Genomic DNA, 125,771 nt, shown 5'->3' on the forward strand with positions numbered 1-125,771 from the left:
CAATACGCAATATCACCGCAAGCAAATATCGACACGCTCACCTAAACTTTTGCTATTACTGTATTTTCTTCTGCGATGTCAACTGTATCCATGTTCGGGTTATGCAGCAAAGTTATAAAACGTTTACGTACGCAATTAACGATTTCCAGAAGCATCGCAGCATGTTCTGCTTTTGAAGCTCGGCCAGGAAGTCATAAAGCAACAGAAGAAGAGTTCTGATGGGGTTTGCTCCCCGGGAGGTTCCTCCATACTGTACGTGGCAGTCGGCCAGCTACTGTCCGTCGGAGCGGGTTCGTTGGGGTTAGTGAGCTGACACACTGACCTCTATCTGTACTTACTAAACAACCCAGGCAGTCTCGGAGGAAGAAAGGGGGGGGGGGGGGGGGGTTGTTTTACCAGTCCGGTAAAATCATGGGACAGAGATTATGGAGGAGCTAATGAGGAGCTGTGGATGCTGGGAAAAGATAGTGCTCTGTGGTTTTCCTGATGCCTGCTGGTCCAGCACAACACCGCCTCTGTTTACATGTTCACTAAGATCCCTCTCAGAGGATAATGCTGGCTTTTTATTTGTTTACTCGTGCACCAGCGGTCCTAAAATCTGTTTTCAGGATTGAAGTTATAATTTTAATGGAATGCGTTGACATTTTGAGAGTTCATTTGCTTTATTTTGTGCCACGGGTATGTGCGTATCTACACGCTGTTATGAAGCTGGAGCCAACACGCGATGAGTTCAGCTCAGCATGGAGACTTGAAGTAGAGGGGAAAACAGCTTTCCTGGCCCTCTCCAAAGCACATTGTTACAGCTTGTTTGTTTAATTTGTATACTGACACAAATGTAGAGACATCCAAGCTGTTCTTGTACAGGAAGCCACTTGTTGATATGATTTCTTAACCAGGCCCAGTGACTTTCAGCCGTCTTGTCACTGTGAGGTTTCCAGGAAACTATTTGGGTCTTTCCCCTCTCTTTTGTCATTTCCCAACTTTTAGCCTTGTTCAATATTGAAAAAAGATCTCATCCACACAGCAACCTGAGCCGTCATGACTTATTGCTTCGACATTAAATTGAGGGAGCAACTCTGTAGAGAAGTTACGTCTATTTCCCAGGAAGGTTAAATAAAAAATTATCATTTCCCTGTGTCTTTGAGCATTTGCTGTCCTGGATCCTAGATCCTCTCTCTGTTACCTTCTTTGGTCATCTCCTTTCGGGATACTCCTGTTTTCAACTAGCTGTTGTTGGTTTTCATTTCTTACGTTTCTTTCTGAACGTGCGGCCATAAACGTTTTCATCTTTTTTAGAAATAGCTTCTCTGAGCTCAATGCCATCCTTAAAGCATGAGGTATTCGTGTGTAAGTCTGCGCCATAAAAGGTTTGTTTCGGTGTGATTCATGTATATCCAACTCCCTTCTTCTCCTCCCACTCAGTTTACAGAATGAAAACTAACGGGACGGTATGTTTCTATTAGCGTTCCTCTGTGCTTTAAGCGGTGCCAATGTGTCTTTCGCCTGAATAACAGAGTGAAACCGCGTGTGTGTGTGTGTGTGCCAAAACAGGGAGACAACCGAGAGCAATGACTGCTCGAGTTCTGACCTTTTTCTTTCTGGTCATGAAACCGCGAGTGGACAGTTTATTTCTGCGGGGCGGAATGTCAGACTCTTGAGTCGTTGCCAGTCCTGCTTTTAAAAGGCCGCTAACACAGAGCGACAGAGGCTAAAAGCAGAGAATCAACATCAGCCTGGCATATGGATCACATCGGTACATTAAGCAAACGACAAACACCCGCAGCACCCATCTCCACGAGAGATGTCCTCCTCTGGGTTTTAGTCCGCAGCGTGACCCGGGAAGGAGATGAAACGATAGCGTGGGCCGATCCTCTTGTTTTCACAACATGCCAGACGGCAATGGCAAAGGAAAAAAAAAAAAAAAAAGGAGTTGGAAGGGTGCAAAGGCCAGCAACGTTTTGGATTTGATGTCCTGGTTCTTCAGTTCACACAGCGTGTGTGAGAAGAGAAGCTCATGTTAATGCCAGAGGAATCAGTTTTCCTTGCATCTCCATGTGACCGTCTTTGCTTTGGTATCCGGTCCTCGACCAGATTGGAGAAAATGTAGATTTTACAGAAGAGAAGAGAAAGATTTGTCGGCCCGGAAGACTTCAATGCTGTGATTGATTATGCGTGTGTGAATATCTTTTTTGCCCAGTGGCACCGTTTGTTCAAGAGGTCAGCGTGAGCCCGCGGAGAGTCATGAGGGTTGGAAAACAGATTGAAATTTGGGACGGTCTGTGAGGAATAAATCTCAGGGAATACTTAAATTACTCTTACATTGTGGATTTGTCCAGCTGTGTCAGGAGTAGTGCTTGAGTAAGTCTGTTAAAAGCAGTGTATATATAAGCAATCATCAAATATTTTGCCATCAATATTCCCCAAATACCCAGAAACAATCCACAGATTCTCAGGAGACCACAATCTGCCGGTGGGAGCCTCATTAGGAAGTACTTTTGATGAAATGAAACGACTCTGCTGCTCTGAAGGCTCCCTAAATGGATCCCGTACACCCCCGGACTCCACTTTGAGAATCGCTGGACTGTACGATCCTGTGCGCACAGAGCGGTGGAGGACTTCCTCACCGTGGTGTGAGCGGTGGTGCATGGCAGGAATGTAAAAACCAGATGACCTCAAATGGAAACTCCAGGGCTGTTGGAGGCAGGCAAGCCATCTCGCTTGCTCTAATAAACACTCAGACTCAATTCTGCAGTCCGGCCCTCTCTTTTTATTCTCCTCTCCGGCTCAGTTAGCCTCCCAACCTGGCTCAGCATCGCCTCCACCACGCCCCAAACGTTGGACCGCTGCCTGGTTTGGCTGAGATGGATGCACGCTTCGGGTCCAGCCCCGTCTTTAGCCAAGGAGAACAGCGGCGTCATCCTCTGCTCCCAAACTTATAATTTTCTTTGGTTAATGACACAGAGGCAGAGATGGGCTAAATATATCTGGGCTTGTCGACGGGGAGCAGCCAAGAAAGAGGGGGGCTCCAAGTATGCTGCCTTTTCACCCAGACGGAGATGATGGTAGGGGGTGGAGAGAAACGGGAGGCCTGTGGTTTTCTGCTGCCGAGGCCTGCTCCTAAAAACAAGCAGGAAAGAGAGAGAAGAGGCAGAAAAAAAGGAAGGGGGGGGGGGGGGGGGTTGGCTCTTATTGCAGCGGAGCTCAGACGTGACGCTCTGATTGCTCCCAGCGGTTGTGGTTGTACAGACGAGAGAAGGATGGGGGGGGGGGGGGGGGGGGTACAGTGCAAGAGAAGCAGGGTTAGCTCTTTGCCAGATGTCGTCATTGGCCTCATGGTATATATATATATATATATATATATATATATATATATATATATATATATATATACATATATACACACACACATCAGTGGACAGATCTATCTGCTCAAGAGAAACTACAGCTGCTGCTTCACTGTGACCCTCGGAAAACGGCAGGATGTGGCGGAGCGCTGCTGTCTGTCTCCGTGTCCAATGTTTTGGGCTGAATGTGTGAGAACGCGCTGTGAAAAGATATCTCACCTTCAACTGAAACAGATTTGTTGGTTCTTCGTGCTCCGGTGCTGCTTCAGCCCGGAAGGAAAACAAAACTCCATCTGCAGTGCATATGTTTTTGTGAAGCTCGCTGGTTTGGTTTCCAAATTCAGAATTCAGTTCTACTGACTAGTTGTAAAAAAATCCGACATGTATCAAATGATCTCGAAGGCACCAATGTAAGAGATTTAAGTCACACGCTCTGAAAAAAAATTGCCTGTGAAAACCAATTACAAACCTATGATGAGCGTAAATGTTTTCTCTTTGCTGGAACAGAAGCACCTCGTTGGTTCTCATGGCAACTGTTAGCATGGAGGTGATGGGTGACAGGGTTCAAGACGGGTGTCAAAGTGAAGCTTGACAATTTGCTACAATTGAGTTATTATAAAAGACCACTTAACCCCCGTAAAAAGCATATTTGTCACTTACCTCGTGGTTATTCATGCAGAGTTGTTGTTATTGACTGTAGCTTGTTACGTATATATTACAGAAATGCAAAGGTGTGTTGTGTTTCAGAAAGACATGTTTTATTTTTTTTGTCTTTACCTCCATCAGCATTGAGCTGGTGGCAGATAATCTTAAAAAACAAAACAAACACATACATAAAAACCAAACCATCAATAGTTGCAACAGTGATCAAATACGGGTGGAAAAAATAGAGCCTGTGGACAAAACTGTAAAACATGTACACGCAGCTTTGTTTGGATGTGCCCTGAACAGAGAACGCTCTGGGGGAGACACTCCCTGCTAATGAGGTTAAAGTGGAGCACCATCACTCCACTTACTGTGCAGGGAAGCATAATGGGCGTGTTTACTTCGCCTCTGTATCAATACCACTTGCTGCCGTTTCTCTTGCTCAAGTCTCTCGACTATAAAACGCTGCTGCGCTTTATGAAACCGGGTCAAAGGCTCATATGCGACAGTTCCTCCCCCAACATACACATTCCCCCCCCCCCCCCCCCCCCCCCCCACACACCACACACACACACACTCGCACACAAATACTAAGTCTAATATAGCAAGTAATAATTCATCAACATCCCACGTGATCGACACGCATGGGGGCCAAATGTGTGTAACTGTCATTTGGCCTTCAGTCTTCAGCCTTCAGAGCGCGCTGATGATGCAATGAATGGAAGCTAATTAGAGTGTATCTGTGAGGAAATATGTGCATGTGTCCGTGCTCGCTCTCTTCACCATCTGCTCTCTCTGACGTCCTCGTCCCGCTCTCTGCCCTCATTTTTTCATTCTCTCCGGTGTTCACTTTCAAACATCTGTTACCCCCCCCATATCCCGTGTTCCCTTGTGGCAGATGTTGCATGATGGACACATGAGGTTTTTGTGTTATAGATCACATAACGAGTGTTTTATTGTTGTCTTCTGGATGGATTTGCAGTTTGCTTTAGTCAACGTATATATCTAGTGGTCATGTCTACATCACAGCTGATTATTTTCAATATCTATATATATTTGAAACGGAACAATTAAACGACAGAAAATGGTTTAGTACTATACTTCTGCCATTCTCTCTTTTATATTGCTGTAACCTGAATATGTTTGTTTTCTGGGCTGTTTGAAGATTCAGCTTGGACTCAAACCATTCTTTAAAAAAAACAACCAACAGGCCAAATTAACATTGTTAAATTGTTTTTTTGTTTTTTTAAAAACAAGTAAAGAAATGTAAAGCAAGTCCTCACATTTTAAGAAGTTGAAGTTTGTCATATCTGTTTAATAAATTACATTAACCATCTATTTATCTACTTGAACCATTTAGATTAGTCGACCGACAGAAAAGGAATCAGCAGCAACAACTTTGATTATCTTTTCATCATTCGCCAGAAATGATATATTTGTGTTCTACACAATAATCTGTGCTATATATTTGGATGAGTGAGTGAATGAAGAGTAATTATTGTTTCCAACTTTGTGTGTCCACGCCGACAGGACTCGCATGGCGTCATGGCATCAACAAGCACATGTAAAGAATGCATGCGTAATGCTTCTTGAGGAGGAGCACACGGGCAGTTGGCCTGCTTGAACCGCTTTAATCCTGCGGGCTGCAGGAGTAAACTGTGCATTGTTGTTGTTGTTGTGTACATCCTGGTCAGACAGGGAGGGAGGGAGGCGTGGACCACCCAGCTCCCATCAGCTGTGGGTTGATGGGACATCTGACCCTCGCACATTTCGTCTCAGAGTCCACCTGCTCTCGTCTCTGGACTTCCAGAGACTGTTTCCACCTCAAAGCCCACAGCAGGTGTGACCTCTATGACCCCCCCTCCCCCAACTCAGACCTTATTAATTAGTAGTTGACCCAAGGGCACAGATAACTGCTCATATGTTGACTCACCGTGCACAGCGCACACACATCCCTCTGCCAACCACTGCAGCAAAGCTAAGTGTGGTTGTCTGTGGCTGCATGTTGAGTCCCCACCCTTTGTGTGTCCCACTGGGCTTCTTCTCACCCATCTGCTGTTAGACTCTGTGTTGTAGCTGCCCTCTAGTGGCTGCTACTGTTAGCGCAGCCAAATAAACCAATATATTCTTTTGGCACTGAGTTTTCCTGGAGATTAACTTTTAAAATGAACCTGCTAACAACAGCCGTGTCCCTTTCCCCCATAGAATCCAGATTACTGGTCTAGACGGTGGGATGGACTCCATCACTGTAAATCAGCTGGTTAATATCAAAAGGCCTTGTCAGTGTTCTTAGGCTTTTCCTTCTTTGATCAGATATTTTCAGATTTAAAAGTTATACTGTATTTATTTTGACAAAGCACTTTTTTCAAAAACCCAAATGATACCCAGCCCCGCTTGGAACCTCAAGGGCTTGTCCAAAACTATCAAGTACACGAGAGAGAAAGAGAAAAACAAAAAAAAGCTTTTTGGAGAAAGGGTGACAAGATAAACCTAATTTTTCACTCACATCATGTTCATCATCTCAGATTTATCTTGTAAAACCATCGCTGTCCATCATGCATATTTTTGGGGTTCTTTTTGTGCGTGTCATTTATAGCAACAGTGCGACGACACAATTCAGACAATTCAACCCACGACAGCTCCCACGCCACATGTTGAGTCCGCAGTGTGTCAGTGCCTCGCTTCTCTCACCAGCAGGGGACAGGATTCACACTCTGAGCTGAGGAGGCTTCTTCTCTTCACTCATCTTTTAAAAGATTCCGATTCTGGTACAAATGGAGTCCGTCATCTCTTTCCTGGCGCTGTCGTGTTCGTTTTGGGGAGGGGGGGGGGGAGTTTCATTGTGAGCATCAACCGCAGCCATGTCCTTCACTGACTCTCTCCGTGGCTTTTCTGATTTGCTGCAGCCTGTGTTTAGAGAAAACACCCCCATCAGCCTGGGTTTGTTTGTGACACACCAACCAAAGGATCCCTCAGCCGTTTTCTCCTCCTTCCTGTGTACTTCCCCTCATGCCTCAGTTGAGTCCTCCTCCTCACACCTCTGTTCTAAAACGTGTCTGCGAAACTTTGTTTAGTCTTGCAAAGGAGAGTGTGACTCTCATGGCCCGTGGTCGTGGTATGAGATTAAAACATATCACCGAACTAATCTGTCCGTTACACCGACAGCCAGGCTCCATAAATACCTCCCTCCTCTCTCCCTCCTTCCTCAGCCCTCTGACTTTTCCACGGGTGTGATTGTTATCAGAGAGCAGAGTCAGGAAATCAAAGGCCGGCGCGTGGCGCTGATCTCCGAGGTGCGGCAGTCCGTTGCCTCCACGCGCCGGCCTTTTGATTTCCTGACTTCCAAGAGCTTCGAGCTGCCAGGTTATGATAGAGAACAAATAACCAACATGAAGTGTGCCTCGCCTGCAGGCTGCAGTGTGTGCGTGTGTGTGTGTGTGTGTGTGTGTGTGTGTGTGTGTGTGTGTGTGTGTGTGCGTGTGTGTGTGTGTGTGTCGCCTGAGCTTTCCGACAGATAAGGGAGCTGTGCTGCACAAGCAGCTGATGGATGTGCTGCTCGGGCATGCGTCAGCCCAACAGTACACGGGGTGGGAGACTGGTGCTATTGTCACAACTCTTCATGTGTGACTGTGGTTTTCCTCCATGTAAACTATAACTCCTGCAACGCCTTTTTGTTCATTTCTCTTTTGTCAAGCCCCCCCCCTCCTCATTTTGTAAATGCCTCCATGGTTTATGGCAACGAGGAGGAGAAAGAGAACGCGAGCTGACCAGAAAGAGACCTTTTGTTTCCAAATTAGACACTGCTGCCTCCCTCCTTGCCAAAACTAACTGTTATTGTGACAAATGTGATGTGAAATCCCCACTCAGCGCCTGTGTATTTTCAGATATTAAACTCTTGTCTGGGCTTTGGACTGGAGATACTCTGGTGATCCAACTGCTGCTGTATGGCAGCCGGATGCGCTTTAATCTCACGTCTCTCCCTCCTGGATGAGAATCGGACCTCCTTCCGTGTTCCAGTCTCTCCGCTGGGCGGTGCATCGAAGAGTAACCCACCCACAGCCACAGCCCTCTGACTTTATGAGGAACCCTAATTACATAGTCTGGTATATTTATACTCGCCTGTGACTCAGTAGGACACATGTGTTGTCTGTGTGTGTTTGTGTGTGTATTAGTGAAAGTATATTTCAACCAGGGATGAAGTGGAGTGTCGTTTTAGCAAAATTGTGTGTGCGCTCATTTAAGAACCGATCCTTCAAAGTGACACTTTGTAACTTTTTATATGAGCACACTGTTGCTCACAAACGAAAAAGAGGAATTCAGAAGCATTGAAATGAAACTTTGCTCATGCAGTTCAATACACCATAGGTGGCCTGTTATGGCCAGTCGTTTTGAATGGCTATAGTATTAGCTGATGTTTCAATGGTTCATCGTTTTAAACCACTTTAATGTGTTTTAATATCATTAGGGTTGTTTGGAGTTGGTCTTGGATGGAAAGTCTGTGTTGGAAACCGGAGGGCATTGAGTTTTAAAGACATGGGCGTTTACCAGGCAAGGAGGTCTCTAATGAAATACACTACGGGTTGCATTATGGGAAGTGTAGGATCCAGGGTTTTTGAGCTTGACCGATACTGACATACACACATAATTTTATTTTCCGACATGGTTGGCCAACATGTTGTCTAAAGTAGTTATTTGAAAGCTCTGCGGATTTTTCTTTTTTATATATTGCAATACGACAGTGTTGAAGTTGCACATTGGCAAAAGAAATGTCATCTTCTGTATTTTCATTATGAATTATATATAATATGTATTTAATGTTTCCTGTAACTGCATATGCACCATTGGCAGAGCACAAAACACTTATTTACAGAAGCTACTCAATAAGTTCCGTTTTCCATGATGTGTATATAAAAAGGAAATAAAGCAAGAGAGCGGTTTAAAAACAATGCGACACGTGGAATTAAATCCTAAAATCATCGGATAAGCGATTACACTTTACATAACAGGGACAATATTTGCATCGAGATGCCATTTGAGCCTCCAGATTACGTTTCTTTGTATTTATCGTCTCATCAATCTTGACAGACTATTCAGGCCTGCAGTGTGTGTTTGCAGTATATCCAGAGGGTACGGTCTCTGTAACGACGACGGCCCTCTCCAGTCGAGTTCGTACTTGTCCCGCCGTGCAGCAGGTGAAACCTGTCTAACCTCGTTGGTTACGGATGTGCGGTGTGTGAACAGCGTCGGAGGAGAAAGTCAGTCGTCTGAAACAACATGGTCACCTGTCTGCCGCTCTCTCACAGATCCTGGACACCTGGCTGTTTGGTGAGAACTCTGCCGGGTGGGCGAGGTCACCTTTCTGAAGTGGGTGATTTAGTGGTGTGGTGTTCAGGTGTCACTGTGCTGTGTGGGTGCATCCTGCGAGAGAGAGAGAGAGAGAGAGAGAGAGAGAGAGAGAGAGAGAGAGAGAGAGAGAGAGAGTGTGTGTGTGTGTGTGTGTGAGAGTTTGATAAAAAGGTCATGTTGACATCCAGTAGCAGCCGTTTTATTTTGAAAGCGCTCCTTACTCTCCTCCTTTTTTTTTTCCATTTTCTCCTCTGATTATCATTTTTCCTTCTCTATTTTCCCCTCTTATGCCAAAAAAAAAAGGAAAAAGAGTGAGACAGTCAACACAGCAGCAGGGCAAATGTTTTCTTTTCTCTTTGTACTGGAAATTGGCCTCTTTCTGTGTTTCTTTTTTTTCTTCTTTCTTTGGGCGGAGGGGAGGCGGCAGAGGCAGGGTTGGCTTTTGTGGAGTTTAGCGCCTGGATCACAGCTTTGTCACTTGTGTTTGTGTCGCTCACACACACACACACACACACACACACACACACAAAGCACACGTGCAGCCCTAAAGCTTCGTCTACAACAATCCAGTGGATTTAGCCGGCGGGAGATCTCTCCATCTGGACCCCCTTCGCCTCCAACGTCTGGCCTCAGCGGTGTCCAGTGTTCTTGGATTAAACTGCAGACTTCCAGTGTACTGTACTTTACAGCTGTTGGTTTGCTGATGACTGTCGGACCGGCTCGTGTGGAATGAAGGAGTGATTGTTTGGATACAGATTGAATCACAAAAACAAGGAAGAAAGAGAAAGAGAAAAAACTGAGTGAGGGATGGAATAGCTGATGCTCGCTGAGATAAAGACAGTTTTGGTTTAAGATGACAGTTGGATGAAGGGATTTGTTTGGTACAAGAGCAAGAGGGAAGAAAAGAGAGAGAGAGCGCGTGGGGGGGGGGGGGGGGGGGCAGGGAGAGGGAGGAGAGACAGAGGATCCAGCCCTCTGGGACAGCAGTGTATGTTTTGGGGGTGGCTTTGTATGCAGAACATCACCGGACACCAACGAGAGGGACGCTGTCAGTTGTTCTCCGTGTGTGTCTGTAGTGAAACCAGACCGACCTCTGATGCCTGCGCCACACGCACTCCTCCATCTGCTGCCCAGGAGCCTCAACCCCTCTGAGAGTGTTTGATTGTGTGTGAGAGATTTGGAGAGCCGGTTCCCAGCAGTCAGGAGGCTGCGATGTTGAACTATTGGGATTTAAACTTTCTGACAGCGATGGAGTGGAGCCAGGGGACGGGGAGTTAAGACTCTTGATTGACTGGAGAGTCCCAGAGGAGGATTCCATTTAGCTCCACTAAAAACCACCCACATTTTCCGTACTTCCGCGCCTGGACTTAGTCCACGAGCTTGCGTGGTGTGTGTGTGTGTGAGCAGCCCATGTGGGCGTTGAGGGATGCAGATCTGAGGAAGCTCCACACCCCAATGCCCACTGCGATGCTGCCGTGCCCTTCGCAGGCCGGGTCTGACTGGAGCTTCCAGAACCCGGTGGGGGTTGACTGCAGCTCCCCTGAGCCTCGCTGCATCTGGCTGGCGGTGCTCCGCAGTGCCACGGGTTCAGTTCCACCGCCCACGCCGCCCATCATGTCCATTGGGCACAGCCAGAGCTCTCACCATCCCAGGGTAAGGAACGGGTCTTCCTCTAGTGGCCGGACATGGAGTCATCGATTTGAAGCATCAGTTTGTTTCTGCGCTTTAAATGATGGATGGATTCATTCATATTGATTTCAAATCCAATGTTTTAGTTGGAGGCTATACAAATAATCATATATGGATGTTTTTTTTATGCATTGCCAGAGCAGGTTATTTTTTGGATTCATTATATTGTTTTGCTTTAAAAAAAAAAAAACATCAGAAAATAAGGATAACATTTGACACCTTTTAATTATTTATTTTTACGAGTTTTTTAAAGCTTCAAATTCTCACATTGGAGAAGCTGTTGGATGATTATTCTAGTTAAAAATGTATCGATTAAGTGTCCGTCAATCAGCTAATTGATTAAAAGGTCTAACCGTCATAACTGCGACGACAATGTAAGATTAGTAAGTGTTACACACCATAAGATTATCATTTCAATCGGTTGTCTGCTGCCCGTGGTGATAAAATGACGCTTTGTGATATCTACAGAAAAGTCTCCAGAAACCGCTTTATGGGATGTTGTCAGTCATGTAAACAGAGTACCTGTGTCACCGTTCCCCTTGTTTGAAGTCTGTTCACCACTGAGCTGTTGACAGATTCTTGAACCTTTCAGTGTGCTGGCAGTTGCGTTGCCTTCGGGCTGTTTTTTGTTTGGCCCTCACTGCGTCTTCGGCTTTCCGAGGAAACAATGTGGCGACACTTTGTGCTGATGGATTGAGATGCACAGTTAGATTATTAATGTATGTAGTTTCAGGATATCGTTCCATTCAAACATTCCCATCAACAGTTACTCACTTGTTTATTCTGTCTGTAGTGGGAATATGTGACAGTATTATTATTTGGCTTTTGGCAGGTTGTGTTGTGATGGGATTGAATGGTAATCAATAGTGTAATGATAATTACAAGGCAAGCAGCTACCAGTACAAACATAATTATATATTAATATACATATATATTACATATATGTATGTAATTTATTTATTATATACAATTATTAAATTATTCATAATGTAATGTATTTTTCGACCATTTCCTTATGTAGCTTTCTAACACACTTGCTATGTACTATGGATTATGCATTGAAGATATGCATTACCCTAAAATGTGGTTAAACCTCTTTCAGCCACTGCAAATATGGATACAATTAAACTGAGGCTGGTTAAGCCTCCTCCACTTAACGATCTGTGCGCCACTTCTTTCTAGTTTTTCCACAGCCGACGTGTGATTTAGTCCCTGCGATTCTGTTCGTTTGGCATATCGACCCTCTCTCGTCCCTTGGAGGGGTTTCTAATTAGCGGCTAAAGACAGATGAAGTGGGGGCTGTGCTAAGTGCCACTTTTTGCGAGGGCTTGTGGAAGCACGTCCCCCACCCCCAACAATGCCCGAAGAATTTAGGGCATCTCATCCCCACATGATCTCATTTAAGTGTGGGCATTTATGTGGAACATTGCCTCCTCTTTTTAACCATTTCCCCTGGTTGTTACCCCCCCACCCCCCCACCCCCGATGACACAGTGCCACGATCAGGAATGTGAGTGTGAGGGGAGGAGAGGCTGTATTAACACAGCTGGGACAAACACACAATGTACACAGTTTTGTTTAAAGAGAGAGAGAAGTGCTCACATCATGCAGTTTCCTTACATGTCAGATCATAAGGCTGCGATTTTTTGTTTGTTGTAACTTCCTTGGTGGTCACGGGGTCGACTTTTGTCTTTGTGCCATGAGCAGTTTTTTTTTTCAGGCTTGCATTTATTTACCTACAGCGTCCCTCAGTAGAGGGGGAATCAAATTGGTACGAATAATATAGAAACACTTCCATGAAAGAAAATCCTCTGACCTTAAAATGCATACGAATCCTAATCGAATAAGCTTTTTTTTTTTGGAGGCTTTCAGACAATAGAGCAGGAAGGATGAAAAGTAAAGTCCTCACGCACTAACCAACGTGTCTCCGATCACTGAGCTACCAAGTCGTCCCGTAAAAGTTATTCTGAAACGGATGCTTCTCCAAAACTACCATAACGCATTAGCAATATAGCAGTGAGCCACGTGTCACCGAGACAAAAGAAAAGTACAATATGTTTTGCCCTTCAAGTAGAACACCCTGTTTAACCGCTAATGTACCGTCACCTGTTGGCCTCGTTGAACCGGCAATGGGGTTGAACTGGTTTTTGAGCACACATACTTTAGTCATATTGCCACGGAAGTGCACGCACACACACACACACACACACACACACACACACGCAACCTTATGGAAATAACTGAGCGATGTGGAACATTTTAATTTGTTTTGCATGTCTTTATTTTGAATACTTTGGTTTGGCACAGCGGGATATTCATAAACTCATCGAGCATCTCCTCCACAAGACATAGGATGCGTATAGACCTGCAGAGGTGGTGCAGCGCGCCCTCCTATGTGGCCGGTAAGTTCATGGATCATCGTCAGCATCCCTCTGCTGTTCCCTCTTGGCAGCCCGGCTCAGGGGTCGTGGGTGCAGACAGCTACAGCTATCAGGATTAAAGGCTCGTCAGCATTTGCAACGTCCGTAAAGCTCCACTTTTCAAACAGGTTGCAGCTCTCAGCTGTTTAAAAGGGCATTATTGTTCTGGACTGCTGGGGTTTTAGCAGGAGCCCGGCTCCCCGATGGCCGCTGCATTCCGGCGTACTGCTTTGGAGTGAGTGGATGGAGTGAGGAGTGTGTGTTTGTGTGTGTGTGTGTGTGTGTGTGTGTGTGTGTGTGTGTGTGTGCTAACACGTATGTTGTTACTGATGATTAGTACTGCAGCATGACAATACCATCATGTCCTAGAAAAGCCTCTTACCTACAGAAAATCAGTTTTTACTGGTTTTTCTGAAAGATTCTAATCCACAGTTTATTTGTATTTTTTTATGTATTTTTTTCTAAATTTTTTATGTTTTTACAAAACCTGAACTCTAGATTTTGGCACAAGGTCTTATAGATTTACACGTCTAACTAAACAGACGTGTTATAATACTATCAGCAGGACATCCACTGCTCTCCACTTAGATTGTGTCTTTTCAGTCATGCAGCTCAATCATCTGTCATCTGCTCGCTAATTGAAATTAGGAGGGGATATAACCACAGGGAAGAGCTGTGTGTGTGTGTGTGTGTGCGTGTGCGTGTGTGTGCGTGTGCGTGTGCGTGTGTGTGTGTTCACCACTTCACCCACTAAACACACACACTCAAAGCAGGAGCCGTAGTGTGGTTACAAACTGCTTTGCATATTCAAATCCGATAGTTTCTCAGGGCGGCTTTTTGTGTGTGTGTGACATCATTCAGGTGGTAATGGGATCCCCTCGTGGCTGTGTTTTATCTAAGGAGCATTCAGAGTTTATTTGGGTATTGTAATTAGCTTCAAGAGGCGAGGACGTGTCAGACGTAAAGAGTGAAAAAAGGATACATTTCTGTAGGAGAGGAGGAAATACCAAATGGCAATAACAAGAGCGAGGTTTCCCTTTTCTGAGCCCTGAGCCTGCATATGAAGTCAAGTTTAGACTTAAAAACCACAGAACATTTTTTTTTTCCAAGTGCCTTGTTGGTTAAACTGAGTGTCTGGAGAGTCCCGAGCACGTCAGCAAGTTTGGGCTCTTTTTGTGTGTGTTACTTTTGGGGGAAACCGGTAGAAGACAAACTGGTCGTGTCAAGGTGACGGATACGAGAGAGGACTTTTTCTGTCTTCAGGGGAAAACAGGGGGGACTGAAGACTCGGCAGATTAGCCGAGTGGAGACGCACGTCCCACACAGTCCGGAGCAGACCACTGGGAAACTGTGCTGCCTCGGAGACCCAGTCAGACCCTGTGTGTTTTGGGTAATCACAGGGTTTGGTATTCCCAGCGCCGGGAGGGGCCATGCGGTTGAAACCGGCGTGCTGGAGCCTGTCTCTCGCTGGGGCCCGATACTCCTCCTCTTCGTCCTCTTCATCCTTCTCCTCTCATTCACTCTCTCTGTGCTCCCTCCCCTCCTGTGCCGGTTACAGTGTGTGCTTCGACTTGTCAAAGCCAAACCGCTCCCTCAGAGGAATTCTCTTCCTTCTTTTCAACCTCTTGCTCTTTCATTTCCTCTTTTCTCCTCTTTGTCTTTCCTTTGTCTTTATCATTTTTATTCGACACCCCAAACATTCCTCCTTCCTCAAGCACTTCTTTATGCTGTTTTCATGCCACATAAAAGGCCTCGATTCTCGCCTCTCTGAGAAAATAGCAGGGGTTCCTTTCCATTGTTTAGACTGCAAGACTATAGCTCAGGCTTTGTGTGTCAAAAGTATTTATGTATCTGTAAAATAGATACTATATATATACCTCAGAGTATGCTTTGGAAAATTGTGTATTTGTACATGTGGAAGAGGACACGTTTATCCAACATATATCTGCAAACTTAAAACATATCAAAAATAAATTATTTTTGTTCTCGTCAGCACACGAAAGCATGTGAGGAGGTGGAAGGGAGGCGAGGTGAGTGGAAGAACATAGAAGGAAGGATAAAGATGCGTGAACGAGTGGAAGTGCCTTCCATGATGGAGATTGTAAGAACTGTGAGCGATTTTATTTATAGGAGCATCTGGCGATCCCGCCCCGCAACACGACCAAACTTCCTGCCTCTCGACCGCCACTTCCTGTTGTTGTGTGGCCACATTACAGGCGTGTGTGTGTGTGTGTGTGGGGGGGGGGGGGGGGCTCATTTTGTGGGAGGGTTGCTGCTTATAGTCGAGACACGTTCACCTCTGGCCCGTTAACATTAAAACCCACAAACACACACATTCACACACTTTAAACAGAATTTCAAGAAATACAAAAAGGTTTAGGAGTTTTGGTGTTTGGGGTCAGCTGACTTTTTAATTGATAGAATGAGTCAAAAGCTTTTTGGTAGAGGCATAAATCAGACAAAGTTCTTTTAAGGTCACAATCACACCTATCTTGTGCAACTAATTTGCTTTATTTAATTGTAGCCCTCCAGCGTTCTGTTTGACTTTACGGCTGAATAATGTTGGCAAGAAAAACATGCACACCAAGCCGCACCTGGAGCGTCCTAAAACGTAGCTGTCTCTCCGTGTCATCGTGGACGGAGGCTGTTATGTAGCTTGTACAAATTCAGATCTATCTTCTCTATGCCGGCATCCTTTGTCCGTGTTCATTAGTCATATTCTTTATCATTGTAGTGTTTCTAGGATGGGCGAATTCCAGGATGACTCATATTAAACCCAATTTTTTTTTGCATTAATTAGCTAATTAATAAGACGTCAGAAAATAGTGAAACATGTCTTTCCCTGAGGCTAAATAGTCTTATCTAGATAGCTTGTTTTGTTCAACCAGCAATGTAAAACTCAAAGATATTCAGTTTGCAATAATAGAACACTATTTGAATAAATACTAAATATATATTTGAGAAGCTTAGAAGTAGTACATTTGGGGCATTTTTGTGTAAAACATAACTTGAACAATGAATGGATTATCAAAGTAGTGTATGCAGAAGCGTTAGTACGGTGCAGTGATTGATTTGTTTATTGTTGGGCCGACACCTAGATAATTATACTGTTGAACTGTCTCCTGCATTTTACATCTGCTCCTTTAAGTCAGAGAGACTGAAGAAAAGTTTGACAGTGAACATGCAGCCCGAGATAACTAAACCACAGACGACTTGACCTCCTCCTCCTGTTTGGTCAGGTGATTGTGTTTGATTGACAGGTGTGGGCCGTCGGGGCAGCAGGGGAGTGATAGTTCTCACGTGTGTCTGTGAGCTGAGCGAGCTGGGCTTATTTACTCAGCTCCAGGAATGAGATATTTAGAGAGCGGAGTTCAGATTCTCTGTCAGATGTCAAAACTGGGCTTGCCTCCTTGGTCCTGTCTAGATGTAGCCCTCCTCGATGGTTGAAATGTGCTTATGGACTATATTGTTCTGAGACTGACCTGGTTTCATTCAGGACTCCATGAGGAAGCCGCTAATGTAATACCCGGCAGTCAAGGGGTGATGTCACCAGTTTGTCCGTCTGAAGTCGCCTTGTGCATCTTCGGGGAACCATAGTGTGTTGCATCTGGAAAACTGCATTATTTCTCCAGGGTTGGTACCAATTAAGGGAAAATACTATAGATCAGGATTTAAATGAAAAAATGATGATCATTCAGTTCTGCATCGTTTATATTTAAGGACACCCATGTGCATCTACATTTTCTGCATCTGTAAATGTGATTATCTCAGATTTCTATACCATAAATGTCATTGGAAACACACATCTACCTGAAATATCTGTAAATAGCAATGCTGTATATTTATTTATTTGCTCTCCATATTTTCTGGATGTGTTGCCCATAGCACTCTCCTATTTACCTTATTTTATAACAAAAGACGTCGCTGGTTGAAGAACCCATTTTACAACATATCAAAAGCATATAGAAACTGTCCTGAAGCTCTCTCTCTCTCTGTCTGTGTCCACAGGGTAAGGGGCGGAGGGATGGTCTCTCATCAGCCGGTGACAACCCTCGGCCGCCGATGGCGACCCGGCCGGGAAGGGAGGGGGTCGGCGTGGAATGGAAGGGTCCCCGGACGCTGGTCCTCCATAAGAACTCCTTGGGTTTTGGTTTCACGCTACGCCACTTCATCGTTTACCCTCCAGAGTCGGCTCTGCACACCAACCAGAAGGTGAGACCGACAGGCCCTTGAGAGATTTGAGTTTCGAGATGTTGAATTATGTTAAATATAAACAGCCTTAAGGACGGACCTCGTGTTTTTCTTCCTTTTTATTTAGTGTCAAGTGTCGTGAAGTTCTTTTTTGAACTTCCATGTTTATTTTTACAGCACACATGGTCTCCATTTCAACCTAGATGGCATTTAAAAGGCTTTTCAAAAGCTTTACGTTTAACTTGCTGAACCCAGGACAGAGCCAATTTGAGCTTGGAGATAAAGCCAATCATACTGGAGTCGGGGGTCAGGGAGTTTGAGCTGATCAAAATGAACTCATTGACAAAAGGAGAAAGCCAGCAGATTGGAGACAACATACTGAGCAAACCAATCATGTTGAAGGGTATTAAAGGAGGTGCAAATCAGATTTGGAGACTAACTAAACATTGGTGAAAACAACACAATTTCACATTTTTACCACCTCCATACCCAAAACAGACGGACTGGAAAGTCTTCATTGTTTTTCAGTATCACATCACAGGCCGTAGTTGTTTTTAGTCTCTGGTGGATTCAGGATTGTTCTGGTGTTTTGGAACCGTCCTCTGTGTGAGTGAGCGGTTACTTAGCTCTTTGAGGTGTGGGGGGCAAACGGCTCCAGATGTGAAATTGAGGGACATGGAGGCTGGGGTGGGGTGAGCCAGCTGAAACAAGGCCTCTATTATTATTCTACCACCCCACCATCCAGCAGCTGCAGATAGGGACACAGATTGAATGAGGTCTGTTGTCTTAGCCTGGTACCACTCTCTGGCAGTCAGGCCGTACCAGGCCGGCCCCGGACAATAAGCCCACTGCTGGCCTTTGGCCTCGGTTCTGTCCTCGTCTCCTCTGCCTCGAGGGTCACATGGCGTTTTGGGACAATCAAACTCACAGAGCCGCCCGTTCTAATCTAAAGAGCCGTCATGGAAGTCTCCCAAATTACCCTTATAGTGACCAATTAGAGGCCCACCGGGTGCATGACCCAATTGGGCATTTATTTCATGTTGTCTGTAGATCCGGAACGTCTTCAAAAGTCTTCAATTGTATTATCTAGACAAAAGATCCATCTACTGTGTGGTCCAAGCTCAATTCATCTCTGTCTTTCAAAATAGCTTGAAGACCTTCTTCTTCTGGCATAAGCCTCCCCTCTAACGTGTTCTAATAATTCAAAAATAAATAAATCACAATAATCAATGCACCTTGCATGTTGCATGAACCTGTAACCTTGTGCAGCTACCTTTGACTACTGAACTGGGAATTCATAGGTCGAGAGAAGGTGCTTGCACATGTATTTGAATAACGCAATCTAACTGCACAATGCATCTGCAAAGCAACATCAGCCCAGATAATTAACTATATAATAGATAGTAGATAGGAGATCATTTTGGGTGGGTGTAATGTTAGGAAGGGTAGTTTTACAAATAGTCCCTTCCAGCTGCTTCAGACTATACTGGTCTGCACCCGTAGGTACAGTATTTGACCCAGATGCCCAGACTCTTGTGCCCATCTCTCACCGTCTCCTACTCTGTCCCGGATGTGTTCAGACTGGGGCTGCTCAGTTGTCGAGTGTCCCCAAGCTCGGAGCTCCATTCTGGGATCGGCAGCTCTTCTTTCTCTGCCTCTAAACCCCCCACCATTGTCTGCAGAGCCAGGAATGAGCCCACTCAGCGCAGCATAAAGCCAGGCAGCAGTCAGCCCACCGTGCCCCTAAACCCAAACTGTCCACTCAGCTTAGTGTGTGTGTGTGTGTGTGTGTGTGTGTGTGTGTGGACATGATCGGACAAACTGCAGCCGTCCAATCTCATCAAATCACCAGCTCTGTGTGTTTATGAGACATGACGTCACGAGTACCTGCAGACGGTCCAACCTGAAAGTCATTCTCTGTGTCCCAGCTGCACTTCCACATTAAAAGCTCATACAAGCAAACAGTTCTGTGTCGGGATGTTTGGCCCGAGATGCTGAGGAAGTCACCGGCGTTTGAGGAAGCTGGTTAACCCTAATTATTGATCAACTTTCTTTTTCAAATTATTATTATGAAAGAGATTGATCAGGGGAAGTTAAGACTGTAAACGGTGTTGAGTTCAGTTCAGTGTTAAAGGATGGAGCATGAGCTCTCCTATGCCCGACAGTAAAATGTAAACCCTGAATCCACATGTGTTAATATTCCTTCCTGTGAAAGCAGCCTAATGCCTAAATGTGAAATGCTAAACAACATGTTCTCCAACTAAATGAGAGTGAAGCGCAAACTCATTATTGATCTCATACATTCATCTATCTCAATCTTTCATGACTCTTCTGTCATTAGTGGCAGCCACATTACGTTGTTAGCTAAAGTTAAGCTTTTTCTCTGAGACATTAACATGGTTCAGTTTAGTCTGTGACATTGATTTACCTTGTTATGTTTTGAGAATCTCTTCAATGTGTTTTAACATATCTGTAAAGCACGTGGATCTACATTGGTTGTTTTTCTATGGGCTCTGTGGATGACGTTGACTTGAATATGAGCAGTAATTCTGTCTGTTTCTGTTCTTTGCAGGATGAGGAGAATGGTAACGGAAAGGGTGAGTGTTTCTTTTTCACTTTCTCATCAGACAACCAATACAAATATTGTACGGTGGGATAACGATGATGTAATGAACTGGGATCTCCTGCATTCCCTCCCGTCTCTTCTGCTTTGCAGCCTAGTTGCGCCCCCTACAGGACGCTATGCAACACTGCATCTAAATTACCAGTAGTCAAGTCCAACTGCATTTAGATAATGATATAAGAACAATAATAGGCAAAGACTGTCATGTATTCATATATAATTCATGGCCGGGAAGATCACAAACACAATGAATCAAAAGTCTCTCATCTTTGTATACCAGGAGCAACCTAAAACTTTATTTCTTTAAAGTTTAAATTAATTTGCCCTCTTCTTTCTTTTTTTTTTTTTTTTACGATTCAGCAGGCACAATATCTGATCTTTTCACTTCTCGTTCTTTGTCCTTTGTCATGCAGGGTATCAGAAAGGCCGATTGGAGCCAATGGACACCATATTTGTGAAGAGCGTGAGGGAAAAAGGGCCGGCCCATCAGGCGGGCTTGTGCACAGGTAAAGGGACCATATGGTGCAGGAGCATGAACATCCTGATTTGCATTGTAAATCTGTCGGGGAGAGCTCGGTCACATGATGCTGCAGACATGAACAGATTCAGAGAAGAAAGGTATAGGCAAGAACAAAAACAGACCTTTTGTTATTAGCAATAGATTATATAGAGAATTATTTTTCCCTGACCAGAGACAAGTTGTTTCTTAACATCATTGGGTAATAATTGTTATAATAAGAAGATTTAGAAGTAGAAGGATGATAATAATAATAATCATAATAACGTTATTTTTATAGCACTAAAAACCTCAAAAAGCAGCACCAATGAAAACTGTAAATAAAAGATAACATATGAGGTAAACAGAGACAACTAAACACACCATCGAACAGAGATACGATTAAGATCAAATTCAAACCTTTACAGACAGGTGGGGAACAGTGGAGTAAAGGAAACACAGGAAAAACAAGCGAATCCAAACTCCTGAACGGCAGCGCACATAAGAGACTGTTTATTGAAGTGTGTTTTTAGAGGAAAAATTGATTTTAATTTCTTTGCCTGAGTATTTCAGGTTGCATTCTGGCTCATCAAGAGAGCTAAAGGTTCAACAATATAGCCCGGGGCTAAGCCTTTCTGTGCTTTAAAAATAATCAGTAAAGTCTTTAAATCAGTGCTAAGACTGGGGTAATATGGCCTCTACGTTTAGGACCAGTTAAAATTCCAGCTGCAGCATTTTGAACAAGCTGGAGACAAGAGATGAATTTTGACTGAGGCCGGTATAGAGCGAGTTGCAATAGTCTAGACTAGAGGAGTCAAAAGCATTGGATTACCCGACATCATCATGAGTTTTTAAAAAAAGGACTTTTGATACATTTCTGAGTGGAAGGAAACTGCTCAACTATATTTACCTGCGCCTTGAAAGTCGGGTAAATGCAAAAAGGTTTCCGGCTCATGACGTGAGACCAGATGATAAGTCCACTATATTATCTAAAGATTTCTTTCAGTTAATTAACTTTGTGGCATCCGACGTTTACAGTTTACCGATAATACGGAGACCGGTATGACAACTCAAATGTTCAAGTTCATTTGAATGTGACAGCGATTGAAGTCTGATTGAAGTGTTCCTGTTGTGTATTGCTGCTTCAGCACGACAGCAGTCCCCTCCCAGCGGCTCAGACAGAGCAGACCAGTAGACCAGTGTGGACGCTCCAACACAAGCTGTCACATCCAGAAAGTCACATGCCAGCATGAACACATGCAATAATGTCTGAGCACTTTGAATGTGTTTTCGGCCTCGACGAAGTCTCCACGAATGCATTCGAACCGTGAACACAACGTCTTTTTCTGGATCCTTAGTTCACAAAAGCCTCACTTTTTTTTATTCTAATGATGAATGATGACATAATAAGAATAATGATGAGAGAAATGTACGTTTTCATTTTTTTTTAAATCGTCTTTTCAGACCAAACATGAATGATCGTTGTTCGTCTTGGTGCGAAAGATTTGAAAGTGAAAAATCGTCAAAGATTGTCTCTGGTGTGAACAGGCCTTTAGGCTGAGACACTTTGACTTCATTTTTTGTTGAAACCAGACACACCTTGGCCTTTGGACCGTAAATTATAAAAGGATTTTGTAGTCATTTTGTGTCTCTGTTGCCTGGAGATCTGCACCTGCTTGAGAGGTCAACGGTCAACATACTTGTTATTCTTGTCTGTATAACCTGTAAAATATGCTGGATATGAGGTGATAATTGTCTGTGCCTTGCAGGGGATCGCCTGGTGAAAGTGAACGGAGAGAGTGTTCTGGGAAAGACGTACTCGCAGGTGATAGCCCTCATTCAGAACAGGTAAGACCTCCTCCTGCCTGTCAGCACTTCGAGCCTTTGGTGTGTTGATTTAGCCAACCCATCTGTTTACTTTTTCACGGCGAGCTTACCGTCGACAAGACACACACGTTGTCGATAGTATTCGTTTGCTCTGCCTTTTCAACAAAAAAAAAGAGTAGCCTGAAGCAGAGTACTCGACTCACTCACGATGCTCTAAGTGGTCTCAAAGACAGATGCTGTGGCTCTCCAGAGGGGAATGGGAGAGGCTTGAAAAAGTGACACTGGACTCTAGAAGGTGTTATCTGCTGAACCTATTTAAGCCAGGTGACCTTTTCTATTAAAATGCTTGGGTTAGATTATGACATGTTATTATCAGTTATTTAATTTCCTCCATCAGTTGCTGACCTTCTTTTAGACCCCAACATCCACAGGGAGGTTAGAGGTCAGCTGCAGCACAGTCGGCCGGTGTTAGGAATGTGCGAACCAACTTTCGCTCTCCTGATATGAGATAAAAGCATCAGCTAAATGACATGTAATGTAATGTAATGTAATACCTCTACTCAGACTATCTGCTCATACCGACTCCCAATCTGATACCAGTGCTCGTCTGTTTACCTCACAGCATGGAGGTCATTGAGAACGTTGTTGTGGAAGGTGACACGAGGCCAGGGGATTGCTATAGTGCGAAATGTAAATCACAGCAGGATAACACTAAACGTTATAATGATGTCGGCGATGCAAGTGCATTCGATGTGGATCGTTTGCGTCTGGCCGATACCCGATCCACTTAATGAAGACAATGACGCCTGATGCAGCGTCTGCGGATCGATTCTGTGAGTCCCCAGCTGGTCTCCACTTCGGGCTGTTGATGTTTTAGTTTAGTTTGTGTAAATTAGTCAGGGGATTCATATTTAAAGAAAGAAGTATATATTTCTGTGTCTCCCACTTTGTATCAAGCACCAGGTCAGGATATTGGATGTAAGCCTGTTCTTCACCTCCATGTCCTATTTGTCTTCCTGTCCTCCCCTCTTCCTCCTCCTCCTCCTCCTCCTCCCATGGACGTGTCTTACAGTGAAAGTGTGTTGGAGCTCTCCATTATGCCAAAGGATGAAGACGTGCTTCAGTTGGTAAGTGTGAGTATGGGATTTTTCACGCACCTTCTCTACTAACCCACACGTTTCATGCATTGCACACTTACATACAAGGCTTGACAAGCAAGCAAAATTGTTTGTTAGCTTTTGGATGATGTTAGGACACTGCAGGACATCGTGTTTGCAGAGTTTAACCTGGATTGTCAAAGAATGTGCCGATGTTGTTGTATATGGCTGCAGAGCTCTGTGTTGAGATTGCGTCACAGATTCATTCAAAGCCGCTGGTATCCCGACTGTCAGAGCTCAGATTAAAAAAGAAATTGTGAAAAGCAGCTCCGTGCTCGTTCACACACCCATGTACTGTACGGCACATTTTTGTCGCTCCACAGGTCGCTCACATGATCAGACATGCATCAACCCTCGCCCCTCCCATTAACCCGGAGCAACATGTCAACACACAAAACCAGATATCAACAGATTTAAGCGATCCGTCCACCACATTAAGCCCAAAGAGGCCAACACTTGGTTCTCCGTTTACGTATAACTCCCATATCTCGACATTATAAACCCACTCCTCTGTCCTTACACTCCTCCCCTCGCTGCTTCGCCTGTATCTGCTGCATTCCTAGCATGACATCAGCAGTGCTGCGCCTCCTTCCACACTCCCACAGGGTGGAGTAAGGCAGAGCGTGAGAGGGTGGAGAGAGGGAGTTTGGAACGATCCGACAGAGGAGAAAATGGATTTCAAATTTTAATAAAAACGCCACGACAAAAAAGTCATAGAGAACCAGGAAAAAGATTGAACGTGTCTGAGAGAAGAACAGCAGGAGTGTTTGAGGTAATCGGTCTTCTATCTCGTTCCTCCTCCTCTGGGACTGTTTGTGGTGACTACAAGCTTAACACGCAACCTGAGGACAGATTCTGGATTCTGTTGACTGGTGAAGGTATTCATTAAAAACGTGCCCGTTTGATTTAGTTTGACTTAATCGTGAGGGTGGAAAAGGGATTGTAGCGAGTATGTTTTTGTCCCTCTGGTGTTATGAAGTTGTAAATTATGCTTTGAATGCAACACTGTGGCTAATTGATAAAGTAGTCAGTTGATTATGCACTTGTTATTTGCAATGGGCAGTCCTAAAGTGCCACACAGTGGACACATGCTGTATCTATCCTGTATACATGACATTGTTGGGGACATCTGCTGCTGGCTGCTGTTCCAGTGAGTGTTGTGACTTTTGGTCAAGGCAGTTCATGCAGTCTGCGATGGAGCATGTGTTTGTGTTCAGAGCAGAGGCCCTCGGGAGAAACTGTGACAAAGGGGTTGAGGTGAGAGGTCGTTCCACTCGGAGGCTTGTCGTGTAACGTAGTGGCATGAGGTTGTCTTAGAGTGTTATGGTTTTGGTCAGTGTTGTTGTCGAACTTGTAAGCGAGAGCAAATTATGTAAAGTCATCACTGTCACACACACACACACACTCACCTTTCCTTCATTCAGTCTCGTCTTATCTCACTTCTCCATCTTCCTTCCCTCTCCCAGGCATACTCCCAGGATGCCTACCTGACAGGCAACGAACCCTACACAGGGGGAGCCGAGTACCTCCCACCACCGCCTCCCCTCTGTTACCCACACACCAAGGCTACGACCCCTGCTGGAGCCCCGGCATCTAGCTCCATGGGCCAGAACCAGCTGGATAACTGGAGTCGCTGGCCAGGCTCTTCCAGCCCCTCTTCACCCCTGGACAACCGCTCCGCTGTGGGCAGCCCCGCCAGCTGGCAGGAAGGACGGGCAGGAGAGCCGGGCGGTGTGGGTCATAGCAGCCCGGCCCACCGCACAGAGGAGATCCAGTACGGTATGACCAGCCAGCAACCTCAGGGCCAGACCAGGGGGCGCTCCTTCTCTTCCTCTTCCTCATCAGGAGGACCTTTATCCAGCCCTCTGCAAGTCCACTACTCGAACCACCACACTGCCAACTCCTCTCAGGCTCAGCCACGCAAGTCCAACTCAGCCTGGACAAGTCCCCCCCTGCCCCAGCTCAGCCATGGTCGCACTGAGCGCTGCCAGCAGGCCCTCACCGACTGGTACTACAACCAGGTACCTGAGCGCCCAGGACGCAGCATGCAGACCCGCCACCGCAGCTACTCTCAGGACCGGCTCAGTGATTCAAGGAGGCAGCAGCAGCGGTCGGGTGGGTGGCCGCACAGCGCCTCCCAGGACACTCTGATGTTACTACAGCAGTCAGGACCGGGACCCCAGGGAGAACCCTACTGGTCTTATGGAGACTGGGAGGGGGGCCCAGGTAGGGGCCCAACTGCTACTAACTACACCCGAACACGCTCTGAAAACCTGCTAGCCCAGTACGATCGCCACGGCCGCTCGTTAGAGATGCTGGACCGACCAGCAGCTGGACTGGTCTCCCCTCATTTTGAGAGGCCCTCATGGCCTCAGCAAGCTCCCCAGCCGCCCCCCAGGACTGACGCCCAGCTGAGGCAGGGGAGCCATTACGGTGCAGCACAAGCTCCTCCGATGACCCGACACACACAGTCGCATTCGAAACACACCCAGGCCCACTCCCAGCCTCAGTCCCAGCAGTCGGCCCTCCAGAGCAGGCGGCTCCCCGCTGGGCAGAGTATGGACGACCAGCCGGTGGGCTACCGTAGCTACAGCCCCTCTTTTTACCGCAAGACAGGCCGCATCCTGCAGCAAGCGCACTCTTTCAGGGACCCTTCGTACTCCGGCCCTCACATGAACTGGAACCCAACGCCTAAAACCAGCCCCCCAGAGGGCACAACGGCACCCCTCGCGGCCTCTGCCGCGTCCCCCCCTGCCACCGCCACACCCGAATCCCAGGACAAAGCGTACAGGCCAACAAACCACGAGAGGGAACGAGTGGCAGTGGAGGGGCAGGCGGAGGTGGTGGCACAAACCCAGGAAGTGGTGCTGAGGCAGAAACCTCCCACCGGGCGAAGGAACGCCCACGGCATGCGCCACCCTCACTACGCGCTGCCCATGGACGGGCTAGAACCCTCTTTGTTTTCTCCTGATCCCCAGGACACAGCTCCGGCCTCTGGTTCCAGGGGAGATGTAGCACCACGCAAACCAAACGGCAACCTCGCCTCCCTCCCCATAGAGGATGACTCCCTGGCCTCGATCCCCTTCATAGGTAAGCAAGGGGACGTATGAGCGTCATCTCGCGTCGCTTCTCTTTCACCGTAATCCCCTCACGAAAACTTCCGACTGACCTTGACAATTCATCGCTTCCATTCTAAATTGTAATCCACACTGAGTGTTTATTGGATATTAGTGAAAGCTTTACTCAGATGAAATGCAGAAGCTTTGATTCAGACATAATTAATTAATTTCCTTCTTGTCTGTCTATTGAGGCTCCAGGCTCTAGGTTCCCATTCTCTCAGGGAGATTGTGTGCGTGCTTGTCTGTGAATGTTTGCATTGGGTAATACTTGCACTTACCCGCACTCTTACAGACAGTATTAGTAGTTTGATTGAATCATATGTGATGGAAATTCCCATATCCTGCTGCTAAGGTCACCATGCTGAGGAAATGAGGTGGAGTCTGGACATCCTGATTGTGTGTGTGTGTGTGTGTGTGTGTGTGTGTGTGTGTGTGTGTGTGTGTGTGTGTGTGTTTGTTTGGGCAGGTAGTGCTTGTGATCTCTTATAATGCCTTAATGTCATTTTTTTAACATTTCTAGTATTTTATTCAGTTAGCATATTTGTTTTTTATAGTAAATGTTCCAATGCCAACACAGTAAACATCATAAACACAGTAAGGACACAGTAAACATCATAAACATCAGCATATTAGCATTCTCACTGGGAGCTTTATGCCATGCTAGCATTAGCATGTGGCTTAAAGCACCACCGCGCCGAAGTGCAGCATAGGTCATCTTCAACTAATGACAATGTGGATTTATAAATGTAAACAATGGGCTGCCTATAATCTTTTTTATGTGCGTCTTTATTATCGTTTGGCTCCCGTTCAACATTGTGTAATTTTGCCTGTGTATTTTATCTACGGAAAGAAAACTTGTTTTTTATTCCTTACCTGAAAGACTTAATCTGCTTTTTATAGACCACGCAGAAAGAAATGACAGAAATAAAATGTTGTGTTACATTAAACACATAGTATAGTACCCAAAATGCCATAAACCAATAGTGACAATGTGTAATAGCTTCAGTGCACGCAGGATACAGTCTGTAGTTCTTTGCCTATATGAAATTGCTTGCATGAATATGCGCTGTACAGTTATGTATACATGTCAGTATCAGTGGAAGGTGATTGTGGTCATGTCCCAGCTTGTTCCCTGTTCTGAAAAGACTTAAATAGAAGGGGCTTTGCAGGCTTTATGTTGCCTTGTATCACTTGACAGGTACAGCAGCCATTAAGTCAAAGCGTACGCAAATGATGTTCGTCGATCAGGTGAGCTGTGCCTCCATCATCGTGTCACAGCCTGAGGAAAAACCACCGCTGCTTACCCTCATGCTCAAAAGATTCAAATCAGCTGCCTTGGACCCTTTGACCCAACATGAAACGAGCGTTGATATTTGAGCCCAGCCACGCTCAACCAGAAAGAAAAAAGGTCATTTAAAGGAGAGAAAATCCAGAGGAATCTGCAAATCAGGAGGGGTCTCTCTGCTTTCCCTCAGTCCGTCTGTCAGAGCACATTCTTGCCTCCTACCTTCACCTGAATTAGATGAAACCTGGCAGTCAGAGCTGCAGGCTGGGACACGTCTAATGGCCATAAACTGAATCTAGGCTAGATTCTCCCCATAGACGAGAACATAACTTTTCTGTTCTCTGTCTTCGTTCATCTCTTTATCTCTCTGACAAAGATGCTGATTTGATCCGGGCCTATTTGGGAACATGGGATTTAATAGGCGTTCATTGTCGCTCTCGTCTGGTACAGACCACAGAGGCAGGCTGTGTCTGACGGGAAATGGGTTTTCACGACGTCTAGTACAGAGATATAGAAAATGCGGTATTTTTTAAATTTATTTCTGTAGCTCATAGAATGTGAATAAAACAAGAAGGGGCATGTTCACAGATGAAGTATTTCACTCTGTACCCACTTGCAGTCTTTCAACATGAATCTAAGCTGTAAATTACCGAGAGGTTTTTTGTGGCGATCCTTGCGGGGAACAGAAGGGGCCCGTACTCTCAGCTCCCGCCCTTAATGCTGCTATTGTGCTGCTCTGGAGGATGAAGGGGTTTGTGTGTCTGTGTGGGGGGGGGGGGGACCCTGGACACTCCAGACCAGGACCAAGACCTTCTGTGCTGCTTCCACAAGGCCTCTCGTCCCCTCTCTCGGTCTCATTTACAAGATTTCTGGATTTCTTCTCTCTATTCTATTTTAGGTTTATAGTCTTGTTTATGAAGCTGAAACAATTAACCATTAATTCGACAACTACTTTGATAATCGATTACTCGTTAATGTAATTTATAAAGCAACAATTGTAAATATTAGTTGATCCCGGCTGGATTTGCAGCTATTTTTGTCTTCCATGACAATAAACGTAATATCTGACGGCTTTGGACTGTTGGTTGAAACAAACATGCATTTTAAAGTGGTTACGTTGGGCTTTCATTGTGATTTGCATTTTCACTATTTTCTGACATTCTATTGACCTAACGGTGAATCAATAAATGGAGGAAATAATCAGCAGAATATAATAGAATCTTTTCTTCAGTCCGAATGCTAGTTTTAAACCATCATTTGCCAATAGTAGACTGTTTCATTTTGACAAAGTTCTTTTCCAGCTGTACATTATTCAACATTTGAGTTTATTTTGTCAAAAAAAAAAATAGGTTTAGGAAAAGGTATGATGTTGATGCAGGTACCCTAACTCCTGCTTTACTAAGTAAAGACTAGCTCTGTGCTGAGTAAGGAGTTTTTAAGGAATGTTTCACGCAGGATGTAGTGCTTTTGTTAAATGTATCTGAATAAGTAAGAATCCCCAGACTGAGATATGTGGTGCATATTCACAGTAAGGACTTGTATGCAGAGTGAGCTGCAGCATGTTGCTCCCCTCTGCTGGTCCGTCTCTGTCTTGTGGCTCTGAGCTCACTCTCTGGCTGCATGTTAATGACGGCCTTTGTTAAACCCACAGCCCGGCTATTTCTGGGCAGCGCTGTAAACAGGCAGATTCCTCATCCCAGATTGGAAATGTTTTTCCGCCTGATGTCGGACTGTAGTAGTATGGACAGAAGTGGAAAAAAAAGACCGGCAACCGTGGTAGATGGAAGAAGGGAAAGAGAAACGGAAAGAAAAGAGAAGAAGCCGAGGGTTGAGGGATGAGTACAGGAAGTTGCTGGGGACACAGAGGTAAAATAAAAATAAAATCCGAAGAGGAGTGAGATGAGAGCATAGCAAGAATTTACAAAAAGGCTTTGTGGACTGTGCAGGATCTCCGACTGAGTCCCTCCAGTCTGCAGAGGCTGTGCTGCCCTCTGTAGTTTACTCAGAGAACACACTGGAGCCACTGGAGCCTCAATCCTGACACTATGAAAAGTCTAACTCTAATCTTATATGTCAGTCAAGAAGTGTGTGTGTGTGTGTGTGTGTGTGTGTGTGTGTGTGTGTGTGTTGCGGTTTCATATCCCTTTGAAACTGTTGAAGACTTGTAGCCTGGGTGACCTATATATTCTGCTTTATGCCTTTTGTCATCTCAAACACAACTTTATAAAACTAGCTTTAAATATCTACAGTTGTTCACACTATTCATATTTTGTTCAAATGTGGCTTTTCTCTCGTATCTGTCCTCACATGAATCGGATCACACTGCAGTTTTGTACAAAGAACTGAAACCTGGAGCCAGTAAATTACAGAACCGCCCCCGTTAGCAACTGAATAGCTCTTCCTTTGCTGGCGACTCAGGTGCCGCTTCTCTACAAACCGCTCGCTTATTGTGGTTACAGTTACAGAGGCTTTCAACCCTTTAGTTTCTCGAGTGTGTTTCTAAATAAGCGTAGATTCTTGTGTTTGTGGTTTGCCTTTTGTGTACTGGAATCCAGAAATGGGGCTGGTGTTCGAGTATGACTGTTGTGTGCGTCGATTTTGCAGATGAAAGAATTACAGATCGTGACGGCTGAAATTTTAACTGTAAAAATGAATGTTCTTGTTTCGTATACCTGACGAAGACCCCGTGGCTCGTCGCCGTTCCTCTCCCTTACGAACCTCTCCTCTTACACATCTTCTCCTGATCTAACAACTTTTTTTAATATCCTACTTCTTTCATTCTGGCCTTTTTCTCTAACACCTAACCTACCCCCCCCCCCCCCTCCCCTCAACCCTCCCACAGATGAGCCGACCAGCCCAGGTGCTGATTTGCACGCTCGCCATGTGCCGGCGTCCTCCGTGGTATCCAGCGGCATGAACTCGGCGCCCGCCGTGGCCACCGGCCCCGCCTCCCCCACCTTCACCTTCCCCCTCACTAGGCTCTTCTCACAGGACTGCAGTGAGTGCCCCCTCCTCCCCCTCCTCACTCCCTTCCTCGCCACTGCATGCAGCTGAATCTTATTTGGGATGTTTAGTTCCTTTTCAGAGAGGGATTGATCACGCATGGTGTTTAAAACCCTCCTGGTTGGTTGTTGTACTAAGTTATACATTTCAAGAGGGTCTAGCAGATTTGTTCTTTTCCTCACTGCTTGGTTTCCATCTTCTCAATTATATTTGCCTGTGGAGTCTTAAAAGTATTATTTTTTTTTTTCTTGAATTCAATCAAATCTAATTTCAATCAGTTTCTAATTCAAATCAAATTGTTAAATAATTCTCCAGAATTGAGTGTAATGTTTCAGCATTCTAGTTCAGCAGTTGTGCCAATACTGCCGTCTTAATTCTGAGTATGATTTTTGTATTGGAAACAGGTGGAAATGAAAAGAATAAGAAGTGTGAAAACAAGACTTTTGAGGCTAAATAACAGACACATGATGAACATTTTTTGCATGCAGAATTTGTAGAATTGCATCTTTGACAAATCCCCCCCCCAAAAAAATTCATACAAACGTGTTTGACTCTTTTTGGGCCCCAGTTTATTAGAATTGGACAAACTTGCATGATACGTTTCTTTAAACAGATGCATGTCAGTCTGTGTTTACAGGGGCCACACCTGCATGCCAGTGGTGAGAAAAGTGATCAGAGTTGATTTAATACAACCCACTGTTCCAGATCGCCTCCCCATCGTTCATCCCAACTACGCCACCCAAACCCACAAACCTCCTCCTCCACCACCACCTCCTGCTTCCTCCCCTCCCTCACTATCCCCTCTCCTAATCCAACACCGCCCACTCGGGTGATTGGCATCGCATCAACATTCTGTCTTTCTCCCTGTCTCTTTGTTTCTCCTTCTCTCTCTGCTCATTCATCTTCTCACCGAGCAGGCAGTATTAAATCCGGTCGCCGTTCCTCCTATCTTCTAGCCATCACCACCGAGCGCTCCAAGTCGTGTGACGAAGGACTCAACACGTTCAGAGAGGAAGGCCGAGTCTTCTCGTGAGTACCGTCAGTCTGAGACAGATGAGACTTAAACGGCACCCATTTGAAGTACATTCTCTCAGTTGTGTTGTTGTACTTCACAGGAGGCTACCAAAGAGAGTGAAGAGTTTCTTCACAGACGGGGTGAGTCACTCCTCGAACCTTTCATCGCCTAAACCTTGTTTTTACAAATGTCCTTCTTTCTCACTGCTTTTACATTCACTGTGATTTTGTCAGATTATCAAACCGAGAAAACAAACTATAAAGAAAAGTGGATGCCCTGCAGCTTTACAGACACATTTAACAAACGTACAACTACATACAGACAGTTAACTGGTATTTTAATAATCTATGGCTATTTCAAATCACAATTGTGAAAGCACCTCAAACACCTGATCCACGTAAATGCTTCCTGAGGTTTTGAGTGACGTTTAAGAGAGCTGTGCCACTTTCGACCACAGTACAAGATGATGGCAAACGGCATTTCCCTTCATTTCCTTTTATCTTGAATATTGAAAGTCGCAACTACTTTTGCTTTTACTTTTTTCACAAAACCATGGAAAAGTTTTCTTGTGACCTGAACACAATTACTGCAGAGGCATAAAGTCACTAAATTGACTATGTAATGTCAGATGTACTGGTACAGTTGACTTAGCTTTGCTAGCATCAGCTAACATTAACCACTATGAGCAAGTGGCCTTACCCACCAAGTGAATATATTGCATTAAGTCAGGGTAGGTTGTTTCGCTTATTAATCAAACCTTTTATTTGTCAGAAATCTGCCTCTTCCAGTCACTTGAGTTCATCGTTTTGGTCTGTTTCTGCACCTCAGAAAGTGTAATATATATTTGCTTTTGCAATCAAGGTTTCAAACAATGTAGCTCCTGGAGATAGTCGTATTCGGTCAGTGTCAGCTTTAATAAAGCTGAATCATTTTCATTTTTTGAAAGCAGCATTTGGCAGTGACACAAAGAGGCCAAATAGATGCTGTCTCAGCTCCTGATGTATCAGTTGTAACATTATGTGATGAATATTATATATATACAGTATATATATATATAAAACACGGGTGACAACTAGACCTTGACCAGCACCGACATCATGATGATTTGGCCTTAAACATTTACATAAAGTGGACTGAACACCTCAGCAAAAGCATCAGCATGACAAATGGGGAGATCAATCATATTATTTTTTTGGCAGAAGAGGCAGAGGTTTTTAATTAGGTTTTGGGGTTTTTAATACTTGGGTGACCTTCTGTTATACTTATTACCAAATTGAAAAAATCAGATTGAATGACTTTTTTCAGGTCTCAAAGCAACAAATAACATCAACAAACGTCGTGAACATTTCCTCGGTTGTGTTTCAGTCCCTGGACAACCTCGGCACAGCAGAAGAGGTTCGATCTAAACGCCACTCCACCTCAGAGCTGGGAAACATTACGTACAGCGATGTGCGACGAGAATCATGGCTGCACTTCAAACAAATCCTCACAGAGAAGGGCAAGGTGGGCGTGATTAGAAAAAACAGCTTCAGACAGAAAAGGCATTGAAAGCCAGCAAAGACTCACGTCTCATCTTTGCTTCACAGAAGGTGGGCAGCGGCATGCGTCCGTGGAAGCGAGTCTTTTCGGTGCTTCGCTCCCATTCGCTGTTCCTCTACAAGGACAAGAGGGAAGCGGTGCTCCGCGGGGCCACGATCGGAGGTGCGGCCGAGGACGAGCAGCCAATCAGCATCCGGGGCTGCCTGGTGGACATCGCGTACAGTGAGACCAAGCGGAAGCACGCCCTGCGGCTGACCACGCAGGACTTCTGTGAGTACCTGCTTCAGGCCGAGGACCGGGAGGACATGCTAGACTGGATAAAGGTCATCAGGGAGAACAGCAAGACGGACAGCGAGGTCAGAGGACACACCTACACTGTTAGACACTTACCTCCTCTGCGAGTGTGCCTCTCGTGTGTAGTTACAACGCAGTTGTGTTTATGTGTTGCAGGAGCTCGGTTTATCCAGACAGGCCCTCATCAATAAGAAACTGAATGATTACAGGAAGCAGAGGTGAGTCTCCTGATAACAGATCATGGATCTGCCTTCACCACTGCACTCATCTGTTGCCACGACAGACAGCTTGAATTAAAAACCTGTCTCTCTGTCTCCCCCTGCAGTCCAACAGGCAGCAAGCCCGACTCCTCCCCCAGGATGTCCCGCATGAAGCCTCCCTTCCTGCTTGCCAAGACGGAAAGCGGTGCGGGGGCACCACGCTCCACCAAATCCGAGGGCAAAGGTCAGTGTCCGGGATCGACTAATCAAACACACCTGCTAGTTATTGTGCTGAAATAAAACTGTAGTATAGTTTTTGATTAAATGTCAGAAGTTATGAGATGTATTATCACCTGAAGAGAGCATCGTTTCTCCTGTAAGATGGGTTTCAGGTAAATATGGGGGCACAGTTCTGGGTAATTATGTTTTATTTTTATTAGGGGTAATAGACTATGAAAGTCTAAAATAACAGTTATAACTACTACATTGCAGCTTAATACTAATGCTAGACTAAATATCTGACTTGGTGCCAGTTTTCAATTGTATACATCCCACCAAAAATGTTCAACATTTTCCGCATTGCAATCATCGCTTTTTATTTGTACCATTTGTGATTCTTGGACCAGTCTTATATCAGATATTTGACATAATAATTTGCATGTTAGATATTCCATTTAGTTCAAATGGAGGTGTATAATCAATCCCTTGAATAATATATCTGCAGATGTACAAATATGGAACAGCCCTTTTTGGATAAGAGCCTGTAAATGTAAATACAGGATAAACCAAGAAGCAAACACTGAAGCTCTGGGACAAGCAGTGAAGCTTTTGTCCGATCTGTCCTCAGATGAGAGCGGTCCTCCGAAGTCTCCGTGGGGAATCAACATCATGAAGAAGACAAAGAAGGCCGGGCCTAAAGCTTTCGGCGTGAGGTTGGAGGATTGTCAGCCGGGTGTGAATAACAAGGTGAGCCTCAGTATCATCTGCCATACCAGAATGCAGTAAAACTACCACCGCTGAAGGTTTTATTTGTGACTAAACTCTGTGTCCGTGTCCATCTCAGTTCATCCCGTTGATCGTGGAGATCTGCTGCGGTCTGGTGGAGGACATGGGTCTGGAGTACACGGGAATCTACCGAGTCCCCGGGAACAACGCCATGGTGTCGGCGCTTCAGGATCAGCTCAACAAGGGATGCGAGATCATCCCCACGGAGGAGGTGAGGAAATACGAATGCAACATTTAATGAAACCCGTTCACTGACGGACAGGTTTCATTCAACTTCACTCAACAGAACTGATGCAGAAGGTAAAATACAACGATCGCTGACTCATCTCCCGGTTTCTTTTTCTGTCAACAGAAGTGGCAAGACCTCAATGTAGTCAGCAGTTTACTCAAATCCTTCTTCAGGAAACTTCCAGAGCCGCTCTTCACCAACGGTTTGTCCAAACATGTCACAACAAGCCGTCCACACGCAACTCCCACTGCTGTGCATTCATATCGAATGACTGCATTCAAAAGCTCTATTTGCTCCATTTGCAATACTATCTTTGTGTTTTTTATGTTCATAAATATATACTTTTGTATGTACATTAATATTAATATTTCTACATAGTTATTCTACTTGTTCTTGTCCATACGTGGCTGATAAAGATGATTCTGACAAAAATGTATATCTTGACAGACAAATACAACGACTTCATCGACGCCAACCGGATGGATAGTACATCAGACAGACTGAAGACCATGAAGAAACTGGTACATATTTCTTTGCTACTAAGAATCGTGTGTGTGTGTGTGTGTGTGAAGAAGTTTGGCAGGTTCAACAGGTTTATCAATATTGTCATTCTTCTGGTTTTTTATTCGCAGATCCGAGACCTTCCAGATTACTATTACCACACTCTGAAGTTCCTGGTTGTTCACCTGAAGACTGTCGCCGACACCTCAGATAAAAATAAGGTGCGTAAAAAACAGTCTGTAAATGAAACGAAAACATAACCATTAGCATCACTGTGACACCTTTGCTAATAATGTTTTTTGACGCGTAGATGGAGCCCCGTAACCTGGCTCTGGTGTTCGGGCCGACTCTGGTTCGGACATCTGAAGACAACATGAAAGATATGGTCACGCACATGCCTGACCGCTACAAGATAGTAGAGACGCTCATCCATCATGTAAGAGCACAGCAACACACACACACACGCGCACACACACACACACACACACACACACGCACACACACGTGCAAATTACTCATACTCTTATTCATATTTCTTTCTCCATGTCGTTCTTGCAGTGCAACTGGTTTTTTCGCTGAAGAGCAAGACAAGGATGAAAAGGTATGCTTCCCATATTGTTTCTTTAGACTTGCACATTGGAAACGTCAATGCACGACAGAGAGAGCTATTTAAAGATCCAGTTGAGTATGTGCGGTTGCCCTGAGAACTTGCAAGTAATGTGTTGCATGTGACTTCATTATCTGAGAATCTTTTCAAGTTGGTGTGAAATAACTATGAATCTGAACACGTTTTTCTACCACCGAGGGGGATTGCTTCACCTTTTTCAAATTAACTGGTTTTAATACATAACATATTTAGTCTTGTTTTAGGACGATTATCGTAAGTCCTAAAAAGTCCCTGGGAAAAAAAGAAGAAAACAGGAAAATGTTTCATGAGCATTTGTTCTATTTCATAAAACCAATAAGTCACCATGGCATTTGCAACTTTAGATTTGACCTTGTAGTTTTGTCTTTGTGGTTGGGAGCACAGATAACGTAAAAAAACTATTCTGGACGTCTTTTTTAAAAGCCTTATCTGTAAAAAAAAAAATCCCCATTCAAAATGTCAGTTTATACATTCATACAGACTTGCACACTGTATGAATCCCCCTGTTTCCCGTTTTTTAACGCATCCAAAGTCGCAGTAAATCACAGCCTTTTTTCTTGTGTCCCTTCCGTCCAGACGCCGGTGGACACGGAGGACGTGCAGCCCGCCCCCAACATCGACCACCTGCTGTCCAACATTGGTAGGACCGCGCTGCTCGGGGAGGCCTCAGGTGAGCCGCTTACCGCTCAGAGCCAATCGCCTGCTAGCTCTGACCAAGCCGTCCAATAGCATTAGGGTAGATGTAATCGTAGCACAAAATGAATGATGCTTTCCATTTCATGCTGGAAGAAGGGAATTCCCCACTAGTGTATCATTATTACAATGTGTGTGTCAGAACAATGAATCTTGTTCCAAAGAATATGTTTTTAAGAATCTATAAAACTAAACCACTTAAGATGATGCTCTTAAAAAGCATGTTAAAAAAAATTATCCCAAGTGTTGACATGACGTCAGATTCTTCGCCTGATCGAGATCACTCCTTAGAAGTGTGTCCCAACTCAAAGCCAGAATTCCCTCCTTTTCCAACAGAACTAGAACGCGGCATAAGAAATGAAAGTCTGACATCCGTTAGTACTCGGAGTGTTTCTGTGTTTGATAGCGTGCCTACACTTCCTATCCTTTCTGCTGACCTCTTTTTTCCTCCCCACGTTGCTCATCTTTCACTTTCTCTGTACGTTTCTGCATTTCCTTCTCTTAGCTGAGCCTGTGGAGCAGCCACTGCGGTAGGATGGGAACTCCCCTGGCAATACGCGTGCGTGCGTGTGTGTGTGTGTGCGTGCGTGTGTGTGTGTGTGTGTGTGTGTGCATCATATTGTGAAAGTGAAATAATGTGTGTTTGTGTGGGTGATGGTTTGTGTCTCCATGGTCTCCATTACCCTCCTTAGATTCAGAGTCTCCCTCTCAGTGTCAGATGGAGGACCCTGTAAGAACATGTCACTTCAGTGTGGCCCCAGTCTGGCTAATGAATTAACAGCCTGTTAAAGCTGCTGTATCTGACACTGGAGTGTAAACTGTGGTCTGTCGCTGAGAGACAATCACCTCACTAATGGCCCTTTGCTCCACTCATCCTACGTGCAGTTTCAGTCAGTGTCGTCCAATCATCAGGCTCCTCCTGTTCCACTTACCTCTAAAGGGACTCTAGGTGGCGCCGTTTCAATCCTGCCGTTTCAATGCCCCAATGATATCAGAGATATAATCTGATTTGTTTGTGTGAGCAAATATTCTAGAAGTGACCTTTCTAAGTAAAACAAACCTTCAGAAATGTAGCAAGAGAAGATCAGCTATGATATTTCAACATTTACTGAACCATCAGATTTGTTCACCTCGTTAGACATTTGAGTAATCTTTCCACTGTTTTGTCGTTGATACCGTAGCTGTTACCAGAAACGGTGACCTATTCTCATGATAGGTCCCAGATTTCAATAACCAATATAGCAGAAACAGATGGTTTCCATGGATCGTTCATCTAGTGTCTAAATAGCAAAAGAAAGTACATCCATGTCTCACATAGTCTTAGACAATTGGTCAGTTATTAAAGTTGCTTCTTTTTTTTGCTGACTAATTCACTAATCAAATAATAAACTTTGACCATGTAATTTTAAAAAAATTAAAAATTCAACAAATATATACACATATATATATATATATAATTTGTGTATGTGTATTTGAGCGCAGTGGGCTGCTGTGAAGCAGAACGTTTCCCTCAAGGCCTTGTAGTTAAAGGACGAGCCGCTCTACCCACTGAGCGACAGCCCGTCCTCTTCTGTGATAGGCTACAAGTGGAAGCGTAACAACAACAACACACGCGTGAATTACCTGAGCTAGGCTGCGTTTTGTGAAAACCAAAGAGCTTTAATGGTGATGCACAGATGAAGGGTGAAAGTTGGTCCACCATCTGGAAGCGCCACACAAGATAAACTGGATTGATATTATTCTTGTTGCTACATGAGAAACAATTCTTTAAATGGCCGCCACCCCCGGCCGAGTCCCGTGTTTTCTCCAAAGACTGTCGCAGACAGAAAAACAGCTTTTATCCTGCATCGCTGTATTGGTGTTGTGAAGTGTTTCTTTATACTCTGGAATCAAAAAAAATGATTTCGGCCTTCACACCTCTCAACGCTTCTTTGACTGATTGATGTCATCGGTGTGTTTTCTGTGATGTCATCGGTGTGTGCCGTGGTTTTCTAATGCCTCCAACACCAAACCCTGCTTTCCCGATCATTGTTTCTCCTGCACATGTGTAAATCAGTGTCTTTGTACCGGGGTCCGTCACGGTAAGAGGGCACAGAGGAAGGCGAGCTCCTTCAAATTCAGAGGAGGAATTTGTCCTGTTATTCAATTTCTTTGCAATCAGGAAGAAACTTTCAAGTATGTTGTGCTCAAGCCACAACCCCGTCGGTGATGTCACAGCGGCTGCTTTACCCTTTACAAAACACCGGCTGTGACACCAACCGCCTCTGTGTCCTCCACCATGACTGTTTTGGCCTTTTGTTAACTTCAATGGTTCTGACCCACTGATGTTTGTAATCTCTTTTCCCCAGACTCAACCAACAGTGACTCAGCGAAATCAAAGGTAATATATTTTAACATGGCTCAAGGTTACTCTATACCACACACACACACACACACACACACACACACACGCGTATTGTCAGACAGCAGCAGTTAAGACATCTAGAGTGTAACCTATGACAGTCTCACAGTAAAGTTTTTTTTCTTCCTGTTGCAGGGCTCTTGGGGGTCAAAGAAAGACCTCACACCCAAAGACTTCCTGACCCTGTCCATCATGTCGGCTGTTACGGGCCGCAAACGCAGGAAGCGCCAGAACGCCCGCCGCGTGGGCAGCAGCACCGACGACGACTCTGAGCACGAGCCAATCAAAGCCGGACATTTAGGGCCAGAGGAGGAAGAGGAGGCAATGTCGCCCGTGGGAGACACTGCTCCTCGAGCAGAGGGAGAGGAGGACGAGGATGAAGAAGAAGAAGAAGAAGAAGAGGAGGAAGAGGAAGAAGATGAGGAAGTTGTTGAAAGCGGAGTGAAAGAAGAGGTAGAAGAGGAGGTGGTAGCGGTTATTCCCGGTCGGCCGTGCTGTAAAGATGAAGAGGAGGCAGGAGGAAGGCAGGCAGCCGTGTTGCTGCACGAGGAGGAGGCGCGGGCAGAGGTGAAGGGGCCGCCGTGGAGAGCGCCAGACGATGCCCGCTCTATTGTCTCTGGTTACTCCACCCTCTCCACGTTAGGCCGTAGCCTGGGCTCAGAGGGCCGGGGGGATGATGCCGATGACGAAAACAGCGAGCTGGTGAGTGAGACGGACAATGAGAGCGGCTTTGCGTCGCGCTCCCTCACCCAGGAGAGACCCGACAAACACACGACGACACCTGTGAACACACAGCCGCCAGCAGCCCCGCGCAGCTTCCTCTACTCGCACTACAAACCCCCCGTTCTCTCTCCCACAAACCTGCTCGCCACGCCCACAGCGCTCGCGCACACACCGGACTCCGCGGACAGGAGTGAAGGGGGGGCGCGGTCCACCACGCCCTCGTCCTGCTCCTTCTCCTCCTCCTCCACAACTCACAGACTGCACTCGCGGCCTTCCTTCAACTCCCACAAGCTGATCCAGTGCGACACTCTGGCCAGGAAGAAGCTGAAGTCCGAGAAGGGCAAGGCTCGCTCTCTGGACCTGTTGGAGCTGTCCGGGGCTGTGGCTGACGGCGACGGGGCCGGTTCTGGGTCAGACGGTGCGTCCAGAGTGAGGGCCTCAAGAACCAACCCCTCCTCGGGCAGCAGCCAGGAGAGCCTACGCCTGCCCCGGCCCAAGCCCTCTCTGCCGCCCAGCGAGGCCGCCTCCTTCACCCCGACCGGCCCCGGCAGCAGGTCTCTAGCGGAGCAGGTCCGCGCTCGTCTGCTGGGCTCGGCCGACGACCTGCGCCGGGTGGGGCTGCGAAAACCGCTGTCACCAGAAACGCGGAGGAAGAGACGTGCCTGGCGCAGACACACCGTGGTGGCCTCCCCAACTGAGATCTCTGACAAGAGACCCCAACTGACTGTCAGTGACTTCCCCCTGTCTCCCATCACTCAGAACCAGGTCAAAACACCAGGGCTGCCTCGGGATGCAGACGGGCTCGACCAAGGACCGGCTACACGTCAAGCACCCACCTCTAGATTCCACCAGTATCTGTGAGCCCTGCCAGCTGACCCCACACTTCACTTCCAGAAAACCAGGCTTCTGTACGGGGGTCCAGGCCGAGCCGCCGACTCCCTGCAGGTCAGTAGACCGGCATCAGCGTGAACAGGGTCGGGGGGTTAGTTGCCAGGTACCAATAACCAGGTCTTTAAGAGCAGCCCACTCTTTTCTTTTTGATGAGCTCCATTTGCATGGCAAGGGGTTTTCCAGTGTTGCCAAAGCTTCTTTTTTTTTTCTTCTTTTTTTTTAACGTGTGCTTTTATAGAAATAATAAACAAAACAGGACAGAGACATAAACAGACCTCATCGCAATCAATGTTACAGCCGAGAATTCTCCTTTTGAGTAATAGCCGAGCATCCTTCTCTGCCTCCCCCGCTCGCATAAGTTAAAGGGTCGAATCCCTTCAAGTGACCAGAGACGGACGCTGAAACTTTGGGGTTTAACGGTAACTCGGACGACGTTTCTCTGTCGGCCCCACACACACTTCTGATTAGAAAACGTTATTGGTCAGTTTAAAACGATTTCAAGAGAGCGCGACTGATTTTTCACATCAGTCTTTGCAATGTGTTCCTCCTCAGACCACAGACACTGTACTCGCTCATTCATACGCCGTGGGTTACAGACACACAGCGTACAGTTGTCTCTCTCTACTTGTTAATAATGTTTATGTGTGTGTTTGCGCAACAATATTTGTGACCATGTCTGAGCGTGCAGGTGTTTGTGTTGAACAATTTTGTAACATTTGTACAAAGCCTTGTTAAGTTAACCTTGTAAATATAAATATTATGTTATCATATTTGTTTTTCCTTTTTTTAGTTCCTTTTTTTATGGTTTACAAAAGTCATTTTTGTTCAAGATGTTACTTGAAATGTTTCCCTTAATATATATATTTTTTGTTTTATATTCAATATATATATTATATATATTTTGTATTAAAGTAAAAAAACAAAAGTACTTTTATTGTTATTTCATCTGGGTGTACCTGTTCACAGGAGACGAGATAAACCTGCTCCTTATTTCCTCATAGACGGCCTTCCTCTCTGATTCTCAGCACTGTGCAGAAAAACCTTTATCTCATGAGATACACTCTTATAAATAAGTATCTTCGGTGATTGTACTTCCAACAATGTTGCATCAACATGTACACAAACTATCGAACAAATACATGTAGCGAGAGATGAAATCTGGTCATTATTCCGTTACGTTGGGCCGTTTGCAGGCAGCTCAGCGCCACGCCATGATGGCTGAACTCCTTTGTTTGGTTCTTCGTGTCTGGGATTACTGAGCGATGCCTCTCCAGATCTCTGCTCATATTTACTGAGCTCAAGTCGACGTGCGTCCCGCCTTGTAAAAGAGAAGCCTGGCGGTGTTTAACAGACTGTTAAAAATATTGTGTAGCGCATACAAACGGATGCATTTTAACCTCAGTCTGTGGTGATCTTTGTGTTTTTCATCACATCCCCTCCGAGGGTTCATCTGTCTGCATGTTTATGACCTCGGGGGTGACACGAGGAGGAGTTTTCCATAAGGTCAGGCTCTAATAAATCCTAACTGACTGGGGAAATGTTACAGTAAAGGAGACGAATGGGAATGAATCTATTGTTTTCATCTCTCGTCTTGATTTGCCATCACAACATAACACAAACAGGAGGTTTGACTTCCTCAGTCACGAGACTTGTTTTCATCTGACCGAGTGACCCCGTGAAAAACATAATAATAATAATAATAATAATAATAATAAATGATAAGTTATAGTCTTGTCTTACCTCAAGATTTGTTACAAGTGCCTGATTTCTGGAATGTGTTTTTGTTCTGCAGTGCCAAGTTCGGTTCTTATCTTTCCGTTTCCTTTTGTTGTTTCTGGGTCTCCGCCCTTCTCTCCTGTGGTTGACGGTATAACTAAGGCACTGACCCAAAGATGTGTACATTTAATACAAGCAGTCGAACTGAAACAATTTTTGTAAAACACACTTTAAGCCAAGGACATGTCTATGCACTCTCTTTGCCTTCAACACAGGGCATTAACAGCTGTTACCGACGCTCCTAAGAGGCATAGTGCTCTCTCTGCCTAGTGATCCACAGTGTGTGAATATGGTACACCTATCGAGCCCTGCTCTCCGCTGGCATTAGGTCATGTCAGACGACATCCAATCTCTCACAGATGAACTAACTGCCGATGACTTCATCAAAAAGGAAAACTCAACAAGTTGGCGTGCTGTCTGAAATTTCTTACCTTATGTTTCATTGTTGTATTTTAAAGTCGTTTTGTACATACTTTCTTAATATGTAACATATTGTATTGTGTACATTTGGAATTGCTTTTTTGGAGTATAACTAATATGAAAATGACTGGACTTAAAGGTCGTCCACCTGAAACCATTTCCCTCGTGGATGTGTGCTTTAAAGCAAGGTTATATGATGTAAATAAACAGAACTATGTTTAAAACTCATTTCTTACTTGTGTTTGGTTTTTTTGTGATGGTGGGCAAGCTCTTTAAAGTAGGGCCTGCGTGGCGCCCTCTAGTGGCTGCAGGTGATATGGTCTCCCCACGCCAAATGGCAGATTGCCTCTTGCGCGTGAAGGAAACTACACACTAGATACATCGTAACTACTAAGACCTTGTGTTTCTAACCTACATGAATAGTTTTAATATTCATGTAATCTGTGAACATTAGCTGCAATTCTGGGAATCTACTGAAACGTATGATCCTTCCAGGAATACGGAGCTTTAATAAACACCATTCGCAGCAGCTTATTTGGCTTTTGAAGAGGACCAGCACAAAAACAATCCGTCTCCAAATAGTGGAATGAACCCATTAAGTATTTCCTCTTGCAGAAACAGCCACACTGGCTTGAACCCGGAGTGGGTTAACCTTTCTAAAGAGCATCTCCATCATATCCCATCCCCCCTTCTGCTCCAGCCCGTGTGTTCTTCCTCGGTCTGTCTGGCCCGCTTCAGGATCTCCACAAGAAAAGCTTTGCGGCTGTTTGTATTACTGACAAAAGCCACGTAGTTTCACACCGCGGCTTCCTGTGTTTTAGAGTAGGCTTTACGACACATGACAACAGAATTTCAAAATTTTATTTGAACTTATGTTAACACACAACTGGTAAAATATTTACTTCTGCAAAACAGCTTTTCAAAGCTGACCCAATTAGCTGTAAGTTATTCTTTTTTTTCCATTCTTCTTTTTTTGTTGGAGGAAATTGCAACATACGATTTTTATTTTAAATTCAAAAAACGGAACAGCATATTAGTTGAAACAAACAAAAATATTATCGTGTTGTCAAATACATTCTCTTTATAAAAAGAATCTTATTTTTGAAATATTTACATGTCTTCTTGGAAAAAAACAACAAACAACTGAACAGGACACCCTTACAGTCCAAATAGAAAAGAAAACATAAAGTATTGCATTGCAATGCAAGGACTCTTCGTCCAAACGACAAACTGATTACAGAAAACGGACTTTTGTTTAAATCTTATTTTAAATGCAGCAGTCCCATATTTTACCTTTTTGAAAAGGTGAATCGTGTCCTTTAATTGGTAGCGACTTGGCCCCTGTCATTGCTCGGCTGGTTCTGCAGGAGGAGCTCCGTGTTTTGGGCCCTCAGTCTCTCCAGCTCCCTTTCCAGCTCTCGGAGCCGGACCAGGGGGCTCTCCGCGGTCTGACCCGCGGGCTCCGCGGCGCGCCGCAGCCGGTTGTTCTCCTCCTCCAGTCGGGACATGCACTTCTCCAGCTCCAGGTACTCCTGCACCAGCTCCTGCTTGGTCATATTCTGCAGGCTCTCGACGTGGTACATCTCGTAGGTCTCGGAAAAGTCTCTCTGGAGAAACTCCCCACCTGCGTTCCCAGGTCTCCCGATGCCGTCGCTGCCTCCGCCGCTGCCGTGGTCATCGTCCTCCTCCTCGATGTTGTTGTCAAAGAGGTCCTCCTCGCTGCCGGTGTCCTCCATGCGGTTACCGACCCCCGAGGGCCTCCTGACCCCGGTCTCGGTGTTGAGGTCGGGCTCCTCTCGGTCGTGCTCGTCCATCAGGAACTGGGTGGTGTTATAGGGGGCCACCGGGAGCCCTTTGGCGAACATCTCCTCTCTCAAACGGGAAGCCCGGGCCGTCTCCTTCTCCTCCAGGGCTTTCCTTTCATCCCAGTTCAGTTTGTAATAAGGCTTCCAGTTGCGCTTCTTCTTGGAGGTCCTGCGCCTGTGTCGCTTCTTGCCCAGACGCGCATCCAAGCCGGTGTCGGAGTCGATGTGACTGTCCTCTTGCGCCTGGTTCAAAGTCTCCTGCAGCGGTCCGTCTTCGCCGTTTTTCTCCAGTGGGTTGTGATCCTCGTCATTCCCCACATTAACACCGGGTTTTTGGTGAGGCTGAGCTGCAATCGGGCACTTTGAAAGCACGTTTCCGGCTGCTAAGGCAGGGCACACCCCCCTCTGTCCGCCTTTCCTCTGCCATAACTTGTCTGTGTGGTTGTCTCCACAGTGCTTCTGGTCTCTCTGTCGCCCCCTGCTGCCGTTCTCTGGTCTAGCACGGCTTCTGGCTGGGAGATGCTCCAACGCGTCTCCGCTGCTCCCACCTGATGGGCTGCCTGAAGTTTTCAGGTGATGGGTCTGCTCCACCGGCTCCGTCATCCTGAAGTTCCGCTTCGATGGATCCGCTTTAGCACATTTTAGATGATGTTTCTCGTTCTCAAAACTGAGCTTTAAAGTTCGTTGAAATACGTCAAACTAAATTTAAACAAAATATACGTATTCCAGAAATCACTAAAGAAAGTTTGAGTGTGAAAACAAACTATCGCAGAATAAAAGTAAACTTCTGGACAGTAAACACTTGTTACTCCTCAAAGGGTTTGTCAGAGCAACTGTCGCTAACTACCATTAACTGTTTCGCTGCTGTCAGGACTATCGTTCACCGGGAGACGACGTTTCGCCGTCACAACAGTGTCCAGTGTGATACTCAAGAAGAGGGAGCTCGTGTTTATATAGCAGCTCCGCCTCTAGTCGTGCGGATGCAGCTGTTTGTAACACCCGTTGGATTGTGGGACATGTCGTTTTCATTTCAATGAAGCACTGTTGGAGGCCTCTGCATCGAACTACATAATCCACAAATCCACCATAACTGATGAGTATGTTAACCAATCAAATGGCAGAGACTTGAGCACGGTAGAGTCCACCCCTCTCTTATTTGATTGGACAAGAGGATAACTTTGCTGTTGCTAAGCTTAAGGTTTTTTTTTATTGGACAGCCTAATAGTCCATCAAAAGTACGTAATCCACGCCAAGAAAGCAGTCCGGAGCATTATATGGACGGTACTATCTACAAATAAAGGGGTAGTAAGAAAAGTGCCAACATACAAGTTAAATTAAAAACTGTACAATGACATTATACGATACATGTATTAAAAACATATGACTATCTACGTATGATCAGTAGGGCTTACGTTCATGTTTAGACCACACAGTCTAACGCCGAATAAGTAATACAATGAAAACCCTCCTGTAATCGAAGCAAAATGCAGAAAGCCTTTTACGGAAACTAGTCCGTGTTGAATGTTCACACTGGAAAATAACTAAAAACAGCTTACTTCCCAAATGCAATTATTTGTAATGTTTAGTGGCATGCAAATGCGTCGTTTTGGTGGCAGTTGGACCATTACATGATTCAGTATGCGTATCCTGTGTGTTGTGCGGAGTGATACACTGTCGGCCATGGGGCTCGGGTGAACTCTGGAATCAGCGTAAACAATCGGCATTTATTGTCAAGCTGCTGCTACGACCACATCTCCGAGCCCCTCGTTGTTTAAGGGTGGGTCCGGCGAGCTCACACTTGCTCAATAATCCTGTTATCAGTGGACGGAGTGGTGTAGATCAGTTTTGAGTATTTCTGCGCAGCCCATGTTCTGAAATGCAGTGTTAAGATAGATTTACACTGTCGTGTTAACAGCGAAAGAGAAGCTAGCTAGCTAACGTTAGCTACGCCGTGTCGCTGCCTTAAACCGAACACTGACTTCATTCATAAAGTGTGTCGCCATACGCACTAACGTTGCAACCAAAATAAAAGTATAGGCGATGTCGCAAAGCCCGTCGTGTCTAGTCAGAACTAGAGTCGGTGTGCTTGACTCAAGCGCCATACTGTATATAAAGACAGGGTTTCTAACGCTAAAGGGAACTAATTCACGAACGGTCGATCAGTTTAAATTAAAAGTGTTATCGGAAGGGTTTCATTTTGTCGACAGAGCGACAAAAAAATACAACGAAATAAATTAATAACAACACCACGAGTTACAAACATTGCTACCGTTAGCCATTTGCTAACTAGGCCGTTGTGTTTATACTGGGTCCGTGTAAATGCTGGAACGTAATGTTACACGTCAGGTTTACAACACGAATTACGAATGATTATGACTTTCTCTCGGATCAATATGGACCACCGTCTTTACTTGTTTGTCATCAGATTGAAAACGGCGCTTGCTACAATATGTGGTATTAATATTTGAACTGGAAATCTCGATGAACTACTTTAGTTTCAGGAAGTAGACGATCCCTGATCTTGCAAGGCTACACTGAAGCTCTCCTTTAGTCTGCTGATCAAGCTCTAGCGTTCGTGGGGTTTTACACGCTAAGCTAACAATCTCCTCATGTCTACGTTTTCCATAACTTTTTACCATAACTGTTGTCGATATCTGTGAATTAAACTGCTGAATTTTATTATTGTTCAATAAATAATCAACAATAACCTTGTTATGAAGTATACACATCTTAATATAGTTTGTTTGTGATCATTTTCTTCTATTGTCCATTTTTACATTTACATCTAAGGAGGTTTGCACACTGTTCACTGTAAAAATGCTCGTCAATCCACTGGCTTCCTCTTTATCTGTGCATGTGTCACTATACCATGTACTCACACCCACAGGCCTATATTCTTCAGTTTCCACAAACCAATTGCATTAATGGATGAAATGCACTATTCAGTCTGACCTCTTATGGTGGGTCTCCCAACACTGCTTGCAAAGACTGAGAATCCAATGGCTACAAACAACACAGGCCCACTGTTTCTACTAATAGAATCAGGCAGAGTTACAACTCTGGCAAATATGCAAGCTGAGCTGGGAATCCTTTGAGGAAGACATGATATGTTCCAGTTAATATGAAACCTAATGATGATGGAGATTGAGAAATCATTTCCATCTTCTCAAATCAAGGAGTGTTCCAGCTACAGAGCCAGAGCTGCTCCTGCATAGATCACAGCTTGTGAGGATTAGCAGGCATGACTTAATCTCTCACCCTGTCTAACGTGGTTGTTGCTTCAATTGAGAAGGGATGAAAGATACAACAATAATTGTTTTAGACTACGCATGGCTATACATATTTTTTAGTAATGGCTGATATTCATCTGTGCACAGGAGGGCTGTGCTTTTTTAAATTTCCATGAAGACAGGAGGTCCAGAGTTGTTGCACTGCTACATCATCTGCATTACATGGCTGAGTGAGAGAATTATGTCACTTTAAGTGACTTCCACCCACCCCACCACACTTGCTTGTTTGTGTGTGTGTGTGTGTGTGTGTGTGTGTGTGTGTGTGTGTGCTGGTGGATTGCTGCGGATCAGGGAAAATTATATTTAATGTTCTTCCTGACAGGACCAGTTTCAGACCACCCGGTGGAGCTCTGTCCCTCTCTGCTCTCTGTTATAACTCCATTACAAAGACTTAATTAAGTTTCCATCCACTGCTCTGCTACTGTGGGCATGTCTCCATCCACATATAACACATAATCAAGTTTATTTTTTATACAGCACGTCACCATTTTGATCCATGTAGATACATCTGGCCGTACAAGATACATGTGATTTGAAAATATTTGATTGTTGTTGTGAAGATATTTGCAATTCCTTGTCATGGCCACCAGGGGGCACTGCACTCTAAGTGATTTGGAAGAAATAATTGAATATTTCTAGATTTAGTGCCTGTTTACTCTGACCAACAAGTAAACATATTTTATAATGTCATACTCTATAGTTTCCCCTAAAATTATTCAGTACGTTGATATAGTCAGCAGCCCAAAGACATGGGTTGTCCTCATGAACCTCACCTGGAAAATATAAAGGTTATTTGAAGACCATGAGATGTTTTGGTGCACAATAAAAGGCAAACAGTGACTTTCGGGCAATGGTCATCGATACTCAGACAACCATCCATACACAGGTAAAGTCCACATCATAATTTATAATATTAAAGCCCAAATGTCAATTATTCGGTTTGGATAGTAGGTATACACCTCTTTGCACATTACAGGTACACCATGTGTATACGTGTTTGTACTTCTACAACAGGGAGAATTTAACATTAAGTAGACATTATATCATCATATTGTACTTGGATGAAGTACTCCGACTTTAAACTTAAGCGTATAAAGAAACGCCATATAGTGTAGAAATACTGTTACAAGTCCTGCAGTCAAGTAAGTAAATGTGCAAAAGTGTTAGCATCAAAATATACTTGAAGTAGGAAAAGTAATAAGCAGAATAATGGAAAATTAATGTAGTTTAGGCTGAATTATAATAATGATGCATTGAAGTGTACATGCAGTATAGCTGAATAACTGTATACACTGCTGGGAGGCTTGTGAGTCTTATCTTAACCTATAATAATACACCATGGTGTATCTGTTGATTGCATATTAATCTAAATGTGCAAAGCAATTAGCAACTAAAGTCGTGCAAATAAATAAAAAGGAGTAAAACCTCTAATATTTTGCTCTGAAATGTAGTGGAATAGAAGTATAAAGTAAAATAAAATTGAAATACTCAAAAAGAACAAGTAGCCTCAACATTGTACTCGCGCAGTTCGTCAGGGTTTGTTGGGGCTGCGGGAGGAGGTGGGAGTGCGTAAACTGTGCGCCTTGTTTGGAGTCGCATTACGCACAGGCATGGGCAGCAGCGTCGGGGAGGGACTCTACACGTGTGGAAAACGAGTAACTGTTGCGCTTCGCTGTCTCTCCCCTTTTGGGGGCCTTTCTTGGACTTCACAAATCTGCGCTGGAGGACACCTGCACGCTCCCGGACTTTAAGTTCACGGGCAAGCCCCGAGTCTGAGAGCTGCAGCCCGCAGTTATATTTCCGCTGGAGTCGTAATAATGTTAGGCAGCGGTAAATCAGCGGCCCCCGGTCCCAGAGAGCCGAGGAGGAAAGGGGCCGAGAAGGCGATGGACCCCATCAGGAGGCTGGGTAAGGAAACATGCGCACTTTCCAGCTCCTTTCTTCCAGCTCCTTTCTTGCCGCAAAGTTACGACAATGAGCGAAATGTGTGGATATCTCTCGAGTTCAGTGTTTTTCCTACTGTGGCATCACCTCCGCGACATCCCTGGTATACTTATCTAAATCTGAGTGGATTAGGATTATAATCGCACTAAATAATGTATTCGTATATTTTCAGGAGGGAGTTAGGGTGATATTTGTTGTATTTTAGTAATGACAAAGATACTTTTATATGTGTTGTGTTATAATGCCATTGCTGTAGTACTTGTTTAAGTACTAGCGTTGCATCCTTTTTAAATATATCAATCGATTTTCCTTGGTACTTCCTTTGCTTGCAATTATGATTACTTGCGAGGATTATTTGTCTGAATTTAAACATTTGTTTGCTCATTCAGGGGTGTATTTACTGTCTATCCACGTGCGTGTGCCCCCCAAGTTAAAGCAATCAAGTAATATAGTGAATGTCATTAGTGAAAACAGTTTCAGCATATGACTAATAGCTTTTATTTGTTGCTGGTAATCAACGGACACATGAACCCGAGCTGAACTGGGCCGTGTGGGTAGTTCAAGTGATCATGGGTTTATGAAGAGCTGAACTCACTGATGTGATTCAGGCTCCTCGGCAGACTGCAGCCTACTGTCTCTCAGCCCGACACCGATTGGGTGCTGTACCCCTCACTCAAGCACTCTCAGCTCATGGCGACACCTCGCCCCAAAATAAACACCTGCTGAGCAGCGACAGAGCACCTGTCAGAATCTCTAAAAAGAGACGGGAAGTCTGGACCACGCTTTTGACCTATTTGCAGCTTATAACAGTGTTCATGTTTTTTTTTTCACGGTCTTTGGCATATTTACAATATCGACACAGTATAACATCAAGAATCAAATTCAATTCAATTGAAGTTGTTTACAAACTATACCGATAACTGTATGAGGGACATTTTAAATACAAGCAATACAAAGACTGTATCCATGATTTCACAATAAAACACAGCAGTATTTACCCAACACAACGTTTCTCAAAAAAACAACAACAAGAAAATCACTCAAGAATAACCTCACGCTGCTGCTGATTATCTATTTGTGTTCTTGTTACATATCATTTAGTTTATTTTAGCATTCAGAAAACTAAGATCCTGCTCCAAACCCCGTATTTGTCCTGCTTTCAGAGCAGTGTGTGTGCAGGGATCCCGACCGTGGCATTGACACGGCAGACTATGTTGAAACTCTGACACTATGTGGATACTTGTTTAAGCATTACTGATGCTTGAGTTATGAAACTGTATCTCTGTGCCTGAAAATGTAATACACAACTGTCAATTCTATATTCAAGCGTCACGCTAATACTGAATAATGAAGCCAGTGAGGTCCCCCTCCCCTGACCCCTTTCCCCCATGTGTCATTATAAATCAGTCTGTTGGCCTTCAACCCCACATGTCTAAATTGTGTTTAAATCCTTACTTCGGATGGAAACCCCCACACACTGTACTCTTGTACCCATGGGTGGAATTTTGTGTCATGTGGAGTCACAAGAGTAGTCTTACTTGTTTGTTCAAAGATTTCTCACCTACTATAAGCCTTTTCTTACAGATAAAGTTTCACGTGAACCCGAGGTTTGTTAATTTTGAGATAATCTTTGAATCAGACAAATGTACACATGGATAATTATATTCACTGTCACAGACGTCCCCTTTGGGGGTTCGTGGATTTGGTTTCAGGGAGAGAGTCCGAGGTTGTTGTCAGTGTTGTCAACTCTGGAGCTCTGTGGCGCTGTGATGGTGAAACACATGCAATTAGTTTATTGTGAGAACAAACAAAATACACAACTTTATTGGTTTAGGTTTGCAAAACACCACAAATTCATATTAAACTAAATCTAGAATGCTGCATTTAAATTTTCAAACAATACTCCTCAAAATGAGAGAGAAAAACTTAAACAAATGGTTGTAGATTTTCCTAATTGTATGTAAACTGATTAGAAAAGTAGTTTTGAACAACGTAGTAGGGAAAGATATTCACTTTATAATTATGATTCTGGTGACATCAGAATAAATACTAAGCTGCATGTAACACAATTACTTCCTTGTTCATGGACTACTCACTGTGTGTTCATATCCTGCTCCCTATTAACAAGCGAATGAACAAATTCATTATGAAAAAGAAAGAGAGTGCTGCTTATTTTCAGTATTCTGCTTCGTGCTCAACAGTGTGCTGTCCCCAAAATACATTGGCATTGATTCTTCACTTCAAAATAACACTCACTTCTTCTGTTTCTAATCATATTACCACCTTTTAACTTTGGATATCATAAATGTCATTAAAGGCTGGACCTGAACCCGTCTCGTGGGGCCAGCTGTGAGACAGAATTAAGAAAATGTAATTGACCCTTTGCCCGTAGCACGCCAACGACACCATAACTTTTCTATCTTTATGCAAGTGTAGAATCCTTGCTAGCTGACTCTTGTGACAGTTGTTATGTCGAGAGAAACGTGAACCGTGTCCCAGGACAAGCTGGTATGTGGGGGTGAGTGAAGAGGACTCACGCAGACACAATCTAATACTGACCAGCTGATATGGTTATTTTCTTTCTGATCCTCCTCTCAGTTTAAAGGCGCTCCCGCTGCTCACAGTGTGGACACACGTACCCCGAGAAAAATATTCCTTATGGGAGTGATTTGAATGTTTATTGTTTTCTCACAGCTGATCCAGCTTTGGGTTTTTCAGTTGTTCTCACATGGAGCTCTCTGGTGATTTGTCAGCTGGTCCACCACTTTGGTCCAGACTGAAATACTATTAGCAGCTATTAATTGAGAGATTCATGACTTAACTGCCTTCTAGCTCCGACAGCCGGTCTTCACTTATTCTGTGAATGTACTCAACATCTTTCAGAACAGATTGCTACCAATTTCTGAATAGACATTCGTGGTTTCCAGATAATGAATCCCTTTGACTTTTCCTCCACTGCCGAGGTTCACATTTGTGCTTTTAGGTAAAATGTCTCAACAACTGTTTGATAGATATTCGCTGACATGAGATTTAGTGCAGACATTCATTTCCTCCACCGGATGAATCATAATCACTTTGGCAATACCTTCGCTTTCCATATAGCGTCATCATTATAGTGACATTTTCTGTCCAGTATTGTTTATGACTTGAATCCCTGCAAAACTAATCAGCCTTAGCTGCACTTTGTGTTTATGGCTAACACATGCTGGCATGACGCACACATATGTTAAACTGAGACGGTGAAGATGGTAAACAACAGACCTGGGAAACATCAGGCATGTTGACATTGTCACTGTGAGTATTTTAGCATGCTGATGTTCACATTTTGTTCAAAACACGGCTCTGCAAAGTCACAGAGATGCTGGTGTGGCTAACACCAGCATCAGGTCAAAAATATTTTTCATGTTTATCACCAAATACCTTTGACGAATGTAATTCCCATCAACCTCAGATGCACTCTGTAGTCTGTTTAGTGCTACTTAGCAAATGTTAGCATGCTATTGTTGCACTAAATTGAGATAGTTAACGTGATGAACAATACATGTGCTTAGCATTACATATGCTTAACATTACATATGCTTAACATTAGCATGTTAGCATTGTCATTTAGAGCATGTTAGCACGCTGGTGCTAGCATTTAGCTCAAAGCACTGCTGGGCTTGGTTTGCAGCTAGCATGGTTGTACACTCATTTAATTCTCTTTCCTAATCCCACTTTGCTCATTCGGCTGCTTTTACAAGCCGTGCTGAAATGCTTGTGATGAAATACATTAGCATGGTTGCTAACCAGTCGGCATGCATGGCTTTGAGCAGCTGATGAAGGGGATGTCAACCAGATTTTCTGCTGGAGACAGTGAAAATAAAACACCATTCAGTTCTCTAGCCTGATGAATCATGCCCATCCCTCCACTTACACCCTCAAATAAAGAGGTTTTCAGGAGATTACACGCATTCACTTTTTAATACACAATACATGAACATGTGAATGTGCCTCTGTTTAAACAGACTGGGGATTGGCCAACCCCTTTAGGCGTGTGCTCACTTGTTCTGATAGAAATGTTGTTTTGGCTGGAGAGGCAATAATAAGATGCAGCAGTGGGTTGAGACTGAGGCAGTTAATAAGGCTGTTTGGGCAGTTTAGCGTGGTCAATGACCTGCAGTTAATTTGGCCCATGCCTGTGGGAATGCATTGCATGTGGTAACAGCTTGGAAAAACAGGCTTGTTATGGGTGTAGGGCTAGGAGGGGGATTTCTTTGTGTTCGACCCTGATGGGGAGAGATCCGCGGCTGCACTCAGTCCGTCTCTAGTTTGGGGGGAGGGAGCTGAGAGCAGTTTCTGTTGTGCTGTAGCTCCGGGGGCCCTCTGAGGAAGTTTATTAGCCAACTGGCACCAACAGTATGAGCACTGTGATTTAAGGGAAAGTTAAAGGAACTTTGCCAACTGTGTCTTGACAAATCTTTGTAGGTGAGCCGGAGAGTAAATCCTGTAGAATAATTCAACGACAGGGAGAGTTTGCTTGGACTTTTCCTTTGAAATGTCCTGAAAGCGAAAAATACTCTGTGAGAGGCCCTATTCATCCCTGAAAAAAGAAGCAATGAGGCATAGCTGAATGTGCTCTATTAACCCTCAGCTAAATTATTATGGCAAAAGCATCCAAGTACAGCTTAAGTAACCAGTTACTTACCCTAAAAAATACATAAATGTTGCCACTAAAAGCTTTGGACTAATTAAACACTATTTGGCAAAATGTTAATTTGCAAACCATCGAACCAGTTTTGAACATTTTCATACCAGTTATTTGAAAGCATCCGTCCTTGATCTGGGTGACATTCAGCTTGGGGCCTTTAACACATGTCGTCAACCCCTCCCTTTAGTATCAAATAACGGCAAAAATGCCCCCCAAAAATGTGACCAAGATGAATCAGTACATTTGTCTAAAATGTATTACAAACAATAAACTAAATATAAAAAACTGCTTTTTCAAAATATTCACACAAATGTACATAATTTTACATTTGACTTGTGGGTCTGTCATGATTGTAAACATTCCTTGCATGTCCTTTCACCTTCGACCCTGCCGGCCAAAACCACCCTTAGCTTTAGACTAGAGCTGTAGTTGGCAATTGTATTCATTCTCTATTATTTCACACATTGTTTAATCATGAATGATTAATCATTTAAATGTTTGGTCTATATATTGTCAGAGTAAAGCCTGTCACGGCTCCTCAGAGGCCAACGGGGTCTAATAATAGATTAATTGACCTACCCGTCAGCTCTACTTTAGGCTTTATTAAATTAAGATGTAAACAAAACCAGCTCATGTAAAAAAGAAGTGGCCTTGTACTTGTGACATTTTAAATATGTGTATCTTGTGCAAGTATTTGGTTTTGTGATTGATCATCACATTTTTCAGTTTTTTAACAAGTTACAGCAAATGCACCAAACAGCAGTAGCCTACATAGTTTCCTTTCTGGGTTTCAGTGATACCACATGACTGGGCGTTAACTTACTGTCAACTCTCAACCCGTGTTGTGTGTCCACTATGCCTCCTGCTATGATCTTTTATTTTCTGCTATAGCTTTCCCTGATCCTTTCAGTGCTGACAACACATAATGATAATACCTCTGTTCTGAGGCTCTGAATTTGCTTTATCTTTTTGATTAAATATCCATGTGATGATAATAGCTAGGCAAATACTGTCTGTTGGCCTGCTACTGTCCCAAGAGAGATATAAATCTACAAATTATCATGGCTGAATCACATCCCAGCATTCAAGTTCTCTCAGCTTTGTTCTTTAAGCATTTTTTTTTCGATTTCATAAAGTCGAGAAACATTACTTTATTAAAACATGAAGTCGCTTTTCAATACAATCCACGGCAGCTTTACTCAGCACACTGAAACCTTTAGCACAGGTCATTTCCTTTGAGGTTTGTATATGAAACACAGCCTTGGGTTTAGGGTATAAGCAGCAGTGTTGACTCTATATGTGCGGACAGCTTGACAAATAGTCAACATGCTTTTTTGGGGGAAGGGGACTATTGATCTTGTATGAGAGTTGGGCATTTAAAAAAAGCAACATCCACTACCAAGCTCTTAAAAGAGAAAAAAAAGTGGCTTTAGCAAGGCCAGAAACATCCCTCTGTGACCTTTGATTTAGTTAACCAGAACAAACTTTTGTTATGACCAAATACCTGCAACACTATCAGCCTCAGCTGTACTTTGTGCTAATCAGCATATATTAGCATGCTTATACGCTAAACTAAGATGATGAACATAGTAAACATTATACCTGCTGAACACCAGCATGCTAGCACTGTCATTGTGCATTGAGCATGTTAGCATTTAGCACAAAGCAACACGTTGGCTAATCACAGCCTCACAGAGGTGCTAGCATAGCCTTATTAACCTTACAGACAGCAACAGAAGATGATGATTTACCTACAAACTTCCTAAGAGAAATGATTGTGTGACGTTTAGAAATGTTTTTAGAGACCTCTTGTCCTTGCATGTCGACACAATAAAACGGCACAAACTGAAATCACAGTTTGTTTTTACAGTAAACTTCTTCCTGTTTTGTTTTGTGTGTGTTTGTGTGCTTTAGGGCTGCTGGACAATGAGGACGTACGTGTGATGATGCAGGGCTGCAACATGGTGAAAGTTCGCTCTTCGAGGTGGCAGAAGAGCCGAAATCTGCGGCTTCTGGATGACGGACTCACTGTGTGGTGTGAATCCACCAAAAGCTCCCGCAAAGCCAAAGCTCGGCAGACATGTGAGTATTGCTAAACTTGGCTTTGAGAACAGGGAGAGTGGGATGGAGAGCTCAGTGTATTTGTGTGTGTGCGTGTGTGTGTGTGGTCTGTCTTGAGCAGATTAGGAGGGAGGATAAAGGTGAAAAAGAGGAAAAGGACCAAGAGTTAGTTACAAGAAGTGAGGTTAAGGAGGAGAAGTAGCTCTGAAAGCGAGAGTGCTCATGAATAGAAATTTGGTTTAAGAGAGGAAGCTTGAGTGATATCAGATTAGAGGAAAAAGGCTTTGCCAAAAAAGGAAACTTATCCACAGGGATACAATGCAGAGGAAGACCAGCAGGCCTTCCACCAGCATAGTACAGACTGGGATGTGAGTCAGGGCGCCAGCTTATTGTTCAGGGTTGTTGAACTGTTTTATCTTGGCTCGATCTCATACTTATTATTAGGGCTGTTTGCTTACATTGCAAGTGAGGAGACTAATCATGGGCTTTGTAATCTGGCTAAACAATAATCATGTGTAGTTTATGTGCCGATTCATAAACCTGGACTTGTGAAGAGTTATTACTGAGTTATCCTGGTAGCGACAGAAATCAAAAAATGTTTTAAGTAAAACGTTCTGCATTTCTAGATAAGAATAGTCAAGAAGTGAATTTGAGATTTATTTATTTTTGCAAAGAAAATGCAGAAACAATGCGAAACTGTAGTAATTGAACTACAAATGGCACCAATACTCTCAGTGTGGAAATACAAAGAACTTGATGCACATGAAATGTAATATCAGGGCGCACACGCATTATTTTTAATTTTAATCCTCAACTTCCCTCATTGTTTTAAACTACCATGTTTTAGCTGCAATGACACACTGTCCAAATTACACGAGTGGCTCACATTAACACAAATGATTGAAAGAGTCCTATAAAAGGGAGACAGAGACATTACACCTGATAGGGATGTTAAACTAAAAAAACAATATAAACGTGAAGAAGATGGTGTATTTTAGAGAGCAACACCAGCCCATTTAACCTCAGCAGAGGCATTTCACCCGCTTCATATTGACACAGAAAAGGCATTCAAACAAAAGATATTAGACTCTGTAGAGATTGCCAAAGTGCATGTTATCTCAAATTTTCTTTCCATGGCATTTACTTGGAGCTAAATCTTCTCTTGGAATAAAAATGTACTGCAAGCTGGGTGGGTGATACATCTCTCTCACCCGCTTATATTTTCTTCCTTGTTGCTCAATGATTTAGCTCCCCCACCATCCACCTGTTTGTGCCCTTTAACCTGATGTTGAAGTGCAGTTTATTGCTAAGAGAAGCAGGGTGGTCAGGTTTGATGTAGGCCGTCTTGATTGTGCTCAAGCAGCTCCGGAAATAGACACAGAGTGGTCTAGTTGCTGCGCGTAACACTCCCTACAACAAATAGTGTGAGGACAGCCGGGCCTCTTCAGACGGATACCGATAATGCTGCAGGCGGCCGGAGAGCATATCTGTGTGTGTGTTTAAATGCGTGTTTGTGTGAATCCAGGATTGGCTTGGTTCCTCTTTTCCGAGCTCAAGGCGGTTCTCCAGGTCCAGTGGGATCTGGCGCCTGCAATTCAATGCTGCGTCTGATGCTCTCAAGCACTTGGCATAGAATACAACCCTTTGCACTTCTGCTGTCCCTTTCTAAACTACACACACACATGCACATACACACACACACACACACACACACACATTCATGTCACCTTTACCCCGTTTCTGGGTAAACCACAAAAGAGGAATGTGGAGTAATTTTGAAGAGGTGGACTACAGAGGCTTTGTGACCTCCAGCAACAGAATGAGGCTATTGTCAGGGCAGACACTGCTTATTACCCCAACTGAGGGATCACTACGCAGCAGGCATCCCAGAGCAGAAACAGACAAGCTCCTGTGCTGAATAAAGATGTTGTGTTAGAATCAGCTTGAAGCCAGTGTTTGTGTGTTTAGCTGTCTGTTCTAGGCAAAAAGTGTTGCCCAGACTCACCAACAAATCTGAAATCAGGTCACATGAAGTTGTGGATCTCAACCTTTTTGGCCCCTGACTCCATCAAAAGAAAATAGAACAATATTTTCAGCCTTGCTGGCATAATGGACGTCTGTCAGTCGACCATTATGCTCCAGACTGAAGTAAAACATCTGTAGTAATCCCTTGACTTTTCATGGGGCGCCATCATCAGATAAATGTATTGTTTACAATACCTAGGTTTAGATCTGTGACTAACAATTGCTTAATTATTGATAATTTAGTCTATGAAACATCAACAGTGATGACACATACTCATCACAACATCCCAGAGCCCAAAATGATATCCTCAAAGTAGCTTGTTTTACCCCACAACAGTCCAAAACCCAAATAATGTTTTATTTATTGTCATACATATACGTGATGACAACAAGCAGCAAACCCTCATATTTTAGAAGCTTACAAATAATAATTAGTGACAAATAATTGCCATTTTAGCTTGAAAAATGTGTGAAACATGTTATCAATAATATAAATGACTGACATTCACATGCCTCGGCTGTACTTTGTGTTAAGAGTTAATTAGCAAAAGTGACATGCTCTACTAAGATGTCATTATGAGCATGTTAGCATGCCAATGTTAGCATTTAGCTCACACAACCTCACAACATGGCTGTAGACTCAGCTTTGCTTTTTTAAATATCCCATAGATCAACCCTCCAAATTATCGGTTGCAGCCACCATGTTGAAATAATAACGACTATAAAAACTATTTAAAGCCTCTGCTCCTTGACTGTCAGCATACAGGGTTTGTGTGCTATAAGAGTCATAGGTTTAAATGGTGCTGTGTAAAGTGTGTAAAGTGCATGTTATATTTGACCATCCTGTTGCTATGGCGCTATGCTTTGTGGGACTTATAAACCCCTAATAGGGCTTGATGTTTACTCAACAACACAAGAACTCTTCTTCTTCCCCTCTCCTCCTCCAGTCGCAGTGACGGAAGTGGAGTGTGTGCGTGAAGGCTGCCAGTCCGAGGCGCTGAGGCGGCTGGTCGGCTCTTTGCCGGAGAGCAAGTGCTTCACAGTGGTCTTCAGAGGCGCCAGGAAGAGCCTGGACCTGCTGTGCCCCTGTGAGGATGATGCTCAGCGCTGGGTGCGAGGGCTGCGCACTTTAAAGGAGCACGTGGCCGACATGACTCAGAAGCAAAAGCTGGACCAATATCCTGCCCAATAATCTAATATGCTAGAATAAATATAGTGTAGCTGAGGCAGCATTGCTATGGCGACTGACTCTGTTGTCCCATGTGCCAGCCCACGTCCACAGCATAGCTAAAGTGAGCAGTAATGACGTCTAAATATAGTGTCACTATCACTGATATTTACAATCCCTGAGAGTTGCTAGTTTATTAGGTACACATAACTAAAACCAAAGCAGTTTAATACAACTGCTCTGCAATAGAACCTACCTACACTGAGATTATAATTGTGCTCCTTTAACTTCAGGGTTGAGGCTGCAGTTTGTGTTGCTGTTCAATTGTATGGCGTCAGTGAGTTTCTATTATTCTATTTGTCCACCCCCATCTATATCAAGGAGGAAGGCTAAATAACAGAAACTGCATGATGCAAAAAAAAGTGTATGCATTGAGTGTACCTGTGCACATTATGAACCCAAAGGCTGCCTTGAGTGACGACATTGTTGAACTGTAGTCGGGAGGTTTTATTCCTTGACCCTCTACACTTGGATCCGAGGCTACCTGAGGCGAGCGGATCAGAACCAGGACGGCAAGATGAGCTACGACGAGGTCAAACGGCTGCTCCAGATGATCAACATTGACCTAAGTGAGCAGTATGCCCGCTGTTTATTCAAGGTCAGGAGCATCCTGTGTATCTTCATTTTTAGCACCTGTAAATTATCCTATTTTGCTGTCATTGTAATATGAGCTGAGCACTGAAAAGAAAGGTGATAGTTTTGCTAGTGTGAGTTTATTGTGGCACCCTGGAGTTTAGAGTCTGTGTTCAATTACCAAGCCAGCGGCAAGCCGACCACCAACCCACCGTCCACGTCTTTATCCCCTCCCTCTTGTCTTCCCCTCAACAAAACAAGGCCCAGCTCTTTCTTTATTGTGGAGCATTACCGCCTGCTACGTCCCTCAGCTCTCCATTCTAGCAGAATTGTTGGTTTTTATGCTCCGTCCCGACGCAATTTCCAATACTGACCATCCCCAAAAATGTTTTATATAAGTACACACAGCTGGGTTGACTTATTATGGAGAGGCTTTTATCACAGGGAATTTGAAGCCTTCCCAAAATCAAAGCTTACTGTGTTTGCTGTATTTCTCTGTGTGTCCGATTGTTGTCATTTTGTTTAACTCCACCCTATCCCCTGGCATCCCAGAGGTGTGACAGATCCGGCGATGATCGTCTTGATCATATAGAGATTGAGGAGTTCTGCCGGGAGCTGCTGCGACGGCCCGAGCTGGACGCAGTCTTCAGACACTATTCAAGTAATGGTTGTGTGCTCGCCACCGCTGAGCTGCGGGACTTCCTGGGAGACCAAGGAGAAGATGCCTCGTTGAATCACGCTCAGAGCCTAACACTCACCTATGAGCTCAATGACTGGGGTAGGTCCTCAAAGCAGTCATTAAAGGCTTTAAAGAAAGAGCACACACCTATTTTATATAAAGACTGTGAATGTGACAAAAGGGATTCCGCTTATACCTGTGAAGGTCTTTGCTATTCTGAGGCAAAATCCTCAGCTATATCTGCAATGAAAAATAACAAAATGCCACACACAACAACTCAAACTGCTTGAACAGAATATCCAAGGAAAAAGGTGTGCGTTTTATTTATATTTATACTTCAAATCAAACCAATGAGAGTAAAACCGGCTGGTAGAAATACAATATTGTTGACTTGAGCAATGTTGTGTTTTGTTTCTCATAAATTAGATTTTGATTTGTAATGGGAAGAATAAAAAGTGTGTTCTCTCAAAGGTTACATCGTCTTGCTTTTAAGTAAAACATAATTTTAACTAATAGGTGTTAATACGTTTGGTAAGCTGGAGACCAGGTGGCCGTCTGGTTCAGTAACAGAGAATCTGGGCACTTAAGGGAGTCAATGGGGTGCAACGATTTCAACACTATTTAGACTGTGTAGCTCTATTTGTGTGAGAGAATAAAAGCTGTGATTAATGTCCTAATGCATGTTGTTTCAACCCTTTAGTTAAACTCTCAGCAGTTTGTCTGATAAAGTTGCTCAAAGATACTTAAAACTCTTTGCCATTTATTGCAGCTCAGAAGAACCACTTCATGACACAGAATGGTTTCACCATGTACATGCTGTCCCGGGAGAACGATGTTGTTAATCCCGACCATGCCAGAGTCTACCAGGACATGAGCCGCCCTTTGGCCCACTACTTCATCTCCTCGTCGCACAACACTTACCTCACCAAGGACCAAGTCACCAGCGCCAGCAGCACTGAGCCGTACATCAGGTAGAGAGGCTCAAAAAACATCATCAAACAGCACATACTTCAGCATGATGGAAACCTATTGAGGTTAAGTTGAGCGATCTTCAAGTACACGTCTTTCACTGACAGGGCTCTGAATCAGGGCTGTCGCTGCGTGGAGCTGGACTGCTGGGATGGAGATAAAGGGGAACCTGTCATCTACCATGGCCACACTCTCACCTCCAAAGTGCCTTTTAAGGAGGTCATTGAAACCATCGCCCAATACGCCTTCAAGGTCAGAGGAACTTGATTGAATGGTGTAAATCCTCTGCTATGTCAGTATGCTTGCTGCTGTTCAATACTGCTAATAAAATAAGTGAGTAGTCAGTTAGACTTCTTGCTTTCACAGCCCACTGCGCTTCTTGTAGTTGCATACTTGACTATGAGGCTACCCTGCGATATTTTGGTTTGGACATACTATAGCATTACAGTGTTCGGTCCCGCATAGCTATCATGTCATCTAATTGCATTTCAATGGCATCACATATGGGTTTTTCCTGTGTTTCTCCCGGCAGGCGTCACCATATCCTCTAATCCTGTCTTTGGAGAACCACTGTTCTGTGGAGCAGCAGGTTGTTATGGCCAATCACCTGCGCACCATCCTGGGCAGCAAACTGCTCACCAAGTCCCTCAGTGCCAAGCCGCTGAAGGATCTCCCTTCTCCCGAGGTACAACACACACCAACACACAGATATAGATACTGGCATCTGGCTGTCTGGTTTTCTAACAGTCATTTGTTCGTTGCAGGAGCTGAAGGGCCGTATTCTGGTAAAAGGGAAGAAGCTGATTCCTCACTTGGGCCAGCTGAGCAAGGATGGAAGCTGTGCCAGCTTCTCTTCAAGCTCTGAAGATGAACCAGCAAGCAGCAATAAGAACACCCCCAAGAAGGATCCTGCAAAGGTCAGTTCAACAAAACTTGCAGCATTTAAAGTGAACCTTTAGATAATCGGCAAATGTTCTATGTTTGCATTTGCCCTTCTCAGGTCTGTTCTAAGCTGAGCCCAGAGCTTTCAGACCTGGCGGTGTATTGCAGGAGTGTCCCCTTCCGTGGCTTTGAAAATACATCTGAAAAACCTCCAAATGAAATGTCCTCCTTCTCTGAAAGTGATGCCCTTAGGCTCATCAAAGACTCTGGTACAACAATGGAAATAATTGCATCTTGACATTACACAGAGAAAAGTCAAAGCGATTTTCTGACATTGCTTTACTGCAGCTGATTCTACACAAAATATAATCAGCCTCCAGTGTATCATGCATGTGGATTTCTTCTTTTCATTCGCAGGAAAGCTTTTTGTGAGACACAACAGCAGGCAGCTGAGCCGGATCTACCCCTCCGGCCAGCGCCTCCAATCATCCAACTATGATCCTCAGGAAATGTGGAACGGTGGCTGCCAGATGGGTTAGTACTCCAGACTAGAAGCGTGGATGCTGTTCTCATGGCAGCAAATTAAGGCAATTCATTTGGAAAACATTATGTGGTCAGTAAGTGCCAAGGAAACGTTATCCTGACTCATTTATGCAAATTGCTGCTACATCATAACACATTGATGCCACCGGCTTTCACTGACTGACAGCATTCACGGGGTGCTTTAATGTTTTCCGTCGGCTGACTCCACTCTCTGTGCTGTTCAGTGGCTCTGAACTTCCAGACTTCCGGGGAGCAGATGGACCTGAACCAGGGTCGCTTCCTCCCCAATGGTCGCTGTGGATACGTTCTGAAGCCGAGCTTCCTGCGCAGCCCAACTTCAGACTTTAACCCAGAGATCACAGGTGGAGGCCCCGGTCACATCCCCACCCAGCTGACTATACGAGTGAGTGGTAACCTAGTGAGGAACAGTGGTCAAGCAAATTCATCTTAAAAGTCACAATTTAATTGTTGACATACTGCTATCCAGTTTGTACTGTATTCTGTATATACTTTGTTCATTTAGATCAGAACTCTTTATTTACCTGGCAGTGTGTTTTGGTTCCTCTATAGTGTACTTTTACTGTTTTTGTTTCTGACTACTCTGAACATAAAACATCCATTAAATGTTTGCTTGCAAGAGATATTCCTTCTCTGTAGCTCATTGAGATTTCTTCCTTTTTACCCATTAAAAGTATTTTTTTAAGTTTTCTCCGAATTTAAGTAGAGGGAGTTGTATGCTGCACAGATTGTGAGGCCCTGTGAGGCAAAATTGTGATTTTGGGCTATACCAATTAAATTAACTTGACTTGGATATGTACATTGACTAATTACATTTTGCTTTTTAGATAATATCTGCGCAGCAGCTGCCAAAAATCAACACGGAGAAGGCCAGCTCCATTGTGGACCCACAAGTGTGGATTGAAATTCATGGGGTGGCTATTGATAATGCAAGAGACAAAACCCACCGCATTGACAACAATGGTAAATCTGAGAGATCATAAATCAATAAAAAATGTTTTTGACATTTGAAGTGTCAATCTTTTGTTATTGCCTGTATACATGTTTTAACCAGAGAACTAATACTGTATTTTTATGCAAATCTATTATTGCTATGAAATAATGTTTGCCGTATGCTGTAATGCTGTTTGTGATGATGTAAATGCAGGAGGAAACAGATCTTTTGTCGGAGCCTTACCTGTCCATGCCATGATGAGTTTGTTTGAGAGGTACATTTCTGGATGATGCATTTATGGCTCTTGTGCCCCCTCTACAGGTTTCAACCCACGGTGGGACTGCACTCTGAGCTTCCAGCTGCAGGTCCCTGAAATGGCTCTGGTGCGGTTTGTGGTGGAGGACCATGATCACACTGCCAAAAATGACTTTGTCGGGCAGTTTACTTTACCCTTCATAAGCCTACGAACAGGTTAGAGATCCACTGAGCATATTAAAAAACAGTCATCACTGTGGCATGTTTGTGATGTGTGCGTCATATTCTGTTTCTTCACAGGTTATCGACATGTTCATTTATTGAAGGCAGACGGTTCCAGTCTGTCGCCCGGCACACTCTTCATCCATGTTAAAGTGACCCGCAAAGGAGTTCCCATCAAAACTGTGTCAGAGCGTCTGGCCATTGCCAAAGGCAAGAAGGCATGACGTGCATCTGAACGAGATGGAAAGCTGCGTTTTCTGACAACAAAGGGCTTTGGTAAAGGAGCTCTGATTGTTGCTGCCAGCCGGTCTTCCAGTCCAGAGCTAAAGTGGTCCCATTTACACTGAGCCACTTCCCACTAGAGGAGGAGAGACTTTGTTTCTCAGAGATGAGGAAGCTCGCTGGATATTAGCAAATGAATTGCCTCTGGCTGGATAATTAATCTGTGGGAGAATCTGGGCCTGTCAGTGCTGAGTGCTCTGGAAACAGAGCGTTGAGGATTGTGGTTCATGGCAAAAAACAATATTAGAAATACATTTTAGTGTTGTTCACTCTCATGTGTAGGTGGCTATCCTATAATGTGTTAGACTGAAGATGTGTTAATTCATCCTTTTATATTTTAGAAGTATTTTTACATTTTTACACTTCAGTATTTCACTTAAACCTAAAGAATGAGGGAGAAACAACACTTACTTAACTGACCCTGTCTCATTTAATAAGCACTTTGGAAATACAAGCATATCAATGAAAAGATAAATATCACTGTTTTATTAATTATAGTTTGAACACTAATTGTTATGTAATGAGTTATTGTTAATGTTTCAAAAATTGTCACAGGTTATTTTATCCATGAAGGATGAACAAATTATGAAATAGTTTATTCATCTAGTCTTACTTGATACTTTAGATACTTGGCACTTTTAATGTTATGACAATATATTTTCACAACTTACAAATGAACTTGAAATTTAAGTAGTATTAACTTTAACAATATTACAAATGTCACTTATTACTTGTATTTGCCTCGTATTTGCATCATTTCACACATAACATAAGTGTTTATCGGTTGGCGATATTTGTTTGAAGGCTCCTTTTCCTCTTTTCTATTAACAATCCTTCATAATCATTTGTGTTGCCAATTATCATCCCTACAATCATATCTGAAAGTTGTGGTTAAACACTAATTGCACCAATTTTACGAAACCACTAATTACTTTAAGCTACAGTGAATCATGTAATGCTCTTAAAAGTAGTTTCCCTGATGATCAAATGGTGCAGTAATGAAAGGTGCTGCACATGGATTACTGTAATAACAGCATATATGATCAGGAGGGATTTCAATAGCATGTAACAAATGGTGCAGTATGACTTTGCAGTGTTAAAGAGTAAAGCCTGTGTTGTGTGAACGGCAGTTGGTATTATGTATGCAATAGAAAATACTGTTTTCATAAAAGCACTAATGACACGTTGGTGTGTTTTGTTGTCGTTTTTGCATAAGATATCAAGAGAGACACAGAGTATGTGGAGAGGGGTGGGTGTTGCAGAACGCAGACCGAATGAATATCTCCACATCACATTTGGTTTGCATTTAATTATTGTATCTGACCAGCTAAACTCCCTGCAAGCTGATAATCTGCAGGATATCCAGATGGCCAGTGAACTGCATGCAAGCCAAGGCTGCGTCACTTCATTGTAGTTTGTTTTAAGTCAATGAAAATACACTGTCCAGTGGTAAAAATATATTCAGGTGGAAATGAACTCCCAAAAAGAAAAAAATGTATCCTTGAATGCGGATAACATAAACAAAGCATTTGCAAAAATACTTATTAACCATGAACACAGCCATTACTTCCAACTTCCAACTACTTTATAAAGAACGTCTTATTTGAAAGTAGTACCATACTTCTTTCATCACTTTATATATAGCTTACATATTTTTAGTGGTTGAATTATTATTGAAGTGGAATATAAGTATATATGTTAAATTGCATGAAATGGAAATAATGAAGTAATGTACAAGGACCTCAAAGTTGTAGTTGTACAGTAACCTAATGTTATTTGAGTACATGTATGTACCTCCTGTCAAAAATGTTTTAATTTCCCTTCACGCAGATCACACGAGTCAAATCGTGCACCAGTGCATTTGTGAGAGTAGAAGGCCAAGAAGAGCGTGTGTTTACTACAGCCTCTTATAATAAGCAGCCACAAGAGGACAACAGTGAAGACATTTCCATCACCGCTCTAAACCAATGGCAGAAGGGGAGCTTTAAAGTCGTCGAGGGCACGCGGTAGCTCCTCACTTCCTGGTTGAAGATGGCGGATGAGAATGAGACAGCACCGATGCCGGAGAAAGAAGATGTAGAGGACCACGGACACTGCAGCGACTGTGAAAACGAAGAGCACCACTCTGACGATGGGTAAGAAGGCATGCTAAGCAGCAAAGCAGTGTAGTATACGCCACGTCTTTACACCCTTTATCTAAGCGGGATCATACTAAAGCGTCGGGGAGCTGTCGGGGTAGACAGCCATCGCTGGAGGTTGTCCAGTCCACTTGCATTTATCCTATTGGTCAGAAACACCCTTTGCCTGCCAGTTCCTTCGACGTGATTGGCTGAGAGCGTCAAGTCGCTCATGTGGGCGGGCTCTGGCGCTCTCCGACAGCTCTGATAGCAAGGCGTTGTATGGAGGTAGCCAAAGTAATGTTACGCTTGAAAGCCAGTCATTTAATAATATAATGTCACTTGTACAACTTGCAGACAGATTCATGTTTTTATTTAAATTAAGTTGACAGTGAGATGTATTATTTGCATTTATACATTGTTGGTTGCCTGTAACGTGTTCAACTGAAGCAATTCATTGCAACCCCAGTTGACATTTAGCAGGCTAGCATGCATGCTAGCATAGCTGTCAAAACCCTATTGTCTGTAAGTGGATCGGGGTGCAGACTGTAGCCGATTTTAAAAGTGAAACAAGCAAAACCTGCATGCTGTTGCACATGCAGGTCGATCACCTCTTCTGCTTTGCTTGCTTTGTGAACCGGGGAGTCAGGAGGGCTTTTTATTCCCTCTTTTTTTAAAATATGAAATATCCTAAATCAGCCTAATGTCTGCTCTCTTACGGAAGCAGACTTTGATTGAAACCTACTGCTTTGACTTCTGTTAATGTTTACCAGAGCGGTGACCCACACGAACGGAGCATTAACGTGCAAATATTAAGGCGTGTCCTGCTCCCGGTATTAAGGCGACTTCTGCCATTGGAGAGCCAGAAAGTGTTGCTCTACTGAGTATAACGCTGCTTGTGACTTCTCATCACAGACCTTCTTCATGAGCTGTGAGCAGTTTGACCACAGAGGGGATTTTATTTCTTGGGTTGTTGTTTTTTAATTTAAGGATTTCTTTTTTTTTGGTGGGGGACCTGTTCAGTATTTCACTAGGGGGAAAAAAATGATTCAAGAAAGGGCAACAGAAATGCATATCTTTCAACCTAATCCATCGCTGCCGTGAGGGGGAAAATGATGACCCTATTTATCAATTGAGCAAATGTGAGCTTCGCGCTTGCTCTTTTCAAGTAACACATGCAACTCCCCTGCACCCAACACACAGAAACAAAGAGTGTTTCTGGCTACTAGCTGCTCTACTCTGTTGAAATAGAAGCCTGTGGAACAAACCATTGAATGTTTTGTTTTCCATTGTCCCAGTCACTCACTGACCTCTTGTATGTACATACATGTACACAAGCGCATATACCATACAGTCTTATTCCCGAGGTCATGTGATTCACCATCTGGCCTGTTACAAATACAGGCCAGTGCTTCGCCTCTCTCCTCTCTTGGACACTAATGAGATTATCGTCTGTAAGTATGTAGTCTCTCTCAGGCCAGAGGATGGGATAGCTGGGTGGGGGTTTGTGTGGCTCCTCAGGTTTAAAATGATCAGGAAATGGGGGTTTATGACACATGGCTGTGGGAGGGGGTTGCAGGAACTACCAGTGTTTGGCGACTACACTTTCCTGTATCCGTTTCGGTCACCTTGATCGGCTCCAACAGCTGACGCAGGTGATGGAGAGGGACACAGTCTATATGTCTAGTACTCTACCATACGTGTTATGCTGATAGACCTGTGTAATTGTTTAACCAACTGTGACTTTGTTTCATTACTGAAATATGAAGCACTTTATTATCCAGGATTTGTAGCGCTGAAACAATCGGTCAATGCAGCCCTACTTGAATGGTTGTGTCAATATACTACTGATTGGATCTCTGTTTTTACTGAAATGGTTTAAGCATATTAACCTCAAAGTATGATGTTAGGCCGATACACCGTATGTACAGTATTGCATACAAAAGTGTGTATAATGCAGTTTTAATCTTCCTATTATGTGGTATAAACTACAAAGCATATTCCAGATGGACATTTGACATAAAACAATTTGACCAAGGCAGGGCATTCCTCTGGGATAGGAGACTCATTTGCATGCCTTCTATTTCTGTCCTTTCAGTGACAGGGGTCTGGGTGACGACACTGGTGCCAAGAAGAAGAAAAAGAAGCAGAAGAAGAAGAAGAAATCTGCTGCCACAGAAGCTGCTCAGGACCCCCTTGCCAAGGCATGAAATCCTTAATTTTGTGAAGTAACAATCAAAGAGTCAGATCGCCTAAAAGTAGTTGAATTCAGGTCTGATTTGCCAACATTTGGAGTTGGAGATCTACTACGAAGGGTTGCTCAAACATGGTTAAATCACTCAGAAATCATGAGACAGTTTCCTGTTGTGGACTGTGGCATGTACAAATATGTGCATTTCTTGCTCACATTGCGGCACTGTGCTGATTAGACACTGCATGCTTATATCCACACCATTGAATGTCTTCTGTACCTTGACCCTTTTTAAGCCAGTGGATTTCTATCTGTATTTTGCTAACAGGTGAATTCATTGCCAGCTGATAAGCTACAGGAGATCCAAAAGGCCATTGAACTATTCTCTGTAGGCCAAGGCCCTGCCAAAACCATGGAGGAGGCAACTCGGAGGAGTTACCAGTTCTGGGACACGCAGCCTGTGCCCAAGCTAGGTATGACATTTGTCAGAGCCGTCACTTGTACTCTGAGACTAGTGAATGTAATTTATTGTAGGTTTTTGTGCTTATGTCAGACTCTGTTGTGTTTTCCTTCAGGGGAGACCGTGACATCACATGGCTCCATTGAACCTGACAAAGACAACATTCGTGAGGAGCCCTACAGCCTCCCGCAGGGCTTCAGCTGGGACACTCTCGACTTGGGGAATGCTGGTGTGGTAAGAGAGTGCACACACACACCACACCACACACACAGCAGGAATGCACATGCACAAATTCAGCTTTTTAGTAACGATCTCCTCAACTTTATTTTGTGAAAAAGAACTTGTCGATTTTATATTTGTGTGCCAATGTAAACATATCCTTCATTCAGTCGAGGGATTGCTGATAAAATATTACTATAATAAAGCTGAACTGTATTGCTGAGATCTACAAATGTTCCAGTTTACTTTACAGTAGCAAAAGCAAACAAAGGTGTTGCTCGCAAGCGTATTGCCTAATTTTCTCAGTTCTCAGACAGATTGTTAATACCAAGATGTTAAGATACCAGTATCAGCAATTCTATTTTTCATTTACAACGTTGAATGCACAGTATGTGTATGATTTATAATGTGTATTGTTAAAAATGAATTTACTAGACTTGATGCAGAACAGGGGAAGTTGACAGAGCTTTAGCATGTATGAAATGAATAGGCACATATACATATATAGCTATAGGAAGTGTCTAACGTCTTATTCTGTTTCTGTAAAACCAGCTCAAGGAGCTTTACACCCTTCTCAACGAGAATTATGTTGAAGATGACGACAACATGTTCCGATTTGACTACTCCCCCGAGTTCCTCCTCTGGTATTTCTTTTCAGAACTTATTTTCTTCAATTTTCCACCTGGCAAAGATGTTAATTTGAAATGCTAAATACTACTTGGTATATCTGGACAGCAAACACTTTCTTTATATACTTTTCTTTTTATAAAATATGGATACAGGTGATGTCAATACATTCATCTGTTGCATTTAATGACTGACTCTCTCTCTCTCAGGGCCCTGCGGCCCCCCGGCTGGTTGTCCCAGTGGCATTGTGGGGTGAGGGTGAACTCCAACCAGAAGCTGGTAGGCTTCATCAGTGCCATTCCTGCTTCCATCTACATCTATGACATGTAAGTGAACACAACAATGCAGCGTAAAAGTATAATGGATTGAATCAAATGCATCACATGCTATGTGAAATCTACTGTTCTGTTTTATTATCTCACTTAATTCCACATTACGTTCACTCGGTGACCATTTTAGCGGGTACACGCTTATGATCTAATACAATTCAGTCCAACTGTTCGTCTACTTTTATGAGCTTTTTGGAACTGTCAGAGTTGTTAAATACATAATGTTTTTAGTATTAAGGTTAGTCGCTGGTAATGTATTGTACTTCATTATATCTAGAGGTGTTTCTAATATTATTTCCCCATAATGTATGTAACATCTGTAACTATGACATTACTTTATTAACTTTGGTAAAGTATTCAGATTTATGACAGAGCTGTTAAAGTGTATCTTAATGAAGTGTCCACTCGGTGTACATATTGTTGGCCTGGAAAATTCATCATGCAGAATCAATCTAGAACGCAGTCTTTACCTTGAAAGTACAATATAGCATTTATTTGTGTGAATTGTGTTCTGATTTTAAATCTGACGGGTAAAAGGGCAACACGTGATAGATTATTTTAATTGAATATAGTTTCAATGCCTCTATTATTTCTCGTCATTGCAGAGTTGCCTACTTGACGCATTCTTTTTCCTGATGTATAGAGAAAAGAAAATGGTAGAGATCAATTTCCTGTGTGTCCACAAGAAGCTTCGCTCCAAACGAGTTGCTCCGGTTCTGATAAGAGAAATCACCAGACGGGTCAACCTGCAGGGCATCTTCCAGGCAGTTTACACTGCCGGAGTGGTACTGCCCAAACCTGTGGGCACATGCAGGTGGGTCGGACAGAATAGTTCTCCACGTACTCTATGCACGCAACCTTCTCTTTTCTTCTTTAATTGAGACATTAAGTATTTACAAATCCAATTTCTTGGCACAGGTACTGGCATCGCTCTTTGAACCCACGCAAACTAATCGAGGTGAAGTTCTCCCACCTGAGCAGGAACATGACAATGCAGCGCACCATGAAGTTGTACCGTCTGCCTGACGTGAGTGAAAGCACACATATTTGACAAACACAAATGGGCCGCTAAGCCCTGCCACGCCTTTATCCTTCTCCTCCCTTGGTTTTGCTCCTTCAGACTCCTAAGACTTCAGGTCTGCGGACGATGACCAAGAAGGATGTCCCACTTGTGCATCGCCTGCTCCGCGAGTACCTGAGCCAGTTCAACCTGGTGCCCGCCATGAACCAGGAAGAGGTAGAACATTGGCTGCTACCCCGGGAGAATATTATCGACACTTACCTGGTGGAGGTAAAGAAAAACACTTTTTGCCAGAGACGTTTGTATGTAATACTGTCTTAAACCATCTCTTTAGTCTATTTTACTCCTAAGAGGTTTTCTAGAAATGTATGTTGTTCTCTTGACAGAACGATGGCAAGGTAACAGATTTCCTGAGTTTCTACACACTGCCCTCGACCATTATGAACCACCCTGTGCACCGCAGTCTAAAAGCAGCGTACTCTTTCTACAACGTGCACACCACCACCACCCTGCTTGACCTGATGTCTGACGCCCTCATCCTGGCCAAATCGGTGTGTGTTCCTCTTCAATCCGTGTGTGTGTGTTCTGTGTATTGTTAACTCTCAGGGAACTAATGAGTTTTTTTTCCCCCTCCTATATCCAGAAAGGGTTTGATGTCTTCAATGCACTGGATCTAATGGAAAACAAGACTTTCTTGGAGAAGCTTAAGTTCGGCATCGGTGATGGAAATTTACAGTATTATCTGTACAATTGGAAGTGTCCCAGCATGGGCTCCGAAAAGGTACATTTATGGTGGCAATTTCACCACTTCACGGTATCTGTGGGTCTTAAAGTCTTTCAATGCCATATACTACGGATATAATGATACATAATTCTAGACTTTATCCTCCACACTGGTTTTCCAAATCAACTTTCATCCCGTGGCTGGTTTGACCATAAAATAAGTATTATTTTACATTTCGTGTAGTATTTTAACTTGGTGAACCATACAGAAAGCTTTTGTAACCTTTCTTTTCCCAAAGATATTTTTGTAACTTTCCTAATATGTCCACTTTTCTCTCAGGTTGGGTTGGTACTGCAGTGACATCCCTTTACGCCATAAAAGTGTCACCAATAGGCCAGGAGACGACACCACCGCACTGACCACCTGACAGATGGACTGATGACTTCCTGCTTCAGGAAAGGAAAACCCACCGCCCATTTTTACTTTTTGACCTTTTGAACTTTGACCTGCACTACCGCTGCCAGGCAGGGAGGCAGGGAGAGCCTTGCTGCTCTTTCTCCTCCCTCGATCACATGGACCTTAAGCCATTGTTACCATCTCAAACAACTGTATTTAATCTGAGAGCTGTCTTGATTCTACCAAACACGCATACACACAAGAACAGTTTGCACAGATTACTGTATATCAAACACTCACTCTTGGCATACCTACGGAACATACAGTACATGTAAATAATATCAAACATTACTTCGGATTATGCCCTAACACATGCAGACTAGAACCTAATGTTCTGTTTGATTCCTAAACGTTGGAAGTGCTTTTTGCAATTAAAATAAATCTGTCATCCGTAAGTTTTAGAAATAAATAAATAAATCAAAATGATGAAAAAATATTTTAAAGAGGAAATGGTTAAAAATGCGAGGTAATAAATACCAAAAGTGGACACCAGATAAGGGCTTCTGTTAAAATGTTTCTTGTCATGCTTGACCCTGTCTTTTAAAAAAAAAAAAAAAAAAAAAAAAAATCATTATGGATAAGATGTTTATGCCTTCTTGAGGTTATTTTCCTCTGTATTAACTTTCATGACCTCAGCATACTGCACTAACAGACGGAGCCCTGAAACTGAGACTGATATCAATGGACCAACTCAGTTGGAGGTTTGGAGGAGGTTGAATGCACTCTGATGGGGTTTACACCACACATGGCAGGAGTCGGATTTGTGATGACACTTCTTGATTTAACTGTGCTCCAGTTTCAATGTCCACCCGTAAGGGCTCTCAGGTTTTGTCAAATGTTCCTGACAAGTAAGAGCTTAGGTCGAAATGGAAAGTGTGTATTGGTGATTTTAGGACTTTGACCTCATTCGCTTGAGGGAATCACACAGTAAGTCTTACAAATAGTCATACAGATTTATATAATAAAATGCAAAGATGCACCCATGAGAAAAACTGAAAGATCTGTCCAAGTTTAAATGCACAAAGCACAGACTGTGTTTGGTTCTTAGCTGCTAGGGAATTGATCATGGCTAAATATGTCCACCTAAATTATTCTTTTCATGAGCTTTATTTATAAAGTTAAACAAAAACACCCTTCAGAACGAGCACTGCGGGTAACATTACGGCATTTGGAGCTCGACACTGATCTCGCAGGTGTTTTCAGTTCAAAGCCTGTGTGGATTCAGAGTGGATGTTGAAACTGTGAAAAGCCGTCTGGACTTCCAGGACTGTGCAGAGTGGTGATGACGGCTGGGGACATGCCCCCCTAAAGTGTTTCTGATGTAAAATGCATGGTTCTATTTGCAAACTGATGTAAAAGAAGAATGGGTCTCATGGTGTTTTGATGCAGGTAAAGAATGTGAAGATGCAGGTGATTTCTTTTTTTTCTTTCTTTTTTGGAGCAAAACAATAAAATCTAGAAGTTGCTGTGAGGATTTTGTCAGTGTATGTTTATGCAGGATATCAAATTAAACACTTGCTAAGTTGCAGTAAAGCTACCTCAAGGACCACTTGGTACCTTATTTTGGAGATTAAAACTGTATCTCATGGTATTCTTCAGTAGCTGGCGATACAGCGAAATCTTAAAGCAAGTACGTTGATGTTTGTCAAACTACTGTGACCAAGGTCAAGACGGAGTTATCATGCAGCAAAATAGTTTTCTAGTTGCAAGAGGCAAATGATACTTTTTGCTTTTGTTTCAACTGTCATTTTAACACGTTCTTGTTGACAGTACGCAGACTGTCAACTTAAGGTGTTTAACAGATGTACAACATGGGGAATTCTTAATCAGATGGATGGTTTACATAGTTGACAGTTAAGTTCACATCAAACAAGTATTGCTTATTTCCTGTACATACAGTACTACACATTCTACGTTAACATTAATACTAAATTAGCCATACAGGACTTTTCAAAAGAATAAAATCAATATTTGGGACTTATTTTGTTGAAAATGAAATAGAATAAAATAAAACTCAACAAATGTATATGAAGGAGTTAACAAATGACACGGATAATATTGGGATTTGAACTTAATGAGGGTTTGTTTTAAAAATATTATTAAAGACAATTCTTAAGGCCTCAGATATTTTATATCATTTATTTATATATATGTTTTTTAAAATATATTATATTAATGATAATATTCATAGTTGTTTGTTTATATGTTTTACTTTATAAGCATCACCAAGGTTAAGCAGGCCCTTGTTTTCCGATAATGAAACACACAGTCGGGGCGTGGTTTCCTCTTTTCCTCTCACACTGAACTTGACGTTGATTGGTCGAAACTGCCTGAGGCCGACGTCACTGCTTGACATGTCCTAATGGACGGCTCTTATTGGCCAGCTCTGAAGAAGGTAACAGCGGAGTTACGCGGAACTGTTCACTCGGGGAGTTGTTGAAAAAAGCTCGCGCGATGTTGATGAGTGTCGGGATAGTTTGTGTCGCTTTGGCCATATTTATATTAAAATATGTCTTCAGCAGCTCCGGGCCCAATCCCTTTGAGACGGACACTCGTGAACCGTTGAAAAAGATGATTCACGACCGGAAGGAGAAAAATAAAGTGCTGAAGCAGGGTGAGTCGCAGCCAACGTTGGAATTAACAAAGTAGTTCCTGTATGTTCGTAAAGTTTTTAGTTGAAGAAAACTGAAGTGAAATTGAATGAAATAATAATATGTTGAGTAAACTGCAAATTAATTTCTATAAAGTCAACGTTGCAAGTGTCACTGCAGAAGAATGTGGCTGTGGGGGAATATAACCTGTCTTGCTACATGTTTAGTGGGGACCAGGGACAGTGCTGGGATATTAACTTTAAACAAATGACAAATGCATACTTTGAAATTTAAATGTTTATTTGAAGCAAATTGTTTTAATATGTGTTTCTTTCGATTCAAAGTACTTCTTCCCTCCGAGGTTGCAATTTAAAACAAAACTGCTATTTATAAAAATTTTACAAAATATCTGGGTCCAGAATGGCAAAGCGTGTTGCTTTTCTGCTATGTATATTGATAAAAGGTTAATGTATTTCAGCTTTGGACTGTTGAATTGTAATAATGTTTAGTGTGAAGCATGAACTCCCATGGATTTTAATTGCGTGTACAACAGTCCACGAACAGTTTACAAAGACATACAACAGAGAAAAGCCGTACATTCTCACATTTGCGAAGCTGGAACTAACTTATGTACGTTAACATTTGCATTGATGCTTTTCATGTCAATCGACTGAACAGTAAACATTTGTTCTCCTGATGGAATCCTCAGCCATTTGTGCCACAGCCATGCCGTGTTTTTTAAAAATATTTTGTTGCATTTCGTTAGGTTTTCTGGCCAGTAGAGTGCCCGACAACCTGGATGCCATCATCATCGGCAGTGGGATCGGTGGTCTCGGGCTTGGGGTGCTGCTCGCCAAAGTTGGAAAGAAAGTCCTGATTCTGGAGCAGCACGACCGTGCTGGAGGATGCTGCCACACGTTCACTGAGAAGGGCTTTGAGTTTGATGTTGGTGAGAAGAATATGTCACACCCCTAAAATGAAGACATTTTTGTGACGGTTTCACTTCAGTTGTTGTTTGACGCTTTTATGCGAAGTGACTGCGCCAAACATTTCAACACCAAAAGGAAAAACGGACACAAACCCTGACTGTTTTCTGCCTTCCTCCTTTAGGAATCCACTACATCGGCGACCTGCTGGATCACAAGCCGTTCCGCTGCATGCTGGACAGCATGACTAATGGCCAGCTGCAGTGGGAGCCTCTGGAGAATCCGTTCGACCAGGTAGTGCTGGGACCTCCAGAAAACCGCCGCCGATATCCCATCTACAGCGGCAGGACCCGCTTCCCCGAGGAGCTGAAGAAGTGCTTCCCTGGCGAGGAGAAGGCCATCGATGAGTACCTGAAGCTGGTCAAGGTAGGATTTTTGTGATCAGGACAAAATAGTACTATGGAGAATATTTTTTTCTGTGATTTTATATATCCATTTTTATCCACAGTGTATTTAAATGTGTAAAATGCCTTTTCCCCCAGTGAACTGTGTGTTTTAAAAACTTTAGCAGGAAGAGGCTTCATTATCCAGATTTCTGTTGGTGTTGTCACTGATATTCTTCATGGGCTCAAGGGTTGGTAAATCAAAGGTCGGCGGGATTGGCGAGGCCTCCTATTGGCTGAGATGTTACATAATTGTAACAAAAAATAAAATAAATGTATTAATAGTGGAGTAGATGGATTCATATTTACAGAGTTGCGTTATGATATTTTAACATTCACTTTTTGGTTTGACTTTGTTTATTTCATGACTCCCTAGGACAATATTTCTGATATTTTTTATCAATGGGTATTCTACTCTTCCTTCCTTCCTTTTTTATGTGTTTGTTAATTTTCCTGGGGAAGGTGCAGCCTCACACAGCCAATGTCCAGTTCTACAGTTCCTCTTAAAATGTTTAACGTCAGTAAATGCACTTTAATTGCACTCTGTCGGTCTCTTACAGATCATCATCTGTGTGTGTTCTGTCTGTAGAAAGCCGGGCGGGGCATTTGGTTACTCGCCCTGCTGAAGATGTGCCCCGTCCCCTTGGCCAAGTTCCTGGTCTACACTGGTCTGGCCAAACGCCTGTCCTTCTTCTTCAAAATGGCACCTCGGAGCCTGACGGAAGTGGTAAACGAACTGACGGAGAACAAGGACCTCAGGGCTGTTTTCTCCTACATCTTTGGCACCTACGGTAGGCCGAGCAGCAGTCCTGGTGGCGAGATCAATCTATTTGTACAGTATCCCGCTCATCCTTTGTGTTTCCTTCTCTGACCTGCAGGTAACAAACCCAAAGAAAGCAGTTTTGCGATGCACAGCTTGCTGGTCACCCACTACCTGAATGGCGCATGGTACCCGAAAGGCGGAGCCAGTGAGATTGCTTACCACATGATCCCCATCATTGAGAAGGCCGGTGGAGCTGTTCTAGTCCGAGCGCCTGTCAACCGCATCCTGTTCAATGACGCCAAGGAAGCTTATGGTGGGAGTCATTTCCTCAATGTTCTAGACGCGGTCGCATTACGCAGCAGCCAGTGACGGGAGACTCACTGCTTTTTTTTTTGGGTGGTTCTCTTTTCATGGTTTCAGGTGTGAGCGTCATGAAAGGCCAAGAGGAAATGCATATCTGTGCCCCGATGGTCATCTCTAATGCTGGCTTCTTCAACACATACCAGAAGCTGCTGCCCAAAGAGCTCCAGGCTATGCCAGGTAGGGAATAAGTGCTGCAACCAGGGATTATTTATTTATTTTTATTTTTAAACGGTCAACTCTTTAGTCTAGAAAATGCTGAGGTGACGAGATCAAGTAGCTTTTTTTGTCTGACCAACGACCCAAAGATGAGTTAAGCATTAGAGAGTTAAAGAGCTGAAGAGTTAAACAATCATTTCAGTGTAGCCTGCAAAACAGTACTTTGTTTAATTCTTTTTTAAAATTATTAACTTAAAGCAATGACTCTCATGATTAAGTTGTCTCGTCACTTTTATCTGAGAGCTTGTCCCGTGTGATGTGACACTCAACACAGCGATCCAGAAGCAGATGAGCATGATGAAGAACGGTGATGGTGGCCTGAGTGTATTTGTGGGTCTGAATGGAACCAAGGAGGAGCTCGGCCTGAAAGCGGACAACTACTGGATCTTTGCCGAGAACAATTTGGATGAACTGTATGTTTTTTTTTTTTGCATCTCGCATCTGTTGCTTGTCACAACTCTCATTCGAGTTATTGCATTTGTCAAGCATTTGTTTTACAAGTTCTGGCCACTTAAAGTCAACCTGTACATCTCAAAAGGCCCACATTCTTTAGTTGTAAACTTCATACCCGCTTAAAGTTGCTCTAATTTAATCCAGTGTGTCCGAGAGAAACACAAAGACACACAAGGACTCCGCAGACGTTAGTCACTGCAGAAACACCCCGAATAACAGCAACTGGAAGGAACATTTAGAAATGTACACATTTATATATCCACTTCAGCTATTTTGTATCTGGTGCGAATTCATCCCAATGACCTGTTTTTTGTTTTCAAGGGTGGACAATTATTATAATGGAAAGAGGGAAGAGTCTGCTCATAAAGTACCTCTCCTGTTCGTGGCGTCTCCATCGGCTAAAGATCCGACGTGGGAGGAGAGATCACCAGGTACAGAAGCCGTGATGTTATTATGTCCATTAATACAGGGACGTTAGGTCAATGCATCCACAACAATGTGGTGTTGTTTTTGTTTGTGTGTGTGGGTGTGTGTTAACCTCAGATATTCTCTAATGTTATTTTCACATTAGGGAAGTCCACCGTGAGTCTGGTCAGTTTTGCCAACTACAAGTGGTTTGAGGAGTGGAAGGATGACAAAGTGTCAAACAGAGCGCCTGAATACAAAGAGCTGAAACAGGCTTTCATCGACTCCATTCTGGAGGTGGTTTTGGATGTCTTCCCCAAGATAACCAGAGACAAGGTACCGCTTCTCAATCGGTCTGCTGTCCTCTCGCTGCTCATTAGCTTTGGATACTGTGCGTTATGGAGATTTATCGCAAAGAGTTTAAATCGGTGACGCAGGAACTCTGTGCTCCCTCCTGCGGCTTGCTGATGTTTGGGTGTATTTCAGAAGATGGGTTAGTCTCACTAAATAAAGGGTTGTGTGATTTGTAGAAAATTTCTATGCCTTATTAGCATATGTTCTAAATTTCTAGGATGCTATTGTTATAGTAAATTTTTTATAATTGTTATGCATCATTTGATTATCACATTTTGTTTCTGCTTTTTTTTCTTCTTGTTTTTGCTTAAAACTCGTTATTGTTGCATATTTTAGCCAGAAAGACGGTTTGAATATCAGTGGAACTGAAAGGCCATTTTGTGTCTCGTCATATTTCAACCACTGAAGAAATGTGGGTCTGAAGTCTGAAACCAGGCTAGCTTTCCTGGCTTAATAGTAAACGCATACATATTCATATATGCCTGTTGTTTTGTGTGTAGATTGAGTTCATTGATGCTGGCACCCCCATCACAAACACGCACTATATCGGAGCCCCCAAAGGTGAAATCTATGGAGCGGCTCATGGCATCGCACGATGCAGCCCTGAACTCAACGCCACAGTGAGACCTCAGACTCCGCTGAAGAACCTCTATCTGACGGGTGAGACCATCCGTGCAGCATAACACCACCCGGAGGTCGCCTCCGATTCCTGACAGGGCTTCAGTACATGTGGTGTGCTTTTGTGTTGCAGGTCAGGATGTGTTTGTGTGCGGCTTCGCCGGCGCTCTCGCCGGTGCGCTCACGTGCGGCTCGGTCATCCTCAACCGCAACCTCCACCTGGATGCCATCGCCTTGGCAAAGAAAATAAAATTCACGAATGCCAAATTGAAAGGGGAGTAACTTCCTGTCATCATTCTGCAGAGTGACTGTGGTAACCCTAATTGAAATGGCACTTACGTCTCCCTCACAAAGCGTTGCTTTTGTAAGGCTCAGGGCGCCTCAGCACTGAGACCCCCACAAATGACTTGTTCTTGCTAGAATAAACTGGAAAAGTGAGTTTTTCTCACCAACTCCTACCGCTGTGCCTGTACTTTAACATATGCATATCTCCACTAATTCCTGTTTGAATACTTTTAGTTTTGTTGCAACAGTCAACCTGCACTTGTCAAAGCTAACATGACCTCCACTGTTTAAAAAAAAAAAAAAAAATGTTGAAAGTCATCTGCAGTTTGTTGTGTACAATTTTATTGTAACGTGCCTTTGCAGTGAACTCTTAACTCTGTGCCTGAGGTGTGTTTGGAGTTAGAAGTTGTATCATGTTTGACCCCCTTGTAATATTAAAGAGTACAAACAGTGAATTGGTTGCAAGTTTGGTCTTTTTTCACAATAACTTGTGCACTTGCTTCTGTCCATCCGGGGAGAGGGATCCTCCTCTGTTGCTCTCCTGAAGGGTTCTTCTCCTTTTTACCCCGTTAATGTTTTTTTTCTGGGCTTTTTTTGTTGTTGGTCTGCACCCAACTTTTATTGCACCATCAGAAAGTCACATCTGTGCAACATTTTTGTCAGTATCCAAATAAATATATAAACATATCCTATCGCAATACAATTAAACAGATTCTCCTTGCTGCTAATTACTTGGACATAAACTAAAAAATGTGTAAACACACATATTGTGGCCCATGAGCTTCAAAGCTGAAATCTGCCGTGCTGTTTTATCTGGTAATGGTTTGAAACCACGACTTTTATGTTTACTTGTTTATATACGTTGTTTATGTGCACTAACCTAAGTAAATTGCCGGTACCTGAACGCAGCATAAGTCTGCACATACATTGACAGCAGCAGTGAGCACGTGTACAACAAGTGGGCTCACCAAAAACCTACATTTTGAGCTTTCTGATTAGTTGGCGATCAAAAGGGGTGTGATTTTTTTTTGTTTGTATTTAAATCATTTTCTGACACAGGCCGCAAGTTATGCTCCGACAGTTTCCTGCAGGCAGCGGCAAGAAGGCCAAAGTGCGCTCAGCAATCTGAGGTAAAGTATATAAACACCAGATACCGTACCGGCCGAGTTAAATGAAACACTTGTTGATTGTGTCAAAACATTGTTATTACAGGTGGTTTGGGGCTGCGGTCTGAGACGGGAGTCCGAGCTAACCTGCAAACCTCCATTTACTCAGAGCCTCGTTGGCTAGCTTACTCTGACTTGAACTAAAGTATTAAACAATATTAAAAAAAAATTTAAAAGCGACATAATTCACTGTTAAAACATACTCTTATCTAGAAAGGCCGGGCTAAATAATCCTGAATCTGGAAAAACCATGGACTTCTGCACTAAGCCTTTGTGCTACGAGCTACTGGCAGAAGTGGGAGAAGGCTCCTACGGTAAAGTGTACAAAGCCAGGGAGGTGGGGGAGAAACAGCGCCTCCTGGCGGTCAAGAAATTCAACATCCGCGGGGACTCGTCGGAGAACGGGATCCCTGCTTTCATGATCCGCGAGGTGGCGCTGCTGCGTAAAATGAAGTACTTCAACCATCCCAACATTGTCGAGTAAGTTTGTATGACGTGCACTCGGTTGCCAGTTTATTAGGTACACCTCCATTTTATATTACGCAGTCTAAACAACAGTACATTCATACATAATTCATGACGGTTTTAATGTTCATTTTGTGTTGATTATTGTTGGAGAGGACTGGATTCAACTGGAGAATGTAGTTTGTTCTGCCGTTGACTTATATTACAATATACAGAGAGGTATTTCTGGTATTTAGCCCACCCTCAGTGATTAAATTAGGGTTGACAAAATAAGATACAATAGATTTTTATTTATCTCAAGGGACATTGGTGTGCAGCGTTTTTTAGGAAAGAGTGCAAATGTATAATATACACAATGCAAGGTTAGTGGTATGGCTCGTAAGTCGCTCGCTATGTAAGATATCGTATCTCCAGTACCATACATAAATGTTGTCCATCCTAACGGTGTCCCATAAACATAATACACTTGTCACCTGCCACAAACTACATACAAAATGTAAAAAAATATATAATAAAGTTGAAATGACACCTCATTGAACAGCATTTGTTTTATCTAGGTGTACCAAATACACTGGCAACTGAGTGTGTATGACACACGATTTAACAGGGTTGCTTTGAAAACCCCCAGAAACTACGTCTACAAGCTACTTTGTGCTCCAATGGTGCACATTTACAGGGAATGATGCATATATTTGAGCCATTTATATTTAGAGGTACAATTAGAAGTCTTGCATTTAAATATCCCCTTAAGTTGAAGTGAAGTGTAAAATGGACATACGTCTCCATGTTTAGTTTTATTCATGTACAACATTTTTATACAAAGCAGTTTTTCACAGAAACAGAGCAGACACATTTTCTTGTGCTCCCCCCCCCCCCCCCCCCCCCCCCCCCCCCTTCCCCCCTTCTCCCCCACCGTATGCTGATTCAAACGTCCAGGCTGTTGGAGGCCTCTGCTGTGCCAGTGGGCAGAAGCTTGGACCTCACTCTGGTGCTGGAATACATTGACCAGGACCTGTCCACCTACCTCTCCAAGGTTCCTGCTTCTGGACTGAGCCGTGACTGTATTAAGGTGTGGACTCATCACCTGACTTATCATCGCATAGCTGCATGTATTTAAGTCTGCAAAAAAAAAAAAGCACTGAAGCAAACAACCCGGTGGGACGGCGGTGCATTGCCGGGGCTTTGTGTGAATGCACGAGTCATCCTGCTGTGGCCTCTCTGCCACATAAAGAGCTACATGTCTGTCAGGCTATGGGAGGACACACAGACCTGTAGCTCTTTATAGCTCCATGAAGAGACAGACGACTTATGTCACTTGGTCGCAACCTTTTTTTTTTTTAATAAAGCCCCCAACTCACCTAGAAGCTGTTATTGACTGAGGGCGAAAGAAGAAGAAGAAAAGAGAAAATACAGGGGTGGGGTCTCTGCAGAAACAGACACCAACACACTTTTTTAAGGACATAGAATACTTTTAAACATTTCACAAATTATTAAATAGCAATGATAAAGTGTAATAAATGTAATGTTGCTATCATTTTGACGATAAGGCATTTTAACTGCCTGTGTATTATTTATAAAATGTCCACGGTGTGTTATTACACCTTGCAGCGGCTTTTCCATTGTATGAGTTCATGTGACGTGTTTACCAATAATCCAATAACGACCTGAATGTTAATGTCTTTTAATATCCCCCTGACTTCAAGTTAATGAAAAAAACAAAACCTGTTTCCACAAGTAAAAACACGTCAACAAGCAATGAACTTTGAAATACAGAGAGACATATTCAGTCCTGGTGTTTATGGACACATCTCTCCAGCCATTCTGCTGTCTGTCTGTACAGGACGTGATGCAGCAGCTGCTGCGAGGATTGGACTTCCTGCACACAAACATGGTGCTGCACCGCGACCTGAAACCTGAAAACGTTCTGATCAGCAGCCGCGGAGAAGTCAAGATTGCAGACTTTGGACTGGCACGCATCTACACCTTCAATATCGCTCTCACTCCAGGCGTAAGTGAGACAACGCACACACAAGAGAGTGAAGGCCGAACAACAAGTGGCCATTTTAGAGCCTGTTTCTTTCCTACATCTGTTCCTGAGGTGAAACCTTTCCTTTTGTCCCCCCGGCTGTGAGTCTTTATCTCACACCTCGCTCTCTGCGTCCAGGTGGTGACGCTGTGGTACAGAGCTCCCGAGGTGCTGCTGAACTCTGTCTACATGTCCACGGTGGACATGTGGAGCGCCGGCTGCATCTTCGCTGAGCTCTTCCTCTTGAGGTAAGGCCGCTGTGGAGATATGAGGCGCTGGAGAGTGTAATTCAAGAGGTGAAACATTCTCCCCGGATTGTCAAGATGGAGATAGAGTTACAGTGTGACGCTGGTTGTGCTTTGTTCTTCGAACACCTGTCTCCCACAGACCTCTGTTTCAGGGATACACGGAGGTACAGCAGCTGCAGAAAATCTTTGAGTGAGTCTCAGTCTCTCTCTCTCTCTCTGCTGCTGCTCAGTTCTTTGCTGTGTGTGTGTGTGTGTTTCAGTGTGACAGGGTTGCCCAGCAAAGAGGACTGGCCCAAGGAAAGCCCGATCCCATACTCCGTCAACTGGGGACCAAAGAGCTCCTGCACCAAGCTGCTGCACAACCTGAGCCCCGACGAGAACGACCTACTAGCTGTGAGCAGATCTGTGTGTGTGTGTGTGTGTGTGTGTGTGTTGTCATGAGTTACACAATCTGATTTTAAGCTTCAATTAGTTTGGAAACAGAATAAATGCCCTTTTGACCAATTACATATCGAATGTACGGACGCCATAGATGAAAGATTATAATGCTGATATAATTAGTAATCTAATGAATCACGCAGTAAATCTTTATTTCATCAAGTAAGAAGGCAAACTTAATAATATGTACACACTTTGTTTTATATAGCACATTGTGTGCATAAATGCAGCTCTGAGTGCCATAAAAAACAGGGAAAAAAAGAAGGACAATATAACACACTTGATTAAAGAAGAAGAAAGATAAAAAAAAGAAGAGGAAATAAAATGCATAAATTAAGATGGAAAATACAATACACAACATAATGATAATAATAATAAATTCAGTCTACTATTTTCTTTTCTACGTCAGTGGTGGAGATTGAATTTGTGAAGACGTACACTCTCCCCGCATTTCCGCTGCATGGCTCGACTCGGCTCTTTTTGGATATCAATGCCCAAAAGTTGAGGACAGTAGCTGGATACTAGAAGGTGGCGTTAAAACAATGCAGACCACTGCACTGCACGTACCTGGTACCACGAGCCAGTTGAGTTGAGCCGAGCTGCCCCGGGTTTGTGCTTCTTGTGTATTGCCATACATTCGGGTCACAGACGTAACCATTGTTTCTTTCAATCACTTTATTTTGAAGTTCATACAAGTTACATATTACCTCACATTACTAGACAACAACAAAAACAAAACAACAACAAATAATACGAACAATCAGACAAGGACAGAAAAACACAGACATAAATCATCATAAATCATCATCTTCCATATTGAACCTGCTATAACAATTGTATTGATATCATTCTTACCAGCATTTTATTTTCAATTCATCCTAGCTAAAAAAAAAAAGAATTAAAAAAAGATGAAACCATCGTTTCTAACATCTAAAAACCCCAGAAGGTCGTTTAAAAACACCCACCGTTGTTCCGAAGATCATTCGTGAATCCTTAAATATTTCTTTGCTTGATTTTAAAAAAAAGAAAAGAAAAAAAAGAAAAAGATCTGTAACCTCTCCCAAGGTGTGAGTTAATAAAGAAAGGTGTCCTCCAAAGCCAGGGAGAGTGAAACCAGGATCCTCTGGGCAACATTTCATAGCAGTCCCAACAGTTGCTCAGATATTTCAGTCTCCACCCAAGTGTGGAATGACCATTGCATTGCTATCCCCCAGAGCCATGATGCCAAAAATAGCCAATATTGAATCGTGACCGCTTCGGGTTGCATGCTTATATCTGTGTTTCACGTCATTATAAACGGATGTTTTTGTTGTGCCTTCGGCTACCTGTCGAAACTGAATGTGACTGTTTGAGAGAGTTCACGCAGTAGAAAATTGACCGATTATTCAAATAATTGCGATGAATGTAAAACCAACAGGATCCCAGTAGCATCGCTGAGTAAGGTGTGACCTCTCCTTACCTGCAGCAATGTTTGGCATTCAGACCGAGCAGTCGCATCTCAGCTGCCAAAGCCCTGGCCCATCCTTTCTTCACGGAGCACTGAAGCTTCGGAAGAACAGAAACGTCCGCTGCTTCTGCCTCTCTGCCGTCACTCATGCCACAATATCCATCGTGCACTTTGCATCACGGGGAACTAGATACGCATAATGCCGGGACTTGTAGAACGCGACTCGGATGTTTTAAAACACACATTTAGAAAAACATTACCGAATGTGTATTTGATGAGCAAAACATGAGACATTTTTGATTTACTTATAACTCGAGCCTTCTTATGAGCGTAAAAGTATAGTTATTTGATTTTTGAATTTGATAGTACGCTGTGTATTTCCACAAGACGTAGTACTCCTTTGTTGTTGTTGAGTGTTCCCATTAAACATAACGATTCAGTTTTTCTGTCAACTACCAACAACACTATTATGAGCACCTTTTAAGTTGGTTACTGAACCTTTTTGTTCTCGACTCGTAGAAGAAGTCCTTTCTTTTTTTGTTCATGGGGTGAAGATATTTATGGTTCAGTCACCGGAACGGATTGCACCTGTATTTATGTTTGTATTGACAGATTGTACGCAATATTTTTCTTTTTCTTCATGAGTTGCACTGTTCATTCAAGAAGCATTTCTATAAATAATTGTCTCTCAAACCCGTCTCTGCATTTGAATGCAAACGCCATCAATCGATAGCTGATACATTCAGGTGGATCAGAAGAGCTGCCGGGTTCGCTTCTGTGGACGGAGGTGAGTTTGAACCTGGTGAGCTCCGGTCCAGTTGCTCCGCGTGAACACTTTATTTTAGAGCCCCAGAAAGCCAGATGGTGGCCGGATTAAAAAGTACGCAGCTATCTTTTCTCTTGCAGTTGTATCGTGTGAACAGCAGGGGGCAGTGCCGAACCAGTAACATGAAGGGTCCCCCCCGCATGGCCCACAGGCAGGACTTGCTCCCCACTTCACGGTCATATCACACACTTCAACATCTCTAGTGTCTGGCTGTAGAAACCAACTGTTCCAATGCTTTAACAAAGAGCCTCACGTTTTCTGCGTGTACATTACTTTGTGGTAATTTAATTAAACGCAACATTTGCACCACGTGAGCACAAAGTAAAATACATTAATTAAATTAAACTTTTTTTTTTAACTAGATTTTGATTTACTCTTAGGTAATATGTTTATTTTGGTTGGTATATTGATTTGCAAATGAACCAACAAATTCTTATTAAAAAAAAAGTGACTTGAAGCCATCGTGGGGCGTTTGGAGCTCTTCTTATTCTCCCGTAAACGCCACAACAAGGCACGCGACCACAGCTCGAGGAGAGCTGCGTCTCCCGGTTGCCATATTCACTGCTGCTTCCTGTGCAGTGGGGGGGGGGGGGGGCGTCCCGGGGTTGGTCCTTCTATTTATACTCCCCCCCCCCCTTGATACGGCGAGCCCTCCGCAGCTGCGAGTGTGACTACATTTGGAGCGACAAGTCGGGTTGAAGGGCCAGTGGGGGAGGCACCGCCGGTCTGAGGAAGGGCAGCGGCACCACTCATGCCCGGTTCACACGGCGCGTAGTTGCATGTAAGTTCTTCATCCTTCTCCCCCCCCCATTGTCTCTAATAACGGATTTATAGTCCAACATGGAGCCGGCCGCCAGCTAGGACCACGTTCTGAATCCGTTTGTAATGTTGGTGTTTGTTCTTCTGCTGAAGTTTGGGTAGTACGGTGGTCATGGAGGTGAATGGTGTTCGTCCACTCTGTGAGCCGTGGTGTGTCTCAAATATGCTGAGAACAGGTTTTACGCGCAATTTACGCACGAAAGAAACGGCAAGCACCGTTAATCTGAACACTTTATGTTTGTGTGTGTTGGCCTTCTCTCATTCTCCAACTCACTCAATTATGGCGTTTTCCTTTTTTTTTGTTTTGAATATTTAATTTGACTCTGAATTACTGAAAAATAGTTCAATTTTAAAAGTACTTTGGCAGTCATGTTTGAGTATTCGTGTATGTCACTCTGCGTCTGGTTATTTAAAATGTTTTTAGAATCTATTTTAATTATGAGGAGTAGCTGGGTAGCCACTTGTTGGACAAATTAATACAATGAATATATATGAAATGCTAAAACTGTCCTCAGAGCAGCTGTTAATGTGCTACATCCCGCTGGGAGCTAACAAGTGGATTAGGGTGGTTACATGAGGAGAAAGCTGGGACTCTGCCCTGCAGCCACATGCCTTTTTTAAATGTAGAGATCAGGCAAAAGGTTAATGCGTATCTACATAAACACACACCCAGTCAGGACTTTTGCTGCAGCACACTAACACAGTGGTTAAAGCAAAGGCCTCTGAACATTCATCTTGCTTCATGATGTATTTTCATGCAGGTAGACCAGTCGGGACAGGTGTAATTGGTCGGAGGCTTATTCTTGGCTAGCCTTTTAATCAGGTTTACTCTGCTGCTGCTGGATACTGAGGTCCTCTTGTTATGTAACATCCAACATGTCTGCACTTTTGAGTGAAACCTGTCTGTCAGCATGTCAAATATATATCCAGTAAGGCGTGCTATTGGAGTGAATTCATATGTTAAACTGTGTGGAAGATGTGGATTCATACCCTTAAGCTTTGGCACTATTTTTGCTTATTGTTTAACCCTCTTGATATTTTTATTAGAATATCAAACCATTGTTGACGTTTCCTTTTCTGAGTAGGGAGACAATCTGACCTGTGTCCTCATCCGCTGGCTTTATGTCAGAGCTAGTGGCAACAAGTGTCACTGGATTAGAAGCCAATGATCCTTGTTGAACCTCTGGCATTCTCTCCTCCAATCGACAATCCCGCAGCTTGTCACATGACCTTTTGGCTCTTTGAACAAGCGTGGCCACTTACTTGTGTTCTCCCAGCAAAAACACAAGTGTGGCGTCGGTGGGTCTGAGGATGCTCGTGGTTTGCTCTCTCTGAGTTTGACTGTTTTCCGATTGGCTGACTGTTTTTGTTCAGAGCACACGTCCGCATGTTTGGAGTAGCAACACAGAACACACCTTTTTGAACTTGTTGTCTTGAGTCAATCTCCTGCTGACGATGCCTGCAAATGTGGCCTTCAGTTTATTCACGATCACATCATTATATAAAAAATATTTTGGGCGTTTCTGAAAGATGAAAGGAAGTCCTGGCCTGTAGTTGTGCACACGTTGACAATAACTGCACTGCAATCACTCTGTATTTCTTTCCAGCAGTCTAAGAGAAGCAGCAAACATGCTAAAATACATCTTTTACTTTGTGAGCTCTACCGTCACCAGAGCCATTCAGCCCTGCTGCAGATACATCTGCTTTACTAAGTCCGTGGCTCACGTCTCTTTGTTCTCGCTCCATTGTGCTTCTTGCATCAGGAATGCTGACATCTACAGTTTCAGCGCACATAGTCACTCATTTGGGAACCCATCTGATGGTTAGCTGCTGTCTTTAAATGCAAATCGTGTCATATCTGCGCTATTTATATGTGGCTTACAGCCTCAGGCGTTGTTAGTGTTGTTTATTCACTTCCAGGCAACCATGATGTAGCCGACTGGGACTTTTAATTTTTTTTTTTTGGGCTCATTTTTGTCAGCACGTTGCCTGGGAACATGTCATAATTTAGATGGGTCATAAACTCATTTGAATCCATAGCTAATCGGGCACTTTGTTAGATAACATTTGAACAAGTGTTTGTCAGTGTTGGGGACCAGCCGTCGAGGCCCGGACCCGGAGTGGAGCTGAGGTGTTGAGTTTCAGTGCAAGGGGAGATTCCTGCATGGCACTGCAAGCTGGTGCAGGTCATCTTACATGGACTCTAGCAAGAGGAGAGAAGAGGATGCACTTTTAGAGAAATTAGTTAATGTATAATGAAGCCTCGTCAAATGTTGTCATGAGCCTCTCTAGGAAGACGTGTACAGACTGCTGAAGGGCACACGAGTTGTGTGTCTCGGTCTGAGTTATCGTCTGACCGGTTTTTTATCTGTTTGCTTATTTATTCTTTCAGGAGCAATGTCTCACTCGTCAAGATTGTTCTTCAACCTCCTGATTGGTGGACTCTCAGCTAAGAAAGTCTTTAGGTCGAATGGAATCTGAATTTTACCGAAGGAAAGTTTGGCTCCTGAGTTTTTTTTTTTTTTTTTGCCTTTGCTAAAAAGTGGAGGAAGAACGACGCGTCTGATTTCTGTTCCTAAATGGTCTGCAATTAATTCGAGGAGCGGGTAATCGACTGAATCCTCCCGAGGGACATGGACGCCATGGAGAACCCAGTCCTGGAGCCCAGGGCCGAGCGGATCGCTCGCTATAAAGCTGAGAGGAGGCGAGAACTGGCCGAACGCTTTGGCAACATGGAGGAGCTGCCCTCCAACTGCGTGAGGAGGGATGGTAGAGAGGGGCCCGACCCAGCGACCGAAGCCCACAGAGGGACTTTGAACTCAGATGGCCGCAGTGAAAGTGTGAACGGCGGGACGCGAGGGGTTACAAATGGATTAGAGGATCCTGCAGAGTCCAACCCCTTGAGAAGGTGAGTCATGTCTCCAGTCAAGGATAACTCGATTTGAGTGCAAACCTTGTTTATTCATCTTAATTTATCTCCGTTTACTGGCGGTGATCGGTGTCTTCGTCCAGTTTGTAACTGAACATTTTTTAGGTGCGTGGAGGTCATAAAATCTGGGTGAGCATCTTTTTAAAACTTTTGGACGGAGCTGTAAATATCTGTAAATAACCAATGAGGTGTTGGTGTCTTTTATGTTTTTTTATGAGCCTAAATGTGGAGGCGAGCAGGTGTCTCTCGGGCTTAATTTGTCCAAACACCAATAAAGCAACATGCCCACTTCCTAACCCCCGATGACACCTTTCACCTGCTTCAACCGTTTTTCCACTTTGACATCAATAGAAACTTTAGGTGTCGTCCTAAAATAACACAACGGATAGTTAATATTTTGGGAACGGCATCATATTAATATCATCACCGAGGAGAAAGGGTAAAGTCACCAGAGAGACAAAGGGACGTCATGTAGTTAAATGTTAAATGCAACTTCATGGTCTATTCTCTGTAAGTTGTGCAGAAAATGCACACAAGAGGAGAAGCATTAAAACCGTCTGTTCGTCCTCCATTTTTGTTTGAGTCACTCCTACCGCTGAACCGCTTCACACAGACCTAGATCAAATTAGAGGGTGAATAATGCTTTATTTTAGACTTGAGAGCAAGAAGTTAGTGAGGGATCATAGTACTTACAACCTTTCTAAAGTTCACAATTTAAATCCCAAGAGGTTATACTACCAGTTTTTGAACTTTTGTCTGCTTCTTACTCGCAACCTTTAAACAGCTCCAGATCCTTGACGTCGCCAGCTGATCTGCAACCTTTGTTACTAATTCAAACCGAGCGATCTAAATCAGTGGGTCCCAGCAGGGAACGTTAAAGCCAGTCTGATTCTGCTTCTGCACTTGACTGGTACGCTTCCGGCGTGACACTTTTCCCATCATGTGGTCTGGGTGCTTTTCCTTGGAGGAACAGAGACTGGTAACCTCTTTTTAGAGGTGGAAAGGTTGGAGGTTGTACTTTAAAAAAAAAAAAAAAAAGTTTTATTATTATTTTCTTTCCCCCCCCCCCTGAGAGCGTTCCTCACCCCTACATTGCACACACCTGCATCCTCATTCCTTCCCCCTCACTCCCGCCCCCTCCAGGCAGGGTTCCCCGGACTCTGCCAGCATGCTGAGTGGGGAGGGGCACCTCGTCCCTCTTGGACTCGATGCCCCGCAGCTCCACACTCGAGTGTCGGTGGGCCAGTTGAGAAGTGCTCTTCTGCAGCAGAGCGGCAGCGGAGGGCAGTCCGACAAAGTGTAGGGTCACCTGCGTGTGTGTGTGTGTGTGTGTGTGTGTGTGTGTGTGAGACGCAGACTGTCACCGTCAGCCTCTGTACCTCTGTACCTCTGTACCTCTGTGGCTATATTTGTCTCCGCCTCAACATCTTCTTCCCCTCCCTCCTCCTGCCCCCCTTTGTGTGGATACTATAGTTGCCCTGACGCTGGGCGAGCCACGTCCTCTCTGGATCTGGCTGTGAAGCCGGGCTCTGAGGGGGGGCGGCGACGCTCCCGGCGTTACCTCCCCGGCGGGTCAGGTGGTGGTGGTCGCAAGATGAGCGAACGCTTCAAGACGCAGCCGATCACAGCCAATGAGATGGAGGAGAGCAGCGGGTAGGGGGGCCACGTGCTGTGTTGAAATATGGGGCACCTGGTTTGGCTTTTCCCACAGAGGATGCTGTTTGCAGTGTTTTGCTGACATGTTTTTAAATTAGTGCATGACGATGGTTTTCCAGAACCACTTGCACTTGGTAACTTCCAAGGCAATAACATTGCTGATGGTTTGTGGTTGATATCTGCTCTTTGCTAACACATCTGGCAGGTCTGACAGGTGCCGCTCCTTTACATAAATGCCCACGGGTGGTGTGGTTTGCATGCGTTTGTCTTCCATCATGACGTCCACGGTGTTGCTTTACCGAGCATGCAAATATGACACGGTATCTAGATTTTTCGTTAAGAGCTGCATACTGAAAGCACAAAGACGTGTATTGATGAATGGGATCTGAAAGAGGACTCGCAGGAGCCGGAGATTTAGACCTTTAGACCTTCACCTCCCTGTTTTGTATTTCACCTGGTGACTTCATGTTGTGCCTCTCTTCCCTCTTCTAGGCTGTTGGACGCGGAGGAAGGGGAGAACTGTAAAGGTGAAGCTGTGTTCCCGCCTGGCTTTAATCATCCAGTTTGTTATTGTGTTCAGAGACAAACGGCTTTTGTCTGTCACGCTGGCCTTGTGAACGGTGACACCGAGAGGGAAGAGGTCACGGTAGCACAATACTAGTCACCGCGGACACACAATGATGTCAACACAATGCTGGCAGGGGAGGGGGGGGGGGGGGTAAATGAGGGATCATAAACACCAGAAAAAAAAAATATATACATTTTCATCACACGCTTCTTCCGAAAAACAAATATGTCGAGTGTGCATCCAAGTTGTGCCACAAAGTCATATAACGGCTCTTGAAATGAATCGGGTTATATTTTAAGGCTCACAATGTTAAACACCTCTTTGATGACAGATTTACGTCTCACAAAACCACGTGAGCTGTGTGGCACTGCTAAGTCAGTCCCCCCCCACCCCCCCATAAAAAGATTACAAGCAAGTCTTTACAAAGATTGACTCACTGATAATTTATAACTACAGAAACAATTTTACAATCTAGACTTCTGGACAACATTTTAAACCATATGTTGTCCGCCATCCACTTCAGTGTGTTAACTCTACAAATGCAACGTAAGTTAAAGGGATAGTTCTTATTTTATTCTAAGTGGCTTTGTATGAGGTACTTATCTTTAGTCTGTTTATTATTATTATCAACAGTAGATGGAGGTCGACACTCCCCCAGCTGTGAGGTGCAAAGTGCTGCTGTAGACTGAGGCAGCAGCGTAGTTCAGACACCTGTTGGGGCCTGTGTGATCTTCAGCACCTTCCTTTTTTTAATATCCATCGGATAGTGTCTGTAATGTGTGAGGATTCATAAACCGTTGATGACACCATGATTTAACGTCTTCTATCTTCTTGCAGCTGATGTGAAAACAGACGACAGAGCCAAAATGAGTGTGGCAGCCAAGATGTCGTTGTTTAAAGTGAGTCCGTGTTCGCCTCGGCACTGAAACGATATCCTCGTTGCTTATTCTCTCTTATGTTACGTGCTGCTTTTTTAAAATATGATCCGTCCGTGTTTACTCACGACAATTGGGCTGCGATGAACCCGTCTAACTAGAACTGCTGCCAACTGAAGTTCATTTTGATAATGACGACTGTTAATAAAATAAAATGCGATGCCCCCATTCTAGACCAAAAGCTACTATTATGAACGGGTGTTGGGTTTTGTCGAGAAATGTATCGAACCAAATACAACGAAGGCTGCTGCGTCCGTCATGGACGGTCGTCGCAGCTGCTCACCTTTTACGGTTTGAGACGAGTGGCGAGTCGCCGCTGAGGCCGCAGAACACAACCTGCTCGTATCGACAGAGATGAACGGTTGAACAGGTGCACGGTCGATGCTGTGGCGTGTCTGTCGGTACTTTGTTTAAAAAAAAAAAAAGGCTACATTTACAGCGTGATAAGCACACAGAAGATGAAATTATTTTTTTATTTTTTTTCCCATTCCTTTTTCACCTCCTGCACACTTTTAGTCATGAAGCATCTGGTGAAAATGTGCCAGACACTGTTACCCTTAACAACCAAAGCAGCGGCGTATATAATTAGCCTGCTACTCTGTGAAGGCAGTAGGGGTGGTGGTGGTGGTGGGGAGGGGGGGGGGGGGGGGGGTGTAACTGAAGCCGGCAGAGCTCTGGTTACACTGTGACCTGTTGGGCTGGCATTCTATCCATGTAGCCAAAACGCTCCACCTTTTACAGCGAGCTGCCCCCCCCCCCACCCCCCCTCTATCCAAATAGAACAGGAGAGTTTTCACATGCTGTTTTGTGGTCTCCCTTGTTACTGGTTTAGCAGGTTGCTTGAAGCTGCTAAAAGGACCAAATGTGATGGTCCAATGTCATATGTTGATATTAACACGGTTCTCCACCTCCTCCGTAGGAGCTGGAGAAGTCTGCTGCGCCCGAGGCCTCGGCCTTCCTCAAGCCTCGCTCGGGCAGCCTCTGTCATGAACGCAAGGTGCGCCGTGGCAACGACCAACGGTTTCTAACTCAGCCAATCACCTGTGAGGAAATCGTGGCAATCAGGTGGGGGGGGAAGCCCAGTGGCCACATGGAATACTGATCTTTTTTTTTCTTTATAAAGAAGCGTATTACGTTGGCATTTGGTTGGATTCTCAACAGTCGTATGCACAGTAGCAACTAATATTGGCATGGCAATACTTTTGACATTTGCTCCATATTTTTTTTTTTCTTTTATCTTGACAAGTTACTGTCAACAAATCACACTAATCTTTAAAGATGGGACGCAAAGTCTAATCATTTCCTAAAACAGGTGGGCATTGTTGTTATTGGTAAACTTTATTCAAACAGAAGTAAATAGTGCATTTATTGGGGACTACCTTCGATCGGTGGCAGAATAATAAACATTTGGTGCTCTAATAAATATTTCTGGCAGCAGTACGGTGTATGTGGGATTGACTCCTAATAAACTTCCCTGTTCACGTTGATAAAGGAGCAACAAGGTGCCTGACTGATGTGGTTTTAATTACAATGGCGCTAAATGGCACAGAGAAATAAGATGCATCAGGTTTTGGCTTCACAGTCATTGCTTTTATTAGCTAGATCAATTTAATTATTTAGCTTTGCTCTTATTTTGTAATTATATGCTTCCTTTTTTTATATATAACGTGAGCTCATGTTTCTCTGCAGGACCCCCAAACCAGCACCACCAGTGGAGTCCCAGTCTGTGAGTCAGGCTGAGTCAGTGGAGGATGTCGACGAGAGCAGCAAGCTGACCATGAGCGAGAAGCTGGCCCTGTTCAACAAACTCTCCCTGCAGAGGGACTGCCCTGCTGACGGGCCCCCAGAGAGACGAAGGCAGAAGGGGGCTCGGTACCGAACGCAGCCCATTACTGTGGAGGAGGTCAGCCTGGTGAGTAGACGAGACAAAAAAAAAAAAGAAGTGTTTTTATACAAAAATGTGTCTCACCCTTGTGCCTTGTCTCTGTCCAGCTCCAAAAAGGCCCTGTGCAGCTTCCCGGCTTCTGTTTGTCCTCTCATCTGTCGGACAGACAGCAGGCCTCGTCTGTCAACCTCAAACCCAGTGAGATCCGCTTTTCCCAACCGAGAACCGACACTGGTCCTGAGCCCGGTGGCTCTACCCAGCAGAGCCTCGAGCACCACGACTCTGAGCCAGTCTTGAGAGGAATCCTGAAGAAGAGCTGCTCCGGAGTCTCACAGTGGAGCAGGAAGGAGAACGGCCAGACGGACGCACCTTCCGGCCACGAACAGAATGGTGGCGGCTGTGAAGAAGCGGCGATGCAATTGAGGAGGGGGAGCGCAGAGCTGCAGGAAATGTCTGCTGCAGCACCACGGAGAGAGAGAGTACAGGCTCCAGGTGGGGAGGGAGGCTCACTGGCTGCCACTCCCTGGAGGCAGAGGGCTCGAATCAGGAGGGAAACCATTACCTGTACACCGATAAGAGCCTCGTCGGAGCAGGACGCTCCTCAGGAGGAGAGGTCCTGCCAGACAAAGCTGCCGGTACAGCTGGTTTCCTCTGTGGATCACAGCTCGGATACAACTGGGAGAGTTCGGTGAGTGATGTCTCATTATAAGCCAAAAAAAAGATGAAATGTGGGGAGAACATCGACTGCTTCATGTATTAGTCGCGAGTCGCTGCAAAATTGATCACATTTACAGACGTCACCAACAAAAATCAGAGGCAAATTTAACTGAATTACACATTTTCTTTGGTCGTATATTTAAATGTTCTATGGCTAATATTCTGTATATGTGTTGCATCATAAAGACGGCCGAATGAGGAAGAGGGTGTGAGGAGGATGAATAAGGAAACGACGGCCGCGGGACAAGTTCAGGTCACACTGGTAGATGGCAACGTTAAACTGCAGGAGGCAACCAACACCAGCAGAAGTAAGGTGAGAAACTGTCACACTGTTGCTGCAAAGGTCTGTGATACCTTCAGTATGTGCAATGAGGATCTCGGTGGACCGAATCCCAGCTGCAGAATCAACAGCTGCTCTGCTGCTTGTCCGTAAAGGGGAAACGGTTTGTCCCTCCATAATCTCTAATCCTCTGAATGTCTAGTTTGGAGCCAGTGGGCTTTAGACTGTCAGCAGAGATGGATACAGTCTAATTTCACGTTTCAAAATCCAATTGTTGTCCCTCATTTTTAAGCTTTCAGTTTGCTTTACTCAAATCCTCCGACTGTGACTGTGTGACTGTGTGTCTTTTAAAGTAATTTCTCAATGAGATTTTCTTATCTATATTCTGAAGGTTTTACAGAAGTGTTTTTATATATCATTCATTGCCTGAAAAAAATGGAAATTAATGAATTCATAGCTGACAGTATCTGATTTATGGAGTGATACAAAGATCTCTAAAAATCCCTCTAAAAAAACCTTTGACTTTTTAATATGTCAATGAGAATGTTGAACCTGGCTCAATCCAATGTTCAGATTTCTATTCTATAAATATAAGATTTACTCAGGTCTCCCCTTCATTTTAGTGTTCTTCTCTTGTTCTGATCATTTCTATTTGTTCTCCAAGCAACATTTTAATTTATTTCCTGTTTTGTTTGTATTTCTATTGATTTTCCCGCATACTGCCCTCTGCAGGAAGAGGCAGAACACCTTCACGTGGAGAGTGTCAATCCTCACTGCTGGGTAAGTTCTCCACTAATGTTTTGAAATGCATAGATCCATCTAAATCCCCATTATGAAAATGCATTACTAATATTACCATAGCTTTAGCCTACCCCTTTTCTCTTCTAATTCATCTTTTCTCCCAGGAACCCGTCTTTGCCTCTGTCTATTCTAGCAGTACACCCCAATATATCATGTGTTTCAATCAGGTAAATTGTTTGAGTCGCTGCATGGCTGATTCAGTAGCTTTTTAAATTTTTTGGGTTTGCAGTGTTTTGTATGCAGTGAAAAATCTTTTTCATCGCACAGATGACGCGTGAAGTTTGACTCTCGCCAACGAGTCTACTCCGTCACCGGCGGAGTGTTTTGTTCGAAAATGATCATTCTTCCTAATTTTAATTTTCACTATTTGAAACAATATTTGAGATGCATAAGAAAGCTTGACAGCTGTCAAAAACAATGTTTTCTCATCAGCGGAGTTGGCCGTAAAAATTCAAGAGTGACACATTTAGCATTTTACTGTTTCCTTGTTGAAGAATCACATGTTTCCCTTTTTTTTTATTATTTCACTTTCTGTATTCATAAGGATACCGCACATTAATCAATGCTCTGTAAATGTGCCTGGTATAATATGTACAGTATGTAAAATATAGATCACTGTACATCTTTGACTTTATGTGTTTTGCTTCCTTAATATATTTTGTCTCTTGATGGCTTTTTATTTTATCCTGTTTGTTTATTGCTCCCAACTGAGGCGGATTCATTCAATGTCATATTTTCATGTGCGTCTCTCCAAAGGGGTCTTTTCCCCTCACTCACCTGTTGCCTAATCATCTTATGTATTCTGTCGTCCCTTCATCCTCCAGAGAAATCTGTCTTTTGAGGCACAAGAAGTCTCCTCTTCTCCCAAAGACCGGATTCCGCCTCAGCGGAGACAGAAGGTGACGTCTCTTTTTCCCCGCTTTACCTTGTAGAAGAGCTCACCCGTATCTTACATGGACACACTTGTTGTTCTGACTTCACAGAGGGCGGAGGATGAGATGGACGAAGTTGAGGAAATGAATACAGAGCAGGAAAGTAAGGCGCAAGGGATGAACAAGAGAGGTGCGTTTACTTGTTCTGGTTTTCTTGGCTCTCATCTTGTCTCCATCTTTACCTCCAGGAAGTTTGTGTCTCTGACTCGTGCCCTCTGTGTCCGTTAGGATCTCCAGAATCAGATGGAAATGACACATATCATAACGAGGAACACTGTGAAGCTCCAACATGCTCATATGAAGGTCGGAGCTGCATGAATAACACTTTAAAAAAAAATGTTTTTATTGTTTGGTTCTCTTTAAACCGTTCGCTCTATTTGCTTAACAGAAACCCCCACGCAGTCTTTGGAGTTTGAAGGTAAGGTCGTGTAAAGTCTCACTGAAATACGTCGTTACAGTCTTTATGTATATTTTCATATTCCCTGTCCCGTTACCCTGCAGTTCCACAGAGCTCTCGGCTCTCAGTGGCTCCACTTGATGTGAGGGAGGAGACGCCTGTGGATGGATCAAACGCGCCCGCTGCTCAGTCCCCTCCCTCCGCCTGCGCCCCCCCACCATGTGGAGATGTCGCTGCTGCAGAGCCTGAGCAGGACCTGGGTGTCCTCTGCCAAACCAACACACCCATGTGAGCTGGGTTCTTTACCACAGATTGTATTATTGTAAGATTAGTAAATTCATATTTATCTGAGCAATAATCTCTATACTCTGCTGTGGAAATGTTCTTGATTTTCAGGAAGATAACTTGCATCACATAATTGAGTAATTATAATTTAATTTATCTATACAACACCTTTTTTTTAAATGTCGAGTTTACATAATTCTTTAACTGACTGTCATTGTAAGAGTGAATGTATTTATACAGTTAACTGACAGACATCAGGGCTGAAATGCATACAAATCCCAAGAAATGGTCTTAAAAATTCGACCTCTTAGCCATAAATGCATAAATAAAAACAAACGTAAAATCTTCCCTGTGATCATAGTTATGTTGACAATATTCAATTTAGAATAGAATCTATTCATATCCATTAATTTCATGATAAACGAGAAATTTTAAGTGGTAACCATTTGTGGCGGACCTGCATGTTTGTATGAGTTAATATTCAAATATGTAATTAAGTGTTTCTGGTGTTCTGAAACACCTTAAAACTCTGTTCACTAAAGACTCTGTGAGGCTTTATCCTTCCTGTCACAGCAGTAGTAACACACCATGAACTATTAGTTATAGGAACTACTATTGAAGTGGATATTCATGGAGACTATCTATACTGTCTGTGTGAAGCTGTATTTGTCCCGTGTGTGTGTGTGTGTGTGTGTGTGACGCAGACTGACCTCATCAGTAGCAGAGCACAGGCGGTCCGTCCGTCCGTCCCGTCGGACTCAGGGCTCCAGAAACCCTCTTCGGGCTCTTGCTGCCCGGGAGGACATCAGACAGGACTACATGGGAGAGATGCTCGACACCACGGCTGCTGAGGAGAGCTCCCAAGCAGAGAAGAGTGAGTGGGAATCTTTTCTCATTCCCTTTCTGCGGACTTTGTCTTCCTCCATTCATCTTCTCTTGAATTTCCCCCGGCCCCAACAGAGTCCAAGAACTCCTCGGTGGCAGATTCACACGTTTCCACATCAGAAGACTTCATCTGCTCCCCTCCCTTCAACAGCCTGATGCTCATTCACATCAAAGGTCAGAACACATTTTCTTCACATTGTGCCCCTATAATGCCATCTTTTGTGTTGAGGTTTTTTTTTTCCTCCTTTTTTCTATCAACTCGTGCTTGTGGTGACAGGTAGGCGGCATGTCCAGGTGCGTCTGGTGGAGCCGTCGGTGCAGTCGCTGAACAGTGGAGACTGCTTCCTGCTGGTCACTGCGGAGCATTGCATCCTGTGGAGCGCAGAGTTTGCCAATGAACAAGAGAAAGCCAAGGTACCACCGAGGACTGTTGAGGATCAACACCCGGTGTTGTCAGCATACATTCACAGAATCTGTGTATAAGGTGTAAAGCATCGTGGGCCGTAACATGGGATTTCGGTGAAAATATGTAAAAATGCTTCACTGAGAAAACCTTATTAAACGCCATAAAACATCACTTTTTGTGCTCGAGAAGAGAGTAAGGAGCATTTTGGGAATGGAACACATTTTTCCCAGCATGCACCGTTTCAACACTTGTTTCTGGAGGCAACACTGGCAGTATTAATGATTTGTGATACTTTCTGCACTATATGTATGGGTCACTTCCAGTTCAGTTACTTAACGATAATCGGGCCAAGTTTTAAATAAGTGTCTCGAATTTTGCAGAACACGTGCCACACAAGTGAAGTTGAATTGTTGGGTTCTTAAATTCACTTTGAACTTTCCAGGTGTTAAATTCTGTTTTGTGTTTTATGAAAGCTGTTACCAAACATGGTGCAATATAATCACCACAGTTTCTGCTATCAAACATCTCAAAACTTGTGACTCAATCTAAATTACTATGAGGGCACCTTTTTTTTTGTGGTAACTGTTGCTGCTATCAAAATAAAGTTTTTAAATAAAAATGAGCAGTTGTAATAATACTAAGATACTGTACCTCACAGCATCAGATGGGCTACAGAATTAGACGAAGCACCTGGTTTAGTACCTAATTCCATATGCCTGTTTTTCAGGCCTCTGAACTGGCCTCGTCTATCCAGAGTCATCAGGATCTCGGCTGTCAGGCCTCCCAGGTGGTCCACCTGGAGGAGGGGCTAAACTGTGACGGCAGCCTGGCTGCAGACTTCTGGAGGCTTCTCGGGGGAAGGAGACAATACAGGGGTTAGTGGTCATGTCTGCGGAGTAGGTTGTTTTAGGATTACTGTGTATCATTAAATTGCAACGGTGCAGATTATAAATTAATCAACATGTGTTGCTATGGACAAACTAACGGCATATTACTGAGGAGGCAGGGGGAACTAGCATGTAATGACAACCAAAGTGACAACTGGAAAAATTAGATGAAATATGTGTTTGCTTTCCCAACAGGTGCCAGTGCAGAAGAGGAGGATGAGCTCTATGAGTGCGGCGTGGTGGAGTCCAACTGTGTGTACAGGCTGGTGGAGAACAGACTGGTGCCCCATGAACAGGCCTGGGCCTGTGTCCCCCGTATCTCCCTGCTGGGCTCCACTGAGGTCTGAGGTCTCCTCTGGATTCTCCTGTTTGATCCATCATTCTTGTCGTTGGTCCAATGTGTTTCCAATGTCCGACGTTATGTCAGTTAATGTCTCGCGTCTCAGTTTTAAGCCTACTGTCGATGCGTTTGTGTGCAGGCCCTGGTGTTTGATTTCGGCAGTGAGGTGTACCTGTGGCTTGGACAGGATGTTTCCCTCGGCAAGAGGAACATCGCGCTCCAGCTGACTCACCAAGTGTGGGTCGCAGCTTACGACTACAGCAACTGTCGCGTCAATCCACTGGATCCCACGCGGTGCAACCCAAACACACAGCAGTGAGTTCACACTGCATGCGGTAAAGCTTTTAGTGCGTACTTCACAGCGAAAAACAAAATACACGGCGGATCAATATCTGAACACGGTACAGAAGCGGTTGAGTACAGCTGTAAGTATTTACGACGCATATTGAACACTACGGTGCACACAATAATATAATTCTGCTTTAGACACTGAGCACACGGCATTACGTTTACTGTGCATGCAGCTGTCACACATGGAGAAGCTCCAGCAGACGGCGTTGTGTCCACATGGCATGCCACTGTAAGTCCACACTACACACGGACATGCTTGCAGCTGGCAAAAGACAGTTGTTTAGAAATTTCGGACAAGTGGACAGAAACCTGTTGAACACGTCATTACGCAACCGTCTGCACTAATCTGTTGGTATAACAGCCTCCCAGTCCCATTGGAGCATTAGTGAGGTCAACACTGATGCTGGGTGATGAGGCCTGTCTCGCAGTCATGTTCCATGTCGTCGTCCCCCCCCCCCCCCCCCCCCCCATGTCCACATAGTTTGGACCGCATAGTGTATACAGCGATATTTATTCTCTATAAGCTCCAAAGCCTTAGAATGCACCTAAAGAGGGAGGTGAATATGATGTATGTTCGAAACTAAACGGTTACTAATGACTTCCACTGTCTATTAAGGTTTCATCCTCTATTGTGTATATTTATTGCATTATCCTGTCATATTCCTCAAATGGGTTCCCTTCCTGGACTACGTTTTTGTGTCTGTCCTTAGGAAGGGGGAGGGGCGTCCCAGCTGGGCGTTGTTCGGTTGCGTCTCGGAGCACAACGAGACGGCTCTGTTCAGAGAGAAGTTCCTGGACTGGACGGGTGGGAAAGGAGGCCCGGAGGAAGCTGCTGCAGTGAGCAAGGAGACACAGGTTCATCCTACAGTAACATTTTAAAGGTCAATTGTTGACTGATACCAGGAAGATAACAGTGATATTTAACGTCGAACTCTCCACAGCCCGTCCCATCCTCCCAGTTTGTGTCTCCAGCTTCAGATGTCCTGAGCGCCTGTGACGCCAAGGCTCTGGTGTCGGCTCAGTCTCTGGGAGGGGACGGCTTGGTCCGTAACGTGTTGGCTGGGGTGGACGTCCAGAGGGGGCACGGGGCCATCACGCTGGAGCAAGGATGCCAGATGGACCTGAACACGGTTGCTGTGGACACTTGGCACGTCCAGGAGTTTGATGACAGTGAGATTCCCGTGGAGAGCACCGGACAGCTTCACGAAGGAGACTCCTACGTCATCCGCTGGAAGTACAGCAGCATCACCGCTGTCGGTCAGTGACATCATCATCATCATCATCATTGCACGATACCCAACCGTCTCCTCACTGTAGCTCATTCTGTTGTTTCAGTCTGTAATTTGATTTGAAATATCAATATAAATAGATTTTCTCTGCTGTAGAAAAGACAAACAGCCCTGATGAATGTAGCAAAAGTCCCGGGCCAAGAGAAAACACTGCCTTCTTCCTGTGGCGGGGCCGTCACTCCAGTGTCAGCGGGCGGGACACCGCTGCTTTCCTGTCCATTGGGATGAACAACCACGAAGAGTCACAGGTAAAGTCTTCAGACACATTTTTGGTTGAGGTTTATGCTTTTGTGTCTCCGCATTTTTGATGGAGACATAATTTACTTCTAAATTGAAATCCTGATGACTGTAGTTTGTTGACGAACTGCAGTATAAGGGGTCACAAGCAAAATAGACACTGTATGTGCTCAGCATATGTTACAGTTTTAAGCAGATGCAAATGTTAATAATAATGCAGAGGAATGTTTTATTCATGTTCAATATTATTCATTCAGTATAATATATGGGGAAAGCAAGCCGGATTTCTTCCATAATGTCCTTTCACATTATTCTTGCTTTTTAAACTTTTTTTTTTTTTTTTAAAAGGTATCCATACCAAACGTGGATTGAACAGCAGAACCAACTTTTTATAAACTTTTATTTAACAATAAAGTAGTGTGGCTCACATCTATTTCAGCCTCCTCTTGTGCTTTGAAAGCAAAGAGGCCAGAATAATAAAGTGGAGTCTCATCTTTCTTCAGCGCTGACACAGAACTGTGGAGAGATTAAATCAGGAATAATACATTAAAGGGAACCATTCTTTCCTATGGGTACTTTCAAGTATACTTTTTACTGGCAATATGGAGCATTTCTTTATACTTTTACTATAATAAAGTAAAGCCATCTTAAGGCTTATTTCAGTATTGAGTTATAGGAGTCAGAACTATATGCTGACCTCTTCAGTTCCAGCAGGACTGTTTCTGTTGACAGCCTGTTTGTTTCTGAAGGTGGTGGTACTTCAGGGAAAGGAACCTCCCTGTTTTCTGCAGCTTTTCCAGGGAGGCCTGGTCATTCACAAGGGAAAGCGAGAGGAGGCCTGCACTAATGCAGGTACTGTACAGTAAGGGCATACTTCTGTCTTCCTGTATCCATTCTCCTTGTTTTGTCATTCGATTTTTAAAAAAACAATCCACCGTATCTGTTTGTTGTAGCAGAGTGGCATCTGTTCTGTGTGCGCGGTGAGCTCCCAGAGGAAGGCTCCCTGTTGGAGGCGGACTGCTGCTGTGCAGGTCTGAGGTCCAGGGGCTCTGTCGTCCTGCTCAATAGCCAGCAGGGAGTGCTGTATCTCTGGACTGGCTGCAAAGCTTCAAGCAGCTCCAGAGAGGTTAGCAAGAGGGCAGTGGAGCGTCTCACTCAAATGTGAGTCACATTCACTGGGTGGGCTTTCAAGCGGTCCTGTTTTTTTTTTTTTTTTTTAAACGATAAAGGTTGAAATAATTTTCCGGCTTGTGAATTTGTATGTGTTTTATGTATTAGGTGTCCGCCCGAGTTGGGTCTCAGCCAAAGCAGCCCTGTGGCGGTGCAGCTAGTGGAGGAAGGTTCAGAGCCTGCAGGCTTCTGGACAGCCCTGGGGCAAATGGACAGGAAGGCCTACGACTGCATGCTGCAAGGTAGTCACACAGCTTCTTTCAACCCAGCTTCTTTCAGCTCTGAACTTTAAAATTACAGTTAAAAATATATATGTATATGCACATCTTCTGTCAGATCCAGGAAAGTATAACTTCACGCCTCGTCTCTTCCACATGAGCGCCTCCTCTGGGAGTTTCCAGGCCGAAGAGCTACAGAGTCCATCGCGGCTGCCGGGACTCGTGATGGCAGCACCCTTTGTCCAGGAGAGTCTGTACTCTGTACCGCAGCCGGGTGAGAACACACGACTCGGTCACAGTACAGAAAAAAACACTTGTTCTTTTGCTCTGTGATCCCTTTTTTTTAAAAAAAACAGTTTTACAATACTTCTCAGTCAAAAATGTACTCATTACACATTTACTTTGCTCTGTATCTTGCCAACATCCCCAAAATAAACATCAGTCAAACTTAATTTGATATCAATCTAATCCATGCCCACTTTGACAGCCTTGTTCCTGCTGGACAACCGTCTGGAGGTCTACCTGTGGCAGAGCGGTCGGCCCGAGCAGACGGAGAGCTCGGCTTCGGCCTGGAGCTGCTGGCACGACGAGAGGAGGTGTGCCATGCAGACGGCACTGCAGTACTGCAAAGGTCGGAGGAAGATGCTCGACAAGAAATGGCGTGAAAATGACAGGGTTTACTGATGTGTTTAACACTTGTTTTTAATGTTAACTTTATTTTATTCTGTGTCCAAGAGATGAACCCAAGACGCCCACCGCAGGCTTACCTCATATTTGAGGGTTTAGAACCTCTCACCTTCACTAACGTGTTCCCCCGCTGGGAGAGGAGCCTCGGACCCCACACACGGGTACGAACGCCACACAAGTTCTATCTATAAATCTGTTTCTCATTTTGTAGTCTAGATATTTTTTTTCAGCCTGGTGTTGGCAGTCATAGCTGACACTCACTCTCTCCCTGGGTGTGCTTGATGTATGTGTCAGGCCAATGCGGGGCGGGTTAAGCTGACCTTGGTGCAGGACGCCCTGGCCCAGCTCATGAAGAACCAGTACCCTCTGGAGGAGCTGCTGCGGAGCCCATTACCTGAAGGAGTGGACCCCCAGCGCCTGGAAGTCTACCTGTCTGATCAAGACTTTCAGGTAAACTGACAGAGCAGACTGCAGTGATGTCTTTCAACCAGCAGGCTGCAGTGTTTGCCATATTTTTGCCAATGAAAATAAATGCACTGATGTTTATAATCTGATGATAGATCCTGAGAGGAAGTCTAAACTTTAACGTTTTTATATTTAATTATATGAATTGATTTTTCACATTGTTTCCTCTGTAAATAAATCACTATTATGTTTCAGACTATTTTGGAAATGAAGAGAGATGAATATGCTTCCCTCCCAGACTGGAAGCAAATTGATCTGAAGAAAAGCAAAGGGCTGCTTTGCTAGACAGCGAAAACAAATGGAGGCTGACTGGCGCTCCGGCAGCAGGGACTTCCTCTGAGGAGGAGAGATGGCGGGGGAGGAGGGGTGTATCGGCACCGTGCTGCTGCACAAAGGACGGCTTACAAAGTTATAAATTCACTTTTATTGATGTCAAACTAGTAAGAGTGTGTGAACTCTTTATCAGACAAGGATTTCTCTGTAGCTGTTGTTCAGAGCAAAAAACAAAAACACATTTTCCTATTCAATTTTATCTGTACAAATCGATGAAAGATAAAAAGAAAAGGCGTGTGGGAGTGAAGGAAAGACATCGGGATGAAGTTGGGAAAACAAAGAAGTGCATACAAAAAAAAGTTTCAATGCTATAAAAAAAAAAAAAACTATGTAAACATGGAAAAAAATAAAAAGCTAACCACTTTCTACAGGTTTCCTCCTCGATCGATACCTCCTACATCAAAACATCTCTGCATGCTCAAAGTGACTGTATAACGTTGCTGCTGTGTGTGTGTGTGTGTGTGTGTGTGCGTGCGTGCATTGCAGCTTAAGCCCATGTGTTCATTGTGGCTTTGTGGAGGCTAATGCCTTATTAGGACTCTTTGGGGATTCACTATTAGCTATGCATGAGAGCGCAGGTAGACATGCTCCAATAACATCTATCTGGCCCAAAACGACACGCTAATTCTGCTCCAGCTCAATCAACACCCTGTTCCAAACGGCCTCGCATAACACGGCAATACCTAACGACATATTTTTTTTGTGTGTGTGTAAGCTCTTTTTGCTGAGAGGGATGCACTTAAACTGTCTCGGCGCTTTGATATTTGTGTAATATCCTTATTCCTGGACAAATGTAGATGGAAACAAAAGCTACAGTTGATTTGAAGTTTTTAGTTTAAAAAAAAGGTATACTTTGTCAGAATTAAAGACAAAGTGCTTCTTGACTGTCTAGTGCTCACTGACTCCCAGAAGATCAACATCAGCATGCTCATGTTGACGACGCTTAAATGCCGATGTTAACCATATTGGTTTAGTGCGTCGGCATGCTATCACACGCAAATTGGCACTAAACACAATGGACTGGTTTATGGCAAAGCCATTTCTTTTTCAGGTATTTGATAAAATGACTGGTTCTATATGAAAACTGATCACCAGAGTAAGTGTGACTCATGCTGTGGGGTACATTTAATATCTGTGCCAATTCTTAAGGCAAAAGTTGTCCTCACAATGATGAAACTGCTGATGGCGCTTGAGGAAAGGGCAAAGGGTTCACCAAAGTCGATAAGATTCATCCTCTGGGAACCATGAATGTCCGTCCAAATGTTTGTGCTAATCCATCGAGTAGTTGATGACATACTTCAGTGTGGACCAAAGTGGTTCTTCTCCATCGATAACGGCCTCAATTAATCATAATACAATGCAGCAATCAGACAAAAAGGGAATTACTCAACTGGAAAATAAACTCTTACTCTGCTGCTAAAACAACGGTCGTTATGTGGTTACAGCTCACAGACTGGCTATTTCTAACAGCGTAAGAGTATATGAGGGATGTACCACATCCACAGGTCACGCTGACCTGACCAATTGTAAATAAGTCTGGTTAGTCTTCCACTGAGTTGGAACCCCTTTGGGTTCATTAAATAACTGGATGTTATTTTCCTCAGAATGGATTAGCTGACTAAGCCTCCATGTGACTGTGTAGTGCTGGCGAGATTGGATTTAGGCCCACTGCTGGGTGATGGCGCACTAGAGAAAAAAAAACATTTCCAAAGACCTTTCCCTCGCAGGCAAATTGAGCAGACCAAGTGAAAAAGAAAAGGCTGTAGGGTTACCAACATAAAAAAACACCTCACCTGTATCTAAATGTGTGACATCCACTTACTTTGTCGCTGTCGTGAATGCAGATCGAAGCAGAGGCACCTTTTTGGTAAGAATATGATAATAGAAACAATTTCCAAGATTTTTTTTGTGAAGTCAAAATGAGGGACGGAGTCAAGTCCCTGCATCCATCAGCACAGCGTTCAGAGATGTCCTTGTTAATTTGGACTGGATGAGGAGTTTGGTAAGTGTCCCTTTTCGACACTGCCTGGCAGAATATGAGCCTGTTCAGTGTCAACTGAGTACAGAAGCACATGGATAACATGGACATATTGTATTTTGTGTCGGTATCTTGTCTAGATGGCCTGTTCTCTCTGTACGTCAGCTCCAAGTAGGCTTCGATACGGTTCGGAGGCCAGCGCTGCCTCGCGCAAAACCACCATGTGATCTTCGGCCGCGTTGAGCGACTGGTCGATCCAGTCCATACTGCCAGACATGTGACAGGCGTTGCGGGTGACCAGCACCAGGTGGCTGACTGAGAGAAGGAGAGCGGTGGCCCTGAAGAGAAAGGAAAGGACAAAAGGGATTCGAATTAAAAGCACCTATTCCCAAAAAGCTTTCGAAATGAAGCAAAAAAAAAAACTGGCTTAGAAGGGGTCTGTTGATCAGAAGAGCTGACGGAAGTCACACAGCACATAAAGGATTGCATAAACCGTATATTCAATTTGATTAAATGCTGAAATGTTGAGTTTCTGTGACACGTCACATTTGTATTACTGTCACTATCTCTGCATATATCAACGGTTAATACATTATAGGTAAATCAAGTCGTGTGGTTGCTCCTCTTTGATTCAAGGCTCTTTGGATTACACGATCAGTCATACAAAAAAAAAAAAAGCTCCTTTAAATGATGGGACAACAAACGTGATTACCTGGCATCCAGGAGGATTGGATCCAGAGGAGGGTACATGGACCGGACCACGTCGTCCACCCTGCAAGAGACGTGACAATGAGGTTAGACTGAGTCAGTAATGTGTCAGCGAGAGTTGTGTGTAGCTCTTAAACTTTACCGAGGGCTGATGCGTTTGGCCACACTGATGATGTCACTAAGGCTGGCCGGTGCTTTGACCTTTGCCCCTGAACCCATTGTCATGGCAACTAGCTTTTCAGTCAAAGTGTGGCAGATCTGTATGTGGAAGTGATATGTGTGAGCATCATCGGATAAGAATAAAGAATAGAAATGGACGAAAGGCACTAGTGAGAATTTAAGTTACCTTCAGGATCGAGATGCAGTGAGAGACCAATCCACTGTGGAGAAAGGAAATGACAGAATTAGTAGGAAGAAGTACCCACATATTAAAAAAAGCAATACCAACATGTAGAAATACTTTAAGAATAAAAGTCTTGCAATCAAAATGTACAAAAATATATTCAAATGGAAATAATCTTAAAGTACCAAAAGTAAAAAAATACTGCAGAATGACCAATTTCTCAATAAATAAGAATTCTCGACATTATATTAATCGATGCATTTGTTAGTACATTGATTTAATGTTAGAGCTGTTAAAACTTAACTTCTAATAATAGACCACATTTTATTTATTGATTATATTTTGTACTATTAATCTAAATGCTCAAATTAACTTTAGTTATCAAATAAATGGAGATTAAGAGTACTATTTTACCCTGTACAAAGTATTGAAAAATAAAAATACTTAAGCAAAGTACAAGTATCTCAAAATTGTACTTAAGTATAGTACTTGAGAAAATGTACTTAGTTATTTACTTAGTTACTAGTAGAGAGTAGGAGAGGTCACGTAAATGTCTGAAACGTTAAACTAATGTCACGCTATAACGGCACCGGTAAGACGTACGAGGCGTCCTCGATCCAGTCCTCGTTCTCCAAGATGGCCTCAATGTGAGGGTTGGTGATGACCACATCGTCCAGCTCCAGCTCCGACTGCTCACTCTGGGTCTCCATGGCTCCAATCAGATCCACTGTGGGTCTGTAAAACAGAACAGCGAAAGCAGAGGAAGCGAGGTCTGGATTACCAACCACAGAGTCACAGTTCCATTATATTTAGATTGGCTGTGGTGAATTGATTGATTGCACCAGAAAAAGCAGGTTTTAGTGGCGATGGGTTCAGTTGTTGCCCTGTAGTCTAAAGGGGTCCAATGGATGTGTCCTGTGTAGTCTGCTGTAATCTTTGTGCATTTGGGAGGCAGCAGAGTACATATACACATTTGGTGGGACGTGGGAATTAATTAAGGTCTAATATGCCAAATGTCTTTCCTGGTAGGTTGTGGAAATAATAATGAAATCAATATTTAAGAGGATTTGTGACCTTTTATTAGGGACAATTTAAAACAATACAAGAAAACAAAGCTAGAAACCTTTGGTTGAACATATAGTAACTAATCAGTGTAAAGGGCATCAATAGAATGGAAGAAAACATCCAAAAATATATTAATTGAGTTAAATGAAGTCCATAAGTAAGGTGAGAAGTACATAAATGGAGCGCCCCCGTGGCTTAAAGGTTAGGAGGCCAACCATGAACTGCAAAGTCGCTGGTTCTGAGACCTTTGTTGCATCTCTTTCCCTTGTTTCCTGGCATTTCTCTACTTTTTAAAATAATGTTAAACTATTATCACACCAACCCTTATTGTACAGTTTCAAACAGCTGTGCAGGGAAAGTGACAGGTGTGCTAAGACCAAAATAACCAATATTGTATCCCTTGTATACATTTTTAGGAGCTTAAACTCTGATAGAAGTTAAAACACTGTCTGATACAGACTTTGAGGATTCGTACTGATTCATGTGGTGGAAATGTATCATTAGTGTTTTTCCTTAATGGAACTGTGTTACTGAACTCTGAGAGCAGAGTTCAGCTCGTCTTATTATTGTATAGTCCTCTTGTATTTTGTATTTCTCCCCATCTTTCTCCTCTCAGGAACGCACCACAACACCATCTGGGAAAGCAGACAGAGCCTGTTCACATGGGAAGGAGGAAGGAGCAAGAGGGGGAGGAGGGATGAGGGGCAAACACTTCATCAATAATTATGACTGTATAATACTATGTCGCAATATCTTTTCTGGGTCAGACCTCCTAACCATTTGTGGGATGGAGCTCTGGTCATTCAATTGAATTATTATAAGTTTCTGTTTAATAAATACTTAAAGACATTTAGGTGTTTTGACATTAAACTTGTTTTCTGTAAGGGAGATTAGAATGGTTAATTTCCATCACAATTCACTGACTTGGAGTCGAAGGGGTACAGCAGGTGGTGAGGATGGCAGTAGCGGTGTCTGCACACCACCACCAGGGCGACGAAAGAGGCCAGAAAAATGGTGGCCAACACCCCAATGGCAACGATCACCACTGTCTCCATGGCGACTCCGGCTCCCACGGCGGCTGCAGGCAGCAACTCGTTCAAGAGGAAGAAAGTCCAAATCAGGGTCGGCTGATTGTCCAGGCTCGATTATGGATGGCGGCTCATCTGTCAAGGAGAGTAATCGGTGGTTTCAGTCTGACATCAAACCAGAGAGGAGTGAAATTATTACGGTACTTGAGGATATTTCTGCAAGACATTTCCCTGATTTCCACTTTTGTTGAATGCACCTCTGAGCCAATGGAGGGGAGAATACAGTCCAATCAGTGTTTTGACTGTTTCTAAACATGGCACACCTTCTACTCACATACAACTGATCTTTATCTGAGTAGCCTACACACAAAGCTGAAGACCACCTGTTCTTTGTTTGCACGTCATGCAGCATAATGAGAACAGTGTATATATATATATATATATATATATATATATATATATATATATATATATATATATATATATATATATATATATATATATATATATGTTTGCTTTACGGATAACCTTTGTTTTGTTGCTAAATCAGATTCGAGGAAATCCGCAATCCACAATAAACACTATACCGATTCACACATCTAAACCCTAAAAATACCATCTGATGTTTTCAGTCCCGTCTGTACTTTTGGATTATCTGCAGTTTAATTTCGGTGACATGTTCCCACATTAACCCTTTCTGAGAGAGTGTAAAGTGTACCTGCTCTCTGCCCAGTCTCGTCAATCATTAACCCGTCCTGCCCCACCTGATCATTTTCGTGGGATGTGAGTAAACTCTCTGGAGGAAAGCTGTCATTGGCTAACCAGACAGCTCTCGAGGTAAAGTAGAATATCATTCCTTTGTGTTTAGGCATGCCATTTATAAAGCGGAGAGACGTAGTTTTGTGTGCCGTTACATGACCACAGGGCCGCTGAACTTTCAACATTACAACATTGTGAATCTGCGGGTTTTTTGCCCGGATGATTACGTGAGATTCTGCCATGGAATGCTGTAATTCTTTAATCAGATTAATTTGTGTTACACTCGCCGTATCATATAGAGCTTTCTCCTGTCTCTCTGCTGCCCCAAAGCCCTTCTGACTCCCTTTTCTTTTCTAGAAATCCCTCTGCTCAAATAAAACACTCACAAAAGGCAAATTAAGCCACTGGAAGTATTTTAGTACACAGGGGGGGGGGGGGGGGGTTGTTCCTAAAGTCTAAGCTTTAATGCTGATTAGGAACATACTGGTAGTCTTTAACACACAAGTAAGGAAAATTGTGGGAAGTAACTAAGAACATTTACTCACTGCTTTTTACTTGAGTATTTCCATGTTGTGCTACTTTATAGTTCTTTTCACAATATTTAAGGGGAAGTATTGCACTTTTTAAATCTGACTGCCAGCTTTAATAACTTTTCACAGCAAGATTTTACACACGAAACTTATGATGAGCTATTAAGATATGCTCCACCACATTTATCTGAAAGATATAGAGTTATTGTGCATTGCAGATTTGACATAAAACCTCTTATGATCTGCTTAATATTATAAAGTCCCTGTTCCACCTGAAGAGATGTGCAATGTGGCGGATATAAAAAAACAAAAACCGATGATGAATAAAAACGTGTCCAACTTTATATTTCACCATGTTCATTATTCTCCCTGGACACAGACAGGCGCGCGCGCGCAGTATCGCCAACGCACAATGAAGTTGTTCGCTTTTACAAAAACAGACAGCATCGGCACTCTTACATCACGATAATTAAATACGTTTGACTAAAAGCCTGCTAAACAGGTCTAAAGTGTAACACTTTGCAATCGAATAAAAGCACAAAGACAATTGATTACTTACCGAAACATGTTTTCCTTGACGTTGGATTTCTTTTAGGAGACACAACACTTTTCTCTCCGCCAGCAGACGCACGGAGACGGCGCCGACATCTCCAAATCTGGGGCGTGAACGCGCACGGCTGAGCTGAAGCTGTCGGTGAGTGACTGATGATCGAACTTTCCTTCCTCCCCCCCCCCCCCGTATGAACCTTCCGGCGGGCGCGCGCGCGTGCACCCCTAGCTTTTTATGCGCGTGGTGGTGGGTCGACGTGCCTCTCGAGATTGATGTTGCGAGCCGCGTGCGGAGGAGCGCGCTCTCGCTTCCATGTTCGTTTTAGCTAAAGATACACACAGTGTTATGCGAATATATGAGCCGACACGAACACACGTATACACACACGCACACACACACACACGCGGGTCCAGTTAACGCCAGGTGGCGTGCGCCAACCGCCATACTGTTGGTTTCTCAACGTGTGGTTGAAGGCGACGACGTGAGCGTTGTGAATGTTGCTGTTGTGTGGTGAAGCTCCACGTGCGTTGCTAGCAAAGTAACGCTTAATGAGACACGTGTAGCTAGGTGACTGATACTCCTCAGTGACGGTACACACATCTTATACTTCAGTAAACGCAGCAATGCTGCTCAAAACAGTTAAATGCACTTGGAAGTATACATGTAATTAACTTATTGGGCAGAATGGCCCCATTCATACACACACACATATATATATATATATATATATATATATATATATATATATATATATATATATATATATATATATATATTATTCAGAGCTGCCAACTTTTCAAAAAACCTTGGAGTGAGATTTTGTCGGGGGTGACCAACATTTTGCCACGCACGCAGCCACACACGTTGGTGGCTCAAATATCAGTAAAATGGAATTAATTTGACGTTGTACCCATGTTGTGCCCTGCATTCTGGTGGTTTGTGGGGGCCATAGTCATTGATAGGGGCGGCCTACTGGAGATGGACAACATTGGTTACATTCTGTGAAGCAAAGACATGGTGGTCCGCCTCCAGGAAATGTTGGTTTATGTAGATGTTATTTCATGCATTCTAGTGGATTTTTGGGTGGCATGCTAAAGATGTGCAATACCTGAACTTATTCTGATTCATGTTCATCTGCTCATGACTTGCAGGGCCTTCTAGACTTGAGCTGAACATTCAACCAGAACACTAGTGTTGTGCCTCAATGACTGTCTATGTACCACAATATAGCCTAATTAATAGACATGTGTTTAAGATTTGACCAGGGTAGGTTGATTGACATGTTGATTACAATGGTATTCAACTAATTATTAACTGAAACCTAACCTATATTGTTAATAATTGTATTCTTAAGAGCAAAAAAGCAAAAAATGACAAGATTAGTTAGGGAGAAATATTTTTCATTATGAAACAAAAAAGTGCAACAAATAAAATTAAACAGTAGCCTTTTTAACCAAAACAATGGTTCAACACATAAATAAAATAACAAAAAATGAGGTATCAGAGATCAGAATTTTTTACGATTTGTGGGCAAGGTTGTACTGGCCTGTGGCCTTCTTGGAGGCCTTGATGACCGCTGAAGGGGGACTCCAGGTCGGGCCATCTTTATGGCTATGATGGAGGACAGGGTGCCATCCAATGCCAGGCTATTTCTGGTCTTTGTTTTATTTAGTCCCACAACTGAAAACACCCTCTCAGCATCTGCATTTGAATGGGGCAACACCAGGACCAGCTTGGCGACGGCAGCAAGTCTCTGAAATTCTTTGGCTCCTGTCACTTATTGAAAATGAACCAAGAACAAAATGGAAAAACATACCATATTTTATTTTCATTAATACTGTAAGTATACTGTAACAAACTTCGGATACAACATGCATAGTTTGCATCATGTATGACACACTATATGCATGCATCAATAAAAGCAACAGATGTAGTCAAGACACACCTGCCAACAAAAAATGTATATGTTTCCTTGTTGCCATTCCAGCCCAGAAGCTGTCCATATCTGTTCATATCTCTCTCTGTCCTGTCTGTTGCTCCTCTGTCTGTTGCCCTGTTGTTTCTATAAATTGTTCTGGCTGTTCTGACAGTGGCTGGTTCTTTAAATAATATAATACATTTCGCTTTTGTCCCCTTTTATGAGACATCTTTGCTACCTTAAATAATTTAAATATTTTTTAATAACTACTCTCATTTACAAAAACATGCCTAATTCTATTGCACAAATTTCCTGTCTTTATGTTAAATTCTTTGGAATACATCTTACCTGTTCAAAGTGCTGTTTGGAAAATTATTGAGAGGGTCCTTTTCTTTGGCCTGTAAATAAAAAGATAAATGCTATGTGAGCAGCCTTAATAAACAATGTTATGATGTTTTGAGCATGCAGTATACCAAGAGGTTAACAAGGTGCTCTCCTGCTGCTTGTTATGACAGCTGAGTTTACATTCACCACACAAACACAACGAATCATTTCTTTAAAGATTTAAAGTTTAAGAGAGTTAACATACTTTAGTCTCTGCTCCTCCAGAGTGTCTCTTTGAAAATCTTTTTCTGTTGCAAACTTCGGGACTCTTTGGGATAAATAGGATGTCTATGCAGCGAATGGGGTTACAGATGCGCTCCGTAGCGCCACCTATCGTCGTGGAGTTTGAAAAGGAACGAACGCGTCTCGGGGACAGACGTCCCACTCTGCCCAAAATCAGAATTTTTTTTTTTGCCGTGAGAAATTGGTTGTGAGTGCGTGTGAAAACATGCAAATGCGTGTGTCACACGGCGAAACCGTGAGAGATGGCAGCTCTGATTATTACACATCATATTGGCAGTGGTGGAAGAAGTACTTTGATATTTTAAGTAATAATCTTGTATCTGGTAAAGACTGGGCTAATTTTAACACATGTATATACTGTCAGGTATAGCTTAATCTATGCTAATACATCAATATTTGTTAGTTGGTTTACATTTCCTAATAATAATCTGAAACTGAAAAGTAACCAATAACTAAAGGTAAATGCGTAGAAAGTGCAATATTTGTCTCTGAAACATAGACAGGAAGAGTAGTATAAAGTACCATTATTAAGAAATTACTCAAGTACTGTACAAGTAACTCAAAATAATACTTAAGTGCAGTGCTTGAGTAAATGTACTTGCTTACCTTCTACCACTGATTATTGAAATATCACTGATGCTGTAAATGAACCAGTGGACTTATGTGAATCTTTTTGGCAGAAATAAATTATACGATACTGTGTTTTCATTTGACAAAAGACTTTGAGGTAAGACTGTTTTGACAACGATATAGATCCAATAAATCCAAACTACAAAGGGATGGCTGTGCAAATAAGTTAATGTGATCTGGTTGGCATGCAAGTGATGTTTCAATACATATCAGCCTGGTGTTGATATGATGTTCCTTGAACTTTTCAGAGCACTGTGCCATCAGTCCACAGAGGGACGAGGCGCCGCTTCCCATGACAAACATGCAGGAGGAATTTACAGAATACAACTTTAAGCAGTTATGATGGCACTGATGATGCACAGTTTGGTGCCTTTTCTCATACATTGATGCCTTGCATTCACTTTTCCCCGTGTGTTCCTCTTTGCTGGAGCAGATCCATGCCACCTGCAGAGATAATTATCCCCTGTCTGGATCCAGCATAAAAGCGGGGTACCTCGGCGCGGAGCCGGCAGAAGCTGGTTAATGAGGATGCATCAATAGGTGCGTCTGTGCGGGATTCATTGAAGTTTTACTCGGCACAAGAATAGATCCCGGAGTAAAAAAAATATTTAACAATGTGAGCTGGAGTTAAGGACATTGTGAAAGCTTTACTGAAACACCATGTCAACCCAACATCGTGACCATTATGATACATTAGTTCTGTATTTACTGCTCACACAGGCATCCACCATTTCATCCACCATGCCTGAGGACAGTTCGTTATCTTTATTCTCATGTCACTGTTCTCCAACATCTCTATCTTTAAAAAAAAAAAAAAAAAAACTGTACTAAGTCTCCACTACTGGACTCTGCTCACTTGTTCATCACATTGCTGTGGCGCCAGTTAACCAGCAGCTGAGTGTTATCCCATGGCTGTATTGAGCAGCAGCAGAGCTAATCAGCTGTCAACACTCGATTCCTCCTGAGAGTGAACCTGTCGGGCTGTAATTGAACTATTAACTGTCCATGATGCTGCTGAGGTGGCTGCCAGGAGAAAGAGCTGTGAGGAATGTCTCCACGTTATTTAGTACACAGTTTAATCCTGGTCAATTGTTGTATTTTTCTTTCATTACCCAGGTTGTAGAAATTAGTAAACCAAATCAGCCAAAACAAAGGGCATGAAAGCTTTTTTTCTAATTGTTTTCCCCACGGTTGGGTCCTCTGACCCACAGGATGTGACACTTTTGGCAGCAGCAATTGTTTGAACCAGCAACTGTGAGGATTTGATAATGAGCATGAATGAACAGCTAAGACTGCTGGGAAATGCACAAGGAGAAACATCAAAACCATATGTGTTAATCACCAAAGCTCTCACTCTAATATAGCAGACAAAGTAAATAAACAAAACGAGACGACTTTTTCATGATGCTGTTGCACCTCCTTTTTATTGTTATAAGATATATTGCCATTATAAAGTGTATTATTATTCAATAGACAATGTATTCAAAATAAATAAAAGCAACTACTTTTTATGACATCAATAAAAGTTTTTATTTAAATTGAGAAAATAAATTGTCAGATTGATCAATATTGGTTGCGGCTGTAATATGACATGCACAATTACCAAAATAAACCCAATATAGCTACATATTCTTTCCGTGATATACAGATCTGTGATAAACATTTACATGTAAATGAGGAAGAGGCCAGTTGTCCTCTGGTTGTGGAAACAGGTGGAGCTTTCTTAAGTTACCTCTTGAATCTGTTGTTTCACTGCATGTTTACAGAAGCAGCCATTAGTATGTCGACATGTTTGCCCACTGGCTATAATTGAAGCCAATGGGTTGTATCGTAACAGAAATGTCCACCTGTTGTCACCTCCAGAAACAATGAAACTGGTGTGCCAGCTGCTGAGAGCTGCAGTCGACCGGAGGTAGTAGATGGTGAGTGGTTTCTCCAACAACTCCTCTTTATTTCATTCCACATTATTACAGACATGCTCCGCACATCATGGATGGATTCGTGACAAACTGAGGTAGTTCATATCTATGTAATTTGCTCTGAAACACTAAACAGAAATGAAACCAGAACAAATATTTGTGCTTAGTTATAGGAATTTGGATCGCTGTCGCTTTGGACTGTCTGCCTAATTATGACTGATCAATATGGAGGATGGAAGTGGGTTTGTTTTCAGTCTCGGTGGCCTTTTCGTGGCATCTGTGGCCTTGTTATGCAGCAGAGGAGTTTACACATACAAGTATGTGTGAAGAGGGGGCTTTCTTTAACAGATGGCTGAGGGTGGCCTTCAAGAAGCTGGAGATCTGGAGCAGCACTCTGATGATGTATCTATTTTGTGCCGTCTCAATCAGACACAGAGGTAAACATTCTTCACCGTCGGTGCTCGACAACAGTCTTGTGTTCGATGCCAGTCGTTGACTGTTGACAGAGTTACGGGCGACACAAATGTGCTTCCCTCAGCCTGCCCGGCAGGTGTGGTCATTTAAGCGGAAAATCAATCAACTTTAGCAATTTCTTGCTGCGTTATTTCACATTATTTTGAGAACTAGGATTGTGATTAAATGTAGAGTGTTTTTTTATAAATTTATAAATTTGGATTCCTATCTCTCCCTCATATTTTCCTGCACGAGTTCAGGCTTGAAAAAAAACGTTTGCTTGAAAATAGAAAATGTAGAATGTGTTTTCATCTCCTCCAACAACATATTGGAAAATAATACCGGCCAGTCTGCAGAGAGAATTGTTGCCGGAGCCCATGTACCCCCTATTGTATTCTCTACGCCCATCTTATGGGTTTTGTGGGGGTGGTAATGCTTCCCAGATTTGAGGAAAAGAAAAAAAGAAAGAAGAAAGATGTTTTTGTTTTCTGTTTTCTCAGCACAGCAGCTAGAGGCAAACCATGACGACACCATCTGTATCCGAAACAGAGACAACCCATAAATGTTGATAAAGAGGCATTACTCTAAAAGATGTGGTCCAAGGCAAAGATAAGGGAAAAAGTACAAACCCTAATAAACACAAACGGTTATAAGAAATGATGTTTGATTCTGAGTTTGGTTTTGTTTTAGCCCTGAACTCAGACGCCACCACCACCAGCACCTGAAGTGATCTGAGAGTAGTTCCCTTTTTTTGCGCATGAGGATCATCACCTCTCCGCTTTGTGTTTTACACTTACAGTTTGTCAACTTGTGATTCGTAACAAAACTATTTCACGGAGCTGCATCACGGTTGAATGAGCATGCATTTCTAGACTCAGCATGGCTGCCACAAATGGCTGTAATATTGTTAACCAATTTCTTAATTCTTAATGAGAAACGATTCCAGTGTAGTGTGAGTTCATGTGTGGTGGTCTGCAGAATGTGACTGGGGAGAAAGTTGGGCTCTCTCAGCCTTGCAGCCACTGGGACCTGGATCTATATTCGCATCAGACATGGCAGAAATAGATGAAGTGCACAATATCTTGCAGAAAAGTGGGAGTTCTTAACAAGTTTTCTAAATATTTAAATAAATCCAAGCCTTTTGGGACCCTAACAATAATGAGTGTGAATCCTCTTCCCTGGTGGGATAAAAAACTGAAAATCAATAAAAATATATTTAAAAAATGATGATGAGATAACCCACATTTTTTAATTTGGTATATTGTCCTTAAAATGGCATGTTCTGATCACAAAAGTAAGTTATTCTCAATGTTTTTATTCGATTTACCATATTTGGAATAGCACCCCATATTTTGCCAGTTTTAATTATCCCAAAATGTGTTAAGGAGCTTCTGTCTTTGTACTCTTCCCTTGACAAAACATTGCAACTGCATTGTAAAGTTTGACCTGGTGCAGAGGAGAGGCGAAGACATGAGATCCCTCTGACTAAATGCACTGTATATCTGATGGCCGTGGTTGAAACAATGCGAGTATTCATTCACATATTCTCTTCATTGTGAGTTTTCTGCATGTGGCAACAATACAGCGAGCAGAATAGCTTTATATGGTGATATCTTTAAGAAGCCCATGACATAAACTATGACTGAATTACTGGTGTATACACTCTATTTCATAAATGGATCAGCCCCGTGAATACACTTTTATCTTTACATACAGAACATTTAAAATGCCGGGTAAAGTTTGCATTTAATGACCCTGTTTCACAAAACCTGTTATGCTCATAAGTTTCACTGGCCTGTCGATGTTTTAAACAGCCAATTTTCTGTGAAGAGCGGCTTAAAAGTCTCTTGACTTTCAGAAAAAGGGCTCAGAAAAGAAGGGGAAAAAAAAAAAAACAGTCCAAAAGCAAAACCGGAGTTTTTCTGAATGTACCCAAGCTTTACTCGAGGGACCTCCACTCCTTGCGGCTCCAAAGGCTTACATGACTTCCTATTTTATAAGCAGCTGAGCAAGAATTGCTGGAAGCTTTCCGTTACTCGGAAACAATACAGTGGTGCCGGGTGGGTTTGGGCGCAGTGGAGCGAAGGACAAATACACGTCCTTGAGAATCAAAAGAATCCATCAGGCTTTTAGCCAAATTGTTCTGCTTTCCTTATTTTGCTCGTCTCTTCAGTGATTCTGACATCACAGCTCGGCAGTCAAACAGTAAAAAAACAACAAACATCCTCTGTCTGTTGCTTTTGCAGCAGATTAAAGGATGTTGTTGTCTATCGCTGCTTGTGGATTCTGTGTTTAGTTCATTTAGCAAGACAATCATTTGAGTTCCACGATACAGAAAACGATGTTTGTCATGTTTTAAACGATTACAGTTTAGTGACAGTGGGATTATACTCCCCTAATATTTGATCAGAGCTAGAAATCAAGTACATAAACGTATTCGGAGTGACGGCCCATGTGTGTGATGTTTTTTATACACCCCGAATCTTTCTGCACAGATTTGTATTTGTTTTAAATGTTTACAATTGGAACTTCTTCACTTGTTCCTTTTATGATCGAGCTGACGCTCTCTCACTGGTTGACAGACGTGGTCACAGTAATTAATTTCATATCTGCACACGAGGGCATTTCCTTGTCGGAGTCGGTTCCTTGGATTTCGTCCGAGAACACGTCCCTGTAGACTTTATGAGACTCACGGGAGCTTCTATCTTATCATGGGCGCTTATACCTGTGCCTGTGAGCCAGAGACTTCCAAGTGACCACAGCTCTGGAATATCCTACATATTTTCTTTTATAATTTTTTTGAGTGATGTCACCCTGAAAATTAACTTTTGTTCACCATCACACGCCGCCAGCGGGGGCCACTGGCTGTTTGGAGCCGTCCGTGTGTTCCACCTCTGTGCTTTGTTCCTTCTGAGTTCACATGAGTAAGTCATTTTTCTAATGTTAACAAACGGATACAACATCCTGCCACTGCTTTGACCCGTTAGCACATCGTTTCGAGTCCTCGGTACATTGTGTTTCCGCTGCTCCAGAAGTTTTCTTTTGGCCTTTTTGTTGGTCGTTTACCTGAAAACTGACAGATGACAAGTCAACCCTCTCTTTGTCTTCTGACTGTAATCCTCCATCCACCAATCATTGCTGATGATGAAGCCTGTGTTTTATGTCCCCCCCCCCCAACATTTCTAATTTAATTTAATTGAATCAAATTTGATTTCAGGAATTACTCACTTCTCGGTTTCTTATCACTGCACCGTAGAGCTGAGAAAGCCGACACTTTCATCTTTATCGGTGGTAAATTGCCAGATCCATTGCTGCTGTGAAGCTTTTCATACAGAAAGGTGGAGATGATGGTTATCACGGAGGTGGCTAAATTAGACTGATTTAACACAACATGGAGAGTTGACACCCGCTTTAAAAAAAAAAAAGAGTTCCTGTGATCCAGATGTTTCTTGAGCGGAGTAATAATAACTTAAAGTTAGACTAATAGATTAAAGCAATGTGAAAGGTCAAGAGTTAAAGTGGGTGCAAAAATATCAAATGCAAAAGCAGTTGTAAAATATCAAAGTTAGCTAGGTAAGCACGTTTTTTATGTCAGATCAGGGGGGCTGTGTACAACCATTTCTGTAATAAACAATCTCACAATAACCCTCCCTTCAAACCAGCCAAGTCTCTTCTTTTCATTTGTTCCACTATTATTTTATGTCACTTTGAACAGAGTGCAACACAACGAAATAGATCGTCTGAAAATGTGGGCAATTATTCCCATATTTACACAATATTGTGTGTCCACTGAAATCGATTGGACAACAACAAAGTATTTGTTCAGCCGAGCGTGGCGTTTCACATTCGCCTTTAGAAAAATGACCCTTTGTAAACTAGTTAAAAAGCCGGCTGACATTTTGGGATGTCATATTTGACAAATGATTAAAATAAGTTATTGACACTTATATTTTTGATAAATAGAAATGTCCCTGTGGCGCTGGTTTCTTGAGATTAACCACATTTAGTGTCTGCTTTGGGAGTCTCTCTGTAAATATTTCTCCAACTAAAACTAGTGCTGCACAATTAATCAAAAGATTTGCGAAATGGCCCAAATACCCCACTGCAATTCCCAAAATACAAAATGTGCCATATTTGGTAAAGGAAACATTTTGTCAGATGTCCTGGCCTACACATATCAAAAGTGTCATTCCTTCTAATACCGCAAATCATAAATAATAACTACAACCATAACATTCATAATATTCATAATCATGAAAGTAAGTTAAAATAATCACACTTAGATATTTTGTTCCAAATCGTTGAGCCATAACTTAAACTGCAAACTGCCATCTGCCAAGTGAGAGAAGAAAATGCTGAAAATGTGTGTCCTGGAGTTGCACAACAACTCCCCGCCCCCCACCCCTCCTTCCCACTGTGTATACCGTCAATATCTCCATTAAGCCGTGTGTGTGTGTGTGTGTGTGTGTGTGTGTGTGTGTGTGTGACTTTCATTAAAACACTGACGTGACGTCGTTGTGTAATGGCACTGATGGTCAATTCCAGTCAGCTATGTTTCTGATGAGGATTTCTCTCCACAGCGACCTCTGTGTTTTGTAGAATGATTCAAACCAATGACGGTCCATGACCACTGTGGCGATGCTCCGATTGACCAGCTACCATATGTCCTAATCAACCATGTAGCGTCAGTCAGTGCTGCGTAGAGGACACGCTGCCGCCATATACACCCTCTAATCCCCTCAATCAGATTACATGACCTGACTCGGTCCTGTTGCTCTTCTCTTGGTCAGCTGGAGTGAAACGCTGCTTGACGAGACGCCCGGGTGGAAGCGATGTGTGTAGCGAGGCCTTGCTCCGCAGCGCTGATGAAATCCACTCTGTGGCCTATTGATCTGGCCTGCAGTTTGATCGATGCTGTCTTTAAAAAATCATTAGTTTTAGGCATGTGGGAGCTGCAGGGCAGCAAGCGCTCCTGTAGGGCACATTTGTCTATGTTTACAGAGCCAGGAACGTACAGTCAGCAGCAGGAAAAGAGGCCCGACAGGGCCATCCAGGGCCCAATGAGTCCCATTGTCACTCTGACACACACACACAGTCCCACATGGGCAGAACGGAAGTGAATATGTTGCATGTTCTTATGCACCTACATATCCATCTGTGGTTATTATTTATTGCCTATAGGGTTGAAGCACCTCATCCTTCCCTGTGTGGTTAGAGACTGTAACAAGGTCTCTCGTTCTGCAGCAGTACCACAAACATTTCTGAATTTTGAGCAGCTGTGGCTTCGGAGTTGTAGCAGGTCGTCTTATCAGAAAATCGGCGGTTCAATCCCCGGCTCCTCCAGTCCGCATGTCGAAATCTTGAAGACTGTGAGTGAGTGAATGAGAATTTGAATTAAATGCTGATGTACAGGTGGAACCTTGTGTGGTAGCCTCTGCCATCAGTATATGAATGTGTGTGTGTGTGTGTGTGTGTGTGTGTGCGTGTTTGAGTGCTTGGTAGACGAGAAAGGCAGGTTTCTTTTTGCATCTTTAACTTTTATCTGAACTTTGTTGAAGCAAAACTTTTCCAAAATAGCTTGGCGATGTGACAAACACTCTCTCAGCCTACAGAGCACAAGCTTCTTCAACCATGTTTAGTCATTTGGAAACAGCAGTGTGTGCTGCCACAGCATTTCTATGCCCCGCTCTTTACTCATTGGGTTCTCATGTTATCCTGCACGTCTTTTACCGTCACACAT

General features: G+C 43.5%; 8 protein-coding genes across 10 annotated transcripts; 6 read left to right on the forward strand and 2 right to left on the reverse strand.

Annotated features, from left to right (window-relative positions):
- Positions 1 to 10,300: 10,300 nt before the first annotated feature.
- Positions 10,301 to 43,705, forward strand: arhgap23a (Rho GTPase activating protein 23a). Its single transcript, XM_034538842.1, is given in 25 exon segments — positions 10,301 to 10,988; positions 17,452 to 17,655; positions 20,207 to 20,231; positions 20,671 to 20,763; positions 22,523 to 22,601; positions 23,653 to 23,707; positions 25,204 to 26,827; positions 30,984 to 31,139; positions 32,062 to 32,173; positions 32,260 to 32,299; positions 33,525 to 33,662; positions 33,746 to 34,054; positions 34,149 to 34,210; positions 34,318 to 34,436; positions 35,040 to 35,158; positions 35,256 to 35,408; positions 35,550 to 35,628; positions 35,874 to 35,947; positions 36,059 to 36,148; positions 36,238 to 36,363; positions 36,486 to 36,502; positions 36,504 to 36,528; positions 37,150 to 37,243; positions 39,615 to 39,646; positions 39,803 to 43,705. Coding segments are annotated over 25 exon segments (5,517 nt in total). The 5' UTR covers positions 10,301 to 10,745; the 3' UTR covers positions 41,252 to 43,705.
- Positions 43,706 to 44,324: 619 nt separating this feature from the next.
- Positions 44,325 to 46,285, reverse strand: hexim1 (HEXIM P-TEFb complex subunit 1). Its single transcript, XM_034540303.1, has one exon. The coding sequence runs from the start codon at positions 45,883 to 45,885 to the stop codon at positions 44,797 to 44,799; it is 1,089 nt and encodes a 362-aa protein (XP_034396194.1). The 5' UTR covers positions 45,886 to 46,285; the 3' UTR covers positions 44,325 to 44,796.
- A 3,876-nt stretch (positions 46,286 to 50,161) lies between these two features.
- On the forward strand, positions 50,162 to 67,057 carry plcd3a (phospholipase C, delta 3a). The gene is made up of 15 exons (XM_034540393.1): positions 50,162 to 50,480; positions 57,118 to 57,285; positions 60,237 to 60,465; positions 60,986 to 61,115; positions 61,643 to 61,868; positions 62,539 to 62,740; positions 62,846 to 62,990; positions 63,271 to 63,423; positions 63,503 to 63,655; positions 63,739 to 63,889; positions 64,038 to 64,154; positions 64,388 to 64,566; positions 65,009 to 65,144; positions 65,437 to 65,586; positions 65,671 to 67,057. The coding sequence occupies exons 1-15, from the start codon at positions 50,390 to 50,392 to the stop codon at positions 65,814 to 65,816; spliced, it is 2,376 nt and encodes a 791-aa protein (XP_034396284.1). The 5' UTR covers positions 50,162 to 50,389; the 3' UTR covers positions 65,817 to 67,057.
- An 818-nt stretch (positions 67,058 to 67,875) lies between these two features.
- On the forward strand, positions 67,876 to 74,592 carry nmt1a (N-myristoyltransferase 1a). Its single transcript, XM_034539959.1, has 12 exons — positions 67,876 to 68,009; positions 70,090 to 70,195; positions 70,511 to 70,655; positions 70,758 to 70,876; positions 71,414 to 71,505; positions 71,698 to 71,814; positions 72,461 to 72,631; positions 72,736 to 72,844; positions 72,938 to 73,108; positions 73,225 to 73,389; positions 73,482 to 73,619; positions 73,902 to 74,592. The coding sequence occupies exons 1-12, from the start codon at positions 67,906 to 67,908 to the stop codon at positions 73,920 to 73,922; spliced, it is 1,458 nt and encodes a 485-aa protein (XP_034395850.1). The 5' UTR covers positions 67,876 to 67,905; the 3' UTR covers positions 73,923 to 74,592.
- Positions 74,593 to 76,406: 1,814 nt separating this feature from the next.
- On the forward strand, positions 76,407 to 81,890 carry retsat (retinol saturase (all-trans-retinol 13,14-reductase)). Its single transcript, XM_034540027.1, has 11 exons — positions 76,407 to 76,632; positions 77,376 to 77,558; positions 77,720 to 77,961; positions 78,568 to 78,769; positions 78,857 to 79,054; positions 79,162 to 79,281; positions 79,595 to 79,733; positions 80,095 to 80,204; positions 80,345 to 80,514; positions 81,033 to 81,192; positions 81,284 to 81,890. The coding sequence occupies exons 1-11, from the start codon at positions 76,473 to 76,475 to the stop codon at positions 81,430 to 81,432; spliced, it is 1,833 nt and encodes a 610-aa protein (XP_034395918.1). The 5' UTR covers positions 76,407 to 76,472; the 3' UTR covers positions 81,433 to 81,890.
- Positions 81,891 to 82,851: 961 nt separating this feature from the next.
- On the forward strand, positions 82,852 to 87,321 carry cdk21 (cyclin-dependent kinase 21). The gene is made up of 7 exons (XM_034539674.1): positions 82,852 to 83,081; positions 84,003 to 84,135; positions 84,907 to 85,074; positions 85,231 to 85,340; positions 85,480 to 85,530; positions 85,601 to 85,733; positions 87,244 to 87,321. Exons 1-7 carry the CDS (start codon positions 82,852 to 82,854, stop codon positions 87,319 to 87,321), a joined length of 903 nt encoding a protein of 300 aa, XP_034395565.1.
- Positions 87,322 to 91,485: 4,164 nt separating this feature from the next.
- On the forward strand, positions 91,486 to 107,822 carry svilc (supervillin c). 3 transcript variants are annotated; one of them, XM_034540525.1, is made up of 33 exons: positions 91,486 to 91,778; positions 92,943 to 93,098; positions 93,273 to 93,452; positions 93,948 to 93,982; positions 94,861 to 94,922; positions 95,878 to 96,023; positions 96,648 to 96,870; positions 96,951 to 97,531; positions 97,747 to 97,873; positions 98,573 to 98,620; positions 98,746 to 98,808; positions 99,466 to 99,540; positions 99,625 to 99,703; positions 99,802 to 99,876; positions 99,962 to 99,991; positions 100,075 to 100,258; positions 100,960 to 101,129; positions 101,216 to 101,314; positions 101,418 to 101,554; positions 102,274 to 102,421; positions 102,629 to 102,774; positions 102,913 to 103,088; positions 103,835 to 103,979; positions 104,066 to 104,381; positions 104,510 to 104,661; positions 105,400 to 105,502; positions 105,604 to 105,811; positions 105,929 to 106,062; positions 106,157 to 106,312; positions 106,526 to 106,669; positions 106,774 to 106,886; positions 107,020 to 107,175; positions 107,386 to 107,822. In XM_034540525.1, exons 1-33 carry the CDS (start codon positions 91,504 to 91,506, stop codon positions 107,473 to 107,475), a joined length of 4,932 nt encoding a protein of 1,643 aa, XP_034396416.1. In that variant the 5' UTR covers positions 91,486 to 91,503; the 3' UTR covers positions 107,476 to 107,822. The 3 variants fall into 3 exon arrangements, with proteins under 3 accessions (XP_034396416.1, XP_034396413.1, XP_034396414.1); XM_034540522.1 differs by lacking the exons at positions 93,273 to 93,452; positions 98,746 to 98,808; XM_034540523.1 differs by lacking the exons at positions 93,273 to 93,452; positions 98,746 to 98,808 and having other exon boundaries at positions 105,607 to 105,811.
- Positions 107,823 to 109,637: 1,815 nt separating this feature from the next.
- On the reverse strand, positions 109,638 to 112,672 carry tmem98 (transmembrane protein 98). The gene is made up of 6 exons (XM_034540526.1): positions 112,542 to 112,672; positions 111,156 to 111,287; positions 110,556 to 110,589; positions 110,352 to 110,467; positions 110,214 to 110,273; positions 109,638 to 109,839 (listed from the first exon to the last, which is right to left on the reverse strand). Exons 1-6 carry the CDS (start codon positions 112,670 to 112,672, stop codon positions 109,638 to 109,640), a joined length of 675 nt encoding a protein of 224 aa, XP_034396417.1.
- Positions 112,673 to 125,771: the final 13,099 nt, after the last annotated feature.

Source organism: Cyclopterus lumpus, chromosome 8 (assembly GCF_009769545.1).
Source record: "Cyclopterus lumpus isolate fCycLum1 chromosome 8, fCycLum1.pri, whole genome shotgun sequence".
NCBI lineage: Eukaryota > Metazoa > Chordata > Actinopteri > Perciformes > Cyclopteridae > Cyclopterus > Cyclopterus lumpus.

Bases quoted from the DNA above. Each gene is read 5' to 3' on its own strand.
- hexim1 (XM_034540303.1), bottom strand. From the start codon at position 45,885: ATGACGGAGCCGGTGGAGCAGACCCATCACCTGAAAACTTCAGGCAGC.
- plcd3a (XM_034540393.1), top strand. From the start codon at position 50,390: ATGTTAGGCAGCGGTAAATCAGCGGCCCCCGGTCCCAGAGAGCCGAGG. The intron at 64,155-64,387 runs GTTAGTACTCCA...TGTGCTGTTCAG, and splicing joins GAACGGTGGCTGCCAGATGG to TGGCTCTGAACTTCCAGACT. The intron at 65,587-65,670 runs GTTAGAGATCCA...GTTTCTTCACAG, and splicing joins CTTCATAAGCCTACGAACAG to GTTATCGACATGTTCATTTA.
- nmt1a (XM_034539959.1), top strand. From the start codon at position 67,906: ATGGCGGATGAGAATGAGACAGCACCGATGCCGGAGAAAGAAGATGTA. The intron at 73,390-73,481 runs GTGTGTGTTCCT...TCCTATATCCAG, and splicing joins CCCTCATCCTGGCCAAATCG to AAAGGGTTTGATGTCTTCAA. The intron at 73,620-73,901 runs GTACATTTATGG...CTTTTCTCTCAG, and splicing joins CCAGCATGGGCTCCGAAAAG to GTTGGGTTGGTACTGCAGTG.
- retsat (XM_034540027.1), top strand. From the start codon at position 76,473: ATGTTGATGAGTGTCGGGATAGTTTGTGTCGCTTTGGCCATATTTATA. The intron at 79,734-80,094 runs GTATGTTTTTTT...TTTGTTTTCAAG, and splicing joins GAGAACAATTTGGATGAACT to GGTGGACAATTATTATAATG. The intron at 81,193-81,283 runs GTGAGACCATCC...TTTGTGTTGCAG, and splicing joins GAAGAACCTCTATCTGACGG to GTCAGGATGTGTTTGTGTGC.
- cdk21 (XM_034539674.1), top strand. From the start codon at position 82,852: ATGGACTTCTGCACTAAGCCTTTGTGCTACGAGCTACTGGCAGAAGTG. The intron at 83,082-84,002 runs GTAAGTTTGTAT...TCAAACGTCCAG, and splicing joins AACCATCCCAACATTGTCGA to GCTGTTGGAGGCCTCTGCTG. The intron at 85,341-85,479 runs GTAAGGCCGCTG...TGTCTCCCACAG, and splicing joins GCTGAGCTCTTCCTCTTGAG to ACCTCTGTTTCAGGGATACA.
- svilc (XM_034540525.1), top strand. From the start codon at position 91,504: ATGGACGCCATGGAGAACCCAGTCCTGGAGCCCAGGGCCGAGCGGATC. The intron at 93,099-93,272 runs GTAGGGTCACCT...TGGATACTATAG, and splicing joins GGAGGGCAGTCCGACAAAGT to TTGCCCTGACGCTGGGCGAG. The intron at 97,532-97,746 runs GTGAGTGATGTC...TGCATCATAAAG, and splicing joins GATACAACTGGGAGAGTTCG to ACGGCCGAATGAGGAAGAGG.
- tmem98 (XM_034540526.1), bottom strand. From the start codon at position 112,672: ATGGAGACAGTGGTGATCGTTGCCATTGGGGTGTTGGCCACCATTTTT. The intron at 110,468-110,555 runs GTAACTTAAATT...TTCCACATACAG, and splicing joins ACTGCATCTCGATCCTGAAG to ATCTGCCACACTTTGACTGA. The intron at 110,274-110,351 runs GTAAAGTTTAAG...CGTCTCTTGCAG, and splicing joins GCCAAACGCATCAGCCCTCG to GGTGGACGACGTGGTCCGGT.